Below are 112,500 nucleotides of genomic sequence, written 5' to 3'. Positions count from 1 at the left end.
ACCGTCACCTGACAAAGCCAGAGGGATGCCCCTGATGGTGAACCCACAGGTGGGGGCCAAGTGCTGTGGCATATGTAAACATGACATTGACATTAACATCTGACAATCTGAATGTTGGTTGTTTGTACACCGTTTGTATGTGTTCTCCTTTCTAGATTGCAGGTACTGCGCGAAGAATGTCCCATCCTGATGTAGGCCAGGGTCCCCAAGGTACTGGATCTGAAGAGGCCCCTGCTGGGGCCCACCCAAAACAAGACAGGCCTGGTGGCCCAGAAATGGGGGTGCAGCCAGGAAATGGGACCCAACAGATGATGCCCAATCAGGGCTCCAACACTCACATGATGAAGCAAGGCCCCGGTCCATCACCAATGCCCCCGCACACTGGAGCCAGTCCCCAGCAACAGCTACCCACTCAGCCTCAACAAGGAGGTCCTATGGCTGGCCTTCATTTCCCTAATGTCCCCACAACCTCACAGAGCTCCAGGCCCAAAACCCCCAACAGAGCTAGCCCCAGGCCATACCACCATCCCCTCACTCCAACTAATCGTCCACCCAGTACTGAGCCCTCCGAAATCAACCTTTCACCTGAGAGGCTAAATGCCTCAATTGCAGGGCTGTTTCCTCCCAAAATCAACATTCCTCTGCCACCTAGGCAACCTAACCTAAACAGGGGATTTGATCAGCAAGGTCTTAACCCAACAACTCTGAAAGCCATTGGGCAGGCCCCTCCTAGCCTAACTCTATCAGGCAACAACAACAATGGCAGTACGGGTGTAAATAACACTAACAACAGTCAACAGCCTTTCTCTGCTGGCACTGGAGCAGGGGGTGCAGGTGCTAAGCCCGACAAGCCGCCTGGAGGGCAGGGTAAGAGGGCAAGTCCTAGCAATAGTCGGAGGTCAAGTCCAGCTTCTAGCCGCAAGTCGGCCACCCCAAGTCCAGGAAGACAAAAGGGGACAAAAATGGCCATCACATGCCCTCCCCACCAGCAGCAGTTGGTCAACCCTCAGGGGCAAACCATGATGCTAAGCCCTACCTCAGTACCTCCAAGTCCAGTATCTATGCCTTCACAAGTGAGTGGGGGCATGGAGGCACAACAGACTCAGAGCCCCTTCCATGGGATACAAGGTAACCCTGCTGAGGGAGTTAGGGAAAGTCAGGGAATGATGACAGCAGAGCAGCGACAGATGCCTCAGCCTCAAACACAGCCTTTGAGGGAGTTATCGGCCCCGAGAATGACAAGTCCTCGTTTCCCTGTGGCTCAGCAGCCTAAACCTGACTTGGAGCTGCAGGCTGGCAGAGGTGATAGGCAAACGACACATGCACCTATGCAGGACTCTGAAGTATCACTTGCTCTCAGGGCAACTCCAACCTCCCTCAACCAGTTACTGGATAACACAGGTATCCCAAACATGCCTCTTCAGCCTGTACCTGTTAGGGATGTGATGGGAAAAGACAGCCCCAAGTCTGCTTTGGATCCAGACAGACCACTCCACAGTAATTCCCAGAGTACAGATGTTTCAGCCTCTGTCTCGACTACTGCCACTATAAGTGAATCGGAAGCTAAACCCAGACCTGCTGTTCCAGTCCCCACCAGCAGTCCTAACTTGCAGCCTGCTTCAATTCCCAGCTCTCACCCTAGCACTGTTTTGAACTCCAATACTACCCCCAGCCTTAATCAAAACCCCATCTCCAGTCTTGGTGTCAGTCCCAGTCCAAATGTAAATCCAATAACTACTCTTTGTAACACCCTCAGTACTAACACTAATACCACCCCGAGTTTAAACCCCAACCCAGTCACTTCTGGTCAGAGCAGTTCTGCCTTAGCTGTTAGTACCAGTTCTATCTCCAGCTCTGCTCTAAACCCAGCCAGTTCAGCTCTAAAACCAAACCCTAGTCCTAAACCTGTGACAAGTGTTCACTCAGTCATACAGATCCCTGCCTCCTCTAGCACCATTTCCCCCAACCAGATCACTGTGTTTGTCACCTCCAACCCCATCACCTCAGCCCCCACTCCCCAGGCACCCACATCTATGGTCTCCACCATGGTGGCTGTCCCTAACAAAAACATTAGACCTCAGGACATCCGGCAGCAGACCCCTGTCCCCCGACCTCCTCAGTTTATTGCCACCACCCCTGTATTTATCAACCCAATTTTCCAGGTCCCGGGTGCACCTGTGGCTCCGAATACCACAATGGTATCACAGTCAGTGACCATGGTGAGGCCTATCCAAGTGTCCACTACAAACATCCAACTTTCTCCTGCCCCAAGCTCCACCCAGTCCTCGGGGGCTAACATGACCGGCACTCAGCCTGCCAGAAGTGCTGTTGGACAGGTCCAGATTGCTACTACTATGTCATCATCAGCCCCACTTGGTACTCTCACAACTCCTCAGCAAATTAACTCAGTGGCTCTCAAAACAGAAAATGTAGGTGAGGCAATTTCTGCTCAGAAAGCTAGTCCTCCGGTCCAGCAGCCATCTCCTCATCCAAGCCCGTCAGCTGCATCTCCCTTTCAGCCACCCCTGGCTTCTCCACCTCCCTGCTCTAGTCCTGGGGTTGTAAACACCATTCGGAAGACCACCATGTCCCCATCTCTCGCGGCTCAAGTGAAAAGTAAACCTGCACAGGCTTCTGCAGCTGTTTCTGGTTCAGCTGACTCTCAGCAAAGTCCTGTGGAAAGGCCTGCAGAGGGGCCCACTGTGGCTGTGCCACCGCAGGTCTTTCATCCTCCTGCTAGTCCTGCCATTCAGACTGAAGCACCAGCTCCCCATCAAAGTGCTGTTGCTCCAAACAACATTACTCCATCTGCAGTCTCTTCTCCAATCCCAGTTCCTGGCCAAGTTGCTGTTCCTACTCAGATTGTTACCCAGGCTGCAATAACTGCACCAGCTACAGTAACAAGTCCAGCCCAGCCTATAACCTCTCAAGCTCCTATTGTCACTGTAGTTGGCACTACCACAGACGCCGCTTCTGCTACCTTACTCTCTACGGTCGCTCCTGTACAAAGTCCCGTACCGTCCATTGTTCCAATTGCTGCTGCAGCTGGACCTGTGCAGGAGGTTCCCCCGACCACATCCTCTCCAGTTGCTAACCCCAGCGGAGTTCCACCAGTTCAGTCTGACGCCCCAGTGATGGAGCCTCCCATGCCCCCAGCTGCAGCACCTCATGAAACCACTCAAACCACCCCAGGTAAACACACAATTATGACCCAAAAAAACATCGGGTAAGTCTGCATGTATCAAGTAAACAGGATAAGAATGATATTTTGGCCATAATTCTTTGTCAGGTCAAACTGATGACTACACATACCGTGTGTCACTGCTAACTAAGGGTTAGTTATAACATGTCATGTAACATGTTATGCAACTTCAAGTGTCATGCAACCTTAAGTATTAAGTTTTCTTGGGTTTGAACATTTTGCAAGGAAATATTTTCTTTTTGTTGTTGGAAAACAATTGCTCTATGCAAAACCATTGATAACTGGAGGGCTTAGTAGAGAGGAGACTGTTAGACAGTTAGGCAAAGCTTCTGCTCAACACCCAGCATATGTACATAGCCACTTTATATATGGTTTTAGTTGAACAATCTGATGTATATTTCTTACCAATAATTTGTTTTACATATTCAAATGTGTCAGTTGAACTATCTCATAATTTTCCCTAGCACCTATTCCACAAGAAGTCCCACAGTCTCAGGAACCTGTTGCTACCGAGAAGACAGGTAAGTGTATCCATCCTTTTTTTTTTTTTTATGTTCTTTTAAGAAGTTATTGGAAATGCTTGTCTTTTAAACGGGAAAGAACAATTGTAGTCTTATTGTAAGTAATTGTCTTAGAAATAAATCTTGTCTTTGTCCTATTCAGGTGAAGAGGTCTCAACAGGTTCTGAGCAGGGGTAAGAGTCCTTCATAACGATTGTATTCTTTTAATTGCTGTGTTGTTGATTAGCTGTGTAATGCTTAATGTGCTGGGGTTTATTAAGGTGTCCGTTGCTATTGATCTCTGAAAAGTTGGCCTAGTCTTAAAACCCGTGCTCCTGAAGGAGAAATGCTTAGACATTTCTAACTCTACTGAAACTCAGGGAGTTCATTTGGTTGGCCAAGCGGGTGAAAACAATGAGCCACGTGGCCTCAGCACTTGGTATGTATGATTAGCATGCAATAATATAAAAATATTAATGCATGTCAGAAGTTTAAATAAAGAACAGCCTATCACAAAGAAAGCTGTACTACTCCTCTGACCGTTATGGCCATATCTCTTTTCCTGGGGATTGTCATAATATGGTGGGGAAGTGAAGCCATGTTTGTTCAGCACAGTTTATAGTTTACCGCTGTTTTTCCACTTCTATCACAGATGGGCAAAGAAAAGAAAGACGCCCATCAACTTAGTCCCAAGGTATGTATTTTAACATGTTGGCGCTGCAAAGACACAAGCAGTGATCATATCGACGTAGTGGATGCTGTCGGGATGAAGACGGACAGTATCTGTGGTAGACGAGGAAAAACAGCAGTCCTGAGTGGTATTATACCTTTCTCTGAGTAGAGCAGAGTTAACTCACACCTGTGCATGTTTAATAACACATCCTTGCGTTGTCCTTTTCTTCCTTGTCGTTTGTTGTTTTTCTGTGTGGTCCTCCCAGAGCTGCTGTGGAGAAGCCCAAGGGACCGAGCAGACGCAGCTCCCGGGCAGAGAAGGAGGTGGAGGAGGAGCCAGTAGCAGACAGTGGCATTAGGAAGAGATCAGCCAGGCCTGGAACCAGTGCTGCTGTAAAAGGTAAACACACAAGAAGAATATCTCTCACTGCACCTAAGCTATACATATGGTATTACTACCTGTTTCCCTAATGCACCTGTATGTGCTTTTAAACAGAAACTGGAGCGAGCCCCACCCAAGCCAAACGAAGGAAGTCTAAATAGACACAACTGCAGTTGTGACAACCTGTGAACTGTACTGTAAATGTTTTTGTTTTCCGCTGTGAATCATTTGATATCGGTTTCTCTGTCCCAGATTATGAATTTTCATTGGAAGAGGAAACCCTGTACAGATTGTTTTAAAAAGAATTATGCTATTGTTTTGTCCATGCTATTATGTGAGATTGTAGTTAGAATGTGTGCATACAGTATGTGTTTGTGTGAATGTGCTTTTTATATTAAATGCTGGATTAATCATGTGAAGACTGATAATGGAGCTTGTTATGATTGTATAATTATGTTGTAAAACTGAATTAAATTTTCTACTGCTTTTGTTCCGTGAAACTGAGTAATATGATTCATGTATTTTCCCAAGGGCCTAAGCTTTGGTCACAGTTTTTTAATTCTTCCCAATACTGTGTTAAACTCCTAGATTTCTGAGAAGCACTTAGTAGAGGGCGATGTTAATAGTCAGGTCTCCTCTCCCTTTACGTGAAGAGAAATTGAAGTACAGACGGCACCTAATGCTCACCAACGGAAATGCAGGTGTGTAGTAGTGAAGTGAATAGTAGACTGCTCCGACTGATATATTAATATTTGTGACTAATCATTATGTGATTAATACTGAAGCATCAGTGTGTAAGCAGCATGTTCCTGTTGTAGCTGCTGGAGGGTTGAAGTTTGATGTACAGTTTTATACACAGGGACACCAGATAAATACTGAGGTGTTGTGGGATGTTTTACCTGTCTGTACCCCATTTCTCATAAGCCTTCCATGAACCGCCTGTAACATAAAGCATTACAAAGATTCCTTTTGAAAAATATGTTGCTTATAAGAAGTGAATTACTCATATTACTACTGATGGCTGATAGTAGGAATTGATAGGGTATAAGGGGAATTCAGGATCCACTGAAGCTGCTACGCCCCAGCAGAAACAAGTCCTTTATGAACGTAGTAAAATAGGCTAATAATGAGAGAAATTAAAGTGTCCACACTGGCTTGATGGCTGATATTTGGATTGTGCCTCAGGTAGGGAGCACGCAGAGTATCTTCTGTGTTCAGGTTGGTGTGAGCATGCGCAGTCCGTGAACGTTGGGACTCCATTCCAGTGTGTCAGTGAGGGTTCCCTGAGCCTCGCATCCTCAACAGCTGTCTACTGTGATAACTTCACCTGCTTTACAAACAAAAACAACTTGACCATGAGCGGAGATCATGGACATGGAGGCTCTCAGGTAGCTTTTTGTCAATAATTCGTGTTTTTCTGGTCAGTTTGTATGAATTCCTCGGCAATAACGGACATAACTGACAAGTATTAATCGTCTTGGTGTGAAATAACGGTGAAGAAATGTTAGCTAATGTTACAAGTTACGCTGCTCTCTTTGTCATTTCAGTGAAAACTTTGAAATTATGTGCAGTATTTGCGTTTTGTTGCAGCAAAAATAAACGTTATTTCTCGGGTACAGCTGTATGCCAATTGAAACTTGAATAACCCGAGCTACCGGCATTTTCAAAATTGAAATATTAAAAACATCCTTTTTCACAATTTCCAGGTCAATTCGGGATCTAAAGGAAGCGGTAGGTCCTCTGATGAGGATTTTTTTATTCATACTGACCCTGATTTCCAGTCAGAATCGTGATCTGTCTACTGTTAGTTGTTAAAAGGACAGAAATGGCGTCCCAGAGACTAAGTCCCTTCTCCTCCACTCTCTTGCGGCTATTGTTCAAAAAGAGGGTCTGAAATGTACACTTGCCACCCTCGGTTTTTTAATCTGATGAGGTATTCCGAAAGGGCCTGGCATCGTGTTTATTTTGCATGCTTTAGATTGATAATGTGTGCGTGCATTTACAACGAATTTTGGAGCCGAAAGTGGCAGAATTGGGGCTGAGGACTTAGTCTCTGCGCCATTTTCTTTTTCTGTATGTAGCGGTCAGGGCGCCGATCGGTGAGCCAACTGTCTGCCGTGATATGGAGGCGAGAGCTGGGAGCTTATCGCCTCTCCCTGCCCGTATCTCACCACCAGCTGCACTCTCGCCTCCATCTCCGTGCGAGAGACATTTATCTGCACTGCCAACAGGGAATCCTCACGCATGAGTTTGTAACTCAAAGTCACAGAAAAGAAAAGTTACAGTACGTGATTAAAAGCATATGCGTTCAGCAGTCTTTTTTTGTTGTTGTTGTTGTCGCACAAATTATACTATCCGCACAAGAGTAACCGTTACTATTATAAAGTTGAGAGGGCTTTTTTTTTATTTCTTGATGGCTTAATTTGCAGCCTGATTTGCTGTTGATAAAAGCAGTCTGTAGGTTTATAGCTGGGATGTGTGTTACTGTTTCATGTGACAATAGCAGATAACGCTTTTATTAAACTGCCATGACAACAGGGGGCCACGAGGTGATGATCAAGCCAAACCAGGTCTACCTCAGGTGGGGTTTCACTCAGCGGGAAATATTCTTAGTACGAAGACTCATGTAAAATTGTTAACAGTATAACCATTTGAGAAGCTGCACTGAGAGTAGGAAAACGATTTTGCCTCTCAAGTGTTACCTCATAGTTCCTATTAAAAAAATACATCAAAAGTTGGACAACAGCCTGCTGAAAAAAAAGTTGTTTAATATTGGAGGTGATGAATATTGTTAGAACATAGTTGTAATATTACAGCGATCTTGTGGTAAACACTAAAGCAGGGATAGGCAAATAGCAGCCCAAAATAATTTTCCCCACAGGGAAAGCTGATGTTTTCCTTTTATAGTTTATCAAACCTTTTAGATCATTTCTCATCAATCTACTGTAGTTAACAGTGTATATACATGGCTTATGTAAATCCTAATAAATATGACAGGATAACATCTAACAATAGTCAACACTTGGCTTGTCAAACACATATACTTGGCAGTCTAACAGAAATGACCTGCTGATTAAAAAAAAGAAAAAAGGTTTCTAAGGCAACAACAACATTTACGACACCTCCAGTCGGCCATACAGTAAATGAGGTCAGCCACTGTCAATTTTGAGTCAGTTTATTGCCAAATGAGTGTTAAATGAGCTACTGTAGCTCTGTTAGCCTTCACAAAATGACACCTGCATTCAAACATGATCCTAAATACAAATAAAACACTTGAAAATAAAATATATGCAGCATACAATAGATATCTGCATCACCACCGCAACTATAAAACTATGTTGGCGTCTCATCGAACAGTGCTGAAAAAACTGACCTGTGGTTGTACGTAATTGTTGACCCCTGTATGGAACTGGGGTTTGCTTTTGCTTTTTTCTCTTCAGTTTATGTGAATACACCTCCTAGCTCAAATAAACACTAGGGACATCTAGATCTATAAGCGTAGACAGCTAAATGAAAAGACTGATTCTTGTATATACACAATGGGCAAAAATATTCTGTTTTCAGACTTTTTTTTAATGCAGCGAAACAAGTTGATATCTCCTTTGTGTCATAGATACTCACAAACATAAAGACAAGCACAAAGACAAGGAACACAGACACAAAGATCACAAGAAAGACAAGGAGCGAGAGAAACTGAAGCACAGCAACAGGTAAGGAAATCTACATTTTCCTTCCTTTCTTTTTTTTTTACAGTACGTGTGTTGAGTCTGTCTTAAGCTATTATTTGTGTACTGAAGTTGCCTACAGCCCCTGAAATTATTATTTTTTCAGTATTACCTCTTAACATGCACTTATCCTCACAAAGCTTCATTTTTACCAGTATGAATTCTGGTGGTTTTAGCTGTCATAACTGAATCTTAAACGACAAGGATAATGACACAGATTCTGTCCATTCAGAACATATAAAAAAAAGGCAAGCTTTTCCACAGACATGAAAGAATCACAGAGGGTAATGCTCATTTCATTGAAACTGACAGGAACCCTGCCATGTTAAATCAGCAAACATACATCACAATGACTGGCGAAAATGTGCTTTTATGAATGACATCTGCAGCTCATTTGTAATTTGAACCAGTATGGACATTTGCTATGGTTTCTTTTTGTCTGGTTGAAATACTTGTGGGCTGCAGTATATTAGCAAAGTCACGACTTTGGCCATTTCTGCTGGCAGCCGTCCCCGACACTGTCATTATTTGTCAAAAACAGTTACATTTGTATTGCTGGTGGTTGCTGCTTTTTTTTTTTTTTTTTTTCTGTGTCTCTATGCATCTGGAGCACGTCTGACCTCTTCGCACTTGATCTCTGACCTCTGTGGCTTCTGTGTTCCAGCGAACATAAGGAGCACTCTGAGAAGAAACACAGAGACAAAGACAAAGAGAAGCTGAAGCACAGCGACGGCAGCTCAGACAAGCACAGGGAAAAACACAAAGAGAAAGACAAGGACAAAGAGAGGAGGAGAGAGGAGAAGGTCTGTTCATAGTCAGTCTGTCTTTTATGAAAGGCGGTAGAGGCCTGTCATGAAAATATTATGTTTTGTCATCATTAAAGAATAATTATTTTGGTGCATTAACATAAAAGCTTTGTTTTCTCATGATCATCATTTTTTTGTGGTTTTGATATAACTCTTGTGTTTATTGATGTATCCCAGTGTCTTCCAGAAATTGCAGTCATGAGAAAACAAAACATAAAACTAATAAGTATACAGATGGCAACTCCAGCCCCCCGTGAACTCTGACCATAAGTTAAAGTTTAGACAGTTTAAACACTGTTGAAGTGAATTTTAATTATCCACAGATGGGAAAATCTAATATGTTTTTCCCTGTCTCTCACAGATCAAATCATCCCATGTAGACAGGCCTAAAAAGGAGAAGGAAAATGGACACGTAAGGTAAACAGCATCACTTTGTTGTGTCTGATGTGAAATGAAAGTAATTATAAAGCAGCTCCAGCCATAAATCATTTTGGAAAGAATTAACCGCAGGCTTAGCTATTGCTTCGTTATGGTGAATGGGATATTGCTTCACTAATATGCAATTCCATATCTCCAATGTGCGACTCAGAGACACAAGCCCAGCAGCCATAAAGAGCGAGCCTGAAGAAGACAACGGCTTCTACCCCTCTCCCCAACACAACAAGTCCACCAAACGAGAGTACGACAATGAAGAGTGGGTATCGTTCAAATGAATCCAAATCATTTATAGAATTGGTTGTCTATAATTCTGTGTTATGAGACACAATTTGATTATCAATATACTGTTCTCAGATTTGAATACAAGCCCAAAAAAGTCAAGACAGAACACGACAAAAAGGCAAAGAAGAGGAAACATGAGTACGAAGAAGATGAGGAGGACGAGGTTCATTTTTTGTTTTTGTACATCATTTTGATGAATGTGTTGTCATATTCTCCAGGCTGGAGTATTAGCTCTTTTATGTTCTCCGGATTTATTCTGCTCTCTCCACTTGTTTTAGGACATCAAGCCCAAAAAGAAGACAAAAGACAAAAAGGTAACAGAAGGAAAGAAAGCCAAAAAGGAAGAAGAGGAGAAGTGGAAATGGTAAGAAGATCATTTTGGGGTCAAATTGTTCTTTTCCTCAGGAAATTACACACCAAGAACAGTTAGCTGTTATAAACAGCCACTGAGAAGTAGATACCATATTTTTTCTGTTCTCTCACTGGTTTGTATTCTGTTGTTTTGATGATTAGGTGGGAGGAGGAAAGATACACTGATGGCTCCAAATGGCGCTTCCTTGAACATAAGGGTCCAGTGTTTGCACCTCCATACGAACCCTTGCCTGACAAAGTCAGATTTTACTACGATGGTGAGTCTGTGTAAAAAATAAGTTGTAACATTTTTTTTTTTTAATTATCTTCAGTCAAGACTAAAGTATAATTATTCCGTATTTGTAGGTAAGCCTATGAAACTTAGTGCTCCTGCTGAGGAGGTAACCACATTTTTTGCCAAGATGTTGGATCATGAGTACACCACTAAGGACATCTTCAGAAAGAACTTCTTCAAGGACTGGAGGAAGGTGAGGAGTGTGTCAATTACAGCACAAGAGCCACAGTCCACAGATGGTGTCAAGTCCAAGCATTTAAATTAAGCATGCTTCAGATATCTTATCTATCTCTTTTATTGTAGGAAATGACATCAGAGGAGAAGTCAAAGATCACTGACCTGAACAAGTGCAACTTCAGTGATATGAATGAGTACTTCAAGGCCCAATCAGAGGCCAGGAAACAGATGTCAAAAGAGGAGAAACAGGTAGACCTGCATTCATGCAGACTCTCCCAGCCCTAAAAACATCTTGCAATATCTCATTGTACTATATTTTTAAACACTTTGTAGAAAATCAAAGAGGAGAATGAGAGGCTCCTCCAGGAGTACGGTTTCTGCATCATGGACAACCACAAGGAGAGGATTGGAAACTTCCGCATTGAGCCGCCGGGCCTCTTCCGAGGACGAGGTGACCATCCGAAGATGGGCATGCTGAAACGCCGCATCAGACCTGAAGACATCATCATTAACTGTAGCAAGTGGGTAATCTCATTCCCGCCATTATCACTAGCCTCACTGCCATGAATTGTTACATTTTTATTTGATTTTAGGGATAGGAAGAACACAAAACCTGTGAATCTCAAGTTCTGTGTTTTTACCACAAGTTGGCCGGTCAAACCAATACAGGTGATGTTATGTAAAAGAATACTGTTGGTCTGAAGTATGAATTACAAGGGTAAATGTGAACGTGTGTGCTTGTGAGAAGAGGATATATTAAGTGGGTGCTTGTGGAGTTATTAGTATGTCAAAAGGTCACATTCAGACATACAGTCCCTGTCCTGTTCTTCACCATTATCTCCCTGTTGAACCTCTTTTTTTTCTTCTTCTTCTTCTTATGTCCCGTTATCTTTTCTTTCATCTTCTAACTGTCATGTTGTAATTGCTGGATTTATTTATGGAGGGAATACTTTTTCTTTTTATCTCTAAGCCTCCAGGGCAAGAGTGTGTGCAAGAGGGTTTATGGAAAGGCTAATTTGTTGCGTTCAGTTGCCATCCCAGGGACGCCGGCGAAAGAATGTACGTGCTGCATGTGGCACGTACAGTACAGCAGATGTATCACTGACACGCACTCGCACACATGCCGGCACTGTGTCAAAGGTAGTCTTCCTGTCCTGCCGTGTGTGTGCAAACAATAACACTACTCAGGGAGGATACGTTAACCCCCAACATACTGGTCACAATGGGGTTTGTTTTACAGTGGCATTTCTCTGTAGGGGAGAGTGGGGTAAGTAGTGGGGTAAAGTGCCTTTAAAGCAAGGGGATTACAGTAATGCCTCCAACTAAAATATGTTCATATAGTTTAGGATGTTGTGCATCCCTGGGAACAATCACTTTGGATCTTAAATAAACTGTTTGAGAAATATAGCTTTAGAAAAAAAAAGTGGGCTTGTGGCACAACTTGCCCTCGGTGCGGGGTAAGTTGTGCCATTAGAGAGAATACACTGGGGTAAATTGTGCCATTGATAATTGAAGTAAAACAGATCATTTTAATCTCACAAACGATAATGCTATATAAAAGCAAGACAAATTCAATACAAAATGACTTATTTAACGTTTATTTAACAAACAAGGCCTGACATGAACTTAAACAAGACATGAACACACCTAGACTCAGAGCAACTAAAATGAAAACCTAATCATGCAAATGATCTGCATCTGAATCTCTTCACAGATTCGGCCTACTACTGAACATCCCACTTTTCAATGCTGCATGGAAATGTGAACTTATGCTCCCTTCTAGCAGTACCACCAAGTTTTTGTGGTGTGGGTAGTTTCTTGAGCGCATCACCTTTAGGGATGACTCCTTCATCATTCTCTCTAAATGTGAAAATGGGCTTTCCATCAACAGACCTCTTACAACTTTGCTTCAGAAACTTTGCACTGATCTCATCACCTTCAACATTCTCCACCAATCCAACATAGTTATAGGATTTGGATTTTTTTACCTGCAAACCTCACAATGACAAAGTTACCAGCAGACAGATCACACCATCACCATCATCATCATCATCATCACTCTGGACATCTGAACTCTCATAATCAGTGGCATCGCTAAGTGGAGACTCGTTTGGCCACTGCTGTTCTTTCATAGCCTGGCTTTGTTACTTCTCCTATTTTTTTCTTATCCATATATCTTTTTATGGTCATCCTGCAGATCTTCATCTCCTTTCCAACCGGACACATCGTCTTCCCCTGTTGCACCTCTTTTACTGCTCTTTCCAATTTCTCAAGAGGAGTTGAAACCCTCTCTGTCTTCCGTTTGTATTCACGTGGCATGATGGATTTTGGTCTAAAATTAAGAATGTCACATAGTTTTAGTGATCAAATGAAAGAATACAATGTACAATAACAATAAAATACAATAAAGCAATATATAGTACATAATCATAAGGCACTTTGGCACAAATTACCCCAAGCCCACCATTTAAAAAAAAAAATGCATCCCCTAGCTGTTTTGAGCTTGCATCATGCTAACCGTATAGACTCATGGTGTAGCTTACTAAAGCACTAAAACATGTGTGAACTGTTTTCAAAGTTATCTATAATTGTTCAAACACAGCAATCAAAAAACCATGATCATAGAAAATTTACTTTGGAGGGCAAAAAATTGTTTTTTTTTACTTAAATGTGCTTACCTCTCAAGCCATGTGTCTCCCTTCTTTGCAGGATGAGTGAAATAGATGCCTCTTCAAAAATATGTGGTCACATGACCAAGTTCTTCTATGGTTTTCTAGATAACAGGGGTGGCACTACTTGCCCCTTGGCACTAATTACCTCACTCTCCCCTACTCTATTGTGTCATAGCTGAAGTGTTTATAATACAGAATTAATCATGGTCTGGTCTAGAGCTGCACAATTAATCGAAACATAATCGAAATCACAATATGGCCAAGTGCAATATCCAAATCGCAGGAGCTGCAATTCTTTTGATAAAGGTAAAACTTGTCACAACATTATTGTGCATTGTTAACACTATAAGCGTCGTGGTGCTTCAGAGACGCCGTGGCCTATAAATCATATTCTGCAGACGTAAAGGAAAATGTTTGTTTGGTACAAAGCCCAACAAAAATCACATCATCATTTTTATATTTTTTTCAGTGAAAAGGAAATGCAAAAAATACCCATTCCAACTGAATTCGCAATATCTGACAAAATAATCGCAATATGATTTTATTTTTGGTAATCGAGCAGCCCCAGTCTGGTCCATGGCTTATTGTATCAATGAAAAATGGAGGAATGCACCGTAATCAACACACAAGTAGAAACACAGCATCAGTGGAGTTAGACAGAAATGCTCCAAGCTGTGGAAAATGCTTTGCTAAACAAAGGGGGGAATGGTGTCAACATGTTTCTCATCTATCTAAATCTGCCTCCTTTTTCTGTAGGGACTCCAAGCACCCTAAACCTCCCCCAGGGACAAAATGGAAGGAGGTTCGCCATGATAACAAGGTGACCTGGCTGGCGTCTTGGACAGAGAACATCCAGGGCTCCATCAAGTACATCATGTTGAATCCTAGCTCCAGGATCAAGGTGCCTGCTGTCTCAACACTGAGCCTCCAGCTTCAGTTTTGTATTAATCCTAACCCGTATCGGAGGTTACATATTTTACCAGTATTTGACCAAAAGAGCTGTTTGTGTATGTTTGTGCAGGGGGAGAAGGACTGGCAGAAATATGAGACTGCCCGACGGTTGAAGAAGTGTGTAGATCGCATCCGAAACCAATATAGAGACGACTGGAAATCAAAAGAGATGAGGATCAGGCAGAGAGCTGTGGCGCTTTATTTCATAGACAAGGTGAGTAAAGTACGGTGAAATTGTAATGATAAAATACTAATACTTATTACAACCACCAATATTTTAACTTAGTTGATGCATGCACCCAAGTTTATAGAATAAATCCCTGAGAAAATGTGTCACCTTTACAACTTGATCATGATCCTAATGTATGGGGTTTCCCTCGTAGCTGGCACTGAGGGCAGGTAATGAAAAGGAGGAAGGCGAGACAGCGGACACAGTCGGCTGTTGCTCGCTGCGGGTGGAGCACATCAAACTGTACCCCAAAATGGATGACCAGGAGTACGTGGTGGAGTTCGACTTCTTGGGAAAAGACTCCATCCGCTACTACAACCGGATCCCTGTGGAGAAGAGGGTAAGAGAGGGAAAAGGAAAAGAGAGGAGAGGAGGTAAAGACAGAGCAGAAGGGAGACAAGAGGACCTGTGGCAGATACATTAAAGCACTGAACTGTGATATCTGGTTTTATTAGGGTGGTGCTGGGTGTGCATTTGACATTTATGTGAATTTAGTGTTAATGAGATAAGAAGTTGCCAGGCTGAGTAGGATGTTTGCACAGACAGGTGATCAGGCACTAAAACCTTTCCGCCTGCTCTGCCTCAGAGGTCGGTCTGTTTCCTGCTATTACCGGCATGTACTCACACACAATCTCACACACACACACACACACACACACACACACACCCACCCACACACACACACTAGTTATCTGTTATTTTCAGTCACAAACTCTTCAGCACACCTTTGCACTATCTAATGTACTGCTACACTTCCTCTTCTTCTGCATCCCTACATACATTTAGAAGTGTATACAAAAAAAAACACAAACCTACAATAAACCGCCTGCACTTGTCATCATGAACAGAAATAATATAGCACACCCATGTGGCAGAAATTTGATAGTGCATACATGAGCACAGTTAACTGAAGTGTTGAATTCATGCTCAGCAAATCTTTGTTGATTTCTTAACAGGTTTTTAAAAACCTTCAGCTGTTTCTGGAGAACAAGCAGCCAGAAGACGACCTCTTCGACAGACTGAATGTGAGAAACACACGTGAAAATCTATCTTTAAATTAATAATCATAATAATTTGTATCGCTCTGTTCCCCACCGCTTCTCTTTCCTCTGCTTTTCACGCTCTGCTTCTCTGTGTCTCCTGCAGACTTCTATTCTGAATAAACACTTGCAGGAGCTGATGGATGGACTGACAGCCAAGGTCTTTCGTACCTACAACGCTTCCATCACCCTCCAACAGCAGCTCAAGGAACTTACCTGCAGTGAGTGACAGCAGCCACAGCCAGTTACAACAACAACCACGACAACAACAAAGCAGCTCACTAGAATAACAGCCATGTAGTTTCTAAACACAAGTACACATTGAAATCACTCTTTGTGACGTTGCAAAATTTTACTGCGATTGTGGAATTCAACAAAAACTCAAGTTTGAAATGTAAAATGTAAAAGATGCGTTGACACATTTTGCCCATTGATTCTGGCAAGAAGTCTTCCTATAAACAAAAATTGCATAGGTCTTAATTGTTAGATTGCATGGTGCATGATGTTTTATAGTCTTTTGAAGCACCAAAGAAAATAATTGGACTTTAAATGTTCGGGAATTGGATCCAACACACATTGCTGTAAACTCAATAGATGATTACACTGGATGTAATAACAGGAATAACTTTAGGCGGATTGAGGTTACAGTCATATTGTTTATCAACATCAAGAGCAAACAAAACGAACACTTAAAAAAGTAATTAAATCCATTCAATAAATCAATGCCTGCAAGGAATTATAAAGTAACACAGTATAGGATTGTGGTTTTATCAGTAATCTGTCTCTTCAGTTGCATATTGCATAAATATGCATGTATATGTGTAACATGTAACAGGTGGCGTCTGTGTTGTGTTTGTTAGCAATGAAGATGCAGTGACACCAGGATCTCTTTGGAGTTTAAATCTGTTTATTCTGACAAGGACAGATAATAAAGCAGAACCTTCATGCAAATAAACCTGCTCGCTCCAGCTCCTCTCTCCCGCAGGACAGCAGTACAAAGGGCCTCGTAATGAAATATTCAACATGGAACATAAACTCATGTACAACAAAACATACCTGACAGGGACAAATAATAAAGCAGAACCACCTTGTAAATAATACTTGGTCCGCTCTAGCTCCAACACAAATGAAATAAATGAAGTGCGAAACAGGAATGTGAGCTTAGTTTACAGTATCATAGCGGAGAGGTGAAGGGGCCAAAGTGAATTTATACTGCGGTCTGTAGAAGAAGTGAAGGGGTCTGGGTTTTGAACTTGAAGTATACACATCCTAACTTTGAAAGCCTTCCCAGTCAATTAATATCTATATTTTGACAGATTATGTATAATTACATAAAGAAGAGGTCACTGTATAGATGGTTCAGTTACAAAAATACTATGAATAAAATATATTCTGCCTTTATATATTAATATGTAGGTCAATGATTTCAAATTTTAATCATTTTAAACTTCTCCTACCTTGTTGTGTCCAGCTGATGACAGCATCCCAGCTAAGATCCTGTCCTACAATCGGGCCAACCGGGCAGTGGCCATCCTCTGTAACCACCAGAGAGCTCCACCTAAAACATTTGAGAAGTCCATGCAAAACCTTCAGACCAAGGTAAAACTCATGTTACACCTTTCTTCGGTTTTTGTTGTCCCTCGAAATAACAGTGATGTCTCAGTAACATCTTGGCCACCTTAAAGTAAAATGTTGCTGATGAAGATGTTCCCTTTCCACATGATAAAGATGTGCGTTTGTTGTGATTGCAGATTGACGAGAAACAGAATCAACTGTCTGCAGCCAGGAAGCAGCTGAAGGCTGCCAAGGCTGATCACAAGGCTTCCCATGATGACAAGAGCAAAAAGTAAGAACGCCTGAGCGCTGCTAACCGGTGCAAGAGACTATCACAGTCTTATCCGTTACTTACTGAAAGCTCTTCATCTCAGGTGGGATGTAAGGCCACAAAGTTTTATCTGGTTGCCTCCTAAACATCAAGTTCATGATGTTTAGTTTGTCGGCATAGTTCTTCCTCCCTCTGTCTCTCCCTTGTCTCTGTTCCTCTGTGCATCTCGATCTGTGTCTCTTTCTCTTTCCCTCTGTACCTGTACTTATTCCTTCCTCTGTCTTCCTGTGTGTCTCTCTCAGGGCTGTGGAGGTGAAGCGTAAAGCTGTCCAGAGGATAGAGGAGCAGCTGATGAAGCTCCAGGTGCAGGCCACAGACAGAGAGGAGAACAAGCAGATTGCCCTGGGCACCTCCAAGCTCAACTACCTGGATCCACGCATCTCTGTTGCATGGTATGTATGTGATGCAGCAGATGTTGCTCACTTCAGTTTATTAACCACAAGCTATCGTTTGATTACAGGTGTCACTACAGTAAAAATAACTGACATTAAATTAGCAAACCACCTACTGTTTAATAGGCCAGCTTTCTCTGGGTGGGTGAGAGTGTGTGTGTGTGTGTGTGTGTGTGTGGGGGGGGGGGGGGGGGGGGGGTGCATATCTACCTTGGTGACAAAAGGCAGGAAATGCTCTTGCATTGTAGGAAAAGGAGCAGCACAAGCAAAAAAGCTAACGGCTGCAGAAGGAAAATAAGAGGAAGAAAAGCGTGTGAGTGTGAGGAACAATGGGGTTTGTTTCTAAAAGCCAGGGAGCGTCCCCAAACAGCACTCCTTCCTCCATGTGGGAAGTCAATGAGGAGCTGTCTGTGGCTGAATGGAGGGCCAGGCCTCAGAGACGGGGGAACAGTAGTCCGCCCTCCCTAACCCATGCCCCACAGCTATTTATGGAGAGCCTCCTCCTCAAGCACAATGGATACAGGAATGCTCCATGTTTTGCCTGGTTGTAAGGCGTAAGGGATGGGGTCCCCCCTAATAGGGTGGTGCATGGGAACCTGGTCTACACTGTAGTTGTATGTTTGTGAATATGTGTAACAGAGATGAAAACACTGAGTTGAGTCGGGTTGATTGGTGCCGGGGAGGCGTATTTTTCCTGTCATGCAGAGAGAAACCTTGTCAAATGAATTGGGAGCTTATCAGTTTTTTCTGTTTAGTTAGCCTCTAGCTAGCTATACCTATATATTATTCATTAGCAGTCCAACCTGAACTGTTTCATCGCCACCTTTTTCCGTACCGCGTAGCACCTTCATTCTTGCTATGTCTCTCAGTTGAGTTAACAGTTAGTCGGAATAGGGGTTTAATCCTAAATCAGAACAGGTGTGCCTTAAAATTTGAACCCTTATCACACAGGATTCCTGGCAGTCCTTGGTTTTAAATCTGCAATGTTTCATGCGCATCTTGGCGCATAATACTAGAATATAGCTGCGATGTTCCTGCATTTCAGAGCCCGAGCAGTCACGAGAACTGAAAACATTTTAAAGCCACCGGGCGTCTCAGCCAGAAATGTGACAGAAGTTCAGAATTCACGCCACAAGCCTCTTTCACTGCAGACATTTTGACTTTTTTGGTTTTTACTAATAACATTAACAATGCCCTGTTCTATCCAAGTGTCCCCGAACAGCATAACACAATAGACCTTCCTCACAGCAGACATTTTGGCATGTCATAACAGGAAGAGCAGAGTTGTAATCAATAACTTTAATAAGGGGGGCATTCCATTTAGTTGAGCTATAGTTTGAGGCCCTGGTGTTATGCAAGCTGGCTCCGTGTCACGGCTCACTGGGACAGAAGTGAGCCATCGTTAATGAAATTTGCTTGACCTGTATTTTTCCTGCAGTGACAAGTCAAAATGTATGTTGTGAAAAAGATCAATACCTGGACCTTGTCAAAGGAGTGAGTCAAAGTTTCACCATAAGTTCAGTATACTGTACATGTGGACTGTCTCTAAAGACACTGGATTATAGTGGATATACAGTGTAGTATAGTAATACATAGTGGACTCTTTCACAGTTCAGTATAAAAAGCAGTAAACAAACAATGGTCATTAATCAAGTCCCTACAACATTAACGCGGTGCACATGAGCTGAATAGTTTTAGATTTTTTCTGCTGACATCTGACTCACTGTCTAGTCGCCTTCATGGAATTTCCCAGATGTGAATAGTGAGTAGTGGATGCGGCCAGTGAGTGGCTGAGCTCAGTCATTTTTAGCCCTTAAACTGGTCCGTCCTCCCTCCTCTCCAGGTGCAAGAAATGTGACGTTCCCATTGAGAAGATCTACAACAAAACCCAGAGAGAGAAGTTCGCCTGGGCAATTGACATGGCTGAAAAGGACTACGAGTTTTAAACACACATGATGTTTTACCTTTTCTACCCAAGCCTTTGATTGTAAAGATGGTTTGTAGTTGATGTCAAATGATTCCACTGTGTGGTTACTGCAGGGCTGTAAAGGAAGACGCTAAAAACATTGTTAGAGCTGTGACCACAGATAAATAATTGTGCTGTACATATAGATTGGTTGTGAATATGGGATAATAACTCCTCAACTATTCGACCAAGCTCCCGAAGGGCATCGCTTTTTAAAAAAAAAAAAAAATCACAGTAGTGTGTATGTAGCTGCAGGTATCTGCCCATGATCAAACAACTATGAACACATTAGTATTATCTTTTGCCAGACACGACTGTACTGAAATTTGTAAGCCATCAGATTTATTGAGAAATTCTATATTCTCATAGAATAATGAATTAATAAATGTTTGTATGGGAAGACTGTGAGAAACAAAATGAGAGAGATAATGATATGATGAAATTCAATTTGTGGAATTTTAGTGTGAAAGATTGGTACAGTAAAATGAGCCTGACAGACTGATGACAGTGTGACGAATAGAAACCCTAGCACTATGCCCATATAACTATTAGCACACAGAATGTCATCTTTTTTTTTCTTTTTTTTTTTGTTTGATTTTGCTGTTTATTTCAGGGATGTACATATTTTTTGTCATTTCTCAGTGACTATGAATCATGTTTTTTTTTGTTGTTTTTTTTTTTTCAATGGGTGCTGTATGCATTGTCAACAAAAAGCTCTTCATTGCTCATATGCAACTTGTGTGTATGTGTGTGTCTGTTTCCACAGTTTTACAGTGAATAAGACGTAACGTTCCTCTCAGTTACTTGAAACAGCTGAAGTACAGCCTAATGTTTTGTGTGTCAGAGCTAAAAGTGACAGACATGTTTTTTTAAGAGGGATGTGGATTTTGCCAAAAAAAAAAATCACAGAAGTCTATCATTGTAGTGTGCTGTTTTTTTGTATTGCTATAATTAAGCAGAAAGTGTCTTCTTTGAATTGATCTCCAAATGTGAATGGATATTCCAACTTTTGTCATTAATATTTCCTGCTATTTGATCATTTCTCACACAACCCCTGATTGGTTGAATACTTATTGTTTTGAGCTTTGTAGTCTTCAGAATAAAACCCCCACCCGCCCCCTTTTGTCCTGACTGCTTTTTTTTTTGTGTGAGAAACAGCAGGCTCATTCCCTGAGTATACAACACATTACATAATCCTGTCAGAGGTAATCAGCAGCAATCAGTCAAGTGTGTATCAAATATGTATCGAAAGTAGTTCACTTATCAATTTTTATTTTTATTTTCACTTACGTACGTCCCTATTTACATAAATAATAAAAGTGAAACGTAGCCTTTTACCCAATTACATAAGGAGGAGAACAAAACAGCAAGAGATTGTGTTGGTATGTTAATCTGTAATTCAGTGCAGTATTAGTGCAGGGAAAATAATTATTAAGTTACCTGTTCATTGACAAGTTGTGATAAAGGTTATATTGAGGAGGCAGTACAGAATAAGTGGAGTGGCTGCGTCTTTAAGAGGCCGATACAGGCGCTCCTACTGGAGGGATGAGCTGCGTTAAGCGAACAAGAGATATACGAGGTTATACCGGAAGTAGGTTAAATATCTCCAAAATACATGCATGGAGTTTGCAATAACATGCAGCTCTTCGATGTGGGACTTCAGAACAGACCACATGTAAAGCAAGACTTTTTGACTGAAAGTTGAAGATCATGTAACAAAAGGCAATTCAATTTCAAAGATACCAAAAGATTTATCAACAAGTGCCAAGAGTAGTTAAATGCACTGATGATGGTTGTTAAGTTGAAGCCTTTCGGTGATGTGCAGCCATTGCTGAGCCATCCCAAGGTACAGCCTTAGAAATCCACACAGAGTTGATACAAACACTGCTGTGTTGTGAGTTTAATAAATGCATTTATGGCAGGGTACCCACCCATAAATTACTTATATATGAGGGCAACACAAAAATCCCATAACCTAATGTAAGGAGCCGAAAACTTGAAGAAGAGAAAAATCATCTGTACATCTCACCGTTTTAACTGTGTACTTCTGGATAGGTTTACATTTGGATACAAGTAAAATACGCCCTCAGTCAGTGCCTGTTAATGTCCCGTCAGGTCTGATGGGTATTCACAAATGAATGTCAAGCTACTTTACAGCACCAGGTGCATCCTTGGACATTACCTCTGTCCCCAGATGATGCCTTAGCTCAGTTAATGTAAATAATAACCTTTATTTACATGCAAAGTTTAAAAATATAATATCATAGATATTCATCCAGCTGTCATCTTTTTGAGGCAAGGAATGATGCATTTTTGAATTGGGTTGAAATTCTACAAAAAATGTTTTGAGAGCTACGGGCATGTCACATACATTTTGTAGTTGGGGCTGTGTGTTTCAATTTTCTTTGACTCTAATGTTATTGACAATAAAAATTACTAAAATGTTAAGATAATAATCACCTGAGAGGCAAAAGTTGATGTTACAATATAATCTCTATAACCCTATCAATTACTCCCCTCTGTCTCGTACAAAACAGCGTAAGAAGTTCTTTGACACGACTTTTATTGTGAAAACCCGCGGCGGATGCCTGGTTTTTGACTCCGGTCTGATGACACTGCTGGTGGTCGGCTTGGGGGGAAGGGCCTGCGCTGGCTGGATCTAAGAGCAGACAAACTTGCGTAGTCTTGCCACGGTTCTCGCTGTCTGCCTGCCTCTCTCTATGGACGGCCGGAGGGGAGAAGAGGAAACTGGGATTTTTATCGTCGGGACCGCAGCGCCTTTTCAGACCCTAGCGATGATTTAATCACGGAAAAGCGGGGCGCGGGGGAAAAAAAGGAGAAGGAGAAAGACGACGGGAGCGCAAGAGGAGAGAGGAGCAGCTTCAGCCGTTGGAGATGTGCGGTTGGGCCGAGATTGCGGCGGTAGGTACAAGCACAACAGCCCCTGCGACGTGTTGTTTTCCAGTTGATTTTTCTCCGCACGGTAAAGGCGAAAGAGAGGAAGAAGAAAGCGGCAAAATACCTCCTGCTACCTGGGCTTTTTTTTTTCAGAGGTGAAACCAGCCATGATTCTTCTCTTTGGCCCAGCGAAATGCTAGCACACACCGGCCCCGTTTCCACGCTGTGAAAATAGCCAGACGTTTCTTGTTACACTGTTATCCCACTCCGCTGCTATTCGCCACCAGTTGTATTCCCAATAATGTGATTTCTCATGTATCCAAAGGAAACTTTGTTGTCCTCTGCAGCAGGTTACAGGCCTGTTAGTTGTTTTAACATATCAAGTCTAAATCAGACGAAACCTCCCCGCTGCTTCAGAAAAGGCAAAATCATGTTGGAGAGAAAGTTATCTGGTGTGATTGAGCTTAGTCCACACGTTTTCTCCTTGACGGACGTTTTTTAGGTTGCAGCTGTCATTTATTTACATCAGTGTTGATGATAAATCACAGTGGTGTTACTGGAGGGTCTTGGCAGGCTTCCATTTGTACACAATACTGAGAGTAACCATAACCATGTAGAAAAATCAATAAGAGCATACATGTTATGAAATGTTTAGATTATATGCTTTGTATGCCAACACACAATTTCCCTGTTTTTCTATAATTATGACCACTTTTCTACAGATTTAATGCAGCATAGCTACGTATTATATAATATATATGCTCTTTTATTACCACATTTATTCTTTACATGAACTTATGCCGTAGGGTTTGTTTTATATGTACCGTCATGTATAAAACATTAAATAAGTTCATATTTATGTAAAACCAAGTACACTGACCTTAGATGTTCACATACTAAGCAAATTGTAAATTATGAAATATTTAGTGTAATTATTTTTTATAGGTGTCCTTCATAACAATATTTTATCTCTTGTGGCAGCATTGCTTTTGTCATATCTTACTGCTGTTTTGTTATTTTTATTGTAAGGATTTTGTGTAAATAATTTCATAACTTGACATATTTCAAGCTTTTAGAAAATACTCATACTACAAGTCCACATTTCACCTATATTTCAAAATATAGGTAGGAGTATTTTTATCAAAATAAACATTGTTTGTTTAAAATGTGTACACATGAGGATCAGAGTAATTGTAAAATAATTTGGATGCTCGTACAATTTGACAGCATTTCTGCACGTATATAAACATGTACAGGACATGTATGGTAAGGATTCCAGTATTATTTAAAACATGTGTCAACTCTTCACTGCGGTATAATGTGTGTACAGCACAGACACACTAGAAGTCCCTGGGGAATTGTTGTTTCATGGGTTTCCCCCTCTCTTCTCCTGCTGTAGGTATCCCTGTCTAGGCCTGGACTGAGCAGATTGTTCTGAGAGGAAGCGGATAACAAACAGGGGAAGTGAACATGGCAGGGACCTCAGGCTTCTTTTCCAACGGACCTGTTCCGTGGATGGACAACGACACAGAGATGAACAACCTGTACCGAGACCTGGAGCTGGGGACAGTACTGACACTGTTTTATTCAAAGAAGTCCCAGCGGCCAGAGAGAAGGACATTTCAGGTCAAGCTGGAGACCAGGACTATTATCTGGACTCGCGGCACGGATAAAATAGAGGGAGAGAGTGAGTAGCATGCGAACACAAACCCAAAACATACACACTGACATGTAGTGATGCTCTTGAGTACTGGTTGTGGCACAATGGTATTCATGCTAGAACTGGTTGGTTTACATGCATTCAGAAATATGACAACTGTAAAGTATTGTGAGATGCTCACAAAAGACTTGGTGCACGCACATGACATGATGACAAGATGGTATCGTAAACAGCTGGAGAATGATGTCAGTCACTTCCAAAATCTTTTAGATCCTACAAAAGTTCAAGTCATATCACTATGTTATTGATTAATGCATTAATATTGGTAATGCAACAGTATTTAGGGGAACTCTTGGTGCTTCCAGAATATATTAACATGCAAGAAAATTTAGAGAAACAAGGATTATTAATGTGCAAATGAAAGTGAAACAGGTAGAGGCAATCATTGTTCCTTTTATTCAGATAAAACAGCCTAATAACAATATAATAGTTTTTGTTACCTAATTCTGATGCAGCCTCCAAGACCAGATAAATACAACATTCAAGCTATATAACAATATGAAAAAAATGCCAGTTGTGCCTCCTGATCAATATCAATATTACATATTTTATTTCAGCTCTGATTGGTGAATTAAAGTAACTCTTCTGTCTTGCTAAAATGTATAGGATTTGGTTATATTGTTTGCCATTTACAGTACCTAAAAGTCTAACTCTTAGTTTTTATTTTGTAGCATTAATATAATGTTTTGAAAGAACAGGTGCAGATATTAGAGGAACAACCGGTGTTGTCCAGAAGCAGATAAATCACATCTCAGGTACAAATCCAGGGTAAACAAAAAGAAGAAGAAATAACACTTCCTGGAACACTTTAGTTGCATTAATAGGAATATACTGTAATTTACCAGGAAGCTGACGTTCAGGTTAATCTTTAACAAAACAGCGTGTCTAACTGAGGATACGCAGGGCTTCAGTGAGTCGTTAAGTTGTCTGTCTCGTGGGTAGCAGGATGCCTTGTGCACAGCTGCACTCTGCTCCGGATGCAGCAAAAAGAGCACACACACACACACACAGAAAAAAAAACACAGAAGGCTTAGTTCTTTTTGTTGTTGTTGTTGTTTTTTGTTTTTTAACACAACAGTATCATCTTCTCTGTTTCATACACATATGAGCTCATAGCTGCAATTTGATACTCTTGGAGATGTGAAATTGGCCTAGGCGGTCATTAACGTACAGGAATAGAATATGAGGGGTTTTACTGGAAGTGTGTGATCATTTGGGAACGATTTGGCCGGCTGTATTTACCCCCTTATCGATGGCAGTGAGAGAATGATGTCCATTAACTGTGAAATCAGCACTTTAGTTTGTAGATAAATATAAAGTGCTGAGAAGCGTAACTGTTTGTCCCTTGATCAAAGTGTTTTTTTTGTTTTTTGGGGGGTTTTTTTCCACAAATTTTCCTCTCAGATTGATTATTTCTCTGTTTTTTGGTGGTGTCATTGTATTTCTAGAAAGATGCTTGTTCCATGCACACGAGGTCGTGCCAACAAAGGAACTGGCAGCAGATACACAGTGGGGTCCAAAACTCTGAGACTACTTTCGCAGTCACTTGAATGGGAAAGTGGTCTCAGACATTTGGACCCCGTTGTGTATATCAATCACAGTATGATGCAATAAATGTAGGGCTGTCAAGATAGATAATAAAGTCAACTATCTAGGCAAAGCAGGATGTGGTTTCGCAGAGCAATTGGCGGTAAGAGACTTGTTAGAAGTACTGTATAACCAGGGGACATTATAAATGGAAAGGTCTTATACCTGACATATACAATCATATACAAAGTCTTTTTAAATGAAACCATGTTGAGAACGTCTGGTTTCTGAGTGTAACTGAGTTCAACATGAATCGTACTCATGTTTGAGTGTGACACGTCATTTTGCCACTTTTATCATCCCGAAAGAGCAACTCCGATGTCAAAGTGAGTAATGAGATGCACATACTCTGAATGAGTCAATTCTAGATTTTTATGAATGATCTTCCAAATTTGTTCTCACACTCTTGAGAAATGATTTGGTACCATGGTAAAGGAACCTCCCATCTCAGGTGTTGCCCACCACAGCATCAGATCCTCTCATATTTACTAGCGTTGCTCAGGAAGGGGGCTTTAGTTTTTTCATGTTGCAGAAAGACTGTCGGAGCTGAGTTCTGGGTATGACATATACCATGAGACTGATCTCTGGCCATTGTTGGCAATGTTGCAAATCAATAAACAGGACTGCTTTACACTGTTATGGGTGTTCACACGAGTTTTACATCAGTGTAATGAAGTGTCTTTGCTCAGTTGAGTTTACAGAAAATATACCGTTAAATCTGCCTGGCCAGTATATTGCCCGATATTAGCTTATATACTAAGTTGGGGGTTTACTAGATACCCCTAGCACAAAAAACGAATGCAGGTTAATACAACGGTCCTGCAATAAATCCTACCGTCATGAAGGTTATAATGTTCGGTGTGTGGTGAAGGTGTTTAAGAGAGATGCTGAATCAGCTTTATGGGCATTTTGCAGGTGGCAGTTTGTGGTGCTGTTGAATTGTACTACGTTAAAAGGGACAGATGTTTCTATTATTTTGTCCACCCCGCTTAAGCCAGAAACACCTCTCTGTATAAAGTAATACAGTTCAGCATATTCCTCATGAGTCTGAATATGGGTCTGTGTTGAGGGATCCTCAAGGCTTCTCTGACGACCAGGTAGCCGGTGCTCGGTCAGCCGCCTCTGTCCCGCTCACACTCAGCTTTCCCCACAGGACTAACGTAACCAGTTAGTTAACACGCAGGACTGTGACACCAGATTAATTTTGACAGACAGGATTCCACATTTTTCACACTTCATTACTTAATGATGGCGTGCCACAACTACTGCAGAATTGATGACGCAGTGGGGCAAAGAGCATAGTAATACTTACTCCCAATAGTTGATCGTTTTGATTATTTATGGCTTCACTGTTATTATTTGAATCCTACAACTGAAACAGTCAGTCAGTTACATGATTAGGCGATCAACAGAAAAATAATGAACGATTAAGTCGTTTACGCCATTTTAGTTTTAGTAGTTACTGATTCTCAGTTGTGAGTATTTACTGCTTTTCTCTGTTACACATAATTGTACATAAACTGGATATTTTGGCTTCTGATTCCTGGTTGGACAAAACAAGACATTTGAAGATGTCGCATTGGAAACTGGAATGGACATTTCGCCCTGTTGCCTCATGTATAAAAAAAAACTAAATGATTAACTGGGACAATACTCAGTAGATTAATGTATATTGAACATAACATAGCTGTAGCCCTTACTGTCCTTTGTCACGGAGGAATGTGAGATGTATTCAAGAGAGGGTTTTGGGAACCTGTGTGTTGTACATCATCTTTATCTCAGTGGAGTGTGAATGAGCAAGTGTCACCGGTCTGACCTGTGTTTAAAACCATGTGACGTAAATTACGTCACCAGCTACATCCTGGAAATTTCTTTGGAACGGAACCTTGTAAATAATGAAGAAATTGTCCAGTAGACTTTGTTGACTTTTCAGTAATGTAAATGTGGCTGGAAGAACCTGTGGAAATTGTCATCACTCTGACCTGCTTTTTCCATATGTTCCGCAAAGGATGCACGTGCTTTGTCGCCACAGACGTCTGATGTCATTTCAATGTGACACACCGCTCCTTTTCTCTGCACAAACTTAGTCGTCAACCCAGCTTATTTCTATAAAACATATCGACAGATTAGTTGGACGTTTACCCACAGGCAGCAACAGGGTTGCGCAATCAGCATCTACCTTTAGATTGTTCATGTCTATATGACAACATTACAGTAAAGACCAGGTTGTCACTGGAAAACAATCACAGCTCCACAGTTAGACTCGCTCCATTTACACTGTGTTAAAACAGGGAACAAAACCCATCTAGCTGCATGAAAGTTACTCATCGGGGGGGTAGGAAGTCCTCCGCTTCACTTTATCCGATGTGATATCAAAGGAGCTGGTACGATCAGCTGACGTCGAAGTGCACGCTGAAACACTGTAATGCTGTGGGCTGTCACTCGACAATTTGAAAATTGTCATTTGAACTACTGCAACTAATAGAGTTTTATGTTCAAAATATACAGTATAGCTTTTTATTTATTCTTTGGTCAACGTGTGAAGTATCAGACACGTCTGTATATTTTATAATGTAATTACAGCTGCAACTAACCATTGAATAATCTTTTCTCAATTGGCTTCTTGTTCATTTCCAATAGCCCAGATGATGCACATGTATTTTCACTCCCAAGACAAAGATATTCAGTTTGTAACCAGACATGACAAAGAAAAGTAGCATTTGAACGTCATTAACCAGCAAATGTTTGGAATTAATGGTTGAAAAATGACGATTAATCAATTATCAAAATAGTTCTCGAATAATTTTCTGTCAGTAGATGCTGTTTGTATCACAGTTACAGCAAAATAATAGCATATGATTACTTGTCAATATTGTGCAGTTGTAATTTTCTTTTCTCTGCAACACATAACACTGTTTATGTGATGTATCGAACGAACTGAAGATGTGATGAGGGATTTTGAATTTATCTGAGTGAGAAATGGGGCAGAGTATCGATCAAAACTTTTTTTTTTCTTTTTTTTTTGTCTGTCTGTACTTTCAAACTGTCACTTACCAAAAGTTTGTATCAAATACCTGGTCAGATGTAGTCTTTACTTATTCTTTGATCAGATAGTTAGTGCAAATGTATAAACAGCTGCAACTAACTAATTGTTTTCACTATCAGTCAATCTTGATTAGTCTTTGATTAATTAATTGTTTAATCGGAAAAAATGCTATGGTGAAAATGGTAAAAAAACAAAAAAACAACCTCCATCACAGTTTCCTAAAGCACAAGGTGATTTGTTCACATTATTTATTTTCTCTGAAGCCTAAAAGTTTTCAATTTTAGAGAGAAGCAGAAAATCTTCACATTTCAGAACCAGCAAATATTCAGTTTTTCTTGATTAAAAGATTTAACAAAATTGTTACCAAATAATCCACTAATTGTTTCAGCACTAGACTCCGTCCTACCTCAAACAAGGGTGTCATATTTGGTTCTGAAACTCAGGTATGTTATTGGCAATGTTTTTTTTCACAATTCCAAATAAAACCAGCCCGTGTGAGGAGCGGTAGAAATGGTGTGGAAGGCAGGACAGAGCACTGGAGGAAGTGTGGGGGTGTGCTGCAGGATACCTCCTCTCATCTCCTTTGGTAAGGTTACACCTCTGGCTATCTCTTTATTTCCTGCATCTGTCTGAGGCGGGCTCTAAATATTTTGATTCAAATGACTAAAAGTGTTTTGTAACAGATCAGCCTGTCATAGCTGCCTTGCTCTCAACGGAAGTCTGCTGGCCCGTGTAGCGGGAGAGTAAACTGAGATGTGATGTATGATTAGAGAGCTCAGCTTGGTGGATATCTGCACGAGAAGACATACTTTTTTCTTTTTCCTTTTCTTTATAACTTTTTGAATATGCACATTCTCACCTATGCACAAGCACAGATGTGGTGTGTAGGCGACAAAAGCACAGGATGTGTGTTTCGGGTGCAGGAAGAGGAGCAGGAGCTGAAAGAAGTGTGTGTGTGTGTGTGTGTGTGTGTGTGTGTGTGTGTGTGTGTGTGTGTGTGTTCAGCAGGAGAGTCATGGCTGTAGGTCTTTTAAATACTGCTAATGTAGTGCTGATAGGAACCTGCGGAGCTACTTTACAGCGGACACTCTCATGAAGTTTCTGACCCCTTCTAATAGTTTCTAACTTCTCATTAATGGAGTCGAGACAAAACCGTATCAGCTCTTTTTCCAGTATCCTCCTCAAAGATACATGATGAAGCAATCTTTGTGGTGCTTTTTTTGAAAAGTCCAGTGTAGGGAAAATTAGATATACAATAATTTCTAGATATGAGCCAGTGTTGTTAAATGGCATATCAGTGTTATTATGAACTTTGCACTGTTAATTTTTTAAAACCACAAACACCCCTAAAAGTCACACACTTGCCTTTCGGAGTCCCATCACAAACTGGTTTGTGCGACTTGCTCAACGTGTTTCAGATTAGTAAATGGTGGTTTTGGTTGATTTCAGTGGTGGGGGGGAAACCAAGTTTAATTTGGGGTCAGTATCTTCATCATCTTGTTCCTATAGAATCAATAACTATCTGTCTACTGTACATCTTTTATTTTAAGCGTACATATATGTGGTTCAGCTCATGTCCTCTGTTTCGCTGTTTTATGTGGTCAGGGGCCTGAAACTCATTCATGCTGCATGCTGGTCTCTGTGATGGAAGGTTATTGTTAGAAACTGATATATGAATAAATGAAAGTGTGAAACACTTAGGACTTGGGTGTGAAGCTCATCCAAGATCATTATTTATGGAGTTTGAGAGGTTACATGAAGACGTGATCATATTGGTGTTATCTCACAAGTTATTGATGATGTTGATCAGTTTTTTATTAAACCTTTATTTATTCAGGTTGATCCCATTGAGATAGAAATCTCATTTTCAAAAGAGACCTGGATGTACATTAAAAAAAAAACTTCTTGTTTCTAAAAAGTGTATAACTTATAGATATCTGAATTTTTAAAGTGCTCTGTAGCTTATTCCATGTATCTAGGGCATTGACTCCATATGCAGCCTTCCCAAAGTTTTCCTCAGGCATATGGTGTGTTAGCCGATCGTGTGACCGAGTTTGGGGCGCATCAACTGATCTGCCCAAGAGAGACGTAATATACGATGATAACCCCCCCACTAAGGGCTTTGTAAATGAATAGGCATGTCATGTCTTTCTGATAGAGAGGACCAACCAACCTTCTTGTAGAGGGTGCATTGATGGGGACCATAAACATCACCAGTAATAAAACGGAGGGCAGGATGGTACACTGAATCCAGGGGTTTGAGGATAGAAGGAACTGCTTGTCTATAAATCACATCATCATAAAGTTTTATCTGGTATAAAGTGTAATTGTTCAATATCAAAGTGATAATGATTAATGTGCCCTTGTAAAAGGTGCAGATTATTAAGTATTCTTGTTCAACCTTTTGCACATGTGGGCCTAAAAAAAATATAGATAAGTCATGTTTTAGTGGTTTGGCATTTGCCAAAGAAAATAAATTCTTGGTCCACAGTTTTATGTACCCAGGAAATATGTTTACAATTTAACTTATATTGTGCACCCGATTTTATATTCAAGGAAACATCTGTTAAATGTAGATAAAAATGTTATTTCCCAGGATAAATTCTGAAGAGGGCTGTACGCAACATTTGCTTTTAGCCTATGTGACCGAATCATCCAGATTTGAATGAAATCAAAATGAATGGCTTTGTTAAACCGAAATCGAATTGAATAGATCAGTGCTGATGCCGCTCAAAAATAATGAACATCATTTTTATCATTATGATGATTTCGATTTCGTCCATATCGCCCAGCTCTCCGGGAGAAATGGTGGTTCTCTGCTTTGCTAACTGTTGTAATGTTTTGTCTGTCTTTTCCCAGTCGACATTCGAGAGATAAAGGAGATCCGTCCTGGACAGAAGTCCCGTGACTTTGAGCGCTATGTGGAGGACTCGGCAGCGCGGCTGGACCAGGCTCACTGCTTTGTCATCCTGTATGGCACAGAGTTTCGCCTTAAATCACTCAGCCTTGCAGGTACGTACAGACACGGAGAGAGGCTTACATTCAGATACAAGTAGCGCATTAGCATTTTACCTTACCATCATAGGCCCTGTTCGGACCTGGTATTAACATGCTTCAGTCTTCAGTGATCTGATCGCAAGTGCTCAGCTATAAGTACTTCAGTTCACACCTGTCTTTGAAATGCGTCTTGATTGACTCACTTGTGATCATATCTCACTTCACCGCATTAGATGCATGCATATTTATATGTGAACAAGAATACTTCTTCTAGTAAGTTCATTAACTATGAACCTCCTCCAGTCAACCATTAGTACGACAGATGTTCACATTTATTTTTTTGTATTGCTTTTTGTGTATGTGAATAAATATATCCTGTGCTCAAGTCAGATTTCTTTTATTTTATAAGATCAAAGATGACAAGTTTGATCAAAACCTAGAACAGCTTTACAATCTGCACAGTATACGACAACCTCTGTACTTAGACCCTTGTTTTGTGCAAGTAACGTACCCCCCCGAAAAAATCCTTGGGGGAACCGTTTGGAAAATCATCAAAAGTGAATCATATGTTGCTTTTTCCTCAGCTACGTCTGATGAGGAGATGACCATGTGGGTGAAGGGGTTAAACTGGCTTGTGGCCGACACGCTGAAGTCACCGACGCCGCTTCAGATAGAGAGGTAAACAACGCCAATGTAAATACACACCCCATCCAAAGCTCAGGTTTTTGACAGCTGATGTAAACAGACGGCATTGTTACTTAACAGAATTTATGTTCGCATTAAATCGCTTAAATTCCCCTCTCTCTCTTCTTTTTTTTGTTTAGGTGGTTACGCAAGCAGTTCTACGCGGTTGATCGCAACAGAGAAGACAGGTAAGTCAGCTCGGTTAAAAGATGAAAACTGCAGAGGTAATCCGATCACCCGCACAGGAAATTGGTGTCATTAGGTGTAACTCAATTGTTTGGTGCACCAGTTGTGTGCCCTTTCCCCAGTGTAGCATCTAGGGCAAGTAGAAAATCAGGCTGGTAGGTGTCTGCGAAAGAGCTCTTGTTGAGGTGTAGTGAAGGAACTAAGCTCTCAGCCACACACCAGCACCTCTTCCTGCTGCAGGAAACAGACTGCAGAGGATGGAGGAGATGTACAGAGATGTTTGTCTGTTACATCCCTGACGAAAGCGCGAGCCTTTGTCACGCTGTTAGGGTATTGTCTCCTCGGGGCCAAAATTCCAGGCTGTGTAGTAAAAGTGAAGCCAGAAAAACACGAGCATGAGGGGCGTGCGTTTTGCAAGTTTTTTAAGTGTGTCTACGTGTGAATGTTGGTAGAAGTCTTTGTGGTCGTTGTACGTGCATGTCCATGTTTGTCTTTGATTTTGCAACAAAACGTGTGTATGTGTTTAGGATATCCTGTAAGGATCTGAAGAGCATGCTGAGCCAGGTCAACTACAGGGTGCCCAACATGAGGTTCCTCCGAGAGAAACTTCCGGTAACCACCTCCTACTTTATCGCTAACCCCCTTCCACTCCCATCTTTCTGCCCACTTCCCCTTTCAGTGTGATGTTGTTCGAGGCTAAAGATTTATTATCTGCCGTTAACAGCAATTGTGCTGCTTGTTTTATAGGAGTCAGAGCTGAGGAATGGAGACGTGTCCTTCAGTCAGTTTGCCCAGCTCTATCGCAGCCTCATGTTTGACGCTCAGAAAAACGTAAGTGCAGTCTTTTGTTCGGCATCCACAGATAGTTCTGGCCCAGCACTTTCATCCCCAAGCTCCCCATCTGATGCCCTGCCAAGGTACCCTTCCTCCCCCATCTGTCTGCTCTCAAATGGCTGTGAGATCAATATGGACCAGTTAAAAACCCACCATCCCCTCTGGTGGAGGCCATTAGGACACAAACACACACACACACACACACACACACACACAAACACACAGATGAGATGCAGGCAGGGAGGCTGAGGTCAGATTAAATGGATGACCTCATTGCCCCCCCACCACTAAGCACCCAGCCCCCTACAGGATGTCTATGTCCATCTACATTACGAAACATTGAAAGAACTGCACTTTGATTAATTAACTGAAATTTTCCTTTTGGACCAATTTTACAGATGGAGATCCCGTTTCTACAAAGGTAGGTCAAAACTAAACCCCATACACACACAGTGAATCTTTAGTGCAGCGTCACGGGTTACTGAAGCGAACCATCAACTTTCTCTGCCAGGTTCATTGACAGACCAGAACCGAGGATCTCCCTAGAGGACTTCAAGAGCTTCCTCCTGGAGTCTCAAATGGTAATCTCTCTGTAATCTCTGTAATCGCTCTCTTAACATTTATTTTATTGCTGATTTGCATGCTCCAATACGTCCGTGTTTATATGTGAATCCAGGAAATGTGGGCTACAGACGACAACAAGGTTCAGGAGTTTATGTTCGGCTACCTGAAGGACCCCCTGAGAGAAGTGGAGCAGCCTTATTTCCACGCAGACGAGGTACGCACACTCTCACCGCCTATCACTTTTTCTTTTCCACATCTTTTTTTCACTTCTTTTCTTGCTCTTCTTTTGGCTCTTTGCTTACTAATGGAAAATTTAAACATGTTTTTCGCCAGATATCTTTTCTGAAGCACCCCCCCCCCCCCGTATTGTTGGTGTGGGTGGAAGATGCTCAGAAATTGACATGGATAGCCATGATCTCAGCCTAAAGCACCCTCCTCCCACACAGATAGAAAAGGTTATTGACATGTGAGAGTTTTGCAGAAAGCGAGGGATGCTTTTTGTGGTCACCATAAAGCTATGATTGACTACTGAAAAGAGGAAGCTGGTGCGAGCCAGCCTGTAGGAGTTGGTACTGTCTTTCTGCGCCTGCGGTTATATTATGTTAAATAGCGTGTGTAGATTGCTGAGAAACACCTGAAGAAGAAAAATTGGTAATAAGAAAAATTATTTTTGTTGACCTGTACTGGCAAATCTGTTAAAGGCGAGCATGCTGATAGGACAGCAAATACCACCACAACTGTTTTGGTACAGACTGAATCCAAATGTTCACCCTCTGGACTTGCAGACTTCTGTCAGGGGCCCTGTTCAGACCCGGTAGTAACATCTGTCTCAGGTGATCCGATCACAAGCGGACAGCTCTAAGTTCAGGTGTGAACGCAATCCAAGACGCATTGAGGACGCATTTGAAATCCCGATCCCTCAGACCACATTCGGAGGTTTGTCTGGGCCACATTTGTCCACGTTCTTTTAGCAGTGTGAACGCAAATCCGTCCTGGGCCACATTGAAGGACCGCCTACTCCACTGGCATCTTCTGTCTCAGTCTGATTACTCCCACCACAGTTTCATAATGAACCGAAAATATTTTACTATTTCAAACGGATAAAACTTTTATTTCACTGTAAGAGCTTTGCACAGCGCATTGATTCACTCAACCCCTCCGCGCCCTGCTCGCTCTCTCTCTCTCTATCTCTCTCTCACCCTTTCTCACTCACTCACCCACACACACACATACACACACATTAAAAAAAAAACAACACATACCTGTTTATATGCATATAAAATGGAGAAGTGAGATGGAGTCACAAGTTGTCAATCGAGACGCATGCGGAGACGCATTTTAAGGCAACGTGTGAACTTACGAACTCAGAGCTGATTTATTGTGATGGGATCACTGAGGATGCATGTGAACACCAGCTCTGAACAGGGCCATGCATACTATGACTTATCTGAAGTGTTCAATCATATAGTAGTTGATATGCACAGTAACGTAACATTTTTACTTGAGCGTTAACTCCTGTCTAACTCTGCAGATTATAAAAAATAAATCCAAAGTGTTAAGCCTCTGCACATTCTGTGTGTGCTTGTGTGTGTGTGTGTGTGAAAAATCAGATCTGATTCTGTGACTGACTGAGGTCATTGCACTGCACAGTGTCAACTTGCACTGTGTCCGCTTGTTAATATATGTGTGCACTACCCACGCATTTACAAATGTTATGTACTATTTAGCAAATGTTTACAGTTTGAAATGTAGGATGTAAGTTAAGTCCGGGATTTGATTGCACATTCATTGAGCTTTTGCCTCTTTAAGTTTTGAGAGAACAGTACTTATAAGAGACACTTCATCACTCGTAAATATGGCACAAAATGATTTATTTCAAAATAATTTTGGTGCAGACACAGACTCAACATCCTTGTGGTCCAAGGCTGGATCAGATCCTGGCAGTGTGCCCTTAACTTCGTGTTAAAGTTGTACTTGGTGATGCTCTCTGCTTCCTGGTTGCTTTGGATCAGTGAGCCACCCTGTTAAACTTGTTTGCAACTCTAGTTGTATTGTTACATATATTGCAATGAATTAGGGGGCAATGAATTAGGGGTAGTCTTTAGAAAGAAGTCAGTGCACTCCAAGTGGACTCTCTGGAAGTCCAAAGAAAGTTGCCTTGAGGCTTCTGCAGACTTGATAAATTGTGGATTCGGACAGCCCCTGTCACTCTGAGACTTCCTCAGGTACACATCAGTGAAGTGTGGGAGTGTTGAAGTACAGGGCAATGCCTACGTTTGAATTCAGCCTCATTCTCACTGCTCTCCTCTCTCCTGTGTAGTTCCTGACATACCTGTTCTCCAAAGAGAACACCATCTGGGATTGTTCCCTGGACCAAGTTTGTCCTGAGAATATGAACAACCCCCTGTCCCACTACTGGATCTCCTCTTCGCACAACACGTAAGGAACGGCGGGATGGAGGACATTTATGCTCACATTTAGTTCAGCCAATTGTAATTACAGCCTGGGAACACTGAAGTCTGGCATCCTCTCTCTGAAACTTCGAACCAAAGAGGGCTTTTGAACTGACTTCATACATCAGATAAAAGTGTATTATTTAACAATTATGTCCCAGAATGAGATCCAGGCGTGTATTTTGCAGGAAAATGTATTTTTCCTGCCATTGAAAAGCGTGTGAAAGGCAGTTCAAATGATAACCTTCTGTACTAGCTGGGAAACAATACACACTGGAGCAGTGGAATGAAAACTACCATGTAGCTTTGATTATGTTTGAGTTGACCAACTGAATGAGTAAAAAGTGTTGACTCCAGTCAACAAAAGGGAACGAGCCCTTTTGATTTAGCAGTATCAATGTGTTTAGGCTACCACCATACAAAGCGTGTGTCTGTGGTACAGTCCCTGACGTGTGACTCCTTTGACAGACTGGTTAGATGTGTGTTTTTGTTTGCGTACTTTGACGTTACTCGCTTATTTTTAGCTACCTGACGGGAGACCAGTTTTCCAGTGAGTCGTCCCTGGAGGCGTACGCTCGCTGTCTGAGGATGGGCTGCCGCTGTATTGAATGTGGGTAAACACACACACAAACACAAACACACACACACACACACACACACACACACACACACACACACACACTAGAGTTTTACTACACGTACAGTAAATCACTTGTCACTTGACTTCCAACCTAATAATTAACTGTCTTACCCCTCCTCCTTACAGTTCACCCTTTAATACAGCTGCCACACCCTCACCCACGCTCACACACAGACTGTTACGTAACAGTGCTGTAGATTACCTTCCCAACAAACCCTTGTCAAGCAGGTTTTTTTTTATTTTTGTAATAGGACCAGCTTGTAGTGACTTGAAGGGTCACTTTGCTTCATAGAAAAGCAAACAAAAATGACATAAACATCTGTGTAACTTTGTAATACATGTATCTTCATGTACATATACTAGAGGAAGTTACATCGCGTGCATCGTGTATGTGTGTTTATTTTCAGTGGACTGCTGGGATGGTCCTGATGGAATGCCAGTCATCTACCACGGACACACCCTCACAACAAAAATCAAGTTTTCTGATGTGCTGACCACCATCAAAGAGCACGCCTTTGTCACATCCGAGTGAGTCTCCATGCCACCCACTCTGTGTATTTTTACAGCAGGCAGTGGTGATGAGATGGTGAAAGGATAAGAGATGACGAGGATAAAGGGGATAGGACACACACACACGCACACGCAGAAATATCAGATGAAACAATGTGGTCAGGCTGCAGTGACATCACTCGTCATTGTAGAGTGTGAGAAAATAAGATAAGTGCAGATAAGGAGGGGATTTCTATGAAATCATAACTCTGAATCTGTATCTGTGGTCCTCCCCTCAGCTACCCCATCATCCTGTCCATTGAGGACCACTGTAGTATTGTGCAGCAGAGGAATATGGCCACTCACTTTAAGAAGGTGTTCGGAGACATGCTGCTGACCAAGGCGGTGGATATTGTGGCAGATGGACTGCCCTCACCCAACCAGCTCAAGAGGAAAATCCTCATCAAGGTCAGGAGCCACCTGGAGTCATGAGAAATGATTATATATATAATATATAAATGATTTTATATATATATATATATATATATATATAAATTATATTCTTCTACAGGAAAAAAGCATGACTTGATGTTTTGTATCCAGTATTTCTGATTGTATGTTCCCTTCTTCCTCCTCTGCCTTCATCCCCTGCAGCATAAGAAGCTTGCAGAGGGCAGTGCCTATGAGGAGGTGTCCACATCCACTCCCTACTCGGAGAACGATATCAGCAACTCCATCAAAAACGGCATCTTGTACCTAGAAGACCCCATTAACCATGTAAGCATGTTCACCGGGTATAAGAGGAGTCCTGACGCTGCTTGACGAACAATGATAAGCTTGAAATCCTTTGGAAAGAAGTAGCTTCTGTTTTGAGCCGTGTGTTGTTTTATGTTTTCCGAAGTATTTTTGCTTTTAGCTGTAATAAATCAAAGCCTCATCATCATCATCTTGCAGCTGACCACTCTTTTCTGATTAACATCTATTTCATAACTGGGTTGTACTTATTCTTGGAGCCAGGCCTCGATTTTGTGGACTGTTTTTCTTGGTGTGTTGAATTCTTTGTAAAAAAAAAAATTAAAAAAAAAGGCATGTCTTGCTTACTTTGGCCACTTTGACTCTTTTGAACTATTTTTCTTCCTTGATCTTTGCTCTCTTCATCCAGGAGTGGTACCCTCATTTCTTTGTCCTGACCAGTAGTAAGATCTACTACTCAGAAGAGACCTCTAATAACCAGGGTAACGATGACGAGGAGGAGCACAGAGAGGTTAGTAGAAGTACTCTAGCAACGCTGTATAAGGATTGGAGGTCATTTTAGTTTTGAGTGCTCACATGGCTTTAGCCTTCTGCTAAAATTGGGAAAAAAATTAATATTTTGAAATTTATGAAATTTTTTACAAAAATCAATGGGGCCTGAGCATTTTCTGCTTGCTCTATATATCATGATGGTCTATTCACTTGGTTTTTCTCTGCACATGAGGAGGCGGTGTTGATAGCTCTGAGCTGAATAGCATCTCCCTCTGTTTTCTAACCTCACAGGTGTCCAATGGCATGGACCAGCACGTGACAGAAAAATGGTTCCACGGGAAGCTGGGCGCAGGGCGGGACGGGCGGCAGATAGCCGAGAGGCTGCTGTCTGAGTACTGCCTGGAAACCGGAGCTCCTGATGGCTCCTTCCTGGTCCGAGAGAGCGAGACGTTTGTTGGAGACTACACTCTATCATTCTGGTATAGTGCACGCACTTTCGCGTGATCGCTGCACACTTTACAAAGACTCTTAACTGCATTTGTTTTGGCAGCTATGGGCTGTAGATAGCACAGGACTATATAGACAAAACTACTGTTAATAATAGGAAAGAGCACATTTAAGTTCACTGCATTTAACTGTGGTAATATAAACGCAAAACCTCTTACTTTGGTTGGGAATATTATTTAGCAATTTACAGTTAGCATTTAGTTGGCGTTTACTGTTTGTTATTAACATCAGTTGAATCTGAATTACAGCCCGTCTCGTGTCTTGTTATATAACATACTGTGCTATGGGAAACTCTCCCTCACTCATTGTGTGTGTTCTGTCGAGTTAACTCATGCAAATAGTTGAGTGACGCACTGGCGGATCAATCTCACTGTCAGTCTCTCCATCATTGATTGAATGTGATTGATGTCACGATCTGAAACCCTTCACCTTCCGTCTACTTATGCAGAGCCTCGAGTGGATGTACCTAAAGCTAATCAATCTGTGTGTATGTGATTCACACGCAATGTATGGAAACAACATGTAGAGTAGGACAGCATGTTCAAGGTTAACGGGGGGGGGGGTTTTCACCGAGCTTTCACTTGGAAGATCTAATGATGACCTTCTCTTTATCTCCATGTCACTCATCTCTGCACCAGGCGTTCAGGGCGGGTGCAGCACTGTCGCATCCACTCGCGTCAGGAGGCAGGTAGCCCCAAATTCTACCTGACGGACAACCTGGTGTTCGACACGCTCTTTGCCCTGATCAGCCACTACCAGCAGGTGGCGCTGCGCTGCAATGAGTTTGAGATGAAGCTGACTGAGCCGGTGCCTCAGACCAATGCCCACGAAAGCAAAGAGTGAGTCTTAACACAGATTAGAAATAATGTTAAGTCATGAGGTACTGACCTTCAGTGATGTACTTTTTTTTTTTTAGCTACTGCTTTGCCCCATTTTTTGCTTCAACTCTGAATATCATTTTATAACTACAGACATTGTAGACTGGTCGCTGACAAGAGGTGCGAAGTGAAAAGTTGTGCCCCTGCCTTTATCTATGTTTTGTTGTTTGTCCAAGGTGGTACCATGCCAACCTCTCCAGGAGCCATGCTGAGAACATGTTGATGAGGGTTCCACGTGACGGGGCTTTCCTTGTCAGGAAGAGGGCAGAACCCAACTCGTTTGCCATTTCCTTCAGGTAACTCAGTCCTGTTGCCCCATTCAGTGATATATGTTTATATCTTATTGGCTTTTAAATTCCTTTTTAATGTACCTGGAAGAGTTGAGATTATCCTAATAACTAATATTCAAATGAATGCAAAGTAATTGACTGGATATCTGTGGTTTCTTAACAGGGCCGAGGGTAAGATAAAGCACTGTCGTGTGCAGCAGGAGGGTCAGACCGTGGTGCTGGGCACCTCAGAGTTTGACAGCCTAGTAGATCTCATCAGCTACTACGAGAAGCACCCTCTGTACCGCAAAATGAAGCTGCGCTACCCCATCAATGAGGACACACTGGAGAAGATAGGCACTGCTGTAAGTACCAGTATACAGTCTATGGTGCACTTACTTACTTACTTACTTAATCTTACTTAGAGATTAATAAACAACAAATATTGTCTGTCTTAAGAGTTCAATCAGAATGTGACTGTTTTGTTCAAAGAAATATGAATTTGTGTAGTTAGTATTCTGTGGTAAAATCCCCTGCAGCCGAATCAAAAGACCTGTTATCACACAATCTGTTGTCCAATAGGAGCCAGACTACGGGTCTCTGTATGAGGGCAGGAATCCAGGCTTTTACGTGGAGGCGAACCAAATGCCAACGTTCAAGGTGAGTATACAGTGTGGAGTTCATGTGTTGAATTCTGCACAATGAACGTGTGCGTCAAAACCTTCTGCCCTGTCTTTCCAGTGCACGGTGAGAGCCATGTACGAGTATAAAGCCCAGAGAGACGATGAGCTCTCCTTCACCAAGAGCGCCATCATCTCTAATGTGGACAAACAGGAAGGAGGATGGTGAGGGCCTGGCATAGCATTCGTGCAGGATGTAGCTCTACATTATCTATTTAGGACACCCCCCTCCCTCCCTCCCTCCTTCCCATCTGCTCAATATATCTTATCACATCTCCTTTTCTTTTAGGTGGAAGGGTGACTGTGGAGGGAAGAAGCAGCTGTGGTTTCCTGCCAACTACGTGGAGGAGATCAGTCCATCAGCGGCAGAGCCTGACAGAGCTGTGAGTATCAAACCCACAAACTGAGAGAGGGCTACAGATACACATCTGTATATTTAAAGTGTAATGAGGGCGCCTGTCCCCAATCTTCCAACAAGGAGGTCAGGCCTTGTCACTCATCTATCTGTTATCCACTGTCACATGTGTAATTTGGATTATAACTTCAAAAGAGGCGACAACTTCTATCCTAATCCTGCTCTTTTCTGTCAAGCAGGAGATGACAGAGAACAGCCCTCTGGGAGATCTACTGAGAGGAAGTGTGGACGTGTCTTCCTGTCAGATTGGTGCGTGGCCCCTCCACTTCCTGTTCGACTCTGTGCTGCAGGGCTGCAGAGCAGACAGTCACCTTGCCAGAGGGCAACCTCCTTTTCTGGCCATCATATGCTTGCACATGATCTCCTATTTTTTATCAGCCTCTTCTATTATTAATTCTTCTCCACTCAGTTTTATAATTACTCTTGCTTTTCTCCCAGATCTGTATCTGATATTTTATTGACATCCTTCAGTCCAATCAGTACACACCCATTAGTGTTGGCACATGCTCTCATGCATTGATGTGGCCTGTGTGTGTGTGTGTGTGTGTGTGTGTGTGTGTGTGTGTGTGTGTGTGTGTGTGTGTGTGTGTTTGGGTGGCTCTTTGGCTCCATCTAGTGGTTGTATGGGAAGGATGTAATTATATCTTCCTTGAACACTTTGTCGTAAGGCTTCCTTCACATCACCACTGGCAGAGAAAGTGATGATGCAGTTTAACAGTTTCTAAATTACACTGACTGTGTATCCAAAGGTAAATGAAGCCTAGACCACTCTTCATTTGCAGACAGCAGTATTGTCTCTCCATATCGGCCCCTTTTCATATTTGTTTTATTAAGTCCAGTTACTTTTTATAGATGCAAGTAAATTAAAATCCTTTCTGGTGGCTGGAGGAAAACTTTCCCACTTAAAATTGGAAAAAATGTCTTCTTCATTCCTGTTTTTCTGCACCTTTTTCTGACCCGTTTCTTTGTCTTCTCCTCAGTTGTGCGTCCTGACGGGAAGGGCAGCAGGCCCCACGTCTTCTCCCTCGTACCGAATGCCTCCATGCGGACGGGCCCTGTGCTCGACGTCGCTGCCAACAGCCAAGAGGAGCTCAAGGAATGGGTGTTCAAGATCCGTGAGGTCACCGTGACTTCAGAGGCCAAGGTATGTATACCGTGTCACGTGGCTGACAGGAAATGCAGGCTAAGATTTATAACGTGCTCATGCCACATTGTGTGTTCACAGGGCCAGTCGTGACTTGTGTTTGCCCTATAATACCCACAACCTGTATTCAGGGAACTTAGACTACGCAGTGAGCACATGCGTTGTTTGTTAGCAGCCTCACACAGTTACACACACACTCACCTGGAAGCTGTTCCGTCTTGCTTGGTGCAACCACCTGAGCAGTAGTTGCAGAGGGAAGAACAAAGCTTTAGGCTTCTGTCTGCATCAGATTAAATTTTGTGAATTTTGTTACTGTCTCTGTACACAGCTGGAAGAGGGGAAGATAATGGAGAGAAGGAAGAAGATTGCACTGGAATTATCCGAGCTGGTCATCTACTGTAGGCCTGTGCCGTTCGATGAAACACACACACACACACACACACACACACACACACACACACTCTCACTGGACTGAAAACGCACACTGGAGCATAGATGTGACTGATTTCATACCTACAGCATAATTCAGTAGTCACATGTCCAATACGAGTACAGGTAGGTGAGCACTGCCCTCTCTCTCCCTGCCTCATGTAGAGATCGGCACAGAGCGAGCCTGTTTCCGGGACATGTCATCCTTCCCCGAGACCAAGGCAGAGAAGTACGTCAACAAGATCAAAGGAAAGAAGTTCCTGCAGTACAATCGACTACAGCTGTCCAGGATCTACCCCAGAGGCCAGAGACTAGACTCCTCTAACTATGACCCGCTGCCGATGTGGCTGTGCGGGTCCCAGCTGGTAGCGCTCAACTTCCAGACAGCAGGTGCTGTATCTACCTTCTTGTCAGAGCAGATAAACACGCATATGAAAGCTTCTATCTATTTTTCTAACATTCCATCTCCTGTGCGCAGACAAGCCAATGCAGATGAACCAGGCCCTGTTCATGTTGAATGGAAGGAGTGGCTACGTCCTTCAGCCGCCCATCATGAGGGACGATAGCTTCGATCCGTTTGACAGACATACACTACGAGGCCTTGAACAAGTCACTCTAGAGATAGAGGTACAGTGGTGTGATGACTGCACTGTGTGTTTGCACGTGTGATGCCGTTATACAAATGTTTTCAGTCTGTGAGGCACACTTCCCCCAGGCCTTGAGAGAAAAGGCAGGGTGGGGGTGGGGGGTGGGGTGGCTTGCTGGTGTTCTGACAACCACAACAAGAGATTAGTGATTCTACTTTGGCTGCTGGTTTGACTGTCTTATCTACATGGTCATCAGTTGGAGCAGAAGCTGTGACACACAACTCACTGAGGTAGTTTGCACTCCTTCTTGGCGTCAGGCAAATATGAACACACGGACTTGATACATATATTTTTAGATTCGGTGTGACTTACACTTTCAAAAGATATCATTATGTCAGATGCCCACTGCAATTAATGTCCACAAATACGCTCGGAAATCATTGAAAAAAGACTTTCCTTACCAGAACTAACACAGAGTTAGACTATAGAAACCCAGCCGTAGTGTCTGCATTTATATTTCTGTGACGTGAAAAGATCTTAAGTATTCCTCTTCTTCTCCTCTGTAGGTTTTGGGCGCACGGCACCTTCCCAAGCACGGTCGTGGCATAGTTTGTCCTCTGATCGAGATCGAGGTGTGCGGGGCAGAGTACGACAGCGCCAAGCAAAAAACTGACTCAGAAGGTGAGAGTTGCTCTAATTTTAACCCTGGGTTCCTCTGCCAGTAAAGTGATACTCTGTCAGAACTGAAGGAATGAGTAGATACTGTTTACTGGATACATTACCCTCGTGTAATTTCCTGTCTGGTCCTAGAAAAACAGGAAGTTGTACAAACAACTAAGCCATGTGTGGGAATAAAAAGGGAAAACACGCTGCATAGTGTGGACATTGTTCTGGCACAGCTCTCATAAGGTTTTATGGTCTGGTTTCAGTCAAAGAAGAAACATGTTGCAATTGATGGTTAATTGTTTTGTGGCTTTATCGTATAAGGTGTTTCCCACATACTATATCATTGTATTTGCACTTTTATGTGGCAGACAGTGCTATTAGGGAAGTTAAAGGAAGGAAAGTAACCATGCTGCTTTTATTGTCATACCATTTCATACAAGCTGTTGAGTCGTGCTCTCACTGACGGACTTCTTGAGGAGTTGGCGGTTATGGGCAGTAGATTCCGAACCAGAATTTTGTTATTGTATTTTTATATTTACACAGCATAGATCCAAAATAACAAGGATGTCCAGCCTCCTCTGCTATTTTCTACTTGTTATTTATGTTCCTCCCTGTGTTTTGAAAGAAGAAGATTTTTTTCTTGCTGGATATTGACACAGCTTTAAAAATGTGTAACACAGAAACACAATATACACAATATGATTATTGAGAAGTTTGTTCCACTACTGTATCACTGGTAAAAGTAACAAAACCATCAGTAAATACATATTGTGCGTTTCTCATCTCTCTCGTTCCATCTGTTTTGGTTTTTTTGTTTTTTGTTTTGTCTTCTCCAGCTGATAACGGTCTGAACCCCACGTGGCCCCGGAAGCCATTCCAGTTCACAGTGTGCAACTCCGCATTCGCCTTCCTCCGCTTTGTGGTTTATGAGATCGACATGTTCAATGACCAAAATTTCTTGGCTCAGGCCACATTCCCCATTCATGGTCTCAAGACAGGTACACACAACAATAATACGCTCTCTGAGATGACCAAAGGTCCTGTTGTGAATCTGTGATGTAATGAAAGCCTCTTGTCTCGGTCTCCTCGTATGGCGCCAGGTTACCGGTCAGTACCTCTCAAGAACAGCTACAACGAGGATCTGGAGTTGGCTTCTCTGTTAGTCCACATGGACATCGTCAGAGGCAGGGTGAGCTGCTGTTTGTTAGAGAGCCGTTCCTAAACCTGCTCCATGATGTCTTCACTTTCAATAAACACTGCGAGCGCCGATATACAAACAGAAAGCAGCTCAAGCCAAAAGACCGCTTGGCTTTACAAGTGGGTTATGTCACAGGCCTGGGGACTTCCTAGACACCAGTAATTTACCAAGAAATTGCCTGGCATGTAACTGCTTGTAAAACCACGACGTGTCGGTTTATACTTTGTACTTTATATCAGTTCTAGAGGTGATAATAGGAGGATTTTGTTACCTTTGACAAAACAGGCTAGCCTTTTAGTTAGTAAGTTAGTTAGTTAGTAAACCTTATATTTACCATACAGATAACAGAGTATTAATCTTCTCTTCTAACTCTCGGCAAGAGAGCAAATATGTAAAACTACTCTTTTAAAATGAGCCTGTATGTAAATTCTATAGGAAGTGATCTAAAGCTCACATTTGACTAACTCCCCTGGAGTTGTCACTCTGGTGCGTGAATCATCTCTCTCCTCCTTGTTCTCTCAGGATGAAAACGGAGAGGTTCTGAGCCCGTTTCTTGCAGTTGGGGCCACATCACTGTCAGCATCTGCCCAAGCAGGGAGGGAACGTTTGGGGGACTTGAGCTCGGTGTCTTCGACTTCCTCCAGCATGTCTGCTCTGCCCCAGTCGCCGGCCCAGGCCATGGCCTACAGGGGGAGGGAGGGCTCCTTTGAATCCCGCTACCAGTCCCCTCTAGATGACTTCAGGGTGTCCCAGGAGACACTGCTGGACCACATGGACCCACAGAACAGGAGGTAAATGTTTGGTGTGTTGGTTTTGGTGTGTGCAGTGAGTTTGGAGGCGGTAGAAGATTCCAGACATCCTCCTGTCTTTGTCTTTACCTCAGGATGTTGCGGAGGACCAGAGTGGGCGGAGAGAACCGTGTCTGAGTCCAAGCCAATCAGGACGCATTTCTGTTGCACCCCCCCACCCGCCCCCCCTCAACCCCCTCCTCCTCACCCAGTCGCCTCTCCCCGTACTGATGATGTCACTGACTGCTGTGAACACTGTTTCCATGGAAACGCCCACCACCGCTTTGGCCTACATTTCAGGCAGCTCTCCCTCCCTCCATTCTCCAACACCCAACCACCCCTCTCTCTCTCGCTCTCCCTCTCTCCCTCTCTCCCCTCCCTGCCGCCCAGCCTCCCCACCACTCGCCTAATGAGAAGAAGGGACTCGGACATTAGAGGAAGGGGGGGGGGACTGAGAGGAAGCTGACCGCTGCGGACAGGAAGAAGAAACGGACATTCACAGGAGAACAAAAACAAGGCTGAACAAGTCCCAGCTCTGGACTGGTTGTTTGCAGAGCAGCTTGTCCTCCTTGTGTTTCTATGTGTGCACAACAGCTGCTTAGTTTGGAGGCTAAGAGGAGGGAGAGAGAGAGAGAGCTCTAAAAGGTATCAGTTTGAAACTGTTTCGTGGTTAAGTTTCTTTGCTCTTCTTTATTTGGCGTATATGAATATATATATTTATTCCTGCTATGCTGTTGGCCAGAGAACAGCAGCAGCTGACCTGCTCTCAAAGAGCTCCTGTCTCCATGTTTTTAATTATTAGAATTATTTAAACCTTTTAACATTCATAATGTGACTTCTTTTTTTCTTTTTTTTTTTCTTCTTTTTTTTAATGTATATGTGTAAAACACGAGGGCTCTCTACGGCTATTTTTAATGTCTCCCTCTTCTCTGCTTTGTGGAGGAATGCATCTCCAGTGTAACACCCTAATCCTGGAGGGATATTTAATTTTTTATTTTTTATTTTTTATTTTTTTTTTTTGAAGGCATCAGGAAGAAGTCAGAACCTGTTTGTGTTAGAAGCAGTGGGAGAGAAAGCAGCATCATATGTTATGTCTGCATACACACACACACACACACACACACACACACACACACACACACAGCCAGGCTTTCTTTTTTCCTTCTAACTTACATTCCAAAAAATTGCACATCATTCCATTTTCCTGCGTCGCAGGCGCCTTTACAAGCCAGTCTGACACATTCAAGGATCTGTCTCCCTCACTGAGTCTTACTGCTCAAGGATCATGTCTGTAGGAAATCTTATCGCTTCACTGTGTGATAAAGCAGGACCAGGGATACATGTCAACCCTAAAAAAAGGGGTTGTGTTCTGAGTGTTGAATGATAATTGTGTTCAAAATTGTCCGTTTTTTTTTTTTTTTCCTCTCTTTCTGATTTTTGCTCGTATCATCTTCCCCTATGTTTATAGGCGTTTTAATGGCAACACAGTCGTCTTGTCAATCAAGGGAATGTTCTTTAGGGCTGTGAGCTAAAATGACAATACTGATAACTTTGCTGGATAATGTGATGGGTCTTTTTTTTTTTAAGAACAAAATGCTTCGAGGAACACAATTATGTACATGTACTCACATTTTTAAAACATTTTCATTCATAGAGAACATGGTAAATGTTTCAAGTTTGTCTGTATACCATAAATGCTGTAATTATGGAAACTGGAGATGGAGATTGTAGTAGGATTACATGTTTAAGTGTGCAGCCCTGTGTTCTCAGGATTCATAATTGAATGTTTTAGAATTGTGGATATTTTTTTTACCGACATTTCAAGTCTTTAAACAAAATGATCATTGTTTTAATTTGTTCCTAATAGCCATTACTATAACTGACATTACTATGAGCTGTCACTCTTTTTGAGACGTATGTTTCAACACCAACAGACATCTCTTAAAGTGGTTTTGAGCTCCTGAGCAAAGGGGTTTTCCTGCGACCAGCTTGTTTTGGTTTTCAGTTGTTAACATTTGTACAATTGGAGTTTCCCCAATGTTTGAATTAGAAAAGAAATTCAGTGCTGTGAGCAAGTGAGACGGTTTGTATTGCCAGAGTAAGGGGTAAAGAAATTATGCCATGTTGTTTGACTCGCTATGTTTTGCAGCACCACACAGACATGAGGGACATTTTGTGTATGATGTTCCTGGGGAGTTTTGTCACAGCACTAAGCCGCTTTCCAGAAACCTGTGAGGATTTTAAGTTCCACTGCCATGAGATAGTTAAACCGCCACTGCCCGTGAATTTATTGTCGGCAAAATGTGCAAAAATGGAAACCGAGTGAATGCCAAACGCTAAACTTCATAGCTCATCATTCCCAACTTTAGATCCTCATTCTGGCCTCTGCTCATAAATGTTAGTCTAACTTGGTAAATAAGACTTCTCTTGAGGTAAATGTCGGTGCCCTTAAATGTGCGGCGAGTTCTCATCTCCTTTGCGTGAGAAGTGTGTTTGGGAGGAACAGACCGAGTCTAAGCTTCAGACTTTGTTGTAGCTGTGTTTCTGTGACTGATGGATGACAAAAGGTGCCTGGAGGGGGGTGGGGGGGGGGCTGGGGGTCTGGGCCTTCAGTGAGCCCATATAACCGATGGTGTTATCTTTCCAGGTTTGTATCAGAAACAGTGTTTTCTCTGTTTGTATGTGATGACTGTATGATGTAAACTCAGTATTCTCACTCAGTGTTTGACCACTGAGACACACCTAAGCCATATGGTATGATTTAAGGTAAAAGCAGGGACAGGAGCGAATACTTGAGGTCTCACTGAAAATTTTTGGCATCTTTTTTTTTTTTTTTTTTTTTTTTTTTTTTTTGCACGTCGATATTAATCCCAAAGCTCCTCCATATTACATTTATTTTTCCTCCAGTGGTCAATGAATGATTCTTGTGGAGAGCTTTCCCTCCAATGCTGCATTTCTCTTATTGCTGACCTGTCCGCTAACGTCTACGTGCCTCCGTCTGTGTACACATCACATTAAATGAAGCCACATCATTCAGCTACCCTGCTGGGCTTACAGCACCCGCACAGCCATCGGTACACCCACACAGGTGTCGTCACTCATTTGTGGATGGTGGGACCTCCTCTCAGCACTGTGTGAGCGTGTATGGACCATGTTTGACTGGCATGTCCCTGACTCTCCTGTTTGGTTTGTTGTACTCACTATGGCGGGACAACGAACTGTAAAGAGGTCAAATCAAACAGAAAGACTGAGAACTCCTGTGTGGGTGTACAAAGCCCTTAAGTGTCATTTGTTCTTTTTTTTTTTCTCCAATCTTCGTCTGTTTTGTTACTGACAGCCTCATTTACAGTCGCCTTTCTGTAATGTGCCTAAACTATGGAGAGGAAAAGTATTCATTTTAATTTTGCCTTTCATATGAAACATATTCAAGCCTGAAAAGTAAATAAAATACTTACTACTTTATACTACTTTGTCTTCTTTTCTTTGCCTGGAAAATGTGATTGAATGTAATTCAGTCAGGCGCATTTATTATCAGTCAAACGTCGTTGAATGCACCAGAGAGAATCGGTTTCATTAGCTCCAGATACTGCACCGCAGGAAGACAGTGCTTAAGTTTCAGTCTCAGATATGTTAATAGCAGCCTGAGAGTAGGTGGATTTATCTATTGCAGTCTTGATTAGCTGAAAGGGTTTTTTGAGGGTTTGTGGAGTTAATCTGTCTTATGCGATAATAACCTGAATATCTTTGGGGCTGTTGGTTGGACAGAACAAGAAATTTTAAAACGACACTTAAGGATTTAAGAAAGTGTGATGGCCATTTTTGGCAGTAAGTGAGAGAGAGAGAGAGATAATGACAAATGCATAGTAACTTGCAACAACAAATGCAGGCCTCTAACACCCAGACTTAAGGATAAATCAAGTAAATATAAAGCGCATAAATAAACAATAAACATATTAAAATGTTAAGATTATTTTAGATTATAGTCAACATCGGGCAGACATGATAATATCCTACACTATACACCAGGGGTCAGCAGTTAGGTTCAACCAGTTGTCAGTTTTTTTTCAGCACTGTTCATTTTGGGGTCAAGGTAGTGGAAAAACATTTTTTTTTGTTTATTTCTATAATGGATTTAATTGATTTGTAACATGTTTTTTAAGATTGTATCTGAGGACAGATATGTTTTCCTATTAGTGAGACTCAAATGTGAATATACACTCACCAAGTAGCAATTGATTAGAAACACCTGTACACCTGCTTATTCAGGCAATTATCCAATCAGCCAATCATGTGGCAGCAGTGCAGTGCAGATACAGCTAGGGAGCTTCAGTTCGTGTTCACATCAAGCATCAGAATGGAGAATAAATGATTGCTGGTGTGAGACTGGCCAGACTGGTTGGAGCTGAGAGAAAGACTGCAATAACTTGGATAACCTTTACAACTGTGGTGAGCAGAAAAGCATCTCAGAATGAACAACATGTTGAACCGTGAGGTGGATGAGCTACAACAACACGAAGACCACGTCAAGTTCTGCTCCTGTTGGACGAGAACAAGAATCTGTGTCTGCAGTGGGACACAGGCTCACAAAAACTGGACATTTGAAGACTTCTCTGGATTTCTACTGAGGCACCAATCAATCATTGTCTGAATGCAACAACCTATCTGGGTTTTGTTACTGACCATGTGCAATGACAAGATTGGCAGCGTGACTGTGCGGCTGACAAATCTGCAGAAATGATGTGATGCAGTTGTGTCACCATGGAGCAAAATCTCAAAGAAATGTTGTGGAGAATGTTGTGGAGTCCAAGCCACGAAGAACTGAGGCTGCCTGAAGAGCAAAGGGAGGAAACATCCTGCACTGGTGGTTTTGAATGAAGTGCTCGGTAAGTGTTGCAAAACAACACAAAATATGTAACTGGTAGTTTATCTGTAAACGGTAGGTAACAGGGTCGTGGTCATTGGGAATCACCTGAGCCTTCAACATCAACTGTAGATTTATGAAAAATTATGTAGGAGTTTTCATTACTATTCAAAGATAAGGCTTGAATCTTTTTTTTCTGCTTGTCAACAAATCCCCTGAAAAAAACAACTTTGTTGGTACCGTCTCTCAAATCTCCCTGTCTAATTTTATTCATACAGCCCCATAGCACACATTTGTCACAAGGGGTTTTCCGATCTGTTCAGAATAGGGCACCCTCTGTCCTCAGGTCCTGGCCTATTGGCTCCTATTGAGGACATGAACCTTCAAAAATGGGTCACAAATTTATAGTTTATAGTTATAATAAATATATATAACAGCTGGGCACTCGAGTTTTTCAGTAGTTAATCAAACAGGAGTAAGCTGGGGATAAATACACATTTGACAAGCCTGTATTTAAAGCAACAGGACAGTGTATGTGGGATTGACTCAAAATAAACTACAGTGTGTAAGTTTATTGTAATAAAGGAATATCTCCCACAATGCGACTTGGCTACACTGGCGATACTTGTTAGTGGGATCAATTTATTGTTGGTTGTGGTGTTTTTTTATGGGATTTGTTAACAAGTAAAATATAGATTACAACCAGTGTTATCCTTTAAACACTATGTGGAGGACTTGGAAGCCAATAACACCCGGAGCCACAGGTTTATTACATTCTGTTTATTCTGCAAATACCATCTGTAAAAATTATACATCAAGCCTAAGTATGGAACTCTGGTAAAAGTTCACAGTTCTTTTACAGTCAAATTTATTTTATAAGAAAGTTCCATAAAAACAAATGTACGTACACGTCAGTGACGTCAAGAAGAAGCACTTGATGCTACAACACAAACCAGATTCCATATTCTAATATATTGTGTCGTCTTTTTTGTTTGAGACACAACAGGGTGCTTGCCCTCTTTGGATGAAACGATTCCAGACGTTTTCCCATACTGAACAATTTTATGTTCTATTTAACCAAAGAGTATGTACAAATAAGAAATGAAAAGAGAGTACAAAGAGATGTCCAAAAAAAACTTCAAGACATGATCAAATTAACATCAGTGCAGAGTTTCACATAAGATGCTATGAACAGCGTCGCTAGCATGTTCAGAGTAAGCTGCAAGCATGAAGTCAAAGTGTGAGAGTGCATGGTGAAGGTCAAAGCAGTATGAAAATGACACAATGGAAAAAAGAAGGTTCATTTGATTTAGTTTAAGGCCTCGGCAAGCACCCTGTAGAGCTGTGCAGTTTCTCGTACCCCAAAACAAACGATGAACAGTATCCCAACACTGCCGATCCTCGTCTGAGGGTTGACTTGGTCGATAACTGTCCAAACCCAACCCCCACCCCTGATCAACATCTGCTGAGGTTTCAATCTCGACCACACTTCTCCCTTTTTTTTTTTTTCCCTCTTCGTGTTCTTCCTCCACATCCACCCTCGCTTTTTTTTTTTTTTCCTTTCTTCCTTTCTCCCATTCGAGCAGGCAGGCAGAACAAACACGGCAGAAAAACACCTCGCCCCTCCCTCCACCACCTCCACTCCTGCACTTCAGTTTCTACTGGAACTTCCTTCTGAAGGGAAAATGGCGGACAGGAGGATATTGGAGAGGGTGTGTGTAGCAGGGGGGTAGACAAAACAGGGGGAGGGCAGGGAGAGTGGGTGGGTGGGTGGATAGATAGATGGATGGATGGGGGGGAGGGGGAGGGGGGTGTTAGTGGCTTTAGCGTCCATCTCACGTAGCGGGGGAGGTCATGTCAACCTCTAGGGGTGTGAGCGAGAAGGAAAGAGGGATGGGTGGGGATGGTTTCAAGGTCCAATTCCATCCAGTGATCCTGTTACAACCGCATCTGCCATCTTTTACTCAGACTCCCGACACAAAGACCACCTGCGTCGTGAACTCCATCCTCAAACAAAAGCCCTCTTCAGTCTGTTCCTGTAGCAATTAAAAAAAAAAAAAAATGTAAAATCCATTAGCCAGACAACACACTCCAGAAAACATGTATAAATTTTCTTCAAGATTATACAGTGCGCTGGTGTCGGACATGTATTTGTTTGAAATAAATACCTGTCACAGCGCGCCTCATTACTCATAATTATGATCATTTTGTTTTTGTATGTTCCACTTTACACTTCTGTGTCACCCGAGAGACAATTACACACATTACTGCGGTGACTCATCCCTATTTAACACCATTTAACAACCAGCACCAGCCAAAAAAAAAAAAAGTCAAGATAAAAACTAAGCATTTCCTTTTTAAGCCTAAATACTTCCTTACTTTATTTTATAACAGGTCTGATTTAGGGCTGCAACAACTGTCACTTAATTGATTAGTTGAATGTGATTGTCCAAATTAATAGATACATTTAAAAAATGCCAAAAATGATCCAGTTCCAGCTTCTGAAATGTGACTATTTGCTGCTTTTCTTGGTCATATGTGTAATCTTGGTCAGTAACACATTACTAAGTGACATGTTATAGTAATGTGATTACTTTAAAGTGATAAGTAGTCCAAGTGATTACTATTTGAAATTCAGTAGTTGCAGAACAGTTGGTAATCCCATAATTTGGGGGTTGACTTGTTTACCGAGTTTAACTGAGGGCTGATATGAATGTGGTTTGTGTGCGGTCTGTCGGGATACTGGTCCATGACATGTTTGTTGTGAGGGGAGGGCAGTAGCTTGTGTCTCCAGGTAGTCTCAAAGTTGTCATCTTTAAATTTTGTGTGTTCCTACCTGTCTGATGTGGAAAATATTAACCACAGGTGCATGTACATTTCAGAGTCATCTCTTTTTCTTTTTTTTTTTATAAAGAGTTGGAGGGTGTATAATTGCGCGTTTGGCCATTCTTGAGAGCTATGTGCAGTCACCAAGGCAAAGTGAGCTGCTGGATGGTCAGTAAAACCCTTCAAACTGAGGAGCTGCCTGCTCGTTAAACTTTCTCATCTTCTGTTGCATGTGTTAAATACAAAAGATGCGACGTGGGAGTAAAGGAAGTGAAGAACTTTCAAAAGGAGTTAATGACAGTAAAGTAACAAGAAATGGAACATATGACTTTTTCTGCTGAGTAATTAGTAAAGTGATGCGATTACTTTGTCAATGAGTAATGGGTAACCGATTAGATTTGATGAATGAATATCTTGAGGTTTTGAACTCTGTCAGACAAAAGGAGCATATTGAAGACATCGCCTTGGGCTCTGAGAAATTGTGAATGCCATTTGTTCTTTTTAAATTTAATAGATTAATCAAGAAAATAATCAATGATTAAAATAACAGCCGTAGTATGGTTGCAGTGTGTTTTACTCTACCGAGTCAATCTTATGGGATTTTACTACTGTATGTATCACACTAAAGACTAAAACTTTAGACGTGAAGACTACCTTTAGTAGGATTCACAGTCTCGTCAGTTTTGGCCTCCTCTGCTTCTGTTGCGACACCACACACCGACTGCTCCATTTTCTCCTCCGTTCCTCCTCCTGGCTGTGACTCCAGAGGGGAGGATCCTGTTGTTTGTGGCTCGGCTTCCACACCTGGTGCTACTGGTTTTGGTCCTGTCGCATCAGAATCAGCAGTTTGTTCCATGTGGGGCGAAGCTGCCTTGGTAGAGAACCAGTGTCGAACCAAGTCCGTTGTTAAACCACTAGCCTGAGCCAGTTCCTGCAGCTGTGTAGAAAGAATCGTTCATGTTAGTTCAAAGCTCCACATCAAACGGACGGGCAATGACGAGGTTTGGCCCGTTCCATTTTGATCACAAATTTTAAAAGACCTCATTAAATTACAGGATATGGGTAAATGGTGAAAACATAGTGTAATTTATAAGCAAAGAGTAATAAAATCAGCATACTGCCTCATGATGTCAGCTACACAGCAGTAACTATCTAAAGTTAATTAGCCATCTTATTATTTATTATTAAGACTATATAATGTAATGCAATCCAGCACAAGATCTCTGCCACATATTCTTCCTTTACAAAACTTATAATGGCCAGTTATTCTTCCAAAGTATTAATTCAGCCATATATTTATTAATGTTCTATTGAGGTGGTAATCAATGGTGGTGCAGGACTGCATTACACTGAATATTCTTCCCGCCACGTGTTTCCAAGTGGTGACCTCTCTGAATGTTATCATCCTTGTGAAGGTAGGATTTATGACCCAGCTGTTGTATTGGCTGGCATTAGATGTTACCTAACGAAGCGGCCGCTGAGTTTATTTTCCAGAGCAATTTATCTCCAGACCAATATATTAATGTTGTACCACTGATGCACAGAAAATACAATGTAAATACTGGAAAATTATTTTACATTCCATCCTTCTTGGTCTTGTTTATCCTACCATGATCAAGACCCTTTCTCTTTCATTTTACCTCATTTTTAGGTTTGTTTCTATTTAATATGAGCTATGAACTTTATGTATGTGCAAATTTACTCAGCACTAAAAAAAAAAAAAACACAATGTACATGTGCTCTAATCATCAAAACCTGAATGTAGTCAGAGAGACGCTTGGATGCATTAGACAAAATCAATAACGGATGTTAATATGTTAATACTAAGAAGATAAACAATGTCGATCATAATATTATATTGCTGTGTCCTAGACTATCATCTGTTTCTCTATTATCACCTGGCTCTAAAATATAAATCAAAACAGTTTTCTCAGAGAAAACCCTTAATCACAAACAAAAAATTTACCAGCGCAGAATAATCAGAGAAAATCTATTAACTTCTTTCTACCTTCATACTTCATATTGTAGTTGCTCAAACTCCTATGTTTGAATTCTAGTGTTGTTTTACTTGTCTGTACCACACGTCTGTTTTACACTTCTTCGCTGATATGACACTTTAGAATTTCACAGCGTGGGATCAAATAAGTTGTTATCTGACATACAGTGGCTATGCCAAAATGAATAAATAATTAAATAACTAAAAACGTGTATGCTTCAGATACAGACAAATCAACCAAAGTGCCACACAGCATAAAATGAACATAGCTTAATAAAACACACATGCTGAGTGCTACGCCTCCAACAGCACATTGATATTTTCACTCAAAAGAACAAACTGCTTCATAAACAAGCTCTTTTGAGATCTGCAAATTGCAGGAAAATCCCACGCACTGAGTCCTGAGTGAAACACAGCAAAGAAAATTGGTGAATTTGTTTCACACTGATTTTAAAAAAAAAAAAAAAAAATCAATCATATTAATAAATAATAAAGATACACACATGCATCTAGGAAGTGAAATTCGGGGGAGGGGGGGGTGTTATCACTTGTGTGGCCACAAAGTCATTTGCATGTAAACCCTCAAAATAACTTCTGCTTAAAACAGAAAAACAACCGTGGCTTTAAGAAAAGCGCACGAATGTTCCAAGGAGAAAAAAAAGTAATAACAAGAAACTTTATGGATCAACTTGTTACCTAGAGTAAAAGCATAACATAAAACAGAATATTAAGACTAAAATCCATCCTGGTCTTTTATCATAGCAGCACAGATTATTCATCTGCCTCTCAGGCTTCAGTTGTTCAGAGCCACTGAACTTCTCTGAGAAAACAAGTAAACTATTTGTTGTCGCCAAATACCTGTGACTCCTCGAGGCTGCCGTGGACGTCGAGGTGGGCCTGGAGAATCTCTGCGTTCCCTTTCTGGAGATCCTCCTCCAGAGCCGTGGTCTGATACGACTCCAGCCACTTCAGTTGGCCGTTCTTCTGCACATAGCGGCAGTCCCCAAACCAGCGCACTACTTCAGGTCTGGGCAGTCCAGTACCTGAGATGAGTTCATCATACTGAGTAGCGCTGGGCCACTGGGTTCGGGCGTAGACTTGTTTGAGCAGGTGAAGCTGATCTGCTGTCTTCTTACCTCGGATGGCTGTGGGTTTGGGAGAGTGGGATGGTTTGTGTGTTGGGGTGGAGGATTGGGGTGGTTTGGGGGTGGAAGATGGGGTGGGGCCTGGGGAGGACGCAGGTGTGCCGCTGGTTTGAAGTGGTAAAGCAGGACTATCCAACCCTTCCCCCTCCGCTTTGCCATTGGCCTCCGTCACCTTCAGCATCTTCAGATTAATTTTAATAGGGTTGACTTTCAGTTCTCCTGAAGCGTCCTCTCTTTGTCGTTCCTCCCCTTCTACCTCCATCTCCCCCTCCTCTTCTCTGACTGCGCGCTCTGCCTCCTCTTTCTTTTTCTCAGCTGCCAATCTCTTCCTCCTCTCAGCAAACCAGCCATGGATCTCCCTCCTGGTCATCTTGGTCTCAGATCGCAGTCTGTCCACTTCTTCGCCCGTTGGGTCAGTGTCCTGGGCAAAACTGGCCTCTAGTGCCTTTACCTAAACATGACACAGGTATTGACAAGGTCAGTGGCTTGGAGGAACTGAGTAGAACTAAACAGAGGGATTAGCTGAGCGAAGAGAAAATTAATCTGCAGCACTTTAAATCAATTGTCAAACAAAAAGACCAAAACATTTTCTGGTTCCAGCATCTCCACTGTGAGGATTTGTTGCTTTTCTGTTATATCTCACTGTAAACTAAATTTTTTGGGGGGCTTTTGGACTTTTGGTCGGACAAAACACGAAATGTTAAGATGTCACCTTGGCATCTTTACATTTCTGATGGGCATTTTTCACTATTTTCAGGCCTCGTATAAATTACATGAAGTACTGGTTAATAGCCACTGGTTTAGCATTGCTCTCCTATAACACACAGTCAAGCTCACAATGGACTGACAACTCAGCAAAACCAGAGATACCATCTTTTTTTACACTACACTCAACTGCAAACTGTTTGGTCAGTATTCAGCTGTGTTATACTTAGTGGCTAATGTAGCTTCAAACTGCTATCTCACTACTTTCCAACTTCAAACCCCCCAGATGTTTTTCATTTTCAAACTTGTAGTCTTCAGTTTTTTTTTTTTTCTGATGAATTCAGACTCTGTGCAAACCTGAACAACCTGTCCAACATTTTATGCCCATGACTTGTTGCACACAAAGGGCAGATTCTCACCTGGTGGGGTTCTCTCTCCTTGTAGCGGATAGCTGTGAAGTCAGGAGAAGGTGGTCTGGGGAGTCGGCGGGAAGGTGTGGTGGGTGAGGTGGGAGTCTGTGTTGCAGTTGGACTCAGAGGTGCAGAGCTGTGCTGGGGTGTTTTTGCACCAGAGTTGCTGCTGCTTTCTGAGAGGTCGACAGGGTTGACACTGCCAGCGGTGCCACTCCCTGGTGTACTCGAACCACTCCCCGTTCCAGCTGCATTGCTGGATTTAGTCTGCGCACCTGTGCTGGTGCGTGAACCTTTGAGGTTGCGAAAGTGGTACCGCCGGTCACTGAACCACTTGCGGACTTCTCGTACTGTGAGCCCGGTAAGAGCAATGAGGCGGTCCACCTCTTCCTGGTCGGGAAACTGGCTTACCTGAAAACTGTCCTTCAGAGCGTTGAGCTGCTCTTGAGACTTCTTGCCCTTGTAAAAGTTGGGGTCGAGGAATGCGTTAACAGGTGTCCTGGAGCCGGGTGTGCTGCTTGAAGGCGCTGCAGGAGAGGGGGAGGAGGATTTGGATGCAGGGGAAGACGCATCCTCCATTTTGATGGTTGAAGAGTCACTGGTGGTGGGGTCAACATCGTCTGTGCTTGCGTTATTTTTGTTGCTGCTACCGTTAGTATCTTTGCTCCGCTGTCCTTCACTGCCTGCCTTGCTGTTACTGTTAACAGATTTGCTGTCTATGGTGTTTTTGCTTTCTGTGGTTACTTTGTTGTCACTCTGCACGAGGCTGGTGTTGCTGGCTTTGCTGATATCAGTGTTCTTAGCATTTACATGGCTGGTAACATTGCTATTGGTCTTGTCTTTGCAGTCTGCATTAGCACTTCTGTGTTTACCATTGACAGTGCTCACCCTACCATTACCATGATTACTGCTTCCAAGACTAAGGTTGATGACACTAGCTTGACTGCTACTAATAATGCTGCTAGTGCCCCCTCCCCCACTCCTACTACTATTGCTGCTGCTAATGATGTTGCTCCCAGTGCTGCTGCTGCCCACCGTCCCCACCACCATGCTGACGCCTTTGTCTGCCACCAGGGCTGCAGCAGGTCGGGCCTGCATCATAGGGCGAGCTGCTGCCTGCGGCTTGGGTGTGACAGCCAGGGCCACAGGAGCACTGCTAACCTGGATACCGTTGGCCATTACAGGCTGTGTGACGATTACCCCTCCTTGGCTGACAAGAGATCCCTGCAGGATATGAGGGATCCCAGTGGCTCCCAGTGACGCAGGCAGGACTGTGATTGTGTGCTGGGCTGGGCTGTGGTGACTCTGCGTGTGGTTCTGCGAGCTGGAGGGTGCTGTCTGAATGATGGTGTTGAACATCTTCCTCCTGGCCTCCTCGATCTCCTCAGGAGACCAGCTGATGCCTTGTTTAAGTCTCTGGGCTGTGAACCAGATCTTAATCTGCTCTTCAGGGAACTTTGTGACCACAGTCAGATAGCAGAGCTCAGCCTTTGTGGGGTATGGGAACTTACTGAAGGAGGTCTTCAAGAAGGAAGAGGAGTCCATGGAGGCACTGTAAGTAGGGATGCTGCTCAAAGGAATCATCACCTGGGAGAGAAAAATATGAAAACGAGAGCAGGAGATTATTATGTTATTTAATATAAAGTTAACAGTGGTACACAAAAAACAAATAAAAAAAATTACCTTGGGGAGGTTTTTGGAGGAAGATGACGAAGAAGTGGAGGAAATATTTGAGGAGGCTGTGATTGGTGCAGATTGATGAAGGCCTCTGCTTTGAACCACTGAGACCACCTGTAGAAAGCAGATATAAAACAATCAAAATAATATAATCAAAATCAAATCAAAAGAAACCTTTCCAAAACAGTCAAACTATAAAAACCAAAAGAAATACCATCTACCTGTGTGATGGGGGTCTTGAGCATCGGTAATGCTCCAGAGCCGTTGACTATCTGGATTGCTGAAGGCAGCGTGACCTTGGTGGTTCCATTGTGAACTATTGTGGGAACATGGGTGACCGTCACTGCAGCAGTCTCTTTTCTCTCGACCTCTCTGGAGGAAGAGATGGAGTGAGGGTCTGAGGAAGACTCATCAGACACTGGGTGAGACACTACTATCCGTTTAGGCTCCGATTTGCCCTTCAGCATTCTCATAATTGGCGTTTTGGTGATGGAAATCTCACTGTCCTTCCCTGACTCTGTCCCAGTTATAAGATTCTGCTCCACCACGACCCTCCTGTCCCTCCTCCTCAGCTGTAAAGTGGTGTTCAAAGTGCTGGGGTGAACCCTGGCATTGTGCAGGGCCAGCCCTTCAAACTTGGGCGCTGAAACCCCACAGCACACACAAAAGAAGCTGGGGTCGGCACGGAAGTCTGGGTGCCCGGTGTACACGTGATCCAAGAACAAGTTAAGGTCATGGGTTTCAAAGTTACAAGGCTTACAGGTGTAAGTGCCAGCACCGTCTTTGACAGCATCCCCTGCCTCTAGTTTGGAAGACTCTCCAGGATCTAAGGGGCTATGTCTGCCCCCTCCAGAAATCCTGGACTGACGGAGAAGAACAGGAGAGTCCTGTTCAATTTCCTCTGGCGGGCGTATGATCTTGCTAGGTATCATACAAGGAGTAGTAGACTTCCTCTTGCTGGCCATGGTGTGATCACGAGGTGGGGAGGGTTGGTCAAATGGCTGTGAATGGGGTGTGAGTGGGAATATAAGTTGTTTCTCGATGACTATAGACCAGGCGTGGGGGACGGAGGACGGTGGTACTTGTCCATAGGTCCACTTGCAGTTCTCACTGCAATTTTGAGGTAAAAGACCTGGAAAAGAGAGGAGAACATGTTTTAGTTCAAGTCATCAATCACCATACAATACGATACACCTGTAATTTGTTGAATAGATTTGCATGAAATGTTTAATTTTAAGTGCAAATGAGGGCAGAGATGGGAGAGCGAGAACAGACTGTGAGGAGAAGAAATAAGATGGGATATCTTACACTCCTCAGTACAAGCTGGTTTCCTCTCAGCTGGATGAAAATCATGCACGGCTGGATGTTTTCAAGTCAAATATCAGCAGCATAAGTAATAATAAGGCCTTGTGAAAAGATTCAGCTGAAGTCCTTAAAATCCAGAGTTGCTTGTAAATCTTTAATTTAAAAAAAAAAAAAAAAAAAAAAAAAATCAAGTCTTCCCCTCAACTCTCCTGGCTATCTCCTTTTGAGAAGGCATTCAAACAAGCGCAGTCTGCTTCTTCACTAAAGGCTTTTTGGGAGAACTCCTGTCTTACCCCCTTGTTTCCCCTCCCCCACACAACTCTGTCTCACTTCCCCTCGTTCAGACACACCCCCACAGAGAGAGCACATTCTGTATTTTTTTTTTAATCCAGTGTCTCTGTAGCTTCACCGAACACCTTCATAAAAAATTGCCACAGAAATAGTCACTTGTAAATGTGTTTCTTTTGATAGGGTCTACTTGACAATTGTGCAAGTGGGTGGTTCAACAGATATTACTTGGAAAGATGGCGTTCTCACCCAACAATGGTACAGTCAGCACAGACAGAAACGCACAAATCTGCACATGAATATGAATCTTGAAATTTTCAATTCACCCTCTGATCCCCTGTCTCCATACAAAATGGCGAAGCTTCCTGTGGAGGAGTTTTCCCCTCCCTCCTTCCTTCGCTCCCTCTCTCTGACAGAGAGGTTGTGATGCAGCATTGGAGGACAGCTCTAGGGCAATTGCTCTCCCAATCACTCTGCACCGACATGACACCTCACGCACAGAGCAGCAAAAGCTCACAAAAAGTTCAAAGGCTTGCAGAAGTTCAACAGGAAAACCCTTCAAACCTCTGAACGTCCAGCACCTCCCTATGCAAAGACATTTTATTGACAAAACCAAACGCAGCCTTTCTAGTAGAGCGCCCCAATCTAAAATAATCTTGCCTTTCCTATGCACAAACGGAGCAGTTCAATGCAAATATAAATCTGTCTGAGACTAGTTTCAGATTCAGTGCAACCTCTTTGTGCAATATGCTGCTGCAGCACCACCGTCTCTCTCGGGTGACCAGAATACTTCAAGTCAGTGTCACCATACAATAAATCTGCCCTTCTCCAATTGTTCAACAGCAAATGATTTCTCTCGCTTATGCCCACAAGCGCACACACAGACAGCCGTGCTTTGCCACAGAAAGGTCATGGTACATTAGCTCAGAGCCCAGTTAACCCTCACAGGACCGGGTGTGACAGATGCCCTTTCACACACTAACCGAGCAAAGGTATACAGAGTTCACTTTTCAGAAGCGTACAACCTCAGTTCCAGTTTGAGTCAAGAAGAGTAACGTCATCTTCAGTTCATCTTCAGTCTTCATATCTCACTAACTTTTAGTGTTGATTTTTTTCACATCAACACCATAAATAATCAAACAATGGAATTCTTTATTAAGCCTGTGATGAAAACCTAATCGTATTCTGCGCATCATTGCCTGATTCTCATCACTGACAGATCCCTCTCTTTGGGTCAGAGTGTGAGGGGTTAACAGGAAAATGAAGTTTGCTACTGTGGAGGGAACGTGATGCCCCTTGTACCCCCGTGCACCCCCCAGAGAGAGTAACTGCCCTTGGCTGGGGCTGTTGTGCACCCCTCCTACTCCCCTGCCATTCAGTTCTGCATCAGGGGGCACTGCTCTGCCAAGGCAGGCTGGTCACATGACCAACACAAAGGCTTATGGGTGGGCAGTCTCAGCCATCCATCACGTGGTTCTGTTGGGTGTGGGTGGGCAAGCGAGAGGAGAGGAGAGGGAGAGCGAACGGGAGAGGATGGTGGGGGATGGGCGGCCAGTTTGGGGTGAGGAGGCGAGTGAAGGAGGGGTGTTAACTGTCGTGGAGGAAGCACTGAGGTGTTTCAGTGAGGAATTTTCTTCCCTGATACCCCCCTCCAACCAGCCAACACCGTCCCACCCCACCCTGCCAACCCCCGCTCCTCAACGCCCCCTTCTTGCTCCAAACTACAATCACACACTCCTTCCCTCTCTCCCTCCCTCCCTCCTCGCTGTACTGCAAAGCCTGGAATGTTCCAACCCGAGCTCTTCAGCCAGTGGACATAACCTGGAGTTCAGCTTCAGTGTCTCTATGTGCACGCACATGCATTTTAGTGCCTCATGCAAAATAATTACTCAAACTAAAAAAAACAAAACACAAATAAAAACAGAACACATAAGGTGTAAAAGTATAAAATCCCGTCATTCAGACAGACGTTAAGACTGATAAACTGCGCTACAATACCAACAAAGTTTGCAGTTTACACCCTGATAGCACGAGAGAAATCAAAACCACAACTGTGTGTGAAACACAGTTGCAGAGTTCAGCCTCAGCAAGGGGAGTAACCAGCAGAGACCCACAGGCCTCATACAGGTGAGGACTGAAACAATGCACAATGCAAGCTGAGCTATTATTGGTGAGTCCAAATGGGCAAGCTCATGTCTCAGCAATGCCAGGCTGAGATGAGTTCTGTTGACTCACTGGTATGAGTGCGTTGGCCAGTAACTTTAATTTGAATGTAGCACATACGTTGACTGACCATGTGGTGATGGTGGGTTTGTGTCTGTTATATGTGTCAGCATTTGCATGTGTGGGTTTCCTGTGAGATACAGAGTGTAGAGAAGGGAGGTGGGGGGGTGGGTGGGGGCGCATGTGTGCTTGTGTTTCTGTGTGTATGTGGTGTATGTGTGTGTGTGTGTGGGGGTGGCTGCCTGCATGCCTGTGTGTGCAAGGCTTGTTTACTGAGGTAGTGAGGCTGCCATTTTTCCTGTCTGTGAGAATCAGATATCTCCCAGTGACACACAAAGACAATGTTTTTGTCCTCCTGGTTCATAACCTATATTATCTATGCCTCGTCAATGGCTCAGCAGAGCATGACCTCCTTTCATCCCCTAGCCTGACTCTTGTCTAGGCCTGGGCTATATCCTCTGAGTACAGGCCAATTATAGCACCCACACACACTAGAAATCCTACCGCTTGGTCACAAAGTGTAGCTGCATGCCAACTTAACTTCTCATCTCATCACCTAGCCAAGAATACAGGTGTAATGCTGATATCTGTGTACGAACTGTTCTCTTCACTCAGACATAGAATAGGTGTACAACATAGGCAGCCCTTTCCTTGTCTGCTCCATTTCTTGTTCCTGCTCTCGTCTTTTTTCCTCCCTCTTCGCCTGTCTCTTCACCCTCACTCCCCCTCCCTCTTCCAATAGTCTCTTCACCCTCTGTCTTCCCCTCCCTCCCTCCCACCGTTCCTTCTTCTCCTCCCTCTCCAAGCAAGTTTGGCCCAGGGAGACAGGTCGGCAGCGCCACTGGTGTGTTACTGTCCCCATGGCAACCACCTCCTACCCTCTCTCTCTCTCTCTCTCTCTCTCACCAGCTCATTTCTCTAAAGCACATGCGTGTGGGTAAACACGCACAAACATGGTTACTCAGATGCACACACACACTACTCTTATACCATCCAGTCCTTGGCTCTAGCGGAGCTTGTTTGTTCCATACACCCCTGTGAGTGGTATTTGGAGAGTCCCTGCCCTGCTCCTATTTCAGTGCCTCCCTCACGCGGTGTTGATGTCTCCCAGCTAGGTGCGGTCGCCGTCGTCAAGGCACACTATTGGCCAGAGCTGATGGCGTCTCTTCCTGTTAACTCAGTGCCCGAGTCCCCTGTCCAGACATCTGCTTGGGCCACTGCTCTCTGTGGCTCTTGTGTTTGGCCTGTAGTGGCCTGAGGCATGCAGGCTTCTTGTATTCACTGTAGGCAACGCAGGCATGGATACATAAACACGCCCGAAATCCTGGCAGATGCTATCTCTTTCAGAGAGAGAACTGAAGAACCACCTCTGTCCCCCAGTGTATTCAAGATAATTATCAAGTCTGCACCAGAAGACAAACCCCTTTGCCATCTACGAGTCAGTTCAAAAACACAAACTCTGTGCTTTTTTTGTCCTATGTACACAAATCCTTTGCCTTGTTTTCTTTTAACCCAAAACACAAACACTGTGCCAGTTACTTAATTTACTCCCACCTTAAACAGACATGGCTCCAGCCAAGCACCTCCTGTCAATCAACTCATTCACTCATACCTCCACTGACAACCACGGCTCACCACTCTAAATGCTTACATGTTTTGTTGAGTCTGAACTCCTTTCCACTCCTGTTTTAATTCTTTATACAACACTGGCAACATTAAGAAAAACCTCTAAGACAGCATTCCTACAGTGTCATTCCATCTGCTCCTGAGTCCCATCTGGGCTGCTCTCAGGTCAGGGAGTGGATGGCTGCGTGGGATGCAAACGGCTGCATTGCTGTGGCCACTGCCAGTGCACGCGTTAAAACTGGGTTGCTGAGAGGGGAGGGAGAGAGAAATGGCGGAACACCATGCTCTGTGCTGTCCAACCTAAAATGGCTGACATCACAAGCTGTTAACCAGCCAAGCAGAGCAAGAGGCTACTACTGCTGCTGCTGCTGGCGACCCAAACCTACTCGCTCTGGACGTGCGAGAGGATCACACTGCTCTCCCCCAAGACTGTGAAAAGACTCTTGAGTAGCAGCCGACTCTGTTTTTGTGGTCATACTTGGTAGAGATCTGCAAGTAAATCGTCATTACACGGGTCAACACAGAAGAGAGAAGAAACTGACTGATGAAAAGTCATTACAGAAGGACTGACGCACAGAAAGGATCCCTCACTTTCATTACAACATCTGCTAATCATGTGATGCTTAATGAGAAAACTAGTACAGCAAAGCAAAGAAGATTCTCAATATGTGAAATGAACAAAAGTACAAGGCCAAAATACGATTTCAGTAAGTGCTGTGCTGATGAATCCTTTCATACAAAGCAGCTCAACCTGTATCAGCTGCAAACCTGAAAGTGAGGGGAAGACGAGAGAGGGAGAGAAGGAGAAAGAGAGGGTGGGAGGTTGTGATGGGGGTGGGGGGTGGGTGAGTGAGACTATTCAATGAGATGTGCAGCCATTGAGCTCAAGCCATCACCACAGTAACAATGAATTACAGCAAGATGAGGCACAACATCAAAATAATAATAATTACAATATTATAATAATAATAACAAAACTTTTGTTCAGCTGTTTCAAACAGCCGAGATCGACTATTTCTTGTATCCAAGAAAAAGTCTGATATAGTCAACCTGAATGTTGTGTTTCCACTTGTGATCATTAACAACACTATGCAAACTGTTTTCTTCTGAGAGTAAAAGGCGTACTGTGGGTGATAAATAAATAGCTGGATTAAGCTACATGTCTATGCCTGGGACTCACGTGGGCATCAAACACAAATTAGCTGTCTGGGAAAGCTTTGCTCTAATCCCTGGAGTCACACACACTCATGACAACACTGACATGATAAATAACCAAGGCAACAGTTTGAAAACAGGCAACAAGGAATAAAGCATGAAATCTGATTATAGTTTATGAAAAGTGTGGAAGTCTTGATTTTTAAACCAAAGTCTGGTAACACAAACGGAACATTTTATTAGATCCTGACAAAAATTTAAATAGATATATTTATATATATATATATTTATATATATAACCCTATTAACACACGCTTGTGGGTAAACCACAGTAAATTACTTTACAATGTTCATGGGGCAACTATGTAAAACAATATTAGTTTTAACTGATATGGGGTCAAAGTGATTTCTAACTTCATTCATAGCGTAAATTGAAGAAATGGGGAATGCAGCCAGTTGCTAAGGCGAAAATCCTACGGGTCTGACTTTCAAATACACCAATATCTATTTACAACTACCATGAAAACAGTGTTTCTAAAAACGTGAATAAATAGCGGTATTTTGTGAAACAGCACTGACACAAAGTGGTTGCACTGTAACGTCAGTCCCTCAGCGCGGCGGCGTCAAATATTTCCGAAAATGATGCGTGTTCATCTTCCGCTCAAGTTAGGCGGAGTGAGTCCCAACTTAATGGGCTTGTCTACATTATATGTTAGAAACAGTAACCAATTCAGAGCGGAGGAAAAGGCAAGCCCCCAGCCCAAAAAAACTACTCTCTCTCCCCCCGTTGGCTGTCGCCATTTTAAGCAGGCGACGTGCAGCTGGCCAGCACTGCTGAGCCAAAGCGCAGCCCGCAAAGGTAAGGCTTCACAATAGCTCACACAAGTTTGGGAAAGGCGAAACACTTGTATTAATGTGTATCATAAAACCACACTCACCTCGCCTTTTGTCGGAGCTCAGTGTATGCAGCGCAGGATTTAAAAAGTTTACAATGATATGGGCTCAGTGGAGCCAGAAACTGACGTGAGGTTTGGGCTTCACTGATGGCAACTTATAGGTGTAAGCCCCCTCTGTCCATCGGCTGGTGATAAACGTGACACTGGAGCCAGACCGGTCCCTACAACGACCCCCTGTTTTTGCGCTTGTTTATTTCGAGTGGCTCTCAGTGTTAAAGCAGGCGGTGGAGGGGAGGAAAATACGACGGACCTACCGAGGGAAGAGACGGACACGTGACGCAGACGTCACTGACGGTGGAGTTGGCGTGAGAGCTCGAGCTCCGCCGCGCAGAGAGCAGAAGTGAATCAGACATCCCGTCCTGACTTTGACCCAACACAACAGGGAGGGGATAGAGGGGTCGCGGTCAAGTTTTCATAAGGGATAAAACCGTTCAAAGTCCCGGTTGAAAGTGATGTTACAGCTACTCACACCTGTCCCCTTCCCAGGTGACCTCTCTTAAAGAGATAGTACACACATTATGTCAAAAGTTACCCTGCATTTATCCCCCCAAATCAACACACGACCACTAGAGAAAGCACTTAAAGCGAATATACAAAATATGAATAGACATTCAGTTCATTCAGTACCACAGACATGTGGGTTAATCATCCGGCTGCTGGTCATGAACCTTCACACCATCCATCTCACAGCATCACAAGCCTGCAAACATCAGATGAAATCTTACAGTGATAGAAATGTATCCTAAAATGTCACTAAGTTAAGATTGTTAGGTTTAGAGAACTCATGTTGTGCCTTCATCAGCTTCTTTGTTTCCATCGAAGCAGCTGTCCTGACCCAGGGGAAAAAATTAGACTTTCGAAAACCCAGCTGACACACACTGAACCTGGGGCTGTTATGGGGTCTGGGACATGTTTAAAATCCTCATAGACAGGAAGAGAAAAATATTCATTACATAAACTCGACTTAATAGTGTTCAAGTAAATGCTGAATTGCTGAATATAATTTTTTTTATAGACAAATGTGTTTTATGTATGTTTATTATGAAAGGGCCAGAAAGTCTTCCTGACCATATCCATATCCAACACTTATCTGCCCATTTATTAGTATAATACATTACAATTCAACAGCACCACACACTACAGCCTCCAAAATGTTCATGAAAACCCAGTCTCAAGAAAAAATGATCATTAGGATTTATTATTGCAAGGTAGAGTGCCTTACCTAACAAACTAGCACCTGAGTGAACAGTAAATGCAGGTCTCACATAAAAGTTGTTAATAACTGCAAATGTTACTGGAGTTTTGACTTCTTCAGACCACTTTCCTTCTCCGTGCACCTTGGAAAAATCCCAGACCCTGCTTCCTGTTAATATTAATCCACCCATGCCAGCTGTCAGAATGTACCATGGTGTAATTGTGGTTCTTGCATTTCTAAAAGAAGACTACAACATTTTACATTAATACTTAAATGAAAGTAACATTGTAGAAAAAACATGGTCCTCCTATAAAAAGGATACATACCTGGAAAAGCTTCTCAATTGCAGCAGCAAGGACACATGGTTACTTTGCACTGGAGTATTAATATCAATGGAGCAACAACTTTTCACATAATGCATCAGGGTAACTGTAACTGTAAACTGCAAACACATCATATAAGATTATTCTCAGACTTATTATTGATTTTCCATTATACTGGGATTATTTTGCATGCATGCAATCAGACTCAAATTATACACAATGACACATCCCCCACATCTTCCTCCATGAGTCATGAGCTCAGTGGACTCAAAAGAGAAACTAAGATTGAACTATAGATGCACTTTATGTATCTTGTATTTAGGGTATTTGAGGAAAATATATTTATTACTACACTGATTCCACAGAATATGAGACCACATATATCAAGATACACACACATACTAATGCCCCTGAGCTTGAAAATAAATTGAAATATAACTTATAGTCTTATAAATTAGTATTTTTAGATTTAGATTTTCCCAATGCACTCACATACATACTATCCTAGATTGATTTTAATTTCAGTGTCATTTTGTATGTCATCATATTTTGTATCCACTCTCAACTTAATTTTGTAAGTTTTAGCAATAAATTCATAGGCTTTCTTTTTTTTTATTGAATATATTTACTCAAAAGTAAAAAAAAACATTTATTTGTCCATTTGGTTTTAGGACCGGGACTATGTGAGAGTAATCAATTAGAATAATTGACCGAATCACTCCATTAACACTACTTAATTAAGTGATATATCAATTCAGTTAAAATCAAGTGTTTGTGGTTTTCAAGTGATCAAGAGAGGCTGGAGCTGGGTACGACTTTGAGTGCAGTGAAGCTCATCATCATAAATGAAGCCCTCTGCTGGACAGCTGAAAGAACGACACAAAGATCTTCTCAACTGCCAAAACACTTCAAGAGGATACATAATGAGAGGAAACATAATCTAAGTGAGCTTCAAAATATTTATTTGAAATTAACCACGCATTAAAAACTTACCATTGTCATTGCATTAAATCTGTAAACTAAGTAATGTACATGCATTTATTCCTCCTTATCCTTGTTTTCTTCTACCTTTTAAGTTCTTTAAAAATATACTGTCACCTGTAGTTGATTGTGTCAATATCCTTTGAATATTAACTAGTTGCTTTGTAGTCTTATGGACTTTAATACTGCTCACCTGTTGCTTCTTACCACCTATCTAATATTTGTAGTGGAGCTGCAACAATTAATTGATTAATTCATTAACAGAAATTAATTGGTAATAATTGGTAACAATGTGGAGTATGATCAAAATTGTTGTAATTATTCTAAGGAAAATGCCCAGATTCTCTGGTCTCACAAATGTAGCCTAAGTACTTTCTGGTTTTATTAGTCTTCTATAAATGCAAACTGAACATCTCTGGGTTTTGGACTGGTAGTTGGGGAAAAAAAAGACAGATTTGCTTCATATTAGTTGAGTCAGAATTTCTGAGTTTCCAAATAATTAACACACAGAAAACCTTGGGCAAGGTAGAATTAATCCATCATAGAAGTACTGTAAAGCTCGAACAATTAATTTCCTTATCAGACAATTATTTTCTTTAATACCCGATTGTTTAGTGTGTAAAATGTCAGAAAATATTGAATGAATATGAAAACAAATATACCATTATTATTCCCTTAAACCCAAATGAACATATTCAAATGTCTTTTTTCGTCAAACCAACAGCCAATTTTGAATGAAACCAGGAAATTCACATTTGAAAAGCTGGTACCAGATGACTTTTAGCATCATAATCAGTTATGATTTTCTGACAACTGACTAATCAATTAATCAGCTTAGTCATTTCAGCTCTAAAATACTGGTTGCTCAGGGAAATAATTAAACTGACATGTATTGTGTGAGTTAGTAGGTGGCTTTTTAGGAAGGTTAATCCAGTTAATCCTGGGTTAATCCCAGCTCTCCACCACTGGGGGTCGCTGTGGATTTTACAGTATCTGTCAATAGCGGCGCAGAAACGTCGCACTCTTTCATTGGCTGTTGGTGGCTGGGGTCAAACAATATTGCGCATGCGCAGCTGGCCTTACACGGTTAGCGACAGAAATCTGTCAGATCAGCGGAGCGTACATTCCTGTAATACCTGCAAATATTTCACTCTACTTTTTTCTCCTAGTCAGCGCCAGAGACTTAAATTCAACCTGAGGTGTCGTCAGTTTTGGATTCTAACTTTTCGACGTCTGTAGCCGAAGGAAACAGCAAAGAATGACGAGCAGTTCAAAGCGGAAAGAAGAAAGTCATCTGCTGAATGGGGGTGTAAAACAGTCCACATGGACCAAAGCCTTCAGCAGTAATGCTATTTGGGAAGAGAAGGTCAGTCATTTGCCCTTTTCTAGTCCAACCATTATATCGTTGCATTTGCTTTCAAGTGCCTCAAAGTTATCAACGTAGCTAATTTATTGTCAGGTGTTCATAAAGACGGCTATAAGGAGCTAGCTGCCATGCTAAGGATTAATGTGGTTTGGCTGGGTTACCTGTCAAATCGAAAGATATACCATTAATTATCTCTGCGGTTTGGTCTTTGTCCAAGACAGATCAAGGAAGTCGACGACTTTTAAATAGTTGTTGGTGTTCATGACTCCCTACTCATTGAATTCAAGGTATCATGTCTTAGAAAAGCTTTTTAAATGTCCCGTAATGTCTTCTCACACCAGAGTGCTTTGCTTTTAAGTAGTCTAGGCCTAGGCTGCAACTAACGATTCATTTAACGATCTATTACTCTGGTATTACATTTATTATTAAGTGTTAACTCTCTAAAATCTCAAATATAATATTGCAAAATTTCCATCAGTTTCACAGAGACCACGCTGACATTTACAATTACTTTTGTTGGTCAATCAATAGCCGAAACTCAAAGATATTATATTTAAACTAATGTAAAACAGAGAAAAGCAGCGAGAAAGTTTGAACAAGAGAAAGTTTTTTTACTCCATAAATTACTTTAAGGTTAGCTGACAATTAATTTTTTTGTTGATTGGCTGAATCCAGTGACATGTCTCTCTTGCATGCTTTCTGATGTTGTGTTAAAGTCTATTTCTCTGTCAGTTTATGTTTCCCAAGCCTTAACCCAAATACTTAACTTAAGTTAACTTGAATTAAGCCCCAAACCAAACCACAGAGGTCATTGCTGCAGGAAACACTTTTGACACAAGAGCAGTGACACATTCTCACTGTCTAGTCAAAACAGTAGATTATGTGTTCCTGTTGTGAACAGTTGTTTCTGTTGAAGAAACAAGGGCTAGACCAGCCCTGAGTACCAGCATCAGGGCTCGATCTCACACACACACACACACACACACACACACACACACACACACACGACTCAGGTTGTTTTCTCTGAGTAAAGTTTCTGTGTTTCTTTTTACAGGACGAGTTTTTAGATGTGATTTACTGGCTCCGACAAATTATTGCAGTAATCCTTGGTGTGATATGGGGTGTTGCACCGTTGAAAGGATTTCTGGGAATAGCCATGTAAGTATTCTATACCATCTGTCACTGAGCCTGTCCATATCCGATTGTCCTAAAGAAACCACAGAAAATCTAACGGCTTCATGTGTCTGTCCTGGCAGATTCTGCATCATCAACGCTGGCGTCCTTTATGTATACTTCAGCAGCTTTCAGCAGATCGATGAGGAAGAGTATGGTGGCACGTGGGAACTCACCAAAGAAGGCTTCATGACATCTTTTGCTCTGTTTCTGGTGGGCATGCTAATATTTATGGAAACACATAGACTTTTTGCTTTTTAGTATAGCCCACATTTCCTCTCACTTCTTTTTCTCCGCTGTTTATTGTATAGAGTATAATATATGATAACGGTTCTCAGTACCACTGTTGCAGTTGTACTTGATGATTCACATACAAGAGTGATCTTATGTCGCCCTAAATGCTAGCTTAAACAAGACCTAGTCAATACATTTTTTTTGCTGACCACGATTACAATGGTTTCAGTCTGATCTGTTGTGACAGATGTAATCGCCTGCTAAAAGCTTACACTTCACTAAAACCTGACTCTTCACATCTAATACGTTAACTTGTTGCACCTCAGTGTTGTATTTTTGAAACAAGGGACATTATCTTTAAAATAATGAATGATAATTGTTCTATACTGTGTAGACTTTGAATGTTGTAGCAGAAAGGGCAGTGTACACCAATTTCAGATTGGTTCTTTTTTGAATTGTTAAGCTTTTCAATTTACCACTTTTCATGGTTTAAAAAAAACCCAAGATCCAAGTTGAAAGTTTTAATGAGTACAAGTACAATGATTCGTTTCAATTCACACCTTTAACCTGTAGCCTTTCAAGTCTGTCTTAAAACAAACATAAACAACAACAAAAATACAAAAAAGATTGAAACTTTGGAAGATACTTACTTCATTTGTCTAACTTAGACAGTTGAAGTATCAAAGAACAAAGACTATGGATTTTGTCACTTTCATTCGATTTGTATTAGGAAGGGATTTCTTCTTGGCCAGTATGGACAGGAGGAATGATCAAAGTGACCAGAAACTGGTTCAGAGTATGTGGAGGCATGCAAATATTGTTTTAAAATAGACTTGAAAAATTGTGAACCTTTCTATTAAGCCAGGCTGAGACTACAAGTACAAGAGTTTAAGGCTGATTTAACCCCATTTCACCCCTTTCCAACAATTGGAGAAGAAATCTGGTCCTGGACCTTGGTCAGTGCCGATGTTCAGCCCAGATTATCTAGTAATGTGAGGGGTTCACAGATCAAAACTAAACTTTTGGGAGTTAAAATCAGGATGATTTTGATTATGTCAGTCTCGGAGCAGCTCACAGTGTTCCCAAACAGCAGTAAACATTTTTGCTCTTGAGGCTAACGTTAGCTAGTTTACTACTGTTGAACTGACAGTTAAAATCTCACCTCCAGTTAACACTGAAGAATAGACACACTGTGTTTACCGCATCTCCCCACCCATCCATTATTCTCTACTCACTTTCTACTACTCAATTTCGGTTAGGTTAGGATTTCAAAACTCATGTAGTCTGAGGCTGGCTGTAGAGTATGAGTATATTTTAATTTCATTTAAGAATCAATTGTAGTGTATAATAGTCGTGTCATAATGCTGGGGCTAATCAACAAATGTTATTTCACCATATAAGCCAGTGTTTAATACATTTATGATGCTTACTGCAAATTCATGAACCTTCCCCATCATGCCATAACATGATAGATTCAGCTCTTTGTGAAGTATGTGATTTACTCATTAATCTCTGATGTGTCTTTGTTTTTGTCTTTACCAGGTGGTGTGGATAATCTTTTACACAGCTCTACATTTTGACTGAGAGGAACCCATAGGACACTAAATACAAATATTTCTGTTGAAGTAAATTGTCAAGACACAGGAACTCCATGACTTGAGGAGTGTCAACACTCCTACATACAGTATGACTTCTCAGTGTGCAGTGCATCATGGGAATCCTAGTTTGAATAACAAGATACTGCAAGACCACCGTGATGAACATGTTCAAATACGTCTTCTTAATTTGAGAGTTCTTTTTTAAGGTACTCTCCAGTACACTTCAATTTGTTATATTTCCTTCCCCATATCATCATCATCTCTGACAAAACAGTACAGATACAGAAAGCAGTTCGGCTCAGATTGGTGGCATTTCAATTTATGCTGGAACAGTACTTTGATATAACACAGGAGGATGCTTTCTCTTGGTTGGCTTACTACAGGGCCTTTCTTCTGCTTAAGAAGAGTGACATGAACACAGGTTTTTGACTGTAAAGACAACTCGTATGTGTATTCATCAAAGTTTTACTGCTCGCTCAAATTACAGGAACTGGGCAATAAAAAAAGTCTTGTCATTTAGTCATTATGATTCAATCCGTCTATGAGTGTTAAGTGTTACCTTTTTAATTTAGGGGCAAAACGCACCATATCAGATGTGCTACACTAACAGTAAGGGATGAATTCTGTGGCTTCACAGCAAAATTTCACTCCAAAATTACATGCTTGCCTTTTTGAGAAATTAATCTGAGCCTGAGAATAATATAGAAAGTAGCATGACAGTAAAGCGCCTTATAGGTTACTGTTAAGGTTACCAGCTACAGTATGTGTTTGGCTTCAAGGGTGGAGTCGTCCTTTTTCATGAAATAATAATATAGGTGATTCAGAACTTCATGATTGTTTTTTGTTTTTTTACTCACTAGATATAAGCAAGACATTTTTGAATGAAATCTGTCAATTGTAATTTCTTCTAAAGGGTCTGGTGTCCAACTAAATGTGAAAAAAATCACAGCTCACCACAGCTGAAATCTCACTTGAGCTCATTTTAACATCAAAACAAATGCTGGTTGTAAGATACGTATAACAGCTGATATCCAATCCCAATGCCAGTATCTGCTAGCAGTATCCATGCGCTGTAACTTCAGTCAGGAACTAATCGCCGTCTAAGTAATCTGCTCATCCAAATTAATTCTTGCAAATGCAAAGAGGGAGGAAACATGCATGTTGTGTTCAGAAGCAAATGTTCAAAGATTTAACCTGGCCTGTGCACTGCCATGATTTGCTGTTCGTATATCTAGATGTCATTTATTAATGGCATTAGTTAGGAGGGTAGAAATAATTTAAATTTATTGTTTTCTCACATGTAGCTTCCAGATCAAAGTCTTACCTGTTGTTTTGGAATTAATTTAAACTTGTCTGTAAATTCTGTACAATGTCCCTTTTGTCAAATCCACATTGTATTACACAGATTTATTTGTACTTATGTTATATCTTGTTTGATGTAACATATTTCTCAGTATTTTATAGTGAAGAACTTTTAAAAACAGTTCTTTCAAAGTTATTGTACTGATACTGTTATATTAGATATGCAGCTGGTTTGAAAGGATTGTATTTTCTGATCAAATCTTTTGGGAATCATTAAACATGGGCTTTATTTGGCCTCCATTTTCAAAGAGATGGTATCTTGTTTATTGAAATGTCAGCTTTTGTCAGTTGATTCATTTGGGCGTTGCTAAAAAATTTGCATCCGCTTTCACACTGGACTAAGCTGGTGTTATGAAGAATAAATGCAGTTGTCACTTTAGTTACTCTTCCTATTGAAACACTGGCCAGTTGAGCTGTCTTTGTGACTGAAGCTCCAGCCATCTGTGCCCCAACAATGAACACTCTTAAAGTCACTTACATCTTTTCTTCTTGCAATCTTGATAAAAAATCAAGTGGGTTCAACATGTTTATACATGCCACAGAGCATGAATGGATGTTCATTGCTTAATTGCAGTGTTGGGGAAGCTACTTTGAAGGCACTGCTTTACAAGCTACCAATTACTTACTACACACTGAAAGAAGTTGAACTAAAAGTAAAAGCAAAAGTACCCAATGGAGAAATCTAGGTTAAATAACTAAAGCCACTTAGAAAAACAGTAGATCAAACTACTTTGTAAAAATTCTAATAAAATATAATACAAAATAGCCACTTCCAGCGAAAGATGCCAGTCAGTTGAGTTTATTGCAAAAAGTGCCTACTTTTTTACAGGTCATAGCATAACATAAACCAAACATAAAATACTCCACTATTCAGGCTGAGATTTGGAAGATTTATCCATGATGACTTTGTTGCTGTGTGAGCAATGAGCAACACCATCCTTGGCTTTTACTACACACAGTTCAAGTGTGTGGTGGTGACTGTTTATATATATGCATATATACATATGCATTGTCTGGGCATGTCTGGTCAAGGGGGTTCAATTACAGAAGAGAAGCAATGGTATAACAATGATAATAATTAGCAATAAAAACATTCCTTTCCTTTCATGTTCCAAAACTAATTTGTAGTTTCAGTAGTTAAATACACAAAAATGACAAAGAAAGAAATTTCACTACTTGAATCACAAAACACTTATGAATGTAGTTGAACTAGCAGCAAGCTACTACAAAACCTAGTTAAACTACTAGTTAAATTACATGTAGTTCACTGGTCCCCAACATTGCTTAGCCTAATTGTACATCTTCATTTATTAAGTTTATTCAGGTTTTTCCCATAATTTGTCAGTAGTTTGTAATTAAATTGTCATAATTACATCAACAAATCATAATGATTTCTCATTAACGTACATGTTCTCAACATGACATATCCATTTGTGTCTGAAAAGTAGTTAATGAAAGGGGTTCACCCAAAACTAATTGGTCATGATCCGGCTAATTGTCAGTGAGCCTGCACTTTTGCTATAAGACTCGTTGCTATGACTACAGCTCACTTTTAACCATTTCAGATAAACCAAAAACTCCTAACTCGTCAAATTGTAGCTTGCAGCTGTTTTGAATCGCACTGACGTCACTCCTAAAATCTCTGGAAACCACAGATAGTGACGCAATCCGCAAAGAAAAAAAGAAAGAAAAAAAAAACATGTGACGTAGAGGGCAAGATGGCGGCTCCCCTCGCCACGATGAAATTTTGGAAGCCGGGTAAGTACGAAAAAAATGAATAAATTAGGCATTTGATGCAACTTTTTCGGATTTCTGTTTTGCAATGTACAATTGCTAACGTGAATCGCGTAGTCTCGGTTTGACTGCTGCCTCCTTTACAGCAGCTACGTTATATCTGCAACCAGCTCAGTTCAGGCAACGTTAGCTCTGCGGAGTCAAAGTACAACCTGACAAAATTAAACGCGAAGACTATGAGGCAGAAACTACCACAACTACATGAATACATAGGATCAAAACGGCACCAGCGAAGGCGCTTTCATCGTTCATATTTGCTTCCTTTCATTGCATGGGGGCATTGCACTAAACCCTGGCAGTCATCCTCATACATCCTAAGCCTGCTTACATTTGAATAAAACAACTTATCTTCACCTTCACCATCTGCTCTGCCTCAGGGTCTGAGGCACCGGGGATCTCAGAGGAGCGGGAGCTCAACACAGAGACCACCGGCTCCCCCATCATATTCAACCCGCACACCGCCCTCTCTATAGAGAAACAGCGACAGAAACTCCCTGTTTTCAAGGTTTCTCACCGCCCTCTAAAACATGCCTGAATGTAACTATAATGTGACAGATGGACTGAGTGTGCTTGCGCCTCTGCGGGTGATTTTCAATGACTTCTTTTAATGAGCTGTTTTGTGAATTGTTTCTTATCCAGCACAGAAACAACATCTTGTACTTGGTGGAGAGTTACCAGACGGTCATCATAGTTGGTGAAACAGGATGTGGGAAGACAACACAGATACCTCAGGTTATTATAATTAAACAACATTTTGGCACCATTAAATAAACAGCTTAAAATGAGTGGGAACTGGTGAACAGCAGTTGTCATGTCTACTCTGAAAAGGGCGACATACCCTCACCTCAAAGTCACATATGCCTCAAATATAATACGCACAAGGCACAACATTACCGCAGTGGACTGATAACCTTTATGTGGCTGAACTCCCATAGTGTTTTTACATGCCCTTGTCTTGATGCTTAGTAGCCTCTTTTTTTTTTAGCAAGGTTTGGAGCACATCAGCTTGAGCTTAATTTATGCAGAATGTGCTTTTCTGCAACATCGACATCTCCATCTCATGCTTTGTACTCCTCTTCTTTTTTGGATCTACCTTCTCTTTTCATCTGACTCTTTTCAGTACCTGCTGGAGGCTGGCTGGGCAGCAGAGGGGAAGGTGATTGGAGTGACACAGCCTCGGCGTGTGGCTGCTATCTCTGTAAGAGCTCTGCTGATGTCCTGTCACTGCTCAGCTCCTACGTTGTTTTAATGTGCTTTCACTGCAAGGACACGTGCTTGCTTCAGATATTACATTTCTCCCCTCTTTCCTGCTGGTAGGTTGCAAACCGTGTTGCAGAGGAGCGGGGGGCCCTGCTGGGACATGAGGTGGGGTACACCATCCGATTCGATGACTGTTCTGATCCCCACGCCACAAGGATCAAGGTATTCCCCTGGCAAATGTGTGCGTTTTTTTCCTTTGATTGGTTCCTTACAGTATTTGACTGTCCCTGTGTCCATCAGTTCCTTACAGATGGCATGCTGGTGCGGGAGATGATGGCCGATCCTCTTTTGAAAAAATACAGGTACATGATTGCACTTAAGCCATTACATAGGCAGATTACGCAGCAGATATTTTGACTTGTCATAGTGTGGCAGTGAGCCGGCGTGCACGATGCCACCACCATGAAAGTGAAGCAGCTAAATGAAATTGTGCTTTTCCTCCTATGACATGTCAAAATGTCTTGCTTTTGTTGTCAAGATTGGGTTGGAGCCACTCTTGGTAACGCTAATGTTCTTTGTTGTGCTGTTATCCCCAGTGTGTTGATGCTGGATGAAGCACATGAGAGAACCCTGTATACAGACATAGCCATTGGTCTACTTAAGAAGGTAATGTCAGCTGATGCTGTCAGCGGATTCAAACTGAACTGTACTGCATAACTTTCACCTAAACTTTAATTACTTTACCAGCCATGAAAATATTCTTACAAGTTTTTTTTTTTTTTCTTTATTTCTGACTCTCCACTCTGTTCGCGTTGTTACATTTTCTGACTCTCTTCAATAGATTCAGAAGAAGCGGCGAGACCTGCGGCTGATTGTGGCCTCCGCCACTCTGGATGCCAAGGTGACTGAATCATTAAGATGAACAGATATGCTTGATTAGCAAGAAAAGAGAAACAAAGACAGACACGGGGAAAGTTGATGTCAGGTCGGATCACATTGTACTGACATCTGCGATACACTGATAAAAGGGAGACACAATCAGGCCACAACTGCACTCAGCATTAAACAAGTCAGCTGAAATGCCACATCAGACATCTACTGTACTTTCTGTTTTCAAGCTTTTATCTACACATGCAAATTATTTTGTTGTACCGCAGTACTAAGTTGCATACTTTTTAGAACGTCCGATTTAGGGCAGCAAGAGTATGTCATTCCTTTGATGCTGCAAAACATTTGGAAAATGCCATTTGATGAAAAAAGAAAAGAAGAAATCCCTCCTTAATGCTCTTTTTACCAACTGTAATATGTCTTTCATCTGAAGAAATTCCATGACTTCTTCAACCTGAATGAGACTGCGGATCCGAACAAGGACACGTGTGGTATTCTGACAGTGGAAGGACGCACCTTTCCAGTGGACGTCTTCTACACTGTCAGGTACTCAACACACACAATCCAGTCTGAGGAAAAAGTGTGTAATTTGTGTACGTCTTTTCAATTTTGCAATGTCTTTTGTTCACTCTCAGTCCTGTCCCAGACTACGTGAAAGCCACAGTAGAGACAGTGATGAAGATCCATGAGACAGAAGATGATGGAGATGTCCTAGCTTTTCTAACTGGACAGGTTAGTGGCCATATCTTTAATACTACTCAACCTTTATTTAATAACTTCTTTTTGACAGGAGGGTGTGGATTGTACACCAGCATCCCATTTGTTATTTTATAACTATAATGTATTGTGGTCAATCTTTTTTCCCCGTCTTTGTCTTAATTGTCTTCTCATCCTTTCTCCCTTAGGAAGAGGTGGAGAAGGTGGTGTCGCTGCTGCAGGACCAAGCTAGGTCTCTGTCACGATATGGCATGAAAAAACACCTGAGAATTTTGCCCATGTACTCTGGTCTACCATATGCTGAGCAAATGAAGGTCTTTGAGAGGGCGCCTTCCTCTGTTCGCAAGGTGAATCCTGCCTGTTTTTGTGCATTTTGTGCATGTACAGAGAAGATGCATTTGATGTAAAGTTTGCAGTTCTGTCATTTTGCATATGGCCCATAACTCTAAAAGATCAAAATATAAATACACCAGCATGTATTACCGCACTTAAATGGGAGTTTTTTGGCATGAGAATCTAATTAATAAGAACAATAGCATAAAATCATGAGTTACATATATGACCTCCATTGCAGGTAATTCAGCCATATTATGTTAGAAGTGAGGAAATGAACACATGGTTCCTACAGCATAGTAAATTTAAAAAACACAGGGCCTTCCTCCAGAGTATAAACACTACAGACAGGTGTTGACACAGGAGGCAATGGTAGCCACTAAAACGTTGACATTTACAAAACATCTGACTTATTCCTGTGCTGTTTCCTCTAGGTTGTGGTGGCTACTAACATAGCTGAGACCTCCATCACTATAAATGGAATCGTATTCGTCATCGACTGTGCGTTCGTTAAGCTGCGAGCCTATAATCCCAGCACTGCCATTGAATCACTGGTGGTCACCCCCATCTCCAAAGCTTCAGCCAGTCAGAGGGCTGGGAGAGCCGGAAGAAACCGACCTGGAAAATGCTTTAGACTTTACACAGGTATGTGCGAGTTTGCAGGAAAAGAAGAAAGATGATAAGTATAGAATATCATCTGTTAGGGGAAATGTGCATTGTTAACATTTCTGGCAAATTGTCGTCGTCTTTTATCCTCCTCCCTCGACTGTCTCTGCTTGTTTTCTGTCGCTCTTTGTCTTTTCCCTCCCCGTGTTTGTTATTGCCTCTGTTCCTTTCCTCAGAGGAGGACTTTGAGAAACTGCCTGCCTCTACTGTGCCAGAGATGCAGCGCACCAATTTGGCCCCTGTCATCCTGCAGCTCAAAGCATTAGGCATCGACAACGTGCTGCGGTTCAGCTTCCTTTCTGTGAGTAGCTCCCTTCGCATCCACAGGGTGGCTGTGTTGTGTTCATCCACTGTGAAAGGAATTGTACTTTACATTTGAATTAGCGAGAATGGCCCCTTGCCTCACGGAAGAAAGAAAATGTACACAAACCATAAAATGAATGCAGCCGTTGTCTGTTTGTGCTTTTAAAGAATCTCACTTCATTATGTAAATATGTTAATTGTTGGACTTAACATGATTTTTTCATTTGTTATAATTTAACAGCCTCCTCCAGCTCAGACCATGGTCCAGGCTCTGGAACTTCTCTACGCTCTGGGAGGTAAGAAACACAGGGTCAGCAGGGATGTAAAGTAAAAAAGCATTTTATCCTTCAACAGCAAGACTAATGTTCAAAAATATGTGTTGTCAAGCATCTACAAGCTAAAGCGTCCTTGCACAAAATGCAGAAACTCAACCATTTGCATGTGTGTTGGCAGGTTTGGACCATTACGGCCGTTTGACCGATCCCACGGGTGTGCGGATGGCAGAGTTTCCTCTCAGCCCCATGTTTGCCAAGATGCTCCTGGAGTCAGGGAACTTTGGCTGCTCCAAAGAGATCGTTACCATAGCAGCGATGATGCAGATTCAGAATATATTTGTTGTGCCACCCAATCAGAAGAAAGCTGCCGTAAGTGAAGAACAGGCTTTCAAAAGGAGCATGTTGTATATTTGGAAGGAATGCATTGTCAGCATAACAATTATCCCACTTTTGCTATCTCACCCTGCAGGCCCGAGAGCACAGGAAATTCGCAGTCGCTGAAGGAGACCACCTCACCATGCTGAATGTGTATGAAGCGTTCATTAAGGTATAGTGTGTTGTGTGCATATGCATATAGCTCAGTGAGCGGCAGAGAAACACTTTGAAACGCTGTTGTGAGCCGAGCAAAAGTCGGGGATAAAGTCGACTCAAAATCAAGACTGTGCGACTTTGTCCTTTTCTTTCCTGCAGCACCAGAAGAGCTCCCAGTGGTGTCAGGAACATTTTCTCAACTACAAGGGTCTGCTGCGGGCCGTGACTGTACGAGAGCAGCTGCGGCGTCTCATGAACAAGTTTAAGGTGCCACGGACTTCCAGTGAAGGTATGCGTGTGTCATGTTTATCTTATGTAGCATGTGAGGGTCATATCAACTGAACAGACTGAATGACATGTTCTGACAAGGTAATGGCAGAAGCTGGTGACAATTTATTTGTTTTCAGCTGTTTGTTTTTAGTCTTATAAAAGTATATTTTTTCGCACAGGTGATCCTGATGTGATCCTGAAGTGCATTGTATCTGGGTTTTTCGCTAATGCAGCCCGCATCCACCATTCTGGTTCCTACAGGTGAGAGAGCCAGTTGGTCAGTTATCTCTCCTCAACTGGATGTTTAACTTTTCTTATGTATTATTGTTTCTCTGTTTGCATTCGTTCAAATCGCATAACACTCTCTGTTTTTGCTTTACTAGGACTTTACGAGATGACCGCGAGCTGCACATCCACCCCAACTCTGTGCTTTTTGGAGAAAAACCTCCAAAATGGTCAGAACACATTCCTTGCGCATTGTGCTACTGCTGTGTCACAAATATGGTGTTTTGCACAATGATTTTCATTAGTTCCTTCATTCTCGTACATTTATGGGATGCAGATATTTAAGTACTTCAATTTCAAAATGTTTCCAAGAGCGACACTTAAAAGTATTCCACATTGTCACCTCTCCAGGGTTGTCTTCAATGAAGTGGTGCAGACATCAAAATACTACATGCGCGATGTGACTGCTGCTGAGTCGTCCTGGTTGGTTGAGTTGGCCCCTCACTTTTACAAGCAGGCCAAGGTAGGCCAAAGAAAGGAACACACACACATGCGTACATGGCTGCAACTGTTGTGAATGATCTTAAAGGTCCCATATTGTATATTGTGAGATTTCCTTGTTCCCTATGTTAATACTGTGAAAGTATCAAAGCGCTCAGTCCACAGAAAAATACACACAGCCTGTATTCAGAAACTGTGACTTAAAACGAGCTGTCAGGACAGAAGAGAGGCTCAGAGCCTCTCCTCTGACTGGCTCATCGACCTTTTGTTCTTAGAGCTCCAGAGAGAAGCTTGAGACAGGAGATGTAAAACTACATTGACATGGTTTCTGGGTCTTAAAATCACAAATATATCTTCTTATTGATATCAGAACTTAAAATAAAACAACAGAAAAGTGTAATAAAAAAAAAAAAAACTTTTAAAGGTCAATTCACAATAGTTATAGTGCTATGTTAAATAATGTGTGTTTGTTTTTTTTCATGATATGCTCTGAGGTTCTGACGCCACCATTTAGATGCTTTAATAGTCTGCTAACTTTGCTGCTACTTTGATTTAACTCTTTCCTGCTGCTTTTCTCTTTCAGCATGGTTCACTGGCCAGCAAGAGATCCCGGGTCCTCTAAGTCTTGCCATCATTTCACCACAATAAGACAGGAAGACTCATTGAACTAAATGGAGAAAAGCCCTCTCAAGTTGCCACTGTGCCCCTCTCCACTTCATTGTATATAAAGATGTAATATATATTTATTGTCCATGTCCACCTGCACAGCCCTTCCACCCTATGTGGCCATGCTCGAATGGGATTAAGTGGATATATTTTTAGTGCTGATGTTAACACATGTGACTTGCTTCGTTTGAATGTGTCTGTCTTCCTTTTTGGCAGCGATGTAGTTTATATCTGATCCGTGAGAGTAAATGATGATGAATGTGAGATGAGTCCAGGCTGTGCCTGATGTGTTCATTCACGCATGGTCATATAGTTCATTCATACTTGTACATAGTCAGAACATCCTGAGGTCCAGGGAACAACTCCTGTGCCAGAGGCCTGTCCATACCTGGTTCTACCTGGCTTCATTATTTTTTTAATTGCTGTATTTTTTCCAGTTGCATGATAAATAATGGAAGATGATGGAATGTGAGGATGTTTCCCTTTGAGAGACTTATTGTTTAGTGTTTTTGGTTAATTTGCTCACCCCATACCCTGGGTGCCTTTATGTTTTTAATTGGTTCACTTTAACTTTAGTTTTGATCTCTTAAACTTTCTGTTTGTAGTGGTATATATTTTCAGACATGGAGAGGGAAATGCATTTCTTTATATATATATTTTTTCTTAGTCAACTTTCAGTTTTTACATCTAACAATGATACTGTGAAAGGAGTGCTTTACTTTTGGATCCTCGTTTTCCATTCTGGATTGCCACTTAACTACAGTGTAGCTCAGACATAGTGGCCTTGTCACCACTCTGTGCCAGTTTTCTTTATCAGCCTATTTCACATTTCATTTTCAGATGGAATGTGCAAATACACCCAAGCATTGTAAACGAAAAGCTGTGAAATCAAAACTACAAATGAAGTGCCATTTCTTGCTGTGATGACATAAAGTGCATTCAGACATGCATCCAAAGCCTCAAAGAAACAGTAGCATTTATCAGATTCCAGCCATCTCTTTGGCATCACAATTGCCTTTCCTCTTATGGTTTGTCTCACTTTTCATCAAGGCAGTATTGTTCTTTTCTTTCCATGTTACCATCCACGTCTAGCTGGTGTTCAGTAAAATGGCCGGTTACAGTATTTGTGATTTCCATTCCACATAGACTGCATGTGTCCTACCGCTCTGCTTTTGTCTTAATTTGAACTTTATGGTTCTGTTTGTCTTCAGAGGTACTTGGCCCTGAAAGTGTCAGTGAGCAGTATATTAAAAGGTTTGTCATTTTACTCTGCTGGGATGTACTTTCAAACCAGTAAGGTCACTGTCACCCCATTTTACTTCTGCCTGCATGGTCTTTCGTAGAACTTGTTCTTGAGGTTACGACTGTAGATTCAGTGAACCTGTAATCAAACCACAGAACAACACACCATACAGTAGATAGGTAAACCAACTCAAATTAGATGGATATACAAAAGTACCTTTGCATGTTAAATGGTACTCTGATGTAGATCTATACACTTAAGAACACCTCGTAGACTTGTTGCAAATGAAAACATTTGCGAGATGACTTGTTTATTCTCATTTGTGCTGATACTTCAGCGTATGTATGCAGCCAAAGCAGTAATCTGTAGACCTGTGTAAATGCTCACCTCTGAGATAAAAACTCACCTGCCATTTCTTCCTCACATCCTCAAATAAAGCCTTATTGTCATGCAGCGTGTCGGCTTTTGATTTCTTTATTCACTGAGCTACTGCTGTACTTTTTATGCAGTGTATGCTTTTGCCAGGCGGTGTCACTGTTGTACCACAAACAGGGCCTAAGCAGAATGATTAAGAAAATCATCAGTGTCTGTATGTATTTGTTCCTGATTGCGGTTAAGTGTGTAACTTTAAAATGGCTGTTCTTGCTGAAGAAAGGCCTTTGTTTTGTGAGCCATTTACCCATTTGGAGATACAGTATGATGAACATATGAGTCTAACTGCAGTGATCTGTTAATATGCAGGAAGTAAAGTAAAAACATCATGAATAGCATACTGGTCATTTAAGAATACTGACCACACTGAAAATCCACATTTGTCAGTATTTATGAATAATTATTTAATAAGAAATTATGAACTCCGGTCAAGTGCAAGGCTAATGTCATTTTAAAAATATTTCAAGGCACATTTACCAGTTGAACCCGTGCTGTGATGAAAGACCATCAAAACTTCGTATATCCATGTGTCATGGTCATAGTCCAGGAGGGACATGGGCGTGAAGCAGCTCATTATAGGCATTTATCCATGCTAACAAAATAGATCAACTAAACCAAAACAAACAAACAAACAAACAAACAGAAACAGCAGAACAAAAGCAAACAAACCAAAAAGTGAACCAATCAGTGAGGAAGCTCCAGGTTTTCCATGTAACACTAAAATATAACAATAACAGACAAGATAGAGTGGGTCCTGCTTTGTTGCCCTGTCTTTGAAAGGGTCACTGTTGGCCATGCTGGGAACAGAAGGACAGGCAGAGGAGGTGAGAAACACCAGAAAGGCACTCTTTACTTTCTTAAACAATAGGTTGGTGGGTAGAATTTAAGAGCTGGAGTAAAATAATATGATAATGCCCTCTCTTGTACAGTAGGTGGCGGTATGCACCTTCAAGTTGCATGCGGTCCGCCAGTAAACTCAGAGACGAAGAAATGTTGGAAAGGCGTGTCTGCGGAGGTAACGCCCGACCTCGCGCCTTCCGGTGCAACACTGGTAGGTAGCTAAGGTTTGTCCAAACCGCCGCTGGATTTGTAGCTAGGTGCTTTATTTGAAGATAGAGGCCTCAGAAACCTGAAACATCTGCCACCCCCCCCCCCTTACTACTTCAGCTACTTCAGTGTATGCTTTAAATTGGCAACACCTGTAGCCTGTGTCAACGCCCAATCAGTTTGAAAGAGCAACAACCAAGGTGGAAACTCCCAACACTGGCAGACCGACCGAGGGTGAAACCTGATCACTCAGTCAGCGACACACACGTTTTTTCAGGGCTGACCCTGCTGTTTACAACTAGCCAAACATGCGCCAATTTTACCTGTACGAGAACTTGCAGGTAAAGTCTCCCCAGCCATTGAGAAGTTCACCTGTTGATGGGATGTACGTCAGAAGCTACTGAAGCCCCAACTCACGTGGGTGTGCTGTATGTTTCCTGAAGTGGTCAAAGATACCTTCAGAACAACAGTGAGTGTTTTTGAACAACCCTCTGGGGTTTTCAAACATAGCTGGTAGATCAGTAGGATTTATTGCAGGACTGTTGAAATTGACTACATTAGTTTTAGCTGCACGACTAGTGTATCTGTTGCAAAGCAGAGTTAGCCATTCCGATATTTCGTATAGTTGATAGTAGTAGACATTTAGCAGTTAGCAGTTAGCAGCACTTGTCTGTATACAGGGTGTCTACAGGTCTTGAAAAGTTTTTAAAAGCATGGAATTCAGTTTCCTCAAACAAACAAACAAACAAACAAAAAGTCGTTAAAAGGCATTAAAAGTGTTGAATTTTTATTAACAAACGTTTGATGTAAATAATTTATGTTTTATTTGGTTAATCCACTCATCTATTCTTCTTCTGCTGCTTATGCAAGTCCAGATTGCATTTATTTAAATGCATAACATTAGGGATGTACTTAAACAAGTGATTTTATAATGATTAATAATTCTAGGTCATATAGTCCCTACTGGTTCCCCATCATACCTTAATACTGTGGTCGGTGTCACTGTCAAACAGTTATTAAATTTAATTCAATGTGAAATGAAAAAGGTCTAAAAAAATATATAACTATAATTTAGCTTGGTGAACCCTGCAGAAGCCCTGTTTGTAGCACTGGGTCAGATTTCATGGGAAATAAAAGCGGAGAGAGCTTAATTTGCTTTATGGCTCAAAGCAGGAATGATACAACTATTCTTCAGACATAAACGGAACTAAGATCCTTCAAGTTTCCCACAATTACAGATGTAACAACTGAAAAGGAAGTTGAAAAATAACCTCCACCATGTTCTGCCTTTCCAGAACCAATATTGAGAAGGCCACTAAAAAGCAGGACAAGTTTTAGATTCAGGATCAGCTCTCAGCAAAAAAACATGAGGCCAAAACTGAGTGCTGATTTCCAGCTATGTGTTCACTTGTTTTGTTCTGCTAAAAATATAGTTACAATTTGATGCAGTTGTAGTCTTGCCATCAGTTACAGGACATAGGCTGGATACCATATTTGTTTCAACTTGCTACACTTAAGACAGTTTGTTTGTGGTGCATACTTGGTTAGTCAGTGCAGTCGCTCTCTTGTCAGATACCAAAGTGGAAGAGAGAGCGTCCTGAGAAGGAGTTAAGAGTTTGCATAGTAGAGTGATGCAGCAAATGAAGGGCAAGGGTAAATCCATATCTACATGCATTAGCAGTCCTGGCTGACCACAGCTATTGTCATTCTTAGGAGCAGGATTATGCAGACACGCGCCTTTAACATGCATCCAGAAATTCACATAGATTATTTACAGTAGTTGAGTTTCAGATTCTTCTGTGGCTATCCAGTGGGAGGCAGTAGAGGGACTGTCTCTCCCTGGTCCCTGCAAAAGCCATCAAGGGGTAGCAATGGGTAGAGGTGAGTTGAGATAAATGAGCATTTCGGGAGATGTGTATCCCTGCTCTCACAGCTTACAGTTGCTCGCCTCAGGGCATGTTTTACCGGCTTTCTTTGGTGTCTGTGGCACAGGTCCTTGTTACCCAGCTGACCTACACATTTAGTGTAGAGAGACTCTAAAATCAAGTTATGGTAACTGCTCCCACAAAAGAAGGCTAGAAGCATTCAGAAAAAGAAGATAAAATTTTTTTCTGTTTGCAAATTTTTGTAACTGGCCATTGGTAAAAGGATATTCTTGTAAATAGGACAACCACCAATCTTCATTATCAGTCAATCTGCCAATTATTCCCTTGATTAATCAAGTAATTGTTTAGTATATAGAATGTTAAAAAATATTGAAACAAGCACCATGTATTTATGAGAGCCTAACGTGACAACTTCAAAATGCTTGTTTTGACCAATGAACAGTCCTAAAGCCAAAGATATTGATTTATTTTAGTATCAAAAAAACACTGCATATTTGCTTGAAAATGACTGAAACCCTTAATTGATGATCAAAATAGTTGATATATTTTTTCCCCCACTAATTGATTAATTGACTAATCATTGCAACTTAACATGCAAACACTGACAAATAACCAATGTGGCCACAGTAATGAATCAGTATGGGACTTCTCAGTGTGTATTCTGCAGTTGGGTTCCTTTGCAAAGTGAATGAATGATCACAGTCTATATATGGAAATCTCAATTATATGTTTTTGATAACAAAAACATATTTGTTTGGATTATTCCCTGGCTGCGTGTGGCTTGGAGAAGGTAGATGTAGTATTCTACAGGGAGAGAGGAGGCAACCACATGGTATAGGAAAAGAAATTAAGTGATGTGTTTTAAAAAGGCACTTAGCCTCAGCATGCAGCATGAAGGTTCACCATGCATCAAGGCTACGGTTAAATCTAGCGACTTGAGTCCCCTGAAATATAGATCCAGAACCTATTCCCCAATAAGTCTGTGACTATTTCAGTTCAAATCTTCCAACATGTGAACATGTCGACAACACAGCATTTCTTACCCTACACTGTTAATAGAGTATGGTAACCTGTGGTAAAATCAGAAACAATGATTTTTCTCTAGTGTCAATTAATTAGCAATGGCTATTAGTTACAATGCAATTAAGTGCAGTAATTAGGTATTAAATGTATCAATTACGAAGCAATGCAAAGTGCAGCCCACACATTAGTCAATCATGACTGAATATGTCACTTGCCTAGATATTTTTACATGCAAAACACAGACTGTCCTTCAATACTTATGTTTCCCTAGGGCTTGACACTTGCCTGGCTAACTGAGGTAACGGGTTTTGTGCTAATGTCAACCAATTTATGCGCTCAGGTAGCCCCCTGTCGGCAGAAACTTTTCCTCTGTTTAAAAATGCTCTGTACATTTTCTTCTGTGATCTAATCAAAATTCTGTCCAACTGATTTGATTCACAATGACAAAGTGAATTGTACTCTTGTATTACCTACTGGGCTGGTTCTCTTTCTTAGGCAGCTGAATTCAACTGAATGAAGAATAGAAATGTCACCAAAATGGGAATGGAAGGAAAAGCACGCTGCAGAACATACAACTTTGCCACTGCCACACATTGTTTAGAACCACAAAGCTGAATAAACAGGAGAGAGCTGCTAAGAAAATCTGAATGCCACTAAATTAATCATCTTTCAATACACTTATTGTATCATTAGTTTTATTTTGCATTATTTTTTAAAGCAGGCCACATTCTTTGTGTCGTCCATCTCTGTGTCTGTAAAATATACTAAACCATTGTTCATATCGCTTTTTTATCACTTAGAAATGGGTGCAGTTGTATTGCATCATTGTCATTGCAAATATAGCAACTTGAGCAGCATGCGATAAACTTTGGAACTAAAAGCTTTGCATCCCCTTGTTTGACCTTGTCTGTTATTTAGTAAAGCAATTAATCATTGTTAACAAATATGTCCCAAACTGGGTTTCTTGCACTGTTGCATTTCTTATCAGACACCAAATCATTGATTATTAAACAAGGCATAAATTATGTTATGTGTCTATCAGATGGTTTGTCACAGTATTTCAACAAGGGGTCTTGACTCATGTCTCATGTGTCTTGTTTGTTCTGTATTTTAGGGATCCTCAGAGGTGCGGCGAGTGGAGCTATGGTGCGTTTGTCTCAGTGTCACTTGACAGGAAGGAGGCTTTTCTCCATGAGCAAGGACAACAAACAAGTAAGAGAAGAGAGGCTAAATTTCTACATGTGTTTTTCAGTTCCACTCAGTTGCCCATTAATGTTGTGTAACAACATACATGCGAGGTGACAGCCGGAGGTATTAGTGATTAATCGCGTGCATGTGACTCTGATAAGGCAGCCGTTTGAACAGGTTGTGTGTACGTGGTTGAGTGTTCCTTGCCATATTTCAGCGCTGTCAAAAAATCATTGACATGTTCTACCCAATTCAAAGAATGTTTAACTGTTTCTAAATGGTTTGATGGGAAAGCAAGTCATGTGTGAATTGTAATTACCCCCTGTTCAAAGTTTCTACATGTTTTGAAAGAAAACAGTGTGGTTAATATTTCTCCCCTCAATGAACAGAACAACCCGTAATAAGTGCAAGCTCCCAGTTTTTGGAGGATCTTGCTTGTTGGAGGGATTCACAGTGTAGCTTAGATTTCTATTTTTTGTGTTATCCAGAGACCATATGAATTTGCTATCCCTTTACATTGTTAGGCCATCATGTGCCATGGTGCAAACCAATGAGCAGGCCTGCTTTTCAGCAACATTGGATTTTTACATGATTTTTGCATCAGTGTGATGAAGATTTTTGATTTGTCAGGCATTTCATTATCCGGATTTGCCGAAAACACACATTCCAGTCTTGTTATTTTATCTATAAATGTTTCCTCAATTAATTTTCTAGAAAATTGACCATAGCACTACAGAATTACAGCGATAAAGGATTTTAACTATTAATCATGATATGAGATTCAAGGTTAATGACATAACATTAGGAATCACAGCTTGAACCCAATGATGGTTAAGCACAGGTTTTTAACCTGGCAAAGTGTCAGTGATAAGCATATTTTCAAAAAGTAACATACATGGATGATATTGTATTTAATAACACTGATTTATTGACTTATTTTTTTATTTAGAATCTAATAATAAGTAGAAAATAAGATAAAATGGTAGTTACTCAGTGTCCTCGACTGTTTGTTGCAGTGCTTCAACCAATGATTATTTTCATTATCAGTTAATTTGCTCATTAAGTTTCTCACTTAACTGATTAATCATCAAATGTCAAGGACAGTAAAAACCCCCATCACAAATTCAAAGTGTCCAACTCGACGTGATCTTCACATTGCTTGTTTTGTTCAACCTATAGTTCAAACCCCAAAGATATTCTGTTTACTTTCATAGAAAACTAAGAAACCCAGTAAATTCACGTTTGAGCGGTCAGATAATCTATTATATTTAATTTATCAATTGTTAGTCAATCGACTAATTGATAGTTTGTTGTTTTTGTTGATTAGTTGTTGTTGACTAATTGTTCCAGCTGAAGTTTAAAATTATTTTTGCATTCAACTCCAAAATCATGAATATTAATTTATTTTTTACAAATAACCAATTTTCTCTTACTGTATTTATTAACAGAAGACAACCTTAAGTTCTGGACATGGTGTGTGGATGTGATCATTTTTCAGAGCATTTTCTATAGCATGAACAAAAAGCTGTATTTCCCAGTAGCTGTATGCATGAAAAAAAAAAAAAAGTCTAAGAGATTTCAAGCATGGGAGGAATTTTTACATTTGGGAGGGAGGATGCAATCAGTAGCATGGGACTCGCAGAGGCCTCCTCGGGTGACAAATTGAAAGTGTCTTGGTCTAGTTTATAGCCCTGATCAGGTCAAACGAAAAATATTGGAGGTCTGGGTGAAGAGACAGGCCCGCCTGGTGCAGATAAATGGACTGATCATTTCTTATTGAGAAACAATTCCTAAAAGGTAGTTTACTGTGTGACTGGGGAAGCGGCGAGCGGAGAGCAGAACACGCACCCACTGCTCCCTCCCTGACCCTTCCTCCACTGCCGGAATTAAATGGATAGAGAGAACGCGTGTTTCTGATGGCACTCCTCCGCCAGAGAGACACACCATTTGTTATGAAGTAGGGGTTCTGATGAAGTGTAGGGAGCTCCTCTTTCTTTTTTCCCCCCTTTTTTCATCCTTCCTTTCTCAGGCACTACAAGGCCGGCCTTCAGTCTGCTTCACATGAAATGGATGGAAGGAGCCGATTGAATTTTACACTCCCCTGGTCATGATTAATGTGTTTGGTGTGGGGCGTCTTGGCAGTGAAACTCCACTACCACTAGCTGGTGCTCAAGCTCCTCCATGGCTGCAGCCTCATAACTTTGCAGAGGGGTTACTGTAAATGGTGGTGGTGATGGTGGGGTGTAAGCTGTTAAATCGGGGCAGTTTTGTTCAAGAAACCGGTCCTCTCGGGGCGTCGTGTGGTGTAGTGGTCTAAGCAGATGCCCCATGTGTAGAGGCTACAGCCCTCGCTGCAGTTGGCCCCGGTTCGAGTCCCGCATCGGACGGCCTTTGCTGCATGTCATTCCCCCTCTCTCTGCCTCCCCATTTCCTGTCTCTCTCCACTATCCTGTCCAATAAAGGCACAAAAGCCCCAAAAAATATACTTTAAGAAACCGGTCCTCTCATAGCCCACAACCCCTTTAACTCCTCTCCCCTTGTGTTAATAGAAAATCTCTGCTCTTTCCCACTCGCTCGTTATTACTTCACGGTCAGTTTCTCAGTATGCTCTGTACCCAGTGTTACTTGGCAAGCTGTGCTGTAAATGTCAATTTATCACTTAACCCATTGTTAAAGGGTGAAAGACCTAATAAAAGATGCCAGGTCATGTTAGCAGGTTCCTTAACAGATGCTCAAGGTGCCAGGTTACTTATTCAGACTTCATGCGTGGAACCTGAAATCACACAAGATTTTCAGGAGTGGACCATTTGTCCGTGAAAATGTATTTCTTTTAATCAGTCTTTTACAGCAGGTTAAACATGTTAAGAGCAAAGTTGTGAGTAATGTGTAAAGTTCAAGACTAAGTAACACAGATCATTTCCATAGCTTATTTTTCTACAGAACATAAACTACAAATAAACACAGGAGTTTCACTGTGATAAGATTATTGTATTATCCTGTGAATTAGAAAATGAAGCCAGTATCATGACCAGGACAGGTCCAGCCAGACATCTTCGAGGCATCTGGTGATAAGGGACCCATAATTAATGGAATTAATGGCAGTACGGCTGGAAGGAACAGACTGGATTTACAGAAGTGCCTTAGATGAGAGATCAATAAAGAGGTAACTGAGTGGATGAGCCAGACTAAGCAGGAATAGGAGCAGGTTTAATTTTGCATAAATAATGTACAGTCTGAGAAGAGAGAGAGATAGAGGTAGCGCTGCCAAATACCAGGTCCATCCTTCTTTTTTTTTTTTATCATTTTTTTCTTCCAGAATTCAGATGCAGTTCATTTCATTTTATCCCCAATGTCTACAGCATATTTTTTCTCCATTTTGCCTCAGTCATAATCTTGTTTCCTCATCACTGCTGTTCATCTATATCCACATTAATTTTGCTATCTACTGTACACATATCAAATGTGTGTATACAGTTATAGCCCATTAGAAGCCCTTTAAGTGGATTGTATGTTGCCCTGCTGGAACTCCCCGTGCATCCTCCTCCGTAGACCGAACCCTGCTTCGATCATCAGGACTTCAGCCGATGATGGATGGAGCTGTCTCCCTCCAGGTTGTCATAGCATCTGTTGCGTGGTGGTCACTGTATTGTGCTCTGATGATGCTTGCGTGCACACAGATAGGTATCCTGTTTGTGTGCGGGGCCGTTTGGTGGGTAATGATGGAAATTCAAAAAACACGAACCTACCTTTCAGCACAGTCCTCCGGTGTGTTTTTTGGATAATATTTTACTAACTCTCTTTAAAAGATGTGATCCAGGTCCTCTTTAGCGTGACCTAAACTGACTCTTATCAGAACGGCTGTCTGTGGTTGAGGGTCCGTCCTCTATTTAGGATGGGGGAAGGGGTGAAAGTATAGCAGGAGGAGAGAGGAGATAACTGGAGATAAAAACAATGGGAGAGTGACGAAGGGAGGGATGGCTGAATGAGGGAGAAATCAATAGGAAATCAGTGTTTGGGGAGGGCTTGTCGTTTATCAGGTGACACGGTTAAACAGCGTTAAGGCACTAAAAGTGAGAAAAATATGGGCCATCCCCATGCTGGTATTGATCACAGCGGAATGGGGCGGCAGAAGGCCGAAGCCACTAATAAAATAAGACGTATCTGAGTGGGAATCAGCCAGGGATCGATGGGCACGGTGATCAAGGCCAAAAACATCTTCACTGGGATTTAAACTTGTTCTGCTGCCCCGTGCCCCCCTTACACACCTCGGTGTGAGCAAGGGTTGGTGTGATGGAAGTGGTAGGGTCACCCTTCAGCCTTGACTCACCTGTTCTGAAAAGATTTGTGAAAGAGAGAGTGGGGTAACGGCTTGAATTGGATGAGAGAAGTTGAGGGAAGGATGAGGTAGAGACAATTGGCTCTCGATCTCACACATGCTTTAAGTTACGTTAACTGTAACTACTTTTTCCCCGATCTATACTGTAATTTTTTATCTGTCTGGCACGGTGACGAAATGTCTCATTTATACTGCTATTCAGATCCTTTATTCACCACTCTGTAGAGAGAACACCTTAATTAGATATGCCTGTAGCACCATTACACTCATGAATTTATACGTTGTAGTTCCTCTCAGTCTGTGTCAGATTGGATGGGTAGTTCTGTTGAACTGCGTTCTTTAGAGAGTCTCATTTTCAGTGGTGTTAATTTCTGAGCTCTGGCTGGATGGACATTGTGGTATTGGCTGTTTGGTCTGCTGTCTGTTGCTGAGATGTGAGCAGTAGTGGCAGCAGTTTGAAGTTGCGTGTTCGCTGAAGCAGTTGTTCTTTCTGTGTCCGTGTGTCTTTCCTTCAGTTCTGAGTCTGTACCTGCTGCAGAGACTATGTCCCCACCTTGGTGGCGTAGTTTGAATACACATCTTGTGTAGTTTATTTTAGCCTTCAAATCAAGCTGTTTTAAAAAAAAAAAAAAAAAAAAAAATACCCAAAAGGGTGCTTTTTGAATTTCAGATATGCTCTCTAGAGTAGATGATCTAAAAACACTGGTCTCATGTTGTATTGTAGACAACGGAAACAAACCTTTTCCACAATAATCACACATGCATTCACAGACATATGCAGGTAAAAAGTATTCATGTTTGACAACTTTGTCCAACTTTTGCTTATTTTGACTGCCAGTATAGCCAATTGTATATTATCGCATATAGTCAAAATTAGATTTTTGTCTTTGATTACCGCAAAGGAGATGAAATCGTCCTTGTTTATGTTTCTAATGATTTGATTACCAAAATAAGTTATTATGGAGAGTTGGCGACTGAGGCAAAGTGGCCTTCCTGGAGCTGTGTCCATCCCATGAAAATGATTTTCACATGGAAACAATGTTTAGACGTAGGACAAGTATAGCCTGAGAATCTTCTCTGTGCCACGGTGCAGACATCATCATGCTTCGTGGTAGGTTTGGTTCCAACCAGCTGAGGAGTTACTTAGTTTTTGCTATAACTTGTGCGTTTCATTCAGGACAAAGAGTTCAAGGAAAGGTTCATCAGACAAGAGGATTGTTTGCTTCCTGCTCTCATTTAACTGCTGTTTTTATATATGCCTTTTACTCAGGAGGGACCTCAAAAGTGTGATGAAATTAATATGCAGGCCAAGTTGTAAACTTGAATTTGCCATTGATGCATTTGAATCTGCTAAGTCAAGTATAAGAATTCATATGCACAAAGTATTTCTTTCTTTTTTTCTTTGTTTAGTTTAAATATGTCTAAGAAATAGTCTGCCTTGATACATTTGGTAAAAATAATCAACATTTTAAAAGGTGAAGGAGAGTGAAATTTTGGAAATGTTTAGATTTGCTGCATTGGCTGTTGCTGCTGCTCTGTTGTCAATAAAAATTAAAATCCTGCGACATCTCTCACTTTCTTCCCTTCTTTATCTTCATCCACCCTCTGCTAAAAGCTGCTGTGTTGATGTCATCATGCCAGAGGTTTTGTCTTAAAATGGGCCATAACAAAGATGAAAAAAACCCACTGAAATCCGTTCTTGTGGCTGTTTAACATCTGGCAGCATGGATTTAATGAGTGCAGAGAGGCATAGAGAAGAAGGGGTTTTAGTATTATTCCACTTAGTTCTTTCTGTTTTAGCACTGGAACAGTGGAGTAAATAAACAGAATATCTCTATACAGACCAGTTTTGCTGGCTCCTGCCCAGTTCGTCTCCGGTTCGCGCCTCGTTTATTGCACACCAGATGGTGCAAGAAGGATTCTCTGAAGCAGATATGATAGCAGAGGTGCTAAAAGAAGTCGAGGCCTGTGGTCCAAGGGGACACTCATTCCAGTAATTTGAAAATCCCTTCTATTGTTTTTTGTGTACATTTCGTTCCTTCATAAACAGATGTCAGCGAGTTAACTGTCCCCAAGTGTGAATGAGGGCATTGGATGTTCTTTGTCTTTCAACCTCCTCTGGACTGTGTTTGCTCTCTGTGCTCAGTCTGTCTTTCAACATCACATACATAACACTACAAAAACATTCAAATATGCAATAACCACTGTTCAGCTGCTGTAGTTCTTGGAAAGTTCTGGTCGTTGCTGGACGCTCAATCTTTCAGCATGTCGTTCTGTGAGCAGCTATTCACAGGGATTTGGAAGGAAGTTTCCTGTGTTGAGAACAAATGCCAACTGACTAGTGCAGTTCAGAGGCAGTGTCACTGTACAGCAGGAGGCTTGATGGAAAAAAAAAAAAAAAAAATCAGGCTGGGTCAGAGTTTTGCTCAGGACAGTGAGGTTACATGGGTCATGGAAGACTTACGAGAACAAGAGGAAGTACTAAACACTCGATGCCCATAATCAGTATCGGCACGAGGCCGCGTGTTTTCTTTTATCTCCACATTTTTCCAAGCCCTGTACTGCGGTATGTTTAACAAGTGCTACAAGTGAGAGGCGACTGGAGAGAGAGCAGAAGTGTGACAAATAGCAGCAGATCATGCAGAAAATGTGCAATGCTAAACATCAGTTACTGCACATGGGAGAAATGGTGTGTTTGTGCAGTGTTTGCTGTCCAAGGAGTTCTGGTGGGGAAGTTGGGGAGGGTAGGGGGGGGCAGGGTTGCTCTCACAGCTGGGGAGTTGCGATTGAATACATGGCTTCATTTTCACAGTTTAAAAAAATTATGTTGAGGAGGGCAGAAAATCTTGCTGGGGTTTTGAGTTTCTTTTGATGTGTCCTGATGACGATTATGAAATCCAATAAAAACTAATTAGGAAATTAGGAGGCAGATCAATAAGGTTTGCTCTGATGGAGCATACCGTTTGTGTGCGTGTGTATGCGTGTGTGTGTGGCGGTCAGTTTCCTCGTCGACCCCCTTCTGCCCAGGGAGTGTGTTGCAGCTCTGACCCGGCCAAAGCAATTGTTACTGATACTCCTCTGTGGATTCAGTCTGCTCTACTCTCGTATGGCTATAATTTATATTTTGTTGACTGCCGGTTTCTTCGTTCGTGTGTAATCTGATTCTTTGGGTTCTCATTTTTGCTAATTCCATCCTTCTAATGTTACAACTAATGTACCCTGAAACCTCTTTATAGCTCGTTATTGCTCCAGCTTTGCTTTGCTTACTTAATTTATTTATTTAGAGTTGGTTTGACCACCGAAAACAAGTGACGTAGTGGTGTTGCATTGACAGGAATGTGATGGAGAGTTGTATGAGGTTTCTGTCTCGCCCTTGTCTTGAAAGATGAATGGCTGTGTTCAGATTCTGTGTAGAAAATTGTGCTATCTTGAATTTTACACTTTCAGCACTTTGACAAAAGTGAGCAAAAAAAGTTTAATATTCATGAAATTAATATCTGTGTTTGTGATTCCAAGTCCTTCCAAACTCAACTACACATAAAGTACATCAAGGGCTTTTCATTTCTAATGGTAGCGTAAGAAAGAAGAGTAACTAAGGCCAGTCTGGACATGAATACAACCCAGTTCCAGCTGCGAATCAGGTGTTGAAGGATACAGTCATAGCGGTTTAGTTTGAGTGTGTATGGGTGAGAGGTGGATTCAAGCCATGGGTCTGGAGGATAATAAATTAGTTGCTAGGCCAGGCCAGGCCAGGCCAAGAGGATCGCAGGGTGTATTGGACAGTACCGACCTCTCCCCGCTTCTCTCTCTCTCTCTCCCCACACCCCAGTACTCTCCTTGGCCCTACTTACCGCCCATGGGTCGGTATGGAAACGGGGCCTTATTTAGCGGCCGGACTCGTCCGTGTCCGTGGCTGGCGATTTGTCCTTGTCTAATTACGGCTGCTGGCTGCTGCCCATGTGCACATGACTAATGGAGGGGCTGGGGACGGGGAGGGGCGAGGTTGGGTGCAGGGGGGAGGCAGCGGGGGAGGAGGAAACAGTGAACGAGCAGACTGGCCGCTGGTGATTTGTGGACCAGGCACTCTGTCATTGCCCTGGACCCATTTGTCTTCAAGAGGAGTTGGGAAGAAGAGGGGTGGAGATGGAGGGGATGGTGGTGGTGGTGGTGGTGGTGGTGGTGGGGGCTGTAGGGCAGAAAATGGTTTACAATGACTCCCATTTTCCAGCACTTTCATCCTTGGCCACAGCAGCATGCACGGTTTGCCAGCGATGGGATGGAATGGGCGGCTGACGTGATGTAGGACATGACAGAAACCTTGACAGCTCGCCGCTGTTATTTCTTTTTAGGGGGTTGGCTTGATGGCCACCCTCCCTCTCCCCAGAGAGCAAGCCTTATCTGTTTTCTCCCTGTCATGTGGCGAGAGCAGAGGCTCTGTAGATTCAATGCTCCGCTGTCTGGACTCTAACTTGGAGACCAATTTTATCTCGCATGTCTCAGACTGTGCACATACATCACCCGCAGCTTAGACTCTGGCTGTTGTGTTATTCTTTTTAAGTTCACCGTCCAACGCTCAGAATGTGTAACTCCAGTTAAGACGTGGAGAGAGACGTAGTGATCATGGACAGTGAATGAAATTATTTGGTAGTGACTGATGTGTAGTAAAGTACATTTTAGGTGCATTTTATACCAGCTCCTCATTCTCTTCTGGCTTTTTCTGCATTTCCCTCCAGTTATGTGCAGCTTGCCGAAGCCACCTGCATCCCTTTTCCACCTGGGTCCTTATTAGACCAGAGCTTAGGTTTCTTCTGCCGCACAGACAGGACAGACCAGCTGTAGGGCAGGAACTACTAACTCTGTATTGATTTTACAGTTTTTTATTTGCCCCCCTTTGCTCTTTCTGCAGGTCTTTTTAAGTAAATAAACACCAGATTTGTCATGTTTGTCCAGGGAGAGGCGGGGTCGATAGAGGGGATAAGGGGTGGTGGAGAGAGGCCAGGCCCAGGCCTTGCGCCGGGTCAGCCATGATTCATTCTGCCATCTCATGGATGGAGGGATTCGGGTAGGATTGTTGAAGGGTGCCTGTGGAGCCTCTCTCTGACCTCCCTCGCTCCTGTCCCTCCCCTAGTGCTCCTGGGCAGCCCCGGTCCTAAATCACCAGCTGTCAGTGTTTTGGCAGAACAATGGTGCAGGGTCTTCTGCTCCGTCTCAGGCTCCAGCCGACTGGACACGGTTTCCTCCATCGTTAGTGTAAGCTTGTACCCTCACTGGTCCTTCCTGGCCCCTGAGCCCCACAGGGGCCGAAAGGAGGTTTGGGGTTAGGCTCAGCCTGATGGTCTGATGAGTTGCTGGTGCCTTAGGACTGTTGGTGTGGGGGCAGGGAGGAAGAGATGTTGCCTCATGGATATTATATTTTGTCTCTTTGCTTGTTCTATATGCAAATAATTATATTCTGGTCATGAGATGTGAGTGAAGTTTTTTTAATTGTATTGTATGAAATGTTATTCATAAACTGAGGAAGAAGAAGAAGGAGGAAACTCAGCAAGCGCCGCATTGACCAAATGAAACGAGAGCTGAAATAGTTATAGTATAGTTTATCAGTTAAGTAACTTATTGTGGACATGAATCTATAGTTGCTCTTTATGGTTTCTCAAATGTGACGATTTGCTTCTCTTTTTATCATTGTAATTTGAATATCCCTGGATGTTTGACGGTTGGTTGGACAAAGCAATTTATTTGAATATATCACTCTGCAGAATTGTATTATATATTTTTTTTAATATTATTTTTAGTTTAATCAATTAATTGTAAAAAATAATGCGCAGATTAATCAACAGTAAAAAAAAACAATCTTCAGTTGCAGCCCTTAATAAAACGTAGATCACTGACTTATTATCTCAGTAACTGGTAGCTCTTTTACCCTTTCCCCCTTTGCTTCGATTGTTTTCTCTGACTTCCCGATTTGCCCTCCTCCTTTTACTGCTTAAAGTCAAGAGTCCGAGGTCAATCTATCAAATCTCCTAACTGAGGGTCGATCAATATGTCAGCAGCCCAACACTCCCTCAGCAGTTATGATGATGTTCGTGGTGCTGCGCCTGCCTCGGCTGCTGTTACTGCCGCTACAGCGCGCTGAGCAGGGGATCGAACCCAGCCTGTCAGGGGGCCTGACGGAAAGCATGAATCACTATTACTGGAGCTGCTGTTTGCTCCCCGGTGCTTGGCAGACATGTGCAAACTCTGATACACCCTAAGTAGCGTGCGCACACACACACACACACACACACACACACACACACACACACACACACACACCTAGACTGTTTATAACCAAAAACATCTTCATATACAAGAATGTAAAGGTGAATTAGCTACACACAAAGACACACACACACACCTGAATGTGCACACTTTATCACTCAATTAAGTGTCAGTTGGTATTTGACCCATTAGCTCCTGGAACCTGATCCAGCCTGCCCACCACCTCTGGACTTGTTAGCCCAGTGTGAGCTCAGTTCAGTGGGCCTGGGAGGGCTCCGGTTACCCCTCTAATCTCATTGGAACGCTTTAGCCACGGCTAGCGGATGCCTGCATGTCCGACAAACAGCCCACACACTAATAGCACCATACTTTGTGTTTACAGTTTGTGCATGTGTGTTTGTGCATGTGTGTTCATGCACGTGCACAAAACAATACTTGTATGGATCTGTTACTGAATAGTGAGCACGGGACTGGGGAATATGATGTTGAAAAATGGTTTGTGTGCGTGTGTGTGCAAGCAGTGTGTTTGTGTGCAGAAATAATATTCTAGTTTACAGGATGCAATTTCCCCTTAATATGCCCATCCTAATGTAATTTGGCGTCTATGGAGTGTCTGTGCGCTGGGCCGGGCTGGTGTGTGTTTCTGCTGACTGCTCCTGTTTTGTGTTTATATGGATGAGTGGCTCTCTGGGAGAGCATTATGCATCCTTTTCAGCATTTAAAGATCATATGCACGGTGGCGGCAGAAGCATTAGACAAACAAGGAAATATGTCTTTGATTAAAATATCTTTTATCTCTTTATTGATTAAAAGGCTTTGTTTGGTAATAGAATGTCTCTGCCCCTCCCCTCCGGGCCTTTCTTTTCTTTCTCGCGCTTTCTGTTTTTTCAGTTCCCCCTCTATAGCTAAGGACAAAAGAAGGTGGATGTTTGTAAGTATTTCAACTGTTCTACTAAACTAAAAACTGAAAATAATCAATGTGGGTAAGCAGGTGTAGTAATGCGAAATAACAAGTAATTATCACACAATTCATGTTATGATCGTTGGATTTCTGTTTTTATTTGTGAAGGGAAAATTGACTGACAGCACCTTGAGTCAAAAACCCGTGCAGTAAGGGCTGGGTATCAAACTTTGATACTTTTATGGACTGATCAAATCGAGGAACGAAAAATGCCTGTCATTCGATACACAATTTTGATACCTAAGAAGTAATAGAGTAAATCTCATCAGCGTCAGCGGGCCAATAAGCATAAAGCACGCTGGGTACAAGACCTAATGATGCTGGTGACGTTTGAGTGTGTAAAGTAAAAGTTACATTTGTATCCTGATGTGTATTGTAATTTTCTTTTTGTTAAAATGGACTTGATAAAATTAGTATCAAAAACTATTGTTAAATATCTGTATCAAAGTCAAGGTGTTTTGAATGAAATTAGTGCTCAGAGTTATAAATTCACTTCTATCAATGGCTGTAAACCTGGCCATAATAATTAACCCTTTCCTTATTGCTGCAATGATTAGTTGATTGACCCACTAGACCACTGATGGAAGAAAACAATTTGTACTTTTGAGAATCATTTTATTTCATTAATTATTTATCAGGTGAATAACGTACTGTGTGTTCATGAAAAAGTCACAAAACAGTGATACATCAAGTTATTAACTAATGAACTGAGCTGCTGGAATTTCCTTTTTTTCCACCAACATTTGCACCTTGTAAGTGGAAAAAGTTGGCCCACAATAGTTTTTGGACCTTGACTTCCTTGAAGGGTGACATGCAACAGCGCGCTGACAGACACACTCACACAAACACACTGAACGTCTCTCCTGCAATGACTAGATATTCTCTGGTGGCTTCTAGACACATCAGGGTCAAGCCCCGTCTGTACCTCATTAGTCAGGTCACGAGACAAGCTGGGTGAGAGGCCAGGTCATGTCTTTAAGTCAGAGCGTGTTTATCTGTGTCCCTGTGAACTCCATACTGTCAAGTTTTTTTTTTTGTCTCCGCTGATGACAAAGAGTGTCAAAGGAGGAAGAGTAAGTGTTATTTTGTGTGTGTATGTGTGTGTGTCTTGTGTGCTTGATGGGGAGAGACTGAGCTGAGGCTGAATGAGAACAGATGGAGATGTGCTCTTTAATTAACCCTGCAGAATCACAGGGCTGAAAACAGGCCTCGGTCCGTGAATAACATCCAGCACATCCAGGGTGTGTGTAAGGTGCAGTGTACATAACTTGTGTGTGTGTGTTTGTGTGTGTGTGTGTGCGCGCGAGAGAGAGAGTGTGAGGAGTCTGCTGTGGAGTAGCCGGAGCATCGACCCGTTCCCCCATCCCCCTTCCCTAGAGCGGGGCGTTTTATTTCTCATTAGTGGGCAGCAAACTGCTGGGGGATGAAATTTGCTAACAGGAATTAAAAGTGCATTAACACATCTGAGAGATTCATTTCTGCTAATAGTTTTATTAGTGCTGTGACCTTTCAGTTCATTAGAGGACTGTGGGAGAAGGGAGGGGTGGAGAGAGGGAGAAAAGGGTGGATAAGAGGGTCTTAGGGCTCGCTGTACTTGGGTAGACCTTTTGAAGGTAGATACAATCACAAAACTAAATAATGGTGCGAGGTGACGGCAGTTGTAAAGCTTTTTTTTTTTTTTTTTGATTTGTTGGCTGTGATTGTCTATTCAAATTCCCCGTCTCGCCTTTTTTTATAAGGAAATGATAGAAACGTGCCAGCCACCTGATCTTCCAGCTACTGCTTTATGCTTTAAGATGGTGCCTACTCAGTCTCAGTGGCCTGATGCTCACCTCCCTCCACTCAATTACCATAATTTATAACACAATGTTTTTCAGGTCTGTTAGCGCTTGAGTGTATCACTTATCCAGCCAGTTAATTGTTTATGAACTGTGCCCTCCCCCTCTCTCAAATGAAGTGAGAGAAAAGAGAAAAGAGCAGCAAGTGTGACAGGAATGGCGTTCGGCGGAGGGGAAAGAGTCAGAATAGTTAACACTTGTTTTTAATATAAAGTCCACCAATGAAGTCCAGTGTCGGTAACAGTGTCCCTCCTAGATGCCATGGACGGACAGTGAGATAGTGTTTGAATTTACCTTACCAGGGAGGGCAGCGAAAAGGAAATTAATGTTGTTTTCTTTCTGTTTTATTGGAAAGCAAGTGAGGCAAGTTACAACGCAATTTGCTTTCCCCTGTTCCCTATAATTAGCACCTTACAGAAATGAAATAACATTGACGAGAAGGTCAATAATCCTGATCTATAGTGAAATTAATCCTGCTATCGACATAACAAGCAAACAATACAATTAAGAGCAGAGGGAGGAGAGAGAGTGGGGGAAAAAAAAAAAGAAAATAGAAGGAAAGGAGCAGGTCTGAGGAATAGGATGTGTTTTATCTCCTGGGTTCACTGTGCAGAAATCCTTTGAAGGTTTCTAATTAATTCATCCATTGTTAATGAAGGCAAAGTGAGGAACTAGGGATTATACATGAGGAGAGGAAGGAACACAATTAGAGATACCAGCCTAATGATTGCTTTTTTAACTTGCTGTTGTTTCTCCCTTGTACTTAGTTGACTTGCTGGGGTACATTTATTGGCCATTTTAAATTGAGCTTAGCCTCTTCTGCATGCCACCACACTGAAAGACGCCCACAAAGGCGGTTAAGTTAAAGTTTAATAAAGTAACTTTTATCAATGTTTTTAGATTTTGGATCTGTGCTATTTGCACAGTAAAGTTGTAAAAATGTAAATATCATGAAAACTCATCATCAGCCTATATTGCTTATGATCTCTATTAAAACACATTGACAGCTGTAAAGATATAACATCTTCTTACAGAATATAAAATGATAACCCATAAATCTGTGGGTAACCCAGGAGTCCTGTCAGGTCCTCCTGTGGAGTCTGACAGTATTACCAGGCAGTCTGTCCTTCCAGTCTGTCATGGATCTACTCCTCTCGTCCGAGTTACTTTGTGCCTGTTGTATCTGTAATACGAGACATCTGCTTTGTATCCCAGGGATCTGAACCAGAAACCAGTTGCCAGTTGCAAAGAAAATATATTGCTGAACTTACGTTTTGTAGCTTCTTAACATCTAACCGCTCAGGAGAGAAATCTTCTGTTTGCCCAAATGTATCTACACTCTTGCTCTGGTTAGTATACTGAGTTAATAACCATGGTTCAAGGTGTGAGTAAAGACTTACTTTGTATTTAAACTCTATTACCCCAGACTGACACACTTGACGCCAAGGGTGTCTCCTAAAAGTTGAAGAGTTGCTGCATCAGTCGAGAAGACCCCGAGTTGACTCACATTTTGCATTTTGTGAGTCAATGACAGATCCCCAAAACTAGCAGTGATGGGTGTAGAGGTAGACGGAGGGCAGCACAACGCGGGACAGAGCGAGGCAGTGTGACTCACTTCTCTTGGCCGCTCTCATACTCTTAGCTCTGGTGTCCAACAGTCAGCCCCCGTCAGCAGCCTGGCAGGAGAGACTGCGTGGTGCAGTAGGATTTCAACACTGCTGTGACCAAGACGCCAACTTTAACTTTCTCCGACTTTGTTTTCACATCCCAGGTGATGAACGAAGACATTCAAATGTGAGCTTTCAGGGTAAAGCATGAGTCGCGTACAGGGTTATGGTGCAGCTGAGCAGAACTAATTGCACATGTGCAGGTTGGTGAATGATGTATTTCTCCTGTTTGCGATATGTTGTAATGTTGAGTGTGTCTTAAAAAGAAAAGCATATAGATGAGAAAAAGCATGAACCAATGGCCCAGAAGAATCTGACCAGTTAGTAGAGTGAAGCTGACACAGAACTTCATTATGTTGTTTCAGAAGTGATAAGCACTGGAAACGAAATCCACTGAAGTCGTGAAGGACAAACTCGTTAATAAAGAGCAGAGATGCCTCGCCTACGATCATCCAATTCTCTATATTTGATGCAGGCTGTGGATAGATTTTTTTTTTTTTTTTTCATAAATATTACAAAACAAAGAGAATACATGACATTCTTAGTACATCATGTACATATCCAAACAACATCTTCCTGTTGGTGTGGTCCTGGTGCGGGCTTAAGAGCAAACCCAACAGCATTACTCACACATCCACAGGAAGCTCTGTCCTGTCAGCCCACAGCAGATAATCCAATGCCAGTGACAGAAGGGGCATGGTGCTGTTTCCAGCTGAGTAGTTTTAACTGGCGTTTGGACTGGCCTGGGGATCCAGAGGGGAGCTGAGGCCGAGCGTGGTGGGCTGCCGGAAGAATGGTGCATCTGAGCGTCACAGGGTGAAGAAGGATTGCCTTTCAAGAATTACGAGCCATTAAATCAGAGCCTGGAAATCTCAAGGTTCCCCAAGACTGCTGCACAAGGAATCTGGGCTGGAGAAATATTGTTTATGGTTTAAAAGGCCTGGCGATGGATTTATAAAAGAAACATTCATCATTGCAGGAAAACGGAACAAAACATTCCGGAAATAAATACTCACTCTATAGGTATACTTGTCACCCAGACAGCACAATAACAAGTGAATTGGGAGGGAGATCCTTCATTTGCTGGCAGCTGGCCCCCAAACATGCTCTGTGTGTGTGTGTGTGTGTATGTGTATGTGTGTGTGGGGGGGCACACAGTGGTTTGTTTGAGTGTCTATAAAAATGTCTCATTGCATAATGAAGCAGATTAGGATTTTTGATCTAAATCTCCTGTGCGTTTAATGAGCTTATGAAATAATATTAATAAATATTTTCATAAATGGATGATTTATGCCACAAGGTTTTATCCTTTATACTCAGGATATTAACATTTATTTTTCCATGCCTTCCCACTTGACGGGCCAATGTAAGCGAGTCTTCCTGTAAACATAATTAACAGTATTGATTATCTCCCGCTGGCCCCTCCCTTTGATAGAAAAATATGGCTTCAGTGAAGTAGCATTTTACAGGAAGGTGGTGGGCTTTGGTCAGTGATGTGACCTTGAGACAGTGTGAAAAATCTATGCTGTGGTCTTAGTACGTCTGGTACAAGAGATGCACTGAACAGGTGGACAATGAAAGTATATCCTCAATTTAGTTCCCTCAGGGGGAAAAAAAGCCTTAGAAGGTGATAAAAAGTTTTTTTGTCAGATTGCGATTCGATATGAGTCACGATTTCATTTGGAATGGTCATTTTTGCTTTTCACTTTCACTGTCAAAAATATAATAATGATTATGATATGATTGATTTTGGTTGGGTCGAGTACCAAACAAGCATGTTCCTTTACATCTGAGAATATGATTTGTGTTTTGGGCATCTCTGTAGCACCACAGTGCTTTATTGATGGTATGTTGTGACACACTTTCCCTTTTATTAAAAAAAAAAATTGCAGCTCCTGTGATTTTTATATTGCACTTGGCCATATTGCGATTTTGATAATATTTTGTTTAATTGTGCAGCCCTAATAGAAAGTGCCCATTTCAGTGAAAGCTTTAATTAAATTAGTTTATTTTTAATTTATTAATTCCATTTTCTGCTGCTTATCTGGGTCTAATGATTTATTGTTATATCCAGCCGGGAAGTACTGTCAAATGTGATGAACTGTAAATGTCAATAAATTAACTTAATTGTAGACCTTACATTCCTCAATGGTTTCCCTCACTCTTTGACTGTTATAGCCATGTTTTTTATTTCATCCTGTTTGATCTTAAAATCTTTAATTTGGTGAACACTGTAGAAATGCTGGAGTACATGCATAGCTCCTTTAAAAAAAGTTTCCATGCACCTTTGGCAGATCATCTTGTGACAAAGTCCTTATGTTAAAGCTTCTATGATGCTAAATATAAGATTTTGATATTTCAAAATTAAAGCTTTACTTACCGTACCTTTGTGTTTGCATGTGATGTCATAATATTTGGTGCAAGTGTTTCCTCTTTGATCAGCTTACTGTTCTTTTCTTCTGTGCCAATGTTGGTGTTTTCCTGAGATTCCCCTGACGCATAGCTTGGGCTGTGGCCAGGAGTTTGTGAAAGTATCGATTGACGAATCTATAAGATTATACATATTGACTGATATTGATGAGTGAGGATTTGATCAATGCCACGCTATTATACACACTTGTCCTCTAGGGGATTTTGTGACTATAGGATGAAAATGAGTGTACAGGAAGAATTGAAGCTAAAGAGCAGATGACAATGATGGAGTGCTGTGACAGGGAAAAGAAGCGTGTGAGAATTCACCATTTGAACTACGCCTGGATGTGTTGTTAGGGCAACATATATGGGTGTAGAAATAAGTGAAGCAGTATGTAAGTATGTATGTGTCTCGGTGTCCAGGAAGGCAAGGTGGTGACAGTCAGCGGGCAGACGTGTGTGTGTGTATATGTGAAGCCCGAGTGTGTCTGCGTGTTTGATGGATGGGCTGGCAGGGCAAGGCCGCGGATAAGAGTGCAAACAAACTGGGTAATAAATGAGAACGACAGAGGAGCAGTGATGGGGCCCACTCCCAAGCTCCTGATGCATGCCGACCAGCACTGGCAGCCATTTGTATTAGAGAAATGAGGAAGCTGTCACTGGGATGAAGAGACAATGTTCATTCTAAAGAGGAGAAATGTCTCTCTCTCTTTCCCTCCCTTCGTCTCTCTCTCTCTCGGCCTCACACACACAGAAACACACTTGCACTGTGGATTTGAGCTCAGCGGGGGACTAATCAGGGCGAGGTAGGGTGCTAATGTAGGCCATAATGAGTGGAGCTCTCAGTGACACATTACACACCACTTGCTCTGCTAGGGGAAGCACAGCGGTGGAGCTGCTGCTTGTACCCCACACACACACACACACACACACCCACACATAGAGATACAAACACAGGTGTAACTCCCAGCCTGGTGTCACCTGGAGACATTAACTTCACAACAAAACCAACAAGGGAGGAAGAAAGAGGATGAGAAGGTAGATGATAAGTTTCAGCGGATTAAGTTGAAGTGGGGAACAGAGGAGGTGGTTTAGCAACTACCTACATTTGTTTTCTGTGTAGTTTTACTCTAAATACATAGTATCATTAGTAAAATACCTAACTTTTTACAGCTGTAATTGCTGCTTATTTTTCATATTAAGATTTTACACTCAAAACATAAGATGATAGATTATAACAGATTGCTGTGGTTCACACGTCTTCAGAGAATATTATATGATAAAATGTATCGTCTTATTAGAATAATGATCATATATTAGAAAATATATAATTTAACTCAGGCAATAACTTCAGAAGGAGGACATTTACATTTGGTCTTTAAAGCCCACTTTAGTTTAAGGCTCTAAAACTAGTTTAGTTCTTGATTAAATGTTTAAATTCAAGACTTTTTAATAGAGTATACTTCCATTGTGGTGTGGCGACTCCAGTGAAAGATGCCAGTGGTTTGTGAGGAAGGGAAGAAGGTGAAGGGGAAGCAGGAATACCTGCGCTGCATGAGAGAACACTCCAGGACAAACTCTGTTTGCGTGCATGTATTTGTGTTTGCCGTCGGTTTGTTATTTGCGTTTGTGTTAAATCTGGGCGCGTAATCCTTCACTGCCGTGACGGCCGATGTTCTCTGTGCCACCCAGACAATGTAAGTACAGCATGGCAAGGCAACGGGGGCAGGCTGCATGCGCTTTATTTGTTTATTTATTTATTTGTGTGTGCACGCATCTGTGTGTGTGTGTGTGTGTGTATATGTGAGTGTATAACAGCGTAGGGCTACAGCTGGGGGAAGAGGTATTTGGGCCTGCACCTGCACAGGGATAATTAATGCGGATGGAGTGGTACCCAAATAAATCAGTGCCTCTCGCAGCCTCAACAGGACTTTTCTGTTTAGGGTCAAAATCTTCCCACTCTGCACTGGATTAATCATGCCTGCGAGCAGAGAACAAGGTATAGGTGGCAGGGACACGAGCTGTATTTGTGTGCATATGTGTGTTTGTTTTGTGTGTGTGCGCGTGTGCCTGTGCCCTCATGTGCCCCCTCACAGAGAAGCTGCGAGGCTTATTTTTTTCTTTCCCTCTAAGCCTCCATCCTCAGCATTGTAATCTCTTGGAGGACAAACAAAACAACAGAAAGTCATAATTTTCACAGTTGTATAATTAGCCCCACCCTCCTCCTCTACAGTGATGAATAGGTGAACCTTTTGTTTACATTTGTCATGCCGCGGTGGCATTGTCACAGATGTGAGAACGTGCGGTGCAGAGGTGCAGGAGGTCAATGCATGCACAGATGGGTGTGGATGCAGGTTTATGATGGGATGTGCTCAGTGTGTGTTTGCGGGGCCTTTAGCAGTTTTCTACCCCTCTCATTCCTTTCGGTGCATATATTTGCACTGTGGCCTCTCTAGTCGAGCTGACCCCAGTCTATAGAGCACTTCTTATCTCCACCTCCTCTGCTGCTATCACCGCTGTTCTAGTCCAGTGCAAATCTACGTCGTACTCTGTCCACTCCTATCTGCCAGACTGATAGCCTCTGATTGATCTCATCACCTCTCTCATCTATTATTCATGTTACCTTTCATGTACTGGTGGAGGAAGGGCAAAGAGTGGGAAGGAGACACTACCTGTTTGCCGGGACCTCTGTCTGACTAGTAGGCTGAGAAAAAAGCCTACACACAATTAGGAAGTTGTTGTGTTTGCCTTCTGACTCATTCATCCCCAAAACATGTGTTCATAGATCTCCCCCCAACCTGATTGATCTGTATAATGGAATGAAATAGCTTTGGAATTGCCGCCCCATGGGGGTACACAGAGATGGGCACAGGGACAGAGAGACATGTACTTACGGCTGTTTGGGGAGGAAATTAATGGTGCATTTTTTGTTTTTATAATGTGATTTAATGATGCAATTCGTCTAATAAAAAGAACATTTTTTAACATTTACACGTTCATTTACACATTCCCTCCTTCGCAGAGGGAAACCCAGTGGGCCAATACAAACATCTCACTCCTCTCACCCACTCAGAGCGCTGCAGGCCTTTTTATTGCATTGTGATGGATGATTTCAGTTTGGCATTTTTCACCACCGCGCAACATCCAAACACCCCCACCCCCCCTTCCCCATTTGAGTGCATAAGGAGGCCATCCTATATTCACAAAGCCGACATCTAATGCATATTGAGTGTGTTTTGTAAAGGATCATTTGATTGTCTTGTAAATGAAGCTTTGCCTCTCAGCTGCTAATTTAGCCACATTCCATCTCATTAGAGAGGCGAAGGAGAACAAACGACAAAAGCATTCTCTGAGAAATGAACCCTTCTTTGATTTCAAACCTCCATCACTGCTGCTAGAGTGCCGGTTTAAATAATCTCAGATTATAGGGCGGTATAGGACTGTTAAAGCAGGAGAACAAAATTGGGATGAAAATAAAATGGGTAGACTGCCCTTAAGAGTGATGGGCTCTTTCTCTACCTTTTTTATCTTACTCTTTTCCTTTCACCCCCCCCCCCCCCCCCCCC

The 112,500-nt window shown here is 41.9% G+C and overlaps 6 protein-coding genes across 10 annotated transcripts in view; 5 read left to right on the top strand and 1 right to left on the bottom strand.

Moving 5' to 3' along the window:
- The window catches only part of ncoa6 (nuclear receptor coactivator 6), an 11,922-nt gene extending 6,666 nt beyond the window's left edge, over window positions 1-5,256 (top strand). For 2 of the 3 annotated variants that reach the window (XM_023425081.2, XM_023425080.2), the window contains exons 11-17: window positions 1-49; window positions 156-3,192; window positions 3,667-3,723; window positions 3,866-3,896; window positions 4,355-4,396; window positions 4,641-4,774; window positions 4,871-5,256. The exon at window positions 1-49 is cut by the window's left edge and continues 188 nt beyond it. In XM_023425081.2, coding sequence (XP_023280849.1) covers window positions 1-49; window positions 156-3,192; window positions 3,667-3,723; window positions 3,866-3,896; window positions 4,355-4,396; window positions 4,641-4,774; window positions 4,871-4,917 — 3,397 coding nt within the window. In that variant the 3' untranslated portion in view covers window positions 4,918-5,256. The remainder of the gene's footprint in view (window positions 50-155; window positions 3,193-3,666; window positions 3,724-3,865; window positions 3,897-4,354; window positions 4,397-4,640; window positions 4,775-4,870) is intronic. The other variant, XM_023425082.2, reaches the window with a different exon arrangement.
- A 738-nt stretch (window positions 5,257-5,994) lies between these two features.
- On the top strand, window positions 5,995-21,082 carry LOC111668910 (DNA topoisomerase I, mitochondrial-like). Its single transcript, XM_023425062.2, has 21 exons — window positions 5,995-6,144; window positions 6,463-6,487; window positions 8,370-8,466; window positions 9,146-9,284; window positions 9,649-9,704; window positions 9,877-9,981; window positions 10,080-10,170; window positions 10,286-10,371; window positions 10,521-10,636; window positions 10,725-10,846; window positions 10,957-11,079; window positions 11,164-11,351; window positions 14,259-14,403; window positions 14,524-14,667; window positions 14,837-15,022; window positions 15,639-15,707; window positions 15,829-15,943; window positions 17,194-17,321; window positions 17,474-17,568; window positions 17,850-17,999; window positions 19,843-21,082. The coding sequence occupies exons 1-21, from the start codon at window positions 6,112-6,114 to the stop codon at window positions 19,943-19,945; spliced, it is 2,316 nt and encodes a 771-aa protein (XP_023280830.1). The 5' UTR covers window positions 5,995-6,111; the 3' UTR covers window positions 19,946-21,082.
- A 1,546-nt stretch (window positions 21,083-22,628) lies between these two features.
- Window positions 22,629-50,331, top strand: plcg1 (phospholipase C, gamma 1). The gene is made up of 33 exons (XM_023425067.2): window positions 22,629-22,887; window positions 24,263-24,550; window positions 32,076-32,228; window positions 32,798-32,891; window positions 33,038-33,085; window positions 33,611-33,695; window positions 33,831-33,914; window positions 34,316-34,338; window positions 34,429-34,498; window positions 34,594-34,695; window positions 36,802-36,920; window positions 37,459-37,544; window positions 37,982-38,102; window positions 38,363-38,531; window positions 38,718-38,840; window positions 39,226-39,327; window positions 39,600-39,787; window positions 40,454-40,654; window positions 40,870-40,989; window positions 41,147-41,327; window positions 41,545-41,622; window positions 41,704-41,807; window positions 41,932-42,025; window positions 42,237-42,306; window positions 43,038-43,201; window positions 43,530-43,624; window positions 43,794-44,020; window positions 44,109-44,257; window positions 44,784-44,898; window positions 45,720-45,881; window positions 45,984-46,072; window positions 46,604-46,872; window positions 46,965-50,331. The coding sequence occupies exons 2-33, from the start codon at window positions 24,334-24,336 to the stop codon at window positions 47,005-47,007; spliced, it is 3,945 nt and encodes a 1,314-aa protein (XP_023280835.1). The 5' UTR covers window positions 22,629-22,887; window positions 24,263-24,333; the 3' UTR covers window positions 47,008-50,331.
- Window positions 50,332-52,495: 2,164 nt separating this feature from the next.
- zhx3b (zinc fingers and homeoboxes 3b) lies at window positions 52,496-68,420 on the bottom strand. 3 transcript variants are annotated; one of them, XM_023425245.2, is made up of 7 exons: window positions 68,025-68,420; window positions 60,711-61,621; window positions 60,496-60,603; window positions 58,822-60,399; window positions 57,411-58,148; window positions 55,211-55,493; window positions 52,496-53,766 (listed from the first exon to the last, which is right to left on the bottom strand). In XM_023425245.2, exons 2-7 carry the CDS (start codon window positions 61,452-61,454, stop codon window positions 53,756-53,758), a joined length of 3,462 nt encoding a protein of 1,153 aa, XP_023281013.1. In that variant the 5' UTR covers window positions 61,455-61,621; window positions 68,025-68,420; the 3' UTR covers window positions 52,496-53,755. The 3 variants fall into 3 exon arrangements, with proteins under 3 accessions (XP_023281013.1, XP_087035125.1, XP_023281014.1); XM_087178999.1 differs by lacking the exon at window positions 68,025-68,420 and adding an exon at window positions 62,409-62,529; XM_023425246.2 differs by lacking the exon at window positions 68,025-68,420 and adding an exon at window positions 61,798-61,989.
- Window positions 68,421-71,608: 3,188 nt separating this feature from the next.
- rab5if (RAB5 interacting factor) lies at window positions 71,609-76,524 on the top strand. Its single transcript, XM_023425052.2, has 4 exons — window positions 71,609-71,907; window positions 72,962-73,065; window positions 73,164-73,293; window positions 74,857-76,524. Exons 1-4 carry the CDS (start codon window positions 71,800-71,802, stop codon window positions 74,896-74,898), a joined length of 384 nt encoding a protein of 127 aa, XP_023280820.1. The 5' UTR covers window positions 71,609-71,799; the 3' UTR covers window positions 74,899-76,524.
- Window positions 76,525-77,970: 1,446 nt separating this feature from the next.
- Window positions 77,971-86,339, top strand: dhx35 (DEAH-box helicase 35). The gene is made up of 21 exons (XM_023425279.2): window positions 77,971-78,032; window positions 78,446-78,573; window positions 78,708-78,800; window positions 79,189-79,266; window positions 79,386-79,490; window positions 79,569-79,630; window positions 79,865-79,934; window positions 80,110-80,169; window positions 80,590-80,702; window positions 80,792-80,888; window positions 81,062-81,220; window positions 81,641-81,851; window positions 82,049-82,173; window positions 82,417-82,471; window positions 82,629-82,819; window positions 82,920-82,997; window positions 83,141-83,270; window positions 83,431-83,512; window positions 83,635-83,706; window positions 83,888-83,999; window positions 84,561-86,339. The coding sequence occupies exons 1-21, from the start codon at window positions 77,993-77,995 to the stop codon at window positions 84,597-84,599; spliced, it is 2,100 nt and encodes a 699-aa protein (XP_023281047.1). The 5' UTR covers window positions 77,971-77,992; the 3' UTR covers window positions 84,600-86,339.
- The last annotated feature ends 26,161 nt before the right edge of the window (window positions 86,340-112,500 follow it).

Source organism: Seriola lalandi, unplaced genomic scaffold, assembly GCF_002814215.2.
Source record: "Seriola lalandi dorsalis isolate HSWRI2012SDOR001 ecotype SW California unplaced genomic scaffold, Sedor1 jcf7180002054767, whole genome shotgun sequence".
Lineage (NCBI taxonomy): Eukaryota > Metazoa > Chordata > Actinopteri > Carangiformes > Carangidae > Seriola > Seriola lalandi.
Note: the sequence above shows the minus strand (reverse complement) of the source record. Positions and strands in the feature narration are given on the sequence as shown.

Coding starts and splice junctions, on each gene's coding strand:
- LOC111668910 (XM_023425062.2), top strand. CDS start 6,112: ATGAGCGGAGATCATGGACATGGAGGCTCTCAG. Junction 10,372..10,520: donor GAAGAGGAGAAGTGGAAATG/GTAAGAAGATCA, acceptor TTTGATGATTAG/GTGGGAGGAGGAAAGATACA. Junction 14,668..14,836: donor CGCTTTATTTCATAGACAAG/GTGAGTAAAGTA, acceptor TTTCCCTCGTAG/CTGGCACTGAGGGCAGGTAA.
- plcg1 (XM_023425067.2), top strand. CDS start 24,334: ATGGCAGGGACCTCAGGCTTCTTTTCCAACGGACCTGTTCCGTGGATG. Junction 34,696..36,801: donor CTTATTTCCACGCAGACGAG/GTACGCACACTC, acceptor TCTCCTGTGTAG/TTCCTGACATACCTGTTCTC. Junction 41,808..41,931: donor GACAAACAGGAAGGAGGATG/GTGAGGGCCTGG, acceptor CTTTTCTTTTAG/GTGGAAGGGTGACTGTGGAG.
- zhx3b (XM_087178999.1), bottom strand. CDS start 62,517: ATGCTGCATCACAACCTCTCTGTCAGAGAGAGGGAGCGAAGGAAGGAG. Junction 60,400..60,495: donor CCTCCAAAAACCTCCCCAAG/GTAATTTTTTTT, acceptor TTTCTCTCCCAG/GTGATGATTCCTTTGAGCAG. Junction 55,494..57,410: donor GCAGCCTCGAGGAGTCACAG/GTATTTGGCGAC, acceptor CTTTCTACACAG/CTGCAGGAACTGGCTCAGGC.
- rab5if (XM_023425052.2), top strand. CDS start 71,800: ATGACGAGCAGTTCAAAGCGGAAAGAAGAAAGTCATCTGCTGAATGGG. Junction 71,908..72,961: donor ATGCTATTTGGGAAGAGAAG/GTCAGTCATTTG, acceptor TTCTTTTTACAG/GACGAGTTTTTAGATGTGAT. Junction 73,066..73,163: donor GGATTTCTGGGAATAGCCAT/GTAAGTATTCTA, acceptor CTGTCCTGGCAG/ATTCTGCATCATCAACGCTG.
- dhx35 (XM_023425279.2), top strand. CDS start 77,993: ATGGCGGCTCCCCTCGCCACGATGAAATTTTGGAAGCCGG. Junction 78,574..78,707: donor AGAAACTCCCTGTTTTCAAG/GTTTCTCACCGC, acceptor TTTCTTATCCAG/CACAGAAACAACATCTTGTA. Junction 79,631..79,864: donor CCTCTTTTGAAAAAATACAG/GTACATGATTGC, acceptor TGTTATCCCCAG/TGTGTTGATGCTGGATGAAG.